Here is a 142884-nt window from a genome sequence, read left to right on the forward strand (position 1 = left end):
TCTTTGTGCTAATTATTTACATTTGTGTATTATTAGTAAGTTCCTTGCTAATTCATCAGTCCACTGAAATAGCTTGGTTCTCCACCTCTCTCATACTTTATGACAGCTCTTTCCCATTATACCATAGCCCAGCTGCAAGGACAAACATTCAAGTATTTTTCTTCCCCCCTCCCTGCAGGTTCTAGCACACAGATTTTCTGAAATTTAGGACCAGGGTCACTCTCAGCAGGTCCATATACAGCAAAGTTCTACAATTTTTGTCTCCTATCTCAGAACTACAGCTCCAGGCTTGTTTTGAGAGGAAGGTGAGGGTGGCAGGGAATCACAAAACATTTCAGAAGAGGTCTTGATGGTTTGAATCTGCCTTGAACAAGCAGAGAATGGCTAATAATTGGAACTGTTCGCATCAGCTCAGCTTCGCTGAAGTGGACATAAGCGTAAATGCTTCTAGAGAGGACTTAGCCTCTTCTCTTGTTGCTCCTCTCAGAAGAGCATCACAAATAACTTCAAAAGATGTAGGATTTATGGGGCACTAATTTAGCAGTAACACAAGAAAGTTTTATCCCAGAAAAGTTAGTTCAGTGTTATGAAGACTAGAAGTATGCACAGCTCTGCTGAGTTCTTTAAGTTGTACAGGGAGCTTCTGTAATTCATCAGACTGTATTTGCTCCTGCACCACATTCTGCTGACAGTTGATGATTGATGTTGGTCAGCCCAAATGGAAGTTAAGAGGGCAAGCTACAAACTTCCTTCCCCAAACAGATGAGGTTTTGAAGGAGAAACAAAAGATCTCTCAGCCAAAACCACCTGCAGTAATTTAAATAACATCGAGAACATTCCTGTATATCCAAAAAGTCATCTGGGAAACAGGGTGTAAAGGGATGGAGAAGAAAAGCTATGACTGAATGTTCAGAAGCAGTTACAGAAGTTCATTGTGACAGCGACAAGAAAGTCTCTCACAAAAACAACTTAAAATGACTTTAATTAAAGTACATTAACACAATATTTACAAAATTCTTTCATGTCTCATAAATAAAAACATTTTCTTAAGACTATATTTAAAATGTCTACGCATTTATATATATATATATATACACACGCATACATACACACATGAATGGCATCAAACAGTTACGAACTTTGGTTTTAAATTACTGGTGGGAAAGGGCTGGGTGTATCAATGACTTTTTAAACTCTCATGTTTAAATTTGTACCTACAAGAAACCCGGAGCAGAGCCCTTAGCAACAGCACGCTAGGTTTCTCCCATTTCTGGAGAGATTGATTCTGCAGGCTGCACAGTCACCAAGTTCCACATTTTTCAGCAATGCCCTAGTAACAGGCTGGCCTCATCACCACAGAGACACACAACAGGTTCCACTGCAATCTGCTTTGCAGTAGTTAACATAAAGCTATTACACATTATGGTTTTAATAAGGCAGGATACCTCAAAAAGAATTCCAGTGCTTGTTTTTTTCTTCTGCAACTGCTCAACTTTCCACTTGCCACAGGGAATCACTACATACAAACGAGGAGCTCTGTGTGGTACCTGATCAGGTAAACTCTTACACAGAATTGGTAACAGATAACAGAGAAATGTCTCCCACCTCTAGGTGGATTGCCATGATTATGGAAAAGCCTGCATCAAAAAGATTCATATTTGGAAACTCAAATCTTACATGAATACTCCCACTGACAAACTTTAAGTTACACAAGTAAATATAGACCGTATTTGCTTCTTAAACACTTGATCACATGAATAACCCCCTCCACTGTGGCCAATTTCACTGATTTTAGCAAGAGCTGGACCAAGGGTTGCTCTAGTGGCTGAGTCCTGCAGCCCTTGCAGTAAAGAATATTGTAAAATCAGATACTTCAATTTTATTTTGTTGACTTCTTGATACTAGGTGTCTGCACTGAGACTTGGAGTATCTCATGTGGATCTCTGCAACACGCACCCACAACACAGATATGAACCCTAGTTTATAACTTCCAAATCTGGGACTTATCGCATTACTCAGAATCTTTTTAGAAAAAAGTGGATTTTATTATAATTTATTACAAATTGGAGCCAGTGTAAAGATTTCCACAAAGCATAAATGAAATTCAAAAGAATCCAGCTATATTGGAACAAATGCAGCTGTAAAACACTGTAAAGTCTCATGGAATGTGCAAGTCCTGTCAAATTAACTGTACATTGATGTTTGTTGTTTGTTTTTTTTTTTAATCTGTACCACTTCCATATACAAAGCAACGAAGCCTCCTCACTTCGCATCAGCTCCTCCTACATATATTCTATTCTGTGCATTTGTGATGTAATGGCAGCGTCACAAACTTGGGTCAGAAATGAAATAACTGCAATTTCCATTCAAGAAAACTGATTTTAAAACTGTTAACAATATGCTAATAGGACAAGTCCTATTTTTCTGAAGCATCAGAGCTTTACAAATGCGGTCAGTTAAGAGAACCTGATATTGGTTCCAGTACCACATGCTGCACAACATGAACAAACACAAAAAACACTTTCAGCATGAAAACAACTAGGTGCTATGTTCCATAATTCCAGTGCTGAATTTGGCTCCAAGAGCTGAGCAGTATCTTGTCAAAGAATACCTATGAGGCACAGAGAGCTTTCACTGGACTAAAATAGTGGTTGCCACAGCATGTGACTGCTGTGCATATATAGGAATATTATGGTTCTGTGGAATTAGGGTAACTCAGTTAATCACTTCAGGAGAACTGGGAGTAAAGGTTATATTTATGTAACTTTATGTATAAGCATTTTTTTTTTAATAAAAGTTTTCCTGAATGTTGGACATGAAGTATTTGTATGATCCCTGCTTCCTGTTCGTATCACGGACATCATGACCATACCTTGACCATGCACACGAGTAAAGAAAACAATAGTCTAAATGGTATTGCAATTTTCGGGCTGAGCAGGCCCATTATCAAAGCAGTGACTGGTGATAATTTTTAAAAGTAATACCACTAAGTATACTGCAGGGAGATGCTTTAGTGGGCAAACAGTGCTTTTTATAGTCTCACCCTCAACCACACCAATATATACCATAATAAAAGAAATGAAGATCACACATGGGCAAACACACATGTTCCTCGCTACAGCTGCTGTGACTATAAAATTACATCATTTATATCAAAAGCACTTTTGCCACACATGCAAAACAACTAGTTTCCTGAATTTCTTCTCTTTGAGTAGTGCATCTTCAAGGCCACGGCGTATAAACAATGTACTTTTCACCCATCATTCATCTCTGCAGTAGATTCAGTCTCTGTCTTTAATTCTGGAAATTAAAAGAAACAAAAGATATATATGTATATGTGATTATTCAGAAACACGATTATTTATACAACAACATTTTGCACTGCCTACCTAAGTAACGGCTTAAAAATGCGTGTTTCTTCTTTCAAACTTTTCCATTATTTGAGTACTAAGCTCGTTTTCAGAGTGATAACTAATAGGCAACTGCTGGCTCAGCCTCTGCAGCACAGAAGTGGACATTGTGTCTTGGAGCTCCAGCTTATGCATAGCAACAAGCTGTAGTGGCTCCCAACTGAATCTGTCTGACCTGTCCTGATTTACTCCTAATGCTGGTTTACTTTCACATGACATGTTGTATGCTAGCGTGCTTGACTTACCCCTGCATGTATGAGTGAACTTGCAAGGGACAGATAAGGTAGAAAGCAAGTAAAGCTTAAAAGGTTCTTGCCTTCAGCTTGCAAGTTAAGAGCCCCTGACTTTGATTTGTGAAACCTGTTATTTTTAGGAGCCATCCACCTTTCAAAGCAGACAAAGCAGTCAGGCATCTAACCCTATCCTAAAAAAAAAAAAAAAATCAAAATGAAATTGATAGTTACCAATGTTGGTGTCTTTGGAAGCTCTACCTAAACAATAAATGTGAAGCCAGGCTTATGTAAGCCTAAAGGAGACCCAAGAAGAAACGGTTGACTTACTAAAGATTGGTTTTCCAAGAAAAATTCTACTTTTGTCTTCAGCAGTGAATGGTAACTCTATTGACTCCATCCTCACCTCACTTCTTGAAAGGTTTGAAAAAAGAATGCAATGGACTGGCAAACATCTGCTTCCTGACATCAAACCACTGCTGAGGAGAACATGTAATTGTCACTTCTGCAGCATGACCTACCTTCCACTCCTCCTGCCTACTCCAGTTTATACTAACTGGTACACATTTTCGTCAACATATTTAGGAGACACCAACACAGTCATCCTCTGTACTGCAAAAATACTTGTATTTTTCTGTTGATTTAGAAACTAATCCTACGGCATATTTGGATGAATCATATACTTGTCATAAGCAGCCAGAAGTAACACCTAGCAGCACATGGTATTTGTAGAGAAGCCTGTTTATAAAAATCCATACTTTTTTTTTTTTGCAGGTAAGACTCTATTTACTGCCTCTTTTACTGTCATATTGTCACTTCATGACTTCTAGACACGATATATTTATATTTCAAATAAATTACAAGCTTAACGTGGCCCTGCTCTTTATCCTGACTAGCAAATTGTTGTATTTCAATGCAGGAGTACTCAGTTAAAGGCTTAATGATACCTCATGACAAGCTCGCTCAGTTTCCAGCAAGAAACTGAGTTTCCAACAGCTTCAGCAAGTGCTTTTTATCTATCCAACTCCCGTGAAAATGAGGCACAGAAAAGCATGAATAAACAACTGTTTTCATTTTCAAACCCAAGCATATAATCTATAATGTAAGTTCCTAAATAAGACCAATCTGATGTTTAACAATGCCAGGCAAGCTCTTCTTGTTTTTATGATGGATATAAGATGCAGGAACAGAGCATTTTCACAAACTAGGTGAAACTACTTTAGGTACCAGCTTGAGAATTTCGGGCCAAGCTAATACAGCCCTGTTCGTTACATGTCTTACCATCAATTTGGAGTAGTCTATTTACATACCATTTGTGTTGCAATCTTACAAGCTGTTAAAAAATCAAAAAGGACTAGTCCCTGCATTGAGGCCATCTCAAGTTGGAAGAAATCTTACGTTGTTGTGTCCAGGCCTAACTTATCTTTGATACCTATTAGATCATTAAATATCAAGCATAACCAATGAGTAGAAACCATACTGCACCTTTTGATCTTGGGAGTTTTGAATTCTGTTTTGTCCAAAATATGTTGAGGTTATTTTAGCAGGTTTTAAATTTTACTGAAAATGTGTTCCAGTTATGTTTGGTTTTAAATCATTACTATCTGACACAAATATAAATTAAGTGAAATCTGACTGAAATATAACCAACCTAACAAAACCTAGAGAATTTAAAGAACATCTAAAGCTGTGGAAAGGGAGGGGGGAGGTACAACATGCAAGACTACTTCTTTTAAGCCAGCCTCCTGTGAACTTCCATAGGAGATCAATTCAAGATGAAGAGCTAATAAAACAAACAAACAAAAAAAAACCAAACACATAAAACCTACCACCCACAAAACAGTCCATGCATATTACATACTACATAAGCACAAAGGAGGCATATAAACTATTTGACTTTCCACATTTGATCAAAAGCATACAATTTAATAGTTGTTTCTCATTAACCTGTCCTTTTCATGGTTTACAAATACACATTTTTTTCTCTTAGGTAGAATAAATATCTTCTGTATCTTTTTTTTAATCAATAAAATATAATTTGACTAAAACCAGCAACTTCACTGAAACCAGTCCTCCAGGCTTCATCATAGTAACACTGGCTAACTCTAAACATCAAAATCCCCAATTAAATGTTAAATTAAATAGCCGGAGACGTATTTTGACTCACCATCATTCTAACATCACTCCTTTTGCATCTTTAAAAGCCAAGCAAATGGATTAGTAACAAGTCAAATAAGGAATGCTTCTTAATTAACATTCAAATTAATTCTAAAAATCACTTTAGAAGTTCACTCAGCATGCCAGTCAGTGAGCAGAATAGAAAGAAGAGTATTTCAGTTACCATTTCTCACTGTAAGTTTCCCCAGTCATAAATGCTATCAGTTTCCCAACCCAAGGAAATTGTAAAAGAATAGAGCGACAGGGATAGATTTTGCTAATAATCACAAGTTTTCCACTAAAATAAATGCTTATGAAGCAGAATTAACACCACCTTTTAAGAGGAAGCAAAGCAAAAATGATGGATATAATATCCTGTGGTATTTTATTTGTCCCCAAACAGGCAAACGATGCCACTGGCTAGGCTAGCACGCACAGTAGTTGAGAACAGGGGGGTCTGGAGCTGCAGACATTTCAGTGCGATCAAACTCTTACAGACTCATAGAGCCACATGAATTGACATACATCTCTGCCACCTCAGTGCTGTGCACTGAAAGCTACGATTATTTCTTAATTATTTCCATAATTAATCTCTTAATTAGAAGATAAGTCTTGAATATCACCTACCATTTAGTGGTTCTTCTACAGCTTTCTGCAAAACATTTAAAAATATATATATGTATAAAATGCCTTCGTGTTTACTTCTGGCTCGCCACAGTTAAATTACTCTAATTGACATATACAGTAAGTAGTGATTCTACAAAAATCAAGAAAGCTGAGCATTAATAAAATTAATGACTAGAACTTCCCCCCCAAATTAAAACCAATAACTGCACTCTCCAGGCTATTCTTCCTGTCTGTAATTTTTTTTCCTCAGATGAAATACCTCTAGGTGGCAGCAAAAGGTACGCAGATACTACTTTTAACTTTTAGAACCTGGGGGATAATTTCTCTAAATTGATCAATGCTTAGGAATAAAACAGCATGACTAAATAAAAAAAAATTAGTCAAGCGCAGTCAGGTGTAATCTTCTCAGAAGGAAATACACTACAGCTGTGCATTAGTATGGTAGACAGCCAGCAGAAGCAACACACACAAATTAGTAATTGATTAAGAGCGGTAGATTTCAAAATACGCACCTTTTCCCCCTCAGCCACAAGAAAGCATCAAGCATCATTTTGTAAGTATGCCCCACTGTCAAAATGAAGCCCCTCCATCGACAGGAAATATTCCTTAGTCTTAAGTTTACACAGAATAAAACTGTGTTTTCAAAATGACTTCACGTCTGTTTAATGCCTTGAAGTACAGCAATATATGCTGAACAGCCCTTGATGGAAACAAGCAACATATGAACACACTCAATTTTCCACCAAGGCCTATCTGTGACTTCCGTAAATTCATGTGCACAGATGTTTTGTCATCCAAGTCCCTCAGATACTCCACTAATTGCAAGAAACATGTTTTTAGTGGCTGAGCTTTCTAACGACCTAAATTCTATACAATTCTTTAGATTTTATTTCTGTCTCCAATTCAGGGTAACCTGAAGTTCTCTACTACATAATAATTTAGGGCCATTTCTTTATCTGTCAAATCTTTGTTGCAATGTGAAAGCCACCTCATGAAGAGAATTGCTTATAAAGTGAAAGGAGTTCCACAAAGGATGTTACTTAACATGGTGGTTTGTATATCTAAGCTCATTTACAGAAAAAAATAAAATAAAAAAGAACCACCTCCTGCTGCCCTTTTTGCTTCTTTTCTACAAGAAAACATGAGCATACAAGCAGGATTGCATTTTGAACAACATGGATCTGTAAAACACTTCTCAGCTCATTATTAATAGGGAGCTTTGTGAACTGCCCCTTTTTCTCTATTTTTTTCAAGCTCCATGTACTTATGTTCCCTCCCTAAGTAAGGAATCAATCCTCTGAAATACTATTCCTTACAACGGGAATGGAGAAAAAGCAAACAAGAAAAAAAGTGTGTTTTCAAGCTCTCCTGCCCCTCTGTTAGAAACTGGCCTTTTTCAACAGCTAGGTCTCAGGCTATCGGCTGAAAAGGAGACCTAGGAATGTGTCTCAAATGATGACTGGCATTCATGAAAATGGGATGACTTCATATTTGCTGTGCTCCCCTGCTACAACAAACTTCTACTGATATTTTATATTTGTGCCTTTTTACTTGCTTCTGCAAAATTCCAGAAATCAGACAGCTCACATTCATGGGACACCAGAAAGAACTGCTTAAGTCTAAGAAAAAATGCATGAAAAAGCTTCTTAAAGAAATAAAGTGCTTTTCCATTTCTTCTGTGTGCCTCAGAGACAGGCACTCTGCTTTCAGATGGTCTCGACAAATTAAAGGACATTACAGGAAGGTAAGAGGAAAATGTCAAGGCTACAGAATTTGCATAGTTAGGAATTCCAGAAAACATTAAAGGGTTCTGGTTCAGAAGGCCACAAAAAATCAACCCAATGCTAAGTCTTTGTTATAAGCCACCTATATAAAAAAAATAAAACAAACAAAAACAATATTCTGCACTCACCTTAATGAAAAAAACATTAACCAATGGTCTTAAAAAAATTAATGGCTAAGAGTGCATTTAAAGACACCAAAACTTCCGTTCACATCCACCACCTTTTTGTGACAGCCCTTTAAAAGCTCTATTTGAGCACAACACTTGGTAAGGGTGGCAATTACAGTACTATAGACGCACTCAATAGGGACAATGAAGACCACCAAGTCACTCAACATTAGACATCTGTTACACAGCCATAACTTTTGCTTGCTACCAACCTGGTCTGAATTCGAACTAGTGAAGAAAGGCTCAGTATCTCACTACAATCCCCTGAGCCATCTAGTCACCCCAAATTTATTAATTTTAAGCTTACCCTTGGAGTTTGATGATCTTTCATTCTGGAACCTAAAAACAATTACCAAAAAAAGCAAAAATGAACAAATGATCAGCCAAATAAGAACACCTACTAATAAAATTTGGAAAACAGTAGCAACACACAAAATTGCAGCTTCCTCTATCCAAACTTATTTAACATGATCTCCAAATTCTAAACGCCGCTAAGCACTCCTGTTTAGGAACTAAATGTGTGATCCAAAATATCCCACTCAAGGCATTCAGCTCTAATAAGTTACATTACACACTATTCTTTGTGCTTGTACAAGCTTCATAAGTAGCCTGACATCAACAAAAAATATGTTATTATTGTTAAAAGGCTCACTTCACCTCTGTCACATTTTGACTTATTGTAATCTCAGATATTGGGCCTTCTACCTTATTTTCTGCTTTAATGGAATTCCTCCCTGTCTCGGGGTCTGTTATTTCTGACCATCCCCACACACGGTGTGCACATACTGAAACTGCATAGTTCAGTGCAGACTATGGACTGAGCAGACTCAAGTCAGCTCAAGTCTGGAAGCAATATATCTTCAATTGTATGGTTCCACATCCAATTTAACAAGCTGTTTGAAGAGCCTTCATGCACAGCTTGAAGCAAATAAAGCTACCCTGCTCTCTTACACACAAGTTATAAAGTCCACATAGTGTTATGCTGTGGTGTGGCAGCTTAGAGATGTCTGTACCACATTCCATCCCACAGCATTGATGTGCTTTTTGCCGACCTAGCAGGCCTGACCAGACTTTACACCTTCAAGTCATTTTGAGATCTGGTGAACAGACCAGTTTCTGAAACAAAGCATTGCTATCCTTTGCTCCTGGCTTTTAAAATTAAGTATAAGAAAAAACAGGACTGATTAAAACAAGAGGTCCTCATTCAAATTGCTCTTATTTTAGCCTTCATCTAACCCACGGAAATCATTAGGCAGATTTTGCTTCTTCGAATTCGTATTCTGAGCATATTTACTATATGCACCATCCTGTAACTTACTCCACAGAGTCTTCGAAATCTGTTTGCTCTTTTAGTCCTAACCTTCAGCTTGGCAACTGCGTAAACTCAGATCTTAAAACAACAATATTTATCTTACAGATGAAACACTCTTACTTGGGAAACCCAGGGCTGTTTATTATAAGCTAAAACTTCTTTTTTTTTTTTTACTACAGATTCTCCACAGTCTATGAAACAAATGCCATTATATACAATTTCTCAGTAATTACTTTTAACTATGTAATTGTGAAATCTAAAATAAATAAAATCAATGCAGAATATTAGATGCTACTTACAACTAGTATACATATAAAGCAGAGCAAGCAGATCCTCAAAAGCCATAACAGCTAAGCCGGCAATTACAACAGAGAGAAGTTCTGAAGGACAGGCTGTTAAGAAACAAGATATTGTATCATACGACACAAGTAAAAACACAAACTTTTCAGATATAAATACTAAAATAAGTAAGCCTGATAAAACCAGAAGTGACTAATTTCTTTTGAGCCCCTCCCAAAGCTACTTTTACAACTTTTTTTTTTTGGCTCTATGGTCTTTAATGACACTAAGGCATTTATTAATTTATCCTGGTAACACTTCAGCTGTAGTATTCAACTGACATTCACTGTGATTAATTACATTATTTACATTTTATATTTAACTTTTATCTTTGACCCCATTTTTTTTTCCAACAATAGCATTAGATTACAAAATACAGTAGTGTTATTAATAGAACATGGTAAAAAAAAAAAAAAAAAAAAAAAAGGGGGTCTACATTTCCACACATGCCCCCCTCCATTTTTTCCCCTTTACAAGGAAGAAGAACATAAGAATAGCTCTGATTCAAGTACACTACAAATAACAGGAATGCTCTCAAGTTTACAGAGCAGAAATTGGCTATTACAAGCTACCTGGAGTCCATTCCAGAAACTCCCTTGTTCTCTGATCCTTGTAAACCACCCATTTTTCCAGGGCCTTGAAGTCATTGCAGCTCCCTGTGAGCTGACCGTAGGATAACCTACTGATACTTAAGGGTCCCAGACCTAAAATTCCAGAGATAGAGCTAACATCTACCTTCTATGAGCTGTAAAAAAAAATCCTCAATGAAAAGAGAGGGTGATTTTCTATTTGAGAACACAAACACATACTCCATTTTGGATCATGTTAGAAGGTAACACTTTACCAGAAATCTTGTGTATTTCACTATTACATACTACTTGACAACACTTATGTGCCCCTTACAAATCAGGGCTCTACTGAAAGGTCCATAATTTCACTCAAAGCAGAGAAACCTTCAGAAACCATTGCAAGGAGAAACACTTCCTTAAATCCCAAATCAAATAAATTAATAAAATGAAAATGTCTTTAAGAAGCAATAAATTGGACATCCAAATGCTTAGATGAACCGCAGTATGTATGCTACAACTAAATACGCTGCCAAGGATGGCTACTCCTAAGTTCACCCTTTTCTCTGTTACTACTTCCAGATATGCCTTCTTAAGCTGTTTCAGTGATATCCAACTCCCAGCAATTCAGTTGTCATTTGCATACAGACAGAGATTAACAAGGAATTTCTGATTTATTCATTGAACACTAGAAAACAATTATGTTTCTATTTGGGATTTATTTTGTACTTTAGGCCTTACTAAGAACACCAGTAACAAAGGTCAGCATTTGTTTGAGGTGACTACAGGGTGCAACCAACTGTTGCAAAAATGAAAACGATTTTAGAAGTTAATTTTTAAAGCAACAGCTCATAGAATGCAGCCATGATGGATACAGTAATACTTATTAAACTGCCTTTGGGCTATTCTTCTTTCGTCAGATAAAAGAGCATTAACACAGTACTCCTATTTACATGACTTAATCATTAACACTTAATGTACAGCTATTTTCACAACATCTTTGTGTTAAAAGGTAAAAAGACACTTTTACAGAAGGTATATTGCTTACCTGAGATGCACAGTGCAAAACCAACAAGAGCAACTACAAAACCAAAAGACTGAAGACCTATCAGAATATATCCTTTACGTGTTACATCAACGAGAACTGGAAAAGACAAAAAAATAAAATTGTCATTTTATAGTATCAACTACAGAAATATGAAAGGTAGATCATTCACACAAGGAACGTTCAGGTTCTCCTAAATTCCAAACTCAGCCAGCATAACAAAAATTACAAAAGTCACTCAGGGAACTATTTTGTGCATGCATAGCGAAAAATTATAAATAAACCTTAAGCAGAAGAAATAAAACATACATTCCGAGAGTTAGACATTCATCCCAGTCTCAAGGCCAAGGAAGGAAGAGCAGGAATCATTCAGATGTCTTACCCTAAATCTCTTTTCTCAATTTATACATCTTCCCTGAAGCAACTCAGACAAACAAAGGTTAATTTACTTTGAGAAACTAGGAAGGTCAGGAAGCCAGCATGCTATTGTAAAATATATTTATATATATATATATATAAAAAAAGTAAAATAATATGTAGATTACGTGAGATGGCAGAGGAGGTCCTAAGTTTTTCTAACACTATGTTCTTGAGCTGGTGAATAAAGAAATACTCACCAATTTTAAATATATAGTATTGAAGCACCATCAGTATCACAGCAGGCAGTACAACAAAACCAAGACCAACTTTATTGATAGTAATATTGCCACCTGCAAACAGTTGTATGAAAATTAGTAAAACAGAAATCTTTGGTTCGAAGAAAGCACAAAGCAATAAAAGTAAAACATGGGCATAATCAAATTTTCAGGGTCCCCCAAAATCCACTGAAGTTAAGCACCAGAATTCCTTCCCTAGCCTTTAGCAATCATGCAAGGCAGCAGTTTGTATCTCTCTATGACCATCTGAGAGCTACGAAGATCACTAGGGGACTGAAACACCTCTCACGGCTGAGAGAGCTGGGCCTATTTAGCCTGGAGAAAAGAAGGCTGAGATGGGATCTATACTGGGTTTATGTGGCAAGGTTTTGGTAGCAGGGGGGCTGCAGAGGTGGCCTCTATGAGAAGAATTCAAAAGCTTCTCCACATCAGATCAGAGTCAGCTGCACAGAGCTGTAGCCCGCAGGAGCAGGGGTCTTGGGTGAGCTGCCGCCCGTGAGAGACCCGTCCTGGAGCAGTTTGCTCCTGGGGAATGGATGAACCCTGTGGTACGGAGCTGTGTGGGAGCAGTGCTTGAAGAGCTGCTGCCTGCAGACAGCCGCCGTAGGCTCAGTTCGGGAAAGACAGCATCCTGTGGGAGGGACCCCATGTAGAGCAGGGACAGGGAAGGACCGTGAAGGAGCAGCAGAGACAAAACAACAGGGACTGACCACATCGGCCATACCCCCATTCCCATGTGCCTCTCAAGGAGAGGAAGTGGAAGAGGGTAGAAGGGGGAACATATTTTTTGTTTCTCCCTGCTTTAGCTTGTTAGTAATAGGTAATACATTTCATTAATCTCCCTATGCTGAGTCTGTTTTGCCTGTGACAATAATTGTTGAGTCATCTCCCTGTCCTTATCTCAATCCTTGAGCCCTTTCCATCATATTTTCTCCCCATTTCCCTTTGAGGAAGGGGAGTGGCTGTGGTAGAGTTCAGCTGCCTAGCAGAGTAAAACCAACATAAGATCTTATCAAGGTATACCAATATCCTAAGAGATGGCATCAAGATGATGGGGCCAGACTCTTTTTAGTGGTGCCCACTGACAAAACAAGCAGAAGTTCCATCTGAATATGAAGAAAAACTTCTTTACTGTGAGGTTGACAGAGTACTGGAACAGGATGCCCAGAGAGGCTTTGGAGTCTCCTTCTACGGAGGAATTCAAAACCCACCTTGACATGATGCTGTGCAACGTGCTATAGGTGACCTTGCTTGAGCAGGGGGTCAGACTAGATGATCTCCAGGGGTCCCTTCCAACCTCAACCACTCCATGATTCTGTGACATTCACAGTGCCACATCTGTTTTACTCTATAGTTTTATTCATTTTGAAATTAGTAGGTGGCAATTAATAGGTGGCACTAACTTCATATGACAATATCAAAGAGATTAACCTGTGCTCTCATTCCCTTAAACTAGGAAGGCAATTTTATTTCACTTACCTTGGATAAAAAGAACAACAGCTACAACAGCAAGCACTGTGAAGATGGCACATCCTACAGCAACGTACGTCTTATTCTTATGTACAGTTTCACATTTTAATGCTTAAAAATGAAACCAAGAAAAACAGAGAGGAAACCGATCAGACACACAGATTCTCTCACAAAAAAAATCAACACATATTATAACTAGGACTACTGTCCTAAACAAAAAACTGTATATCTTAGGAGTTTGTTTCTAAGTACCAAGAGTTCATTTGCTTTCACTGTTTGATATGGTCAATATGGCTTACTCATTTAAGTGAAACCTACCATTGGTCTTCTAGTTAAACTCTTAATTCCACCTTCTACACTATTCAGGTTCAATGCTGTCAAAATAACTTGGGGACATGGTACAGGTTAATTCAAGGTGATTTATTACTGATATTCAAATTATACCACAGCAATTTTGTTACTAATTTGAATGTCAGACATGGATTTAAAAACCCTCTTCCTAATGACGCTTTTAGATGCACAACAGGGTGATTCTCCTGTCTCACTGGAATGCTTTGAGGTTAAGTAGATAGGAATGATCTGCATATGTTTAGATGCCATAAGACAAGACTAATTTTCAGTAAAACTGCACTGTTAAAATAGCTGCTATCTCAGCAACAGTTAATTCCACTGGAGGGTTTCAAACGAGCAGCTCTTGAAGGATCTTGTAAAAGATGGAACAGTGCAAATATATCATCACAATAAACATCCATGTTTGTTTTGTTTCTGCTTTATGCACTGCTAAAATGAAGACACAAAGGCGGCAATGCTAGCTCCAAGCTTGAAAATCCATATACCAACAACCTTGATATATGTCAAAGTTGGTAATCACTAGCAGAGAACAAATACAGTAAATAACTTCAAAAGGAATAACAAGGAGCATGTACAGAAATAACATCCTGCTTACAGGCATTGCATTAGCACAAAATGCCCCAACGTTACTAGGATACAATAAATACTTTAGAGGGCATACATGACTAAATCTTTCATAGTATTTTATCTATGGAAAGGTTACAGAATGCTCTCTCTTGTAATTAAAACTCTACCTTTAATTACGTTCACGTGGCTTAACAGCACAAGATCTACACTATATTCAATTCCTAAAAGTTAATCCTGGTGAAAAAACAAACCAACCAACCTCCCCCCCCCATATATTCCCAAGTGTCACACAGAAAAATCAAGCCATTTAAAAAATACATATCTGTTACAAATGACTCTACAGGTATACCCTACCATCACTGGATTCACAGGTTTATTAAAATAGTGTAAACTAAAGGACAAAAAAGTAAGTACACCCACATTCAATGACTTAGAAGTAGCAGGATTACTTTTCCCCAGAGAAGTTATAGAGCTCATAATAATGTACAGAGATGCAATAAAATCCAAGTAGGCTCAACTTACTCCTGTAAAATGATAGTGCTTCTCCATGGATGTATTCATGGATATCCCAAGGCAATTATTACTTTGCTATCAAAATACTAAAAATATGCAAGTTCTGGTACAAATGCAAGGCAATGGCAGTTCCAGAACATTTCAGAACAAAACAGAGAGCCTTCAACCACTACAAATAATAATGAAAAACTCAGGAATCTAACACTATAGAAATAAAACCATAAAACAATATATATATTAGTTTTCAGCCTCTGACCACAGGTGAACCTTTCCTGATTCATAAAAAGGTTAAGAAAGCAAGTTATAACCATAGACGACTGAATACATATGTGATTACTATAAATCACTCTGAGTGTGATTTCCTTCCATTTTTTATGGACTTGACTCTAAGCAGAATTTATTTCAAAGTCTCAGAATTTATTTCAAAGAATTTATTTCAGCATTTTCAATGCTGAAAAATCTCAAAGATTGATATAACAAATTGCACCACAGAGAACTATCTGAAAGACTAGGACACAAAGCACTCTCTATGCTGGATACATGTTGGACACCATTGTATGAAGAATGCCTGAAGAGGATGTCAGACACTGGTGGATGTATTGTCTCTGAAAACATTTAACAAAATCATTGATGCCAGTGTTAAATTACAATTCAGCCAGACTCAAGAAACTAATGTAGAATTTTACATGAAAAAGATAGCATGATCTTTCTCTAATGTTGATTTTGTGGCCAAAATGAAAAATGTTTTTACTTTTCATCACCCACTAATGCCATGGTGAACCAACAGTGAACAAACACTTCTTGATTGTAATCAAGGATAGTAGACGTTATCAATTACACCCTGCAAAACTTCCACACATGCAAAAAAGCTCATCATTTGCAACAAAACTGGGAGCAGAACCATTACCATACAGCAGACTAGCTCTGAACACAGGCCTTTTAGGCAACACATCATACCTTCTGTGATCTTACAGCTAAGTATGTTAACCTCAGAAAGCAACCCCTGGCCTCCACACAAAGTAGAGCAGACTGGACCAGATCCCAGTGCTTAGGGCTAGAACCCCACAGCAAAGTGCCTCTATCCACATTACATATGTTTTGCCAACAAGTGGCATGCTGAAGCCCCAAAACACAGATATTACTGATCAGGTCTTGTGCTCAATGCCAAAAATGTGCGTTACATGCCCTTGAAAGAACATAAGACCCACTGAAAAGCAAAATTGAAAATTACGCATGGCAAAAGTTTAACTTGGTGTGCTTTTACTGACAATGCCTGCAAGTAAGAGAGCTTAGGAACTTTTCTGAGAACTGCAACCAAGTTAAATCTCTAACGGTGTTAGTTCATTTCAAAAGCAATCCCAGAAATGAACATAAATAATACATCGTGGATGATCAGGACAGAGTTCTAGAGAAACCCAAATGCTAAGTTGCTAGATAAAGCAGACATGCTGCCCTGCTGTATATTATCTGAATCAGTTCTACCACACATCCTTTCATACATAAATACTGCCTTTCATCCTGCACAGATACTTTTACATAAGCAATTTTAGCACAAGTCAATAGTTGCAAAGAATTAGAGTCAATACTTACCAATAACACCTATCTGAGCCCAATAAAAAACAACAATTAAGAACAGCAACACTGAGATGACAACACTTTCCATAAAGTCAAACTGTCGCCCTACAGAATAAACAAAGAAAAATAATAGGAAGAAAAACGTGAGATTACTAGCATTTATTGCTCCTTTTAGGCTATACCCTAGATTGGTCATTTAGCATTTAATACCTAGCCTGTTATACATCTGAATTCTAGGAAAGCCATGACTTCTACCTATGTCACACAAGATTGGAGTGAAAATTACAACCTGTTTTTTTTCAGGTATTTCTACTTACTGTAACATTTTCAAACCGCAGGTCTTGATCTCCAGTACAGCAGATGTTGTGTTTATGCTGCTGTCTAGCAGCACAAGTTGTGGAATTCCAAACAGCACATTAGATCAGAAATATGGTGAATTTAGGCTAATCAGGAAAGTAAGGCAAGATCTGATGCTTCCCCAGCTGTCCTACTCTATTCCCAACGGCTTTAATTCCCAAAGAAATACAGATACATGATAAGAAATTGAGGATCTAGCCCAAGGTTGACAGAAGCACCACTTTGTTAATTTTAGAAATCACACATTTTCCTTTGTCTTCCCACCATCATCCATTTAGCTTTTTTCCCTTGCAGTTTGGATGCCTTAGGCTGTTCAGTCACTTGTGCTGTAAGATCATACAAGCCACCTTCCAACATGCAATTCTGAAAACCTCTCCACTGAATTGGAAAATGGAGTTGTTTCTAGCATCTCTGCTCATAACATCATTTAGGCTCACACAGCTGAATCCACAGTCGCATTTTCTTATGTTATACTTGCTTCCAAAGAAATTTCTCATCTTCATTTAGATGCATACTCCTTGCACTTGCCATATTTCAAAACTCTACCTGTGGCTCCAGAAACATGGAATTAAGTAGCAATGCCTCACAATTTCCAGTGACAAGTAATACCTTGAGGACAGTCTGAAATTCATGAATTCCATAGAGAGCATGTTTAAGGAAAGTGGAAACTAAAGACTTCCACTGTACTTGATTGTTTTGGCTCAATTGTTCTATTATTAAAGACTATCAATGAAGATTCATGTTTGTAAAGCGAAACGAATACCTAAGAGGAAGAAAAGCATTATTTTATGGTAAGGAAACACTTCTCCACATCAAATCCTTGCTTTCAGCTCTTCTCACAGTGCACAGTTGCCACTCTTTGGATAAACCAGCTCCTGCAGGCAAATCCCAGTGCCAGTGCTTGATGCAAAGAAATTAGCATTGACTCGAAAGCAGCTGCAAACAGAGACTGACAAGTAGCATAACTTTCTCTGCAGCACTTCCAGGTGGTATTACCACATATTCTGCACACAAAGAAGCAGCCACAAAGCTTCGCATCTGCTAGGATTTCAGCAAGCAACTATGGTTGAGTCTCAGAGTCTAAAAGCACTTTGTGCGTGGAGAGGCTTGCAATATTGCTGGTATGCGCAAGTACAAGAAGCAGCTGAACACATTTTCTTGCTAATACATTACCCTTAATGCAGTGCTTCATAGAAATAAAATAAACTCCTGGCTAGATACATCAGTTTGAAAGCCAATATAGGGAAGCCAGCTCCAAATTAATAACAGACACTTCCAGATACTTTCCATAGGGGAAAAAATAAAATCTACACATCAAAAAAAACACATTGTTATGGTTGCTTGCCTGTGAAGATACCAGGAAAAGGTGTGGCCAAAGACAAGAGCACAGGCATCTTCTTCACTATACTACCTGCTTACCTGCTTTCTAAAGAGAAAGCATGCATTGGCCAAGGGAAAATGGAGAACATTTGGCTTTTATAATACAGCCACTAGAATCAATTGCAACATAGTAGGAGTGGCAGCATAAGTTCACCGCTCAGAAATGAGAGTGAAGACTTCAACAAGATTTCCGTTATTAACCAATCTTTTTCAAAACTCCTTTGCTACACTTCCTTCTCAAGAGTATCTAAAATGTTGAAGAACAAACACCAGAGGATTAAGCCAAAGCTCTTAAAACGAGAGCAAGCAACTATTTTACCTTCAGATAAAACCTCAAGCACAAGACTAGATTTTGCATTTTTCAGCATATGCTCTGAAACGGAAGAGCAAGCTTGTAACAATTTCTTTACCAACCACATTTATTGTCTGGTGTTGGAGCTTTTTCCTCACCACAATTGTCAACTAGAAAACAGAATTAGAAAACTTACATTAGTTTCCTGCTTTGTAGGTCTTTACAACTCTTTCAGGGTTCTAAGCAAATAGAAATGATTAAAAAAGGCAAAAAGAAAACAAAAAATAAATAAAGTTGCATCACAGGCAATGTTTTAATACAAGATTACTGACCTTTCCTAAAAGGACAAAAACCTTCATTTTTAAAGTCTTCTAAACAGAAGACCCAGTCTTCAATAAACCTTAACACTGGCCCAGCTTATGTACAAATGGGACTTGGTGTTCTCAGGTCCTAAAGCTTTACTTTCTCTTCTACTGCTCAACACTGAATAACAAAAGCAGCCCAAAAAGGCTAAGTGAGGGGAAGGCAATAACAGAGAATGAAGAAAAAAAAAAAAAAAAAGATGCCTATTCTTCATCCTCTGTTTTTGCAGTGTTTTAAGAACTGAATGATTTTGTAGCATCCTCACTCTTTCAGTGGCTGTACCCCCCCTCTCTCAGCCTATTTCAGGAGTGCATTTGTTTTGCAGTGGATACAATTAACTCTATAATTAGACTGTGCATTACCAAGATGTTTGCATCAGGACACAAAGTAACATCTGCTTGGTATCCAGAAACAGCTTAATGACAAATGCAAAAACTGATAGCAAAATATGTCTTAGGACAATTCTCCAGCAGACCCGTGAGAATCCACGCGCAATGTATATGCAACGTGTTCAGCTCTGAGAAACCAGAAGCAAGAATCAAGTCTCCTGTGCCAAACAGATAAACAACAAATACACACACGTTCAGTGAAACTGCAGCTTCTGCAGCACACTAGGCAGACTGCCCATGTATAGCACATACCATTATTCAACAGCTAAGGCACTACAGCACATGAGCTGTGTCTGACAAGATAAGGTAAAATGTTTTGCTAGACATGAAATTCATCACTTAGTCCCCATTACTTCAGTCTAACATCGTCTGTCCAAAGATGCCATTTAATGCTGCACAACTCGAAAAAGTTATCACCTAGTAGTAGCGTTCTTAACCTCACAGAAAAACAGCATTTTCGATCAAGTTTTAGAGCTCTTATACAACATTTCTATTAGTTCCATCTGCAATTTTTTCAGTGCAGCTAAAGATTGGAAGACACAATTTGTCAAACAAAACATCTCTGCTGCCCTGTGATGCCTGTATACGTCTCAGTAGTACAAACATATTAAGAATATGCGTCAGTATGTAACACAATAACATGAAGGTGCTGAAAATAACACCAACTACATAACCTAAAAGATGTAAGAAAAAACAGACTTTATCTTATCAGACAAACTCCCTTCAACTATTGGTACAGAATAGAAAAAATGTGTTCAGATCCTTCCCACAGAAACACGCCCTTCAACACAAAGTAACACAGAGCAACATTCAAGTTAGAAGGCCTGGATGCTACACGATGCTTGGCACGTTCCATTTCCAGTAGCAATACTGTCATATTCATTATTTTATTCTTTCCTGTAAGATCTCGCTTTCCTCTCCCAACAGGTTCTAAGACAAGCAGACAACTCACCTGTGACGGTTCTAAGATCAACTTTTGTTTCTCCTTCTCTGTTTAATTCTGTTACTTCACAACTGTAATTTCCATCTTCTGCTTCCGAACTTTTGAGTTTTAGAGAGGCAGTGCCCTTAGATAAATCCTGCTGAGACAGCAAGTTAGCTGATGGAACCGTCTCATGCCTGTAAACACGCTGTTGTGCTCCATCAAAAGAAAAAAGTACTATTCCTTGTTTTTTCCATGCAACAAACATGTTACTGTCATTGTGCTCCTTTAGATTAACCACGTGGCAAGGTAAAACGACAGTAGTATTACAGGCATCTCTTTCAACAAAATCTACTGGACTAAACACCAGCTGGGCAGAACCTAGAAAGAAAAAAATGAAAATTGATACATTCAGAATTATTTCTTAATACAAAAAAAAAAAAAGAAACAGAAGAAAAAAATAATTATAAAACACAACTTAAGAAAACAAAAACTCTCCCTCAAAATCATAAGAAAGCATCCTGCTCCCAAGGGAGGAGCAAAAGAAGAAAAATGTCATTATTGTAATTCCATTGTAGCCCTAGTGTTCAGGCTTAGCCACTCCCACACGCATGTAACGTAACAGATACCACAAGCAGTCATAAATAAAAAAAATAGTAATAAGGCTTTGGATTGCCATTTGGACACTTCCCCTGACATGCCACACGCAGAAAACCTGCCTTAAGGCTTGGCTTCTGCAAAGCACGTGCATAACATTGACCAGAAGCAGTGCCACTGATGAAATTTTTCTTGCAGATCACCCAGTTGCCTAGGAGTAGAAGGAGTAGAAGGAGTAGAAGAGTGGCAGGAGCTGCCACCAGCTCCACACCAGCATCCATCACAGCTCGTTAAGGTCAGAGGGAAAAATTTCTACCTCTACTGAGAAAACAGAGGCAGAGCAGCTTAGAAAAAAACAAAAACAACAACAACAAAAAAGCTTGTTACTTATTCCTTCTCATCTCTGAAGGTGGAGCCAAATGCCTGTAGATTTAGAACACTTTCATTTTCGTCTTCCTCCCCAACGAAGGAAGCGCAAACAAAATTAATATATTCAAACAATCTTTTCTACTAAGTGTTTGAGTATGTAAAACAACGGGATTGAAAACGGAGAATTTGTGACAATGAACTCACATCCTGTACTGTAAAGCACGGTGCTTAACGCATGAATGGTGTTCAAAGCGAGTAACGAGAAATCATCGTATGTTATGTTACCGCTGCTGCTTTTAACCTCTTTTCCAACACCGCAGCACCGTTCCTACAGTGTGCTAGTGACCACTGCTTAAGGAAGACATCAAGATTTTATCCGAAACAAAAACCCATTCTCCAGTTCCTGAGCACACCGACGCTCGGTAACATCGGTACTAAAATCACACCCAGAACCGGAAGCCAGAAGTCCATTAAACTAGCTCGCCTGCGAAGTCCAAAGGCTTTTATTTCCTCTGCTTTTCATCGTTTGTACCGAACGCTGCCCAGCAATCCTAGCAGGGGGGGCTCCCCACAGCCTCAGCGGGGACTTATTTGTGTGAGATAAGGCCGGCGCTGCGTGCCGAGCCCACGCCACAGCCGCCGGGCAGCCCCGGGGACTTCCGAGCAACGTCTGGCAGCCACGCCTGCAGCGGGCCGGCAGCGGGGCACGGCTCCGGTGACTAAAGGCAGGACGGGGAAGGGAAAGCAAGCCGAGAGGGGGGTTGCGTCACCGGGACAGCCCCGGCGTTCGGGAGCAGCGGCCTTGGGCCGAGTTTGAGCAGCCTCCTGCTATGAAGCGGGGCTGTTTTATTGCCGTACGACCGCCGGCTCCCGCAGGAGGGCACTCTGTGAGGGGAAGGGTTATTTCCAGGGACCCCCCCCGGCCGCCCGCCCAGCCCCGGCAGCACCCTCACCCCGCAGGGCTACCACAGGCGCACAACTCAAACCTGCGGCGCTTCCCCAGCCTCTCGGGACTCACCGTGGCGCAGGGCGCCGAGCAGCAGCAGGAGGAGCAGCAGCAGCGGCGGGCAGGGGGCCGGCAGGCTCATGGCGGCGGGGAGCGGAGCGGAGCGGAGCGGAGCCGGGGCTGCGCCTTCCTCCGCCGCTGGCCGCCGCAGCCGCCCCGGGGGGGCGGGGCCGAGCTGCGCGGCGGGGGGGGGGGCACCCTCTGCCGCCGCTGATTGGCCGCCGGAGCGCGGGGGCGGGCGTTGCCCCTAACGGTCGCCAACGGCCGGTTCCCCGCCCCGCTGTGGGGAGGGGCAGAGCCCCGTGGGCGGGGGTGCGGGCGGCCGCCCCCGCGCTGCTCTCCCTCAGCGGCTGGGGCTCCTCTGCCAGCCCTCCAGGCAGAGCACGAAGCGGGGGGGCGGCTACACAGGCACATATGGACACGCGTGCACCGCTGTATGGTGTCAAAGCCCCACAGCCCAGCAGGGGCTGGGGCGGTGGGAGCCAGGGCAGAAGGGAAATCCTCTGAGGCACGGGCGGTCCGTTAACGCCTCACGCGCCCTTACAACGTCTCCTTATCCCCAACAGCAGCGCTGCGTTGGGAGGTTCGTCCCCTTCCCCTTGCCCGTCCCCGTGAAGTGATGACTCGTGCCCTGCCCGCTGTGCCTGTTCTCTCCCCAGATCCCATGAAGCGCTCAGACACCCTCCGGCACTCGGCTCGAGTAAAAAGCCCGGAGCCCCCGGAGCCATCTGACTGCAGGATGGCGAGAAGCAGCTGATCCCGCTCCTGCCGGAGGGACTCGGATGATGTTCTCTGGAGCCAGAAGAAGCTGGCTCGAGTGGGAGCCAGGCACGGCTGTTAGAGCTCCTGCATCTGTGCCCGGACCAAGTGCCAGCATGCTGCGGGCCGCGGGCAGGTGCTGGGGCCAGCGAGGGCTCTGTGGTGAGCCACACAGCGTGTCGCCTGTCAGAAAGCTGTGGGGAGGCTCTGCTCCTGCTGCAGAGAGCAGGAGGCTGCAGCTGCAGCACGCCTCTGTTGCTAAGGCACATAAGGCACCCACGCTCGCCTCTGAGCTGAACAGCGCTCGCTGGGAAGCTCATGCAGACAGGAGGCTTGCGCGAGAGGGTGCTGCTTTGAGGCAGGTGCTGCCTCCTGTACTCCTGAGAGGGGTTTCGCAAATCCCCCCAAAATAACTCTCCGTGCATGCAGTTTCCCCGGTTTTCTGGAGGGAGCTGTGCTCTGCCTGCTGCTGCTGAGAAAGGTCAGCGATGCCTCTCCGTGATGTGAATTTCAGGAAACTGGATTAGGCAGCATGAGGCGGTTCGGAGGCTCTGGATTCCCACTGAGAGAAATGTTAGGCTGTTCTGCTCTCCTTTCCAAGCTAGGTGTGCAAAGCAAACCCCACACACTCTAACAGCTTGCCACAGGAACATCTCGAAAGCTATGAAAAGCCAGCCCCACATCTGACTTGCAGAGTGGGCCCAAGTGCTCCTACAGCAGTGGTTCATGCATTTTCAAAACTGTGCATGAGTCCCTCATTTACGACTTGCGAGGCACAGTTTTTCTCTTTAAATTAGGCAGCTATTTCAGTGCCATTACTAGACACCGATCTGCCATTTTATACTGGTTTACAGCTCTTCGGAGTGCCATTGATCATCTGTTATCTGTGTGCAGCAAGTGAAGCTGCTACAGGCATGCAGCACACACACAAACCAGAGCACAGGAGGCAGCGACGGGCCTAGCTGGCAGGGAAATTCTGAAGAGTGACATAAAAGCCTGTGTGCCTAAAGCAAAGGGTATCTGTGGATAGATTTGTCAAACTGGCTGTGAGAGCTGTCTCCCTCAGCAGTGGCCTGACCTCTGTGTTCATGGGCTCGCTCGACGTACGTGCTGCCCTGTGTCACAACGCTCACAGAAACCATCTGCATCTGGAAATCACAGCACTATAGTAACACTATAGGTAATACTTTGTTCTCCCAGCACCGCAAAGCAGTCACAAAGGAAGATGTTACCCCCCTTTTTTTTTTTGATCTGCAAACCAAAGCATGCTGAGGTTAAATGAAGTGACTAAAGTCGCATAATCAGCCAGTGGCAGGGCTGAGAATAGGCTCCGTATCATTTCCTCCAGGCCTAGGATCTAAATCAGAACCATCTTGGGGGCAGAGGCAGGCTACCAAAGGCTATACATCACAGCTCTACAGAACATGACATTTATAGAACAAGCTTAGCCCTGAACTTACCATAGTTTGTCGAAGAAAAAAAAAAAAAAGCAAAATTTTCTTATGAGATCCTGCCTGGGCAAGAGGGCAAAAAAGGAATTAGAGCAACGCTTATAAATATTAATGGGCTTCTAAGCATTACAAGAGACCAAAGCCTGAATTAACTTTCAGGAACAGTTGCTGCTCACCTAGTCAAAAATAAAGGAATGCTGTGAATAAGCGTAAACCTTTCACAGTTGTTTGACATGCAGTCATTTTTCATCCGTTTCAAAACAATTTTAGGGAAACGGTGCTTCTTTCACACCCCTCTTCCCTGGCTCTTACCCATACTTCTTACTGCATGCCCAAGGTGCGTGCAGTTCCCTTTGCAGACCAGCGGCTTCACCTGTGGCAGACCGATGGCAACAGAGCAACTGTCTGCTGTGCTATCTGCAGCTGCCCTCTGCTGAAATGAGGCTCCCGGAGATGTGGGTCAGATTATCAGCGAGCTGATAGAAATTATATGTTATGGTATCTCGGCGGTGAACACGGTCTTTCACCCTAGGCGTTGCGACACATCCAAGAAAATTATGTAATGGGGAAACAACGTGTTGGATTCCAGGGAATGGTTACGTTGTGCCAAAACTATAATTTTCTACTCTATCCTCAAAGGCAGTTCCAGAAGCCTCTCATTTCAGTCAGGATTTGCTCAGAGAGAGGGTCAGTTGTTCTAAGGTATTAGAGAAGGAAGGCTGACAGCTTTAAAGGTGTTTAAAGACCTGACTTCTGATGCAGTGTAAGTCGTAGTCCCTTCTGATTTCAGAGAGGATTAGGCTCTGAGGATCTTTAATTACCATGGCTCCATCACCTAAATATTCAAACCTGGCCTTAGCGGCTGTCATGAGCAGGTCTCTGAGCACAGAACACGCGTTGCCCACCACATTTTATCGGCAATGCCGTCGCTAAGCATGTTCAGCTAGTTGCAGCACAGAGCATATTCCACCCATACCGAGCACACCAGTCCTCCCTGGGGGCAGCGGCCAGCCCACCCCATCTGCCATACAAGTTCTGCCACCTGCAAGTACAACTCGAGGGCACAAATAGTGCCGCTGCCTGCTCCTCTGTGGGACGTTCAGAGGGATGCTCGTGTCACCCAACACTGCAGTGCCCGCAGGCTCTGCAGGCTGAGGGGACAGCCGAGGTCTCCCAGATTCCCTTCGCAGGACACTGTGGTCTTGTGCTCTGTCCTCTCCCTCCTCCTCCCCATCCCCATCCCCGACCCAGTCTGCTGCCTTCTTTCACAAAACCCATAGAAATATAATTATCATGGAGATGTGTCTGCCTCTGGCGATGTTTTTCTTTGGAAATAATTATAATTGGCTGTGGCAGTTAAAAACTTATCGGCATAGACAGATGACAGACAGTGCAATCACATAAGCTTCCCTCTGAGAAAATGAAGCTAAAACCCATTTATCCTCCTAGCTGGGAACAAAGGGCTTTACTTTGAAGAGCCGGGCTGTGAAAACACGGCGAGAAGCCTGTTATGCTCACAGATTAAATTTGCGGTAGGTAACCGAGCACAAGGAATCCACTGGCAGCAGAACGGCACTGTAGTAATTCTAATAGCACCACTCCTCTTATCCGAGGAATACCTGGCTAGGGACACTTCACTCTCTTCAGAGGCAGTGACGGGGGTCTCGAGAGGTTGAGTGGCTGGATGCCTTGCGGGCCTCAAGTGACTGCACAGCGGACAACATGGAAATGTAAGCACATCTCCACAGCGTCTGCTGGGGCGGCGTGCACTGGGAGCCAAAGCCAGATGGAGTCACTTCTTCCAGGAGAAAGCCATTAACTGCACTCTCCTGGAGAGGAAAAATAGGTGCACCTAAGGTGCACCTGAGTCACGTCTTCTGTCTGACAGCTGACGTGGCACCCCTCAAGGAGCCTGCGCCTGGCCCACTCTGCTTGGTGACCCTGCTGCCGAGGGAGAACTTGGTCAGAGTCACCCAGCCACCCTGCCCACCATCCAAATCCATTTTTTTCCAAATGGTTTCAGTATCTGGCCTCTCTTATGGCTAAAGGGGCTTCTCATGGCATGCTGGTTGGAGACCGGTGGGGAGAAGGGCAGGAGGGCTTCGCTCAGTGCCAATTTAAAACATTTAAACAACTCATGCCATTTCTGAGATATCCTTAAGAGAATAGAAGCTAAGTGAGAGTGGTTGTCCTGTGGAAATTGTTGATTACTCAGTACGCGCAAGCAGATGATATCCTCAAATTCATCGAGACATGCTTGGACCTAATGGTCTCTGCAGAGAGACAAAGGAAAGTATCGCCAGCTGGCAGGCAGTTGTTGTGTGGGGGAGGGCTGAGAAAGGGACAGAGCTGGGGGAAAGATAGAAAAGGACAGAGGAATACCAGAAACAGAAGTGCCTGAAATGATTTCTATAGCTCTAATTCCCAGGGTTACAAATAACACTCCAACAAACCCATAGTTGACATGCCTCACGTGCAACCACACTATTTCGCTTAGCCCAGTGCATGCACTGCTCTGACAAACTCTTCTGCCTTTGGATGAAATTCTGAATTGTTTCTACCTTTTTTTTTTTTTTTTTTTTTATAGCCTTCTTGGCTCTCACCAGCTTTGCCTGGTTAGATTTCCCCTTCTAGCTAAAAAAAGAAATTAGACTGATCTCTTTTGGCAGCTGTGAAATGGTTGCATATTGTGTATGTTTTCTTGATGAGCTTGCATGAAATGGATTTTGGTTTCCTTTTGATGGATACACCACTTTTAGCACAATGTCCACACAAGATTAGCAAGTGCTTCATTTTTAGAGCAGTTTTTATGTGCGTATAATGTCATGTATGCTATTTCTATACAGCGTTATGTACCATGAGCAAAGTTGCTTGAACAGGGAAATGGAACCGGTTGAGGAACTTTTCCCCAGTGAATGCTCAATATGATTAGTGACGGTCTGTTTTTTGTTAAGGCTTCGGTCGATGACGAAAATTACGTGAGATTCAGGTTTTATTCTCACCACTTCCCAGAGCCAGATTCAGGTGCTGCATGAAATCAGCTGTACTGGGTCTATTCTAAGAGCGATTTAGCCTGGTGTCCTAGTGCCTGCTCAGATACGGATGGCAGGGAAGAAGGTAAACGTGTGTGGTAGTTCTCAGTTTCTCACTTCCTCTGCCTCCTGCCCCGTTTAGCTCAGACTCCCCGAGCTCATGGTTTCTGCTTATTTTAGAGCCCACAACAGAGAGAGAGAGGAGGTGCAGCTTTCGGTGAACACGACAGATATTACACTGAACAGCACCGTGGGTGAGTGTGATTGCTCTGTCTTCTTGGGTGGTTATGTGCATCAGCCTCAGTCTAGCCTGTGTTTCAGGGTAATGCTATTACACGAATAAAATCAATGAATAACAAAGGAGATGTTCTGTGGAAAAAGGGGAAAGGCCAAAATGAGTATAAAACAGGGTAATAATATCATATGAGATCATTATTATTACAATATCACAAAATAAAGAGGGCTGGCATTCTGCCATTCTCTTGTCCAGTATTTCATTTAGCCATGAAAGGTTCATGCATGGGAGCAGGGGAAATCTATCCCCCATTGAAATTAAAAGCTTTTGTGAGATTTATTTAAATTCATTTAATTGTTTCTCTGACAGGGCTTCTCAAAAGCAAATGCAAATGTAAGAAGCACCAAGTACTGAAATAAATACCAGCATATTTTGTTTTTAGTTTAGATATTATGTGCTGTGGACCTGCCTGCTTGGTGAAACTCTTTAGTATTGGTAGGAGCCACTAAACTAATGGACAGCCACAGGCTGGCCATGCAGCCTGCAGCTGGACCACGAGCTGAAGCAGGTCTAGCTGTGGTCTGCCAGCCAAAACATCCTACCTTTTGCTTTCTCTTTCTTTGAAGGGAACTGCTGAGCCAACTGCGTGCTTCTGCATTTGGGGGCAGGGCAGAGGGGGTCCAACAGGGTTACTTTTCAGCCTGCCCTGTAAACTGCACATCCCCAGCTGTGTGTGGAGGCAGCGGCAGAAAGGTGCCGCTGAGGAAACAAACCTGGCAACCCAAATCTATCCACAGCTTCCAGTTCCAGCAGCTTCAGCCAGCAGCAAAGCTGAACTCCCAGTACCGCAGGCAGAGTCAGTGCTGGCAGCTGACGATGAGACGCTGCCACCCCCAGCTTGGTGGGTCCGCCTCAGAGCCGTGGAGCCAGAGGCAGTCTGGGCAGCCTGGCCCAGGCCCAGGGCATGCAGGCGTATGGTTGGTCTGTGGTTCTGGGGCACGGTGCCAGGGAGGCAGGCAGGGCTCCAGCTGAAACCCAGCTCAAGGTCTGCGATTGATAGCTTCAAAAGAAGCATTTCAGTCACAGCACATGGGTGTTGTTCAAATTGCTCTCAGTTCCACGGGAGTATTTCCAACCAGCTCCTCATTACAGGGCTTCAGTTTGGAGAAGGGACGGTAAGGAAACGAGGACAAAGTTACTTCCCGAATTTTGTGCAGCAACTTTAAATACAGGTTATGCCTCTCCTCAAGGAGCAGGGGGAGGATTCTCCAGCTAAATTTTTTTTAAATATAACTGCCTTTAAACCTGGCATACCTGAAGAGGTAATTGTGAGTTTTTCCCTTTGACACCAAATATGAACTTGCAGACTGAAAAAAATGAGGTATCCAACAGAAATTCCACTAGAGTTATCATCAGTGAATTGCGAAACCTGTAAGACAGCTTTTTTTTTTTTGAATTTCTCTATTTCCTGAAAAAATGCTGAACATACAGCACTGAAAAATGAACTCCTCTTTATCTATTGAGTAACTGCAGATCAATGCAGTTAATGTCCAACGAGGAGAGAAAAAGAAACAAACAAACAAAAAAAAAAAAAAAAAAAAAAAAACACAAGACAACAGAGAAAAATAGTGCCCTGAAAAGGGTTACAGTATGATTTTTTTCCCTTTCCCCTCAATCAGTAGCCAAACAAGGACAATTTTATCTGTTTGTAACTGTCACAAGCAAACTCTTGCTTGTACTCTTGCAACAGTTTACACTGCTCTTAACTGTTTCTTTGTGGCTGCAGCAGATACTGTAATATCTCCCTGCAACACAACTGGAACAGCTCCAGCCATTCAGAGACCACAACCTGAAAGAGCTCCTCTCAAATGAGGTCTATTAGAAAAACAGCATTATTTCAGCATATTCGGCTCACCAGACTTTGCCGTCCTCCCCCACCCTCCTCTTCCGTTCATAATTTCCTTTACTTGTGTATCTGTTTCTTGTCCTCCAGCTTTTTCTCTTATCATTTCCTTTGATGTCCTTCTTCTGGCCTTGGGGCACTGAAAGTAGTTGTAGTAAATTGAGCAGTGTTTGGGGTGGGTGTGTGGTGACGGGAGCACACACAAATGCTGGGGGAACGTACAACTTTGGCTAACTTATGTTAGCACTGTAACAAACTGTAATTTCATAGCAATCTGTTCTCCCCATCCCTTCCTTTAAGCACACAATTTTTTTTTTTTTTTTTTACAAACCGTGCTCCTTCTTGCTCTTTACTCTCATGGCAAATACACTTGCTCCAGTGCTTTTGCTTCTTTGCTGACTTCCTCCTCCACAATTCCAGCTCCCTTTTGTCCCTTTGCATCACAAAAGCAGCCTCATCCAGCTACTGCCGACTCTTCCCATGCTGCAGCTTTCTGGTTTGAGATTGCTTTCTCCCTGTGTGCGAGTCCAATTGTTCCTCCTGACCACCTCCTGTCCTCCAAGCCCATCCTCCATGGGAGTGACTACGACCAGCACATCCTTGACCCTGCCTTTCTTCCCTGCACACACTTGGCACAGTTTTAGGTGCCTTTGCTTTCCCTGTCCCATTTCCAGCTCCTTCCAAGGCAGAGGCACCGGATGTCCAGGCTGCTTCGAAGGGCTGGCCAAGGAGAGCGATGACATCCTTTGCCTGAGGCAACGTTTCACAGACACCCAAAGCCACTTCCTCCCAACCTGGTGCTGTGTACGCCCAGAAACACCATCTGGGGAAGAGGAAGGTGCCTCACCCGTTCAGTGACACAAGTAATACAGCTGCCCTGCCTGGTCGCGCGGTGGGAATGGAGATCAGCGGGGAAGTTTACACACCACGGGTTCCTGAGTGTCCTGGTAAGCATAATGTAAGCTAGTCACTCAAAATAGCAATCACCACTTGAAAGATATGACTCATTTTGACAAGTTTGTCTGTTTTAACTGGATTTGTAGGGCTCTAATGACTCACTGTGAAAACCTCCCTGGAACATCATCACTGCACAGTTTGTGAAAGGAAGGGAGGTCAGTGCCAGAATTAGCCCCAACCAGAGCCTACCAGGACACCACTTCCAGGAAGGCAGTGCTGAATGAAAGAGGACCCTGAGCGCTGGCAGCTGTCCTCTAGCACAGGGTGAAAAGCACCAAGAAGTGACTTCCAGTACTATCCTGACCAGCCACTGAAAACAGAAGCCTTCTTGTCTGCCTTTTGTTTTTCAATGGCCAATACGAACTGATAAGCACTGGCACCATTGTCTGGAATAAATGTGTTTGCAACCAGTAGAAGACTGGTGTGCTGTAAACAACTATTGCATGGAGTAAAGCATACTCAATCACAGAAGTACAAGAAAGGACACTTTTGGAGCTAGCACACTTAACGACTGTGAAAAGGAAGTATCATCATTCTCTGGGATGAGATATGAAATGGAGTGTTGTAAAATTACTTGATACACTTTTACGATTGTTGCATTTTTACTGTCATAGCAAAGTTCCATCTTCTGCTTGTCAGAAGGTCCCTCATAAGTCACACTCTTACACACTAGCATTTTGAATTTCAAGGAACTAAAACACAAATGCCACGCTTCTTTTCAGATGCAGACCTATTCTGCTGGTGCAGAGCAAGTATGCTATTCTGTATGCTGTGGATCCTCTTCATTGCTGCGGTCTTGAAGCTCTAGGTTGGGGTCACCCTGACAAAATCAGGAATAGCAAAATTGGATGTTCGGAGAGACTCCACTACTGCAGGGCCATAGGATAAAAGTCTAGGGTTTAAGGGAAATAGTACATTGTTCTAAAGGCTTTGTAATATGGCCTTATCTTCTCCCATTTCTCTTATTCTCGCACGCTGGGACAAAACATTGTTTTTTCACAAACAAAATGTTCCCTCCTCCTAGCCAAACCTCATGCTTATAAAGGTCATGTTAACCTGCTTTGAAGCTCTGTGAATCATTACAGCTCTTCACGATGCAGGTAAGAATGAAGTTTCTCCACAGAAACAGGTGGTTCAAACACGAGGGGTTTTGAAAGTGGCAACACAGCAATGTCGCCTGCAGAGAAGGAAATAAGTAGGCCCATCCAGAGTTCTGAGGGCTTCGGGTATAAAGATTATTAAAAGAGACACAGTAAAGATGTTAAAAAGAAAAAAAAGTGACATAGGAAAAGTAATCCTAACTCAGATTGGGTAGCCTGCCCCCAAGAACAATTCGAGAGATGAAGCCTACCAGATGCCTTGAATTTGTAAGCAGCTTGTGTGGTTTTCATTTTCATCATTTTGGTTGATTTGTTCTGGGCACAGAAGCTACTGCCTGGCTTTAGCACCACTTCCTCCTTCCCCCTTGTTACAATGGTCAACAAGACACTGAATTCTGATGAGCTGCTTTCAGCAGAAGGGTGCCAAGCACCATGGTGTTCACCTCCCTGCTGTCTGTAGCTGTAGTATCACACTGGGTTTGTCCTGCAGTCTGTGAGAGCAGTAGGGTTTTCTTCATACTCTGTAGAGAAGCTAAGGTGTAGGACGGGATACATGGGTCCAGCTTCCTGCTTCTCATCTCCTCGTGTCACCCACAGGAAATGATGCCAGCAGGCCTCCCCTCCCAGCAGTGGCCACTTGCATGTGACACTTACAGAGATGCACCAGGTACTTTCCACCCAGGATAGCAGAAGCTCAGACAGATTAACTGCAGTTACATTCAGGTCATGCTGTCAAATTTTCCTTTGCAACTGTGTAAGCTGTGGCTGTCAAAATTTGGGACAAACTGCCAACATCGCAGAAGAATTTGAGAGTTAAACTGGAAGCAGTTCTCAGGAAGGACTTGCAAGCACAACTGCAAAAACAGCGTTCAAACCCACTCCTCTCTGTAACACTGCTATGTCAGCACAACTTTTAAATGTAGAACAAACACTAAAAGCATACATTTTCAGTGAAACTGGAAAAGTGTGATGGAAGTACACAATCCTTTGTTGATGGGCACAGGACAGAATCTAGTCCTGCCTTGCTCTTTTATGCTGTTTGAGGTTAATGAGAATTTGTTTTACCTCTGTTGTGTTTTTGGCCCTTGCCTATATGAGCAGTCACTAAAGGACTGCAGGAGACATTCTAGCTACAAAATACAGAATTTTCATCGTTAGGTGCTCGAAAGGAATCATGATCATTAGAAGAAAAAGCAGTGCACCTAAGAGAGGTAAGAGGCCAAGGACTAAGTAGAAGCAATAAAGGGAATGTGGCTAAGAGGAGGCATATCTTTTATATTTAAGCTAAGGTAATACAGAAGAGCTTTTCAAGTGAAGTTTTTTTCATTCTACTAGTTTAAATTTGTTACCTGCACGTCAATCCTACACACAACCAGAGAAAATCTGATTGTATACCTACAGTTGTATATTCAATTGTCTATCTGTTCTAACACAGTTACTTGCAATCCTGTCTTCAATCAAGTTCTCAGAAACTCACACGTAGTGTTAAGTACATTCTTATTAAAACAGAAATGTCACGGTACCAAAGTACTTCTTGCAATAAAACTCTCCAAACCTACTACACCTTTCTGCCACACAGTGTTCTCAGAACAATAGGTTTTATTCTTTATTGCCAATATTAAACAGCTGAAGATGACGAAAAACCCTAAATATGTTTTACTAGAGCACATAATAAGGGCATTCTACAGAAAGCTGAAATGAAATGGCTGCTACACAAACTAATGCAAAATTAGTAAGTGACACTCTTAAAACCACAGAGTTTTCATTGTTTTTACCATTGTTTGATAGCATTTGTCAGACTCGGCAGAAATCCCTCTTGCCATCATGCTGAGAACTTGTGCACTTCCTATCACAAAGGAAACAATGACCAACAGATGCTGTAAAACCTCTTGGAACCTTCTCAACCATTCTTTGGCACTAGTTTCCTGCAAAATTCCACAATTGTCCTGTCCTTTCTGACTAATGGCTTGTTATTTTGCCCAAATTGATTTTTTAAAAGGAGATAAAATGCTCAAGGTCCAGCAATGCTGACAGAAGGATAGAGAAAACTCTCAAAAACCAGACCCGCCCCTCCCAAGATAGAGTGAGAAACTTCAGGCCAACAGCTAAAGAAAGAATAGGAAATTTTTGATCCAGGAGATGCCTACAATCTGCAACTTAATTCTTCGCATTACTGCTGCGTAATGCTAGGATATTGTTTGAAGTATTATCATCTTTTGAAAGCTACAGAAGCAGGAAAATATTTTGAATGAACAACCACAATTACTGAGTCATAAGAGAAATACTGCTAAAAATAATTATTCTGTACTTTTGACCTCAAAACATTCACCTTTGACAATTTTTACAACAGGCAGCTAAGACACCAGTGACTAGTATGTCTCAGCTGCTTCTGGTATGGAGTACTGAAGTACAACCACTCTTAATTACTTAAGACCAGGAATGAAAAAGAACAGAGCAAAACTGTAGCCAGTTTTCTAAGTGAAAGATTTGCATTACTCACACTGTTATTTGCTCTCAATGAAAAGCTATCAAACCCTGCTCCTGCCAGCCTTGCCTGGGAACAATTGTTTCCAGAGGGGCAGGGCTGTTCCTAAGCATCCAAAAGTCAGACATTTCTAGCAACACCAAGCTCTGGAGTTAAATATCAGCCCTTATCTAGAAAATAACCATGGTAATGGTGTTTGCTGAAAGGAGGAAGTAGCACTCGAAAATATCTTCTGCAACCTCAAAGCCTGCTGTGGAAATTCCCCACCTATGAGCGGTATTCACCTAGAAAAGCTGGCACTGGTATTCTCTGTTTACTTAAGCTCACAGGCACTGATGTCATAGGGCAGGCTTTTTTATATTGTTTTATTTCAAGCCATTGTCAGAAAGCATCCATCCGCCTGAAAAAACCTTAAATACATCAACATTTAAGTGGAAAGCAGTGATGCTGCAGGAACAGGGATGGGGTATTCACAGTCATGTTTTTATGCTGCCAAAATCTACTGCTACTTTCCCAAAATGACAGGCAGGAGAACGTGCACCGCATGTGCGCATGCACGTGCAGCTGCACTGTGGAGGCACACTGCAGCACTGACATTCAGGGAGTGGGATGAGAGCCAGCATGAAAAGAAACAGCATCACGCTAATTTCTTCTTTTTAATTAACATTTGTCAAGTCTGGAGAGAAGCCCAGGCTGCAAAATTTGGATGCAAAATTCAAAGAGTTCTGAAACTGGAAATGTTCACATACAGGCTCTTGATTTTGCCTAGTCCTCTTTATAGGTCACACAGAGATCACTTATTTGCTCTTACTGTAACTCACAATTAGTAATACACTTCGTGCTTTTTTTTCCATATGTCATAGCATACAGCAGACCTACACGCCAAAACAAAAGCGTTAATGTTTAATAGTAGGTGGACATTCATTTTCAAGAAAGAATTTTCCCTGAAGTTCCTCTACTTCATATAAGAAAAGAGGGGAAGTCTTCTAATGCTTTCAGCAGAAAAAGATGGAGATACCAGACCTGGGTGTTGTTTGTAACAGGCAGTGGTTTCTCAAATTCATATGAACTTCTGATTCACCTTCCTGCACAGCACTCACTGATGCAAGTTCAAGTGACTAATTGTGTCATTACTGAAATACTGAATGCTTAGCATGTAGTTGAAGAGCCTCTATTACACTCTTGCAACATCAGTATTAAGTCATTAACGCCACAGAAGCTTCACTCTCTATGTGAGAATCAGATTAAGAGGTAAAAATCCAGCCCTTACTTTGCATTCTTTACCAGCACAGCACATATTAATCAGCACATCATGCTGTTCGCTGACATTAGAAGATAAGGGGATTGGAATATGAAATGCATGACCTTCCTGCTTTAATACATATGACATTACTTTCAAACATCCCTAACAGCCTGCAAACAGCACCTTTAATATGGCCACAAGCATTAATCCCAGTTCCTAAAGGGGTACTTGCATAAATTGCATTCTAGCCTAGAGATAAGAGAGCCCAGGAGATGGTGCACGCAGAGGAGTAAGACACCAAACCATACTATGAGGTTCAGAGGGATTTCAGAGCCACAGAAAGCCTAAGAAGCAAAACATGGCTGATGTTCCTTCTGGAGCTTTAGGGAGTGCATGCAGGAGCATGTGAGCTGGCTCCAGATGAGCCTTCCTCAGCCACACATTTCTGAGAGCCAAATCTCAGCTCTTGCTAGGGCCACATGCAAGACTGAACCCCTGCAATTCTAGTGGCAAGGATAAAAAAAACTGGTTTCTCAGACCAGATACAGGAAATGAAACTCCTGTTCCTCCTCCATCTGCACTATGCCCAGATCGATCTGCAGTTAGCTTCTGTCTGCCTTCTAAATGACATCTCACAGTGACGTGGTGCTTTCATGCTGGTGTATTTGGAGGAATGCAGGCAGTAAAGGACCATGGAAGAAGAGAGCTCTACGTAAGAATTAACTCTTACGAGTAGTGCTTCTGCCCCCCAGATTCTTCAGATGAAAAACACTTTTATAGCTTCACAGAGCTTCACATGTATCCTTCTATCTTAAGGACACCTTCATTTAGTTGGTCTCCGGTTCTGACATTGCATTAGATACGAGCAATGTATGAAATAACGTGAATCCAAGTGATTCAGTTTTAATGTGATTTCTGCTTCCTGCATTGATCCAGCAGTGGAATGATTACACATAGCTGCTTTTTGGGAACAGCCTTTCAGGCTGCCTACGATAGAGCCCATAGCTCTCATGCTTTTAAGGAAGGTGGTGCGGCTACTTGCTGGATCAGTCAAGTGCTTTCAAAGCAAGGTCAAGTGGTTTTTCTCTCTAAATGGGCAAATACCATTCTCTGCCAGACGACAATCAAGGGCCTCCTATGACTCCTGAGACAACAACAGAAGTGCCCTGCTTAGATTAATGCAGTTTCAGACAGTACCATGAAAAATAATGTAGATTAATTGCACACAATTAGCACATTATTTTAGAATTACTTGGGCATAAAGGAAGCTAGCTTTTCTTCTGGAGATTTTTCTACCACATTATGGTTTATCTGGCCCTGCTTGTCTGATTCATCCCTCAATAGATCTACTTCTAATACTGGAAGAGGCTCAATTCACATAAGGGAAGGGTTTCTTCTATTAATTTTGTTTGTTGTATTACCATGAAGGAGGAGTTTCCGGGAAAAGCATTTACATAAACAGCATTTAAACAGCACAACGTTTGCAATCCAAAAACATCCGTATGCTTTGCAGGCGATGCAGAAGGGGATTGCTTTATCTTAAGCTGAAGTAAAAACACTGTTAAAGTAAATATTCAGTAGCAACACCACCTAACAAAGGGAACATGAATAATAACTTTTCTAATTTAAGCTGAATGTGGGAGGATATAGGTAGGCAGCAAGAGAAGTTGAAAACCGACTTCCAGTGTGATTCATAGAGATTTTCAACAGTTGCCTGCACAGGTAAATTATAATATTTGGCATTTGCTTTTTACTTATTAAAATCTGATGGCTTTAGAGCTTTTTGTTTTTGCCAAATGAACTACTGAAGCACAAAAAAGTTAAGAAAATGGCTTAGGATGTTGCCTGTGTGAAGTGTCTTGATTTCAGGCACAATACAGATCCACTGTTTCTGCAAAATAAAGCTCACCTGATAAATTTCCTTTAAGTGAGAGAACTGGATGTCAAATGAATGGAATTACCTATAGAAGTTAGGAGAGGAATTTAACAAAATTGGAATTGTGCTGACTTTGTCCCTGTCTTATGAACAATGGTAATTGGAAGGATGCACAAGTACTATAATAAGGTTCTCTCTCTACTCCACATGCCTTCATTACTTATAACCTCTAGAATCACTCCCTACCTACACATTTGCTAAGACAAAGGAAACTCACTGTTGCCAGTACTTTTCAAATCCCTTCCTTGTACATTTTTCTTCTCATTATATATTACGCAACCAGATTTGGCAATATTTTTCCTTAACAGAGATCAAAATTGGATGCTCTGACACAAGAACAGTAATAAAAAACAATCCAAATGATGCCCATGGAGTTCTGCTACATACTGTAAATGAAAGTAGCATTTCAGTCAATGTTAAAAAACGTTAAAAAAAAAAAAGTGACTATGAAAAACAGCGATGACATATAAAAGAAAATTAGGAAGCCAACAATAATTTCTTATTCTACAAAAACCATCCTTATCAGTCTGCTTCGAGGATCCCTCCATCCTCACCTCCCAAAAAAGTTAAGAATAGGGTGGCTGTCCATTCACAAAGTTGTGTAGGGCTGTCCTAGGAGCATGCCAAAATCATTGCAACGTTAGCCTGGTGCTGCTGCCCTCCCTCCCGCCTTTACTATTGACTAAATCCTGCTTTGCAGTTCTGTTAATCAGGGCTGTATCAGTGAATTTACAGAAACAGAACATGAAGTCGCTTACATTATCCTAACATCAGGGTCACAGAATAAATTCAAATCTTTACTGTGAATCTAGTAAAAATGAATGTTGGCTCATTTGATTCAAAACAACCTGGGAACATGTATCCAACTAGTCACCTATGCAGAAACCATCCTGATTTGTTCTAATTGCAAATAATTACAAATACTCAGAATTTCAGAGAAATCTCACCAGAGCAGCTCTTGAATGAAATACTATGTATCCACCCACCACAGAGCTAAGGAACAAAGCAACTCCATGAGCAGACCAAACTCGTGCAGGGCTGGGAACAGAATCCACGCTTCATGTGAATGTCAGGTGCAGGAGACGCTGCTTCACACTAATTTTCACTCCAGTGCCAACAATTAAATACTTTCTACTAAGTGTAAGTAGATGGCAAGAACAGACATTTTAATTCTTTTCAAATCCCTTACAAGCAGTTTTCTTTCAGCACTGCAGAATATCAAGATTACAGGCTGTCAGTAACATTCTATAGATATTCACACTACATAACACTCTCCAATGAAGCAGAGAGACACGTGCGTTAATAAGAACTAATTAGTGTATTTAGAAGGGATCTGCAGTAAATCTTTACAGCACAAAACGAAAAACGACTCCATGTTGAGTCCAAAGTGTTTATAACGTTACTTTTAAAAAGTGTGTGACAAACATCTTGTTAAAAAGAAAGAAAAAAAAAAAGAGAAAAGAAAAAGAATGCCCCTCTTTCCCCCAAACTAAAGGAAAGCCACCAAAATCACCAAAAAGTAAATGGCAGAAAACTGTATTTTGGGCAAACCAATTGAACTCCAAACAACTTCAATAGGCACCTACTGTGGGTTCTGGAATCACTGTCGCATGCATATCTCTAGTCATATTGGATTTCTCTTTCAGCTTTGACTGGAGTAATGTGTGCTCCATTACACCAATTTGAATGTCCATCTGAATGGTTTCTTGCTTCAGTTTTGTTAAGGCCTGTTTAATCTTCACGAGAGGAGCTGTCCAAGAAAAGATAAATAGTGCAACTTTATGTCAGATGACTTAGCACAAAAGCATTATTTTCTATAATTCACTCCTTAAAATTGAAGAGTTGAATGAACAAAAGGGTGTTCTACTCTATAGACTTGATTGTACTGATACATCTTTTTTAAAATGCAAGACACTTAAAAAAGGTAGAAATGACTGTAACGATTTTGCTGTCTTCTTGACAACTAAGATCTGTAAAAAGATGTGCATAAACATTAAGATAGGCTTGTCAATGATGTGTTTTGCTCAGCTGAAAGCCTCATCCCCACAGCTGACTTGGGGTTTGGTAGAGAACTGAAGACACTTTCAGTAGGAGGTTGTTTTACCTGAGAAAAGCTATTAAAATGTTTTGTGCCCCATACATTACTTCTAACCCCTCACTTCCCACTAACATCACCCTATAGGTGCTGCTGCTGCATCTTACAGCTCCTTATAATTCTGGGCTCTGGAATTTATCCTGATCCTTGGCTATGCCATAATGCTGTTAAGGTGTTGAGAGGCAGCTGAGTAGCTCTTTAGTGAAGCTCTTTGCAGTGAAGCAAGGGAGCACAACATTTCCTTATACAGTAACACTTGCATCTACTTAAGTAAATTAGCTGTAGGGTTTACAGTTAAATACGGATTCAGCTTGCATATTTAGCACTACCAGAGTGTGCATCAATTTATTTTTGCATTCGTACCTGTTACATGTTTGCAACAGAATGTATTTATCAGGAAAAATCACAAACCACCGAATTCCCAGACTGAGGCATACTAATTCACATAGGTACGTAGCTTTAAATATTAAAAAAATCCAAACATCAAAGCACCAAATGCATTTTCTCACTGATTCCAGCCAGCCTTAGCCAGAGAAACCAACAGCTACTGCCAGTAATGATTTGAGAGTAAAAGGGCTTTTACCTTCTATAGACTTATGCAACCTTTTCAAGGAGGGCTAGATGCCTAGGTTTTCTTTGACACCTTTCAAAATTTTAGTATCAATATTTCAGACTAGTCAGTCATTTTGGTTACAGTGGTGGTTTTTTTTTTTTTTTTTTTTTTTTTATAGAAGACCAACCATGTATCTGTCACTGAGAAAATAGGTGGATGGTTTGAGACGGAAGCATACTTACCACCATCAGTCATACTGCTTCCTTTCTCTTCCGTTTCCTGCTTTACTTTCTCTAATACTTCTGTAATCTTAAATCAGAGATTTTTTCTTAATTAAACAAATTGATTTAAAAGTTAAAAGAGAAAACAAAAAAACTTTCTCCTGAACGTGTCAGTTAAAAAAAAAAACTAATCTCTTAATTGTTGTATACAGAGGAACATTTTTTTTTTCATTATTAAAATTTTATGTAGCCTTTAAAAAAAAGTTGTAAATATTATGGCAGAAAGCAACAAGTTGACCAAGATCTCAATAACATGGTGTTATTGAGAAGTGTTGCAGCATGATGGACGGACAATAAAAACTGTTATCCCCACAGAGCACGATTCACCAAATGACTGCAAGAAATGCTCTTCTAAAAGTGGCAGGACTTGGCAAGTGACAGCAGAAATCTGAGAAACATCTCTGCAGCAAAAGATGGTGCAGCAATCAAGACTGCTGGCACTGGCAATAGGTAGGTAAAATCCATGTATGAGGAGTAAAATTACATTTCAGCACAGACTGTCAACCAGTTTGCCTTTGTAGATGACAAAAAAAAAAAAAAAGAAAGCAACTACGTGATTCAGAAGTAGAGTCTAGGTAACAACCTACTATTTTTGCCTTTAATATAAAAACGGCCTTTCATTAATGTTTCAGTAAGCCTTTACATTAAGAAAAAGAAGCATTTCTGCAATTTCATTGCATAGCTCCAATGGTACTGGTATTGCCAAGTGGGATGAGATTTGGTTGCATGCTTGAAAGCAGATCAGTTGTGATATCTAATGTGTCTAGCTTAGCTCAGACATACATCACTGCATCTACATAGTTTAAAGGCTACCAATAGCATATTTTTCTTTAATAAGCAGCTAATATTTTTCAAAGCACAAAAACATTACAAATCTGAAGTCAACTTCCTTGAGAATCAAATAGAAAAAAGTTCTAATTCTGCAGATGCTGTGTACTAAGGATTTTTTGTTAGAAAACCCTCGTTAAATGCTGTGGTTACTTTAAAAAATCTCAACTCTATTTTACAATTTCCATCATATTCCTATGATGTGATCTACTTTATGTGACTATTACAGACACTTTAGTTATTTTCAAACAATAGAATCATTTAAAAATATGAATTGGACAGAGTGGAAATATTTTGAAGTCAGACAGTAAATCTAAATGGAAACTAGGAAACACTCAATGTGTTGAGGCAATTAGGCGTCTGGGGACTTTTTCTTTAAATTTGTAAGACTACTGATTAAAAAAAACAGAAAATACAGTTTCAGGTATTAATATAATTTGATTGGTATTGAAAAGCTACTTTTTAGTCAAATATTGCATTTAAATGCTTGCAAGATGAAAACTTTAAATTGCTTTTGTCTATTTTTACTAAAAATTAGAGTTAGATTTTTCTTCTTCCAAAGACTTTATGGACATGACTTGATTAATCCTCAATATTTCTAGGAGACAGGTTATAAAATACACAGAATTTCCTCTCTTTTACTATCTGGCAAAATAAAGAAAGCTCAGAACAGTTTGCCCAAATTCACAAGTTAAAAATCAATGGCAGCATTGGTTTAAAATTTAGGGACTGAGCTAGACTGCTTCCACTAAAAACAGATTAACACAAGAACATATCAGAAAGAACTCACTTCATAAAGCTACAAACACTGAACGCCAACTCTAAATATTTTTTAAAACAAGCAAAAGAAACAATGTGAAGATATGTTTTACCTCAGAAAGTACTCTACTCCTTTCAGTTACTCCTCCACTTCCCTCCTGGTACTTCTCTTTAGCCTGGAAAGAAACATGTTTTTTGCTGCGATGACAAAGCTGAAGAAACACATGCATTCCAGATACTTTAGCTTCCAATAAATAAACTGGGTTTTTCAAACCTAAACAACAGAATCATTAAAATAAAAAAAAGTCTGAACTATATAGAGAGAGTGTCAAAACTTGCTTATGTGTGTCCCAATTCCTGATCTTATCCCACAGAGTTCCAATGATGTTTACAGCACTATGCATGCAAGGAAAGGTTTGAAACATCAGCCTATGTAATGACCAACATTCAAAACTACAAAGCTGCTTTACATGTTTTAAGTAACAGCCCTGATACACACAGTAAGAAGTAGGTTTTCTGATCATTTACATGAGGAAACAAACAAAGAAAATTTGCCAGAATGCAGGCCAAACTGAGTCCTGAAATCCAGAACAGTTCTTTCTTAGCAATAAATTAGTCTTGAAGTTTCTTAAAGTTCAACAATGAGATAAACAGAAAGCACAGAGGTCATATCTTGTTAGTCTTATTTTAATGTTGTAACCACAAACAGGAGTGCTAGCCAAATGGCAGCTTATACAGGCTTCCTAACCAAAGAATCAAATATCTTCACAAACAGTAGGCTATTGGCATAAGAACTAAATGAAGTAAACAAGTAATCAGAGTGCTTTATGTAAGTTAGCATGAGTAATCAATGTAAGAGATGAATGCTGGACCGAAACTGCAGTTTTTCCACTCATCACAGATGTCTGAACTTCACAGGGAAAGCAGAACTAGCAATTTACTAGCTGCTCAAAATTGGCAACAAATTTACATAATGTTCAGGCAAGAAAACATTTACTTTCCCTTGCAGAATACTTGAATAAAAATTGCTAATTTAGCTTAAAAAAAATATATAATTTGACAGCCAATCAGCATCTCCTGTGCTTTATATCCAAAAGCAGAATTCACAGACAACTCCTCCAATTCTTTGCCTTCTCCCTCACTTAATAGCAAGTTAATACTAGAAAAGGCAACAACAATAGATCAGTGCGTTACCTCACTCAGCAAGGCTTGCGCTGAACGATATTCTTGGACCAAATGCTCCAACTGACTGTTGATGTACTTTTCCCTGCTATTGATCTTTTCCAATGTTCTGCTGATTTCATTATGGAGTTTGTCCAGGTAGCCCTAGAAAATCATATTCTGTGGGTTGACAGTATACAGAAAATAACCAAGAAGTATTAAAATGGTGCTGTAATTAAGAAAGGATATGGAAGTCTATGAGTGAGAGAGAAAAATAGTACAGAAATGCTGTGTCTGGCCAATGAAGAAATATTCCTAATGTGTTTTTCTTTTTATTTTTTTTCCCCAGCTCTACAACACATATTTCAAGCTTTACTGCTTCCTTTAATCTTTTCCTACATTAATTACAAATATCAATGTTGGTAAATTACTCTAGCAACAGTATTTAAAAGTGTTTTTTTTTCATTAGCTGTTATTTTCAGATTGTACTACTCCATTCTTCCCTCTGTACTGGGGACATACTTATGCTAATGCATACATTAATGAAATCTCATATCCCTGTTAATCCTCATATATACAAATCTATTTCCCACAAGATCTTTTTCCCGTGCCTCTATTTTTCATCACCATTCTCATGTTTCCCTTTTCTGTTTCACAATTTTATTGCAATTAAAATGAAGAAATAAAAAACATGTATATAAAATGATAAAGAAAACAGCAGTGCAGACAGATTGGTGAAATGTTCTGCATATAAAAGACATACCCTAGTTTCTTTCAAAGAAGATTCAATTCCATCCTTATGCTGATGTATTTGATCTACATGGATCCTCCAATCCTAAAAAAAAGATGCCATAAAGTAAACCATAGGTAAATACAGCTTTTATGTACTTCTGCTTACTGAACAAATGCTGGTATGCAAGGAAGGGTGAGTTCTCACATATACTACTACTGTGTATCCTTCTACCACTGCCATGTTCATATCCAGATGCACTAGCTTAATGTGATGCAATGCATCAATCTCCTAAATATCCCAACGTGACACTCAAATCCATAAACACTGACACCCTCAACGATACCACAGTAGCTATATTTTTAGAGTCTGTTTGATCTTCTGTGAGCTATTTCTTCTAGAAACCAATATGGGCACAAGTGTTGAAAACATTGATTCCAGATGTACTAGCTCAGCTTAGAGAACATGAATGCTTCAAATGTCCAACAACTACCAGTTCCAGAGTATCTTCTACTCCTGCTTAACCTTTACTGCTTTCATAAGAACAGAAAGAAATGAAGGAGGCAGAAATACCTGAACTTGGTTTTGATAGTGGGACAAAACTGGAATGGGGAAAATTATTTAACAGCTGGTAGCTCAAAGGAAATGTACATGGACTTAGGTATGGAGAATGAGAAACGGTGCTACTTTAACTTGACAGATGGGAATCTTTTACTTAGAAATCAATTCCATTCCCCACCATTTATCACAAATCTATGCTTATCAATGCAGAATTTTTATGCCTCCCAGACCCAGAGCACAGCTGCAGACTATGGATTGAAAATAAAGCAGAGTAGTAGCACTGATGAATTATTGCTACTGCATTATTGTATTTCCGAAGTTGGTTTAAAAAAAAAAAAAAAAAGATTTTCAAGCTTTTAAAATTTTTTGGCACTGTACTGGTCTAGGTGTTAAAACTGATGTTAACAAATTATGTTAACAAATCTTTATCACTTGAAATCAAACCCAAGGAGACTTTCTTGGAAAGTAGGTACTGTTAAGGGTATGCAGAAAATGACTGTTTCAGTAAGATTGCCTGATGAAGGACCTTGTCAAATAGGATGATAAGGAAAAACAGGAAGCAAACCAAAGAGGCACAAGCCTGACTGACAAACAATAACAGAGACAATAACAAGAAACACACATCTTGCCAGTTACACTAATAGGTAAGGGCATACGGAACGTGAGAATGCTGATTTCAGTAAGATCATCCAAAGACCTTGTCAAAAGGGGATGATAAGGAAAAAGGGGAGGGAATAAAAAACATACAGAGACACAGACCTGTCAGGGAAACAGTAAGGGAGACTGACAAGAAACAGACCTCAACAGTCACCGTAACCAATGAGCTATCAAGAAACTGCAGGCATCACTTCAAAGAAGGCACAACTGCACTTCGTAACTGAAAAGAACGCAAACCTAGGGATCCTGGGTATTAGGGGCAAGGGTCGGTGCAACTATGCAAACTGGTGAATGCAGTTTGTAGGGGAAAGGGATTGAGGAGGAACACAGCAGAGAAGAGACAGGGACGCTGGCCATGTGTAAACCACTGCTTGTCAGTACAGTTGTCTGACTGAACCCTGTGCTCAATCACTGCAGCAAGTCCTACATTCTTATTAACATCTTTTTTCATGGCCTTTCTGTTTAAAGTCACTCTCTATCCCATTTGGGTTCGGGTGCTGCAGTGAGCGTGAGTGCAGTGAGTGCCAGCTGCTAGTGAGTGTGGATACAATGTCAGCAACTGGAGTCAGACTAGGGGGATGTGGGCACCCCGTGGGCCCCTGGTGCTGGCAACTGGTGTGAGTGGGGCTCTCGGTGCCAGGAGCTGGAGTGCCACAGCTCTCGGGGGCACATCTGTCTGGACCCTGCGGCCTGTGTTCAGGCTGCCAGTTACTGGGGTGACCAGCAGGAACACCCAGAAGGCCAGCAACTGGAGTCAGGCCAGGGCTGTAGGTGTCCCCTGGGCCTGCAGCTGGCACAAGTTGGGTCTTGGTGCCAGCAACTGGAGCAGGTGAGGGTCTCAGCAACTGGGGCTGTTGGCCAGCAAGCATCAGGATGCACTACTGAGCAAGGAGAAGGGCAGTGAAACAGAGAACGTGGCCCAGGATCCAGGCAGGGGTATTAGTGAGAAGGACCGTGCTGATAGGTGAGGGATTCATCAACGTCCAGAGAGCAGGGGGTGCGTACTTTCCCTAGTGAACTTCAACCTTTATTAGCTGAAGAGAAGGAAGTGGGCTTGGCTGCCTATACTAAATGTTTTATGGGAGTCCTAGAGGTGCTGCTGAAGATAGCACCTTCTTTATGGTAGTGTGTATGTGGCCACGTCAGCATCCTCTGTGTGTGCGTATACGTGCTTATCTTCACTGCTGGCTGAACCTGCAAACAGGAAAGCAGCAGCATCCAGCCTGGATAGGAATGCCAAGGTCCCCCAGGCACATGGGGCTGGGCTGCAGGACATGAGCAAGAGGAATTCCCAGGCCTGCAGCTCCTGGAGGGTGTGACCACTTACAATGTCTCATACCAGGAACAAAAGAAATCGTGGATTAAAACAGCTGCACACTTAAACATGTGCCATCCTTCAATCACAGGCAGTTCTGCTGACTTGAAATGGGGCTGTTCCCCTTGCACGTAATGACCAAAGGACTGGCGCTTCTGTCTCACCATCTCAGATGAGCACAGCTGAGCATCTGCAACAGCTGCTCAGCCCATGAGGTTCACTTGCTGGCTACAGTTGTGCTGCTGCCTACTATTCTCTTCAGGAACAAAACAAAGGTTACTAGAGACAACATGCTTATACTGGGTTTTGATGTTTAAGTGTGCAGCAGACTCAAGATTTTTTTTTTCTGCTCTGGTGACAACTGTTAGCTATTTGCCAAACTTTGCAGTATTAAAATAAAAACAACAACAAATATACAACTCCCTACCTTCCACACGAGACAATAACTTCAAAAATAAGTTGTAGTTTCTATTGCTGTCCAATTAAACCATTAACCTCTCCTGGTACTATGGATATATGCACAGCTTACAGAACATAACATGATGCTTTTCTTACAGAATGAAAAAAGGCCAGATACTTCTTGTATTTCTGAAAGCATGGAAGTACAGAAGTTAGAAAAAGATAAATCCTGTTTTCATACTCATTTTGGTGTATTCCTTAAAGCCAAGGAATAGTGTGTTAAACTGGAAGCTAGCAAACCTCTTTTCCTGCAGTGGCTTTACTTTTTAATGTATAACTTTATTAAGCTTTAATTTCTTACTGTGAGACTCAGGAGTGTTGCTCTCTGTAACAGATGGGCTTGCCAAGGACTAGGGGAAGGTGGCTCAAACCAGGAAATTCTTCTAATTGAAGAATGCAGGGTAGCATAACACAGTGAGGCAATTTAACAGAGCGTTGAGAGCTTACTCTATTTTTGGCAAGACAGTTATCCTTCATTGAATTCTGAATCACTGCAGACTGCTCCCAACAATCTAACTAGTTGGGCCACTACAAATGAGCAATTTCAATACCGCACTGATCTATGCATGCTATATGAGCTCTTAGAAAGAATGTTTAAGGCAATGCCAGGAATAAGTCCGAGGCTTGGATGTTGATGTGCCAAAGACAGATGTCTGCTTCTGAGATGCTCATTCTAGACTCCTTGGAATAGATTATGGAGAGAAATAGACATTTTTCTCCATAGAGAGAAGAAATGATGAATTTCATCTCGAGATAGATATCTGGATAGGTAAGTAAAAGCAACTGAAAAAGTACTCAATTTGTTTTGTTAAACATAAGGAAAGCTCTCGATCAGAGGTACAGACCTACTTGATCATAATTTAAAGTTCAGCAAGAGGAATTCAATGAAACCAACTTTTTAAGTGGTTGAAAAATTGAACAGTTGTAAAATAAGAAGCTCCTCAGCTGTCTTCCAGGGAGATGTTTTGAGAGCTGCTAGACTGAAGGTATAATTTTTCAGAAGTATTTAACCATTTAAGAAGTTTCCACTAAATAAATATACAGAAATAACATTGGAGAGTCCATTACTCCCAATTCTTGGCACGACAAAAGAAGAAAAAAAAAACAAAAACATAAATGGTAAGTCAACAATACTGCTGATTCAAAGCACACTTTAATCCCCATGTGTACACACAAAACTCCCCTCTCACATACCTTATTGTCAGTCCTGACTGTAACTTTCAGCTGTGGAAGCACACGTTCTACTTCCAGATTCCATTCTGCTGCATCTGTCGTGGACTGTAAGATTTCTTCTTGTTTTGTAGAGTCATTCATGTCCTGCATAAAAATCACAAAGTTAATATACAAAACATAATCCTTATACACAGTGCCAACTGTTAAGAAATCATGTTACTATGGCTTACAGTTACAGAAAAACACATATATCCACCAGAACTAAAGATACAATTGAATTTTTCATGCCCTTCTTTGAATTCTTAAATATTAGGAATTAAAATAAATATACACTCTCATCATTTTTAGAATTCAAAAGAATAAAAATTATAATGAATTCTAGAAAAAAGGAGAAAAATAACTACAATACATTTTAAAAACTAATGCCATGCTTTTTAAAAGTCTCTGAAAAAAATCTTGCAAATGTTTCTATCAACCTTGTAGTGATAACTGCTTAGAAATTGGATGCAGTTTTCTTTTAAAATAAGACGATTTATTTCGGTTGGAAGGTTTTTTCAAGTTTGGACTAGGTATGTATTTTCGGACTTCTACCAAAATAAGTTACTGCTAAAGCTGTGCAAATGTCCCAAAAGAGGAGTGACAAGTAACAACTTACCGATTTGTATGTTTGTGCCTTCAGAACATTCAGATCAATGAAATTTTCTTCATTGTCTGACTCTTCTTCCTTAAGAGATGTTGCAAAGAAACATCAGTAAATAGTGTACAATCTTTCTTCAAAACTTTTTATTTGCAGGAGCACAGGCCAAGGAGTATTAAATTCAAAATTTCTGAACAAAACAAGACACGGAAAGTTTTTGATAACAGAGTTTGCATTTACTTAAAATCTTACAAGTACACAACATTTAAAACTAGCTAGAAGACAAAAGCTACCCCACATTTCTCTGGAGGTGCTACAGTATTTAAAAAATAAACCAACTAGCCAAAAAAAACGCCCAGCTCTGTTACAAGAAGCGGGCCATTATCAAGAACTTACAGTGACCTTAAAACTATTACGCTCTGTATAAAGTTTTGCAGTAAAAAAATAAACCAACCCCCTCCCCCCAAAAATACAAAGCAGAACTAGAACGTTAGTACAGATTAGTTGCATAATGAAGCCATATTTTAAGTATGCAGAATACTGCATTTCATACTGAGACAATCAATTTGTTTCATTGCACATTACACCACACACTGAGCTGATAGTTTTAGAGAATTAAGTATTAAAGGCTCAAATTGCATTCATCAGTGACAATAATCAGCTTAAAGACCATCATTGCACAAGGATGTTTTTCCTGTTTGTTATCCTCCACTCATATATACTGAACTTCACCTGCCATTTTATCACCCATGCATTTCATCCTTCTACAGTTCTTCTCAGTCTGCTGTTGTCTTTTCCACCAAAGTTATATGTAATCATTCAACTTCCTTCTAGACAAATCTTGAGCACTGCAATAACACTGGTCTTAGTGTAGAACCTTTCATGACTCAAATAGTGCAAACCTGGGAGCTTATTCCTGTACCTTATATAGTCTTTGTCTACCAGTGACCACTTCCCCCGCGTTAGTTTGTTTTGGCACATTTGGCCCCGAGCCCCCTGAACACTTGCAAAGAATTAATGGTGACTAGATTAGGAGTATCATTTGCTAAATGAACAATATGCATCTGTGCAATGTTTAGAATAATGTATTACAACACTACCAAAACAACAACAATAAAAAACCACTAATCATCAGAACTGAGGAACTAAATTGTAAAGATTGCCTTGGGCTGGCTACTACTTCTTTATCTAATTCCCCAAGATTTTCAGAACTAGGCTTGCCTCTGTCAGCCTTATCAATTTTATTCAGGAGAATCTAATCCAGAAGAACAACCAAGCAAACTCAGCATTAGCATTTAACTACTGGAAATACTGCTAAATTAAATTTTGGATACAAGTAATGCAACCAGGACATATCAACATATTGGCAGCAAAAACAGACTGGGAAAAGGTTTACATCTCCATATACCTAATCCCTGTAGAACCATGAGGGGCTCCAAAAAGTAGCTACTTGCTTGGTATAAAACTAGCTCAGTGGTTTCACTAAGACAAAAACGATGAAGGGCTAATAGACCACGTTATATGTCAAAATTATGGACTAGAATACTACCTGCAAGTAAATCCAGAGGTTCTTTGAAGGGTTTAAGCTGTGCTTTGGTTAACTGTTTCCTCCCTACTTCCCCATATAAACAGCTTAGACCTTAACAAGACACAGGAACGAGTAGGCAGCTGACTGTTTTCATACTGAAAGCTCTTAGCCACCAGCTGACATTTCCAAGGCTTGTCAGATATGCAACATATAATGTCTCTGATTGTTCCTAGAATTATTCAAGAATTTTTTTGGGTCGGCTCCAAAGCTGACAAAAATGCAACCAGACAGCGATACCCACACCCTAATACTTGCATATTGTATGAAATTCAAGAATAGAAGGATGGAATTTTTCTCAACTAATAAAAATGATAAAAATAGCATAGTACTTAAGAAAATTGTAAGAAGAGAAGAGAAGCAAACTCTTCAACTGTTACAATCTTGTAGTCTATTGCGGCATGTAAACTGGGACTGCAGTCAGAGCCATATGGTAACATTACTGACACTAACTTTAATGACCTTTAGTTTTTCCCAAGCACTTAAAAAATGTGGACACAAAAATGGGACAGCTGTGGCATTTTTATCCAGTATTTCTGGACCTTATAACTTCATAAGATTGTCTTCCCTGCAGGTAACTCACTAACCAAGCAAGTGAGCATTTCTGGGATCACAGCTTTCAATATTTTGGTTCTGATCTAAATTAACTTTGTACAGAAACATCAGATTTTGGAGAAATCAGATGTGAAATGAACTCCTTTTTTGTAATTTTCACTTTGAGCATCTTTATATAACTTCCCTCTCCTGAAAAGTCTTAAGTCAGCAGTAAAAAGACTCACTTTGAGAAGACCGACAGAGGCCTGTGAAAACGATGAAATCTTGTGATCACATTATACCAATTTACAGACAGTGAGACTCCAGCTCTCACAAGAATAATCCTCTGAGAAAGTCTATCAACAGGAAACAACTTCTGTTCAACATCCATCCAGCAGTAAGTGCAAGAAACATATTTGAATTTACAGGCATATTTTGTGGATTGTTTCATAAACGTGATGACATAGCTGCAATTATTATAGTTAAAAAGCAGGAATAAATAAAAACGTTGATTCTCAAGCATAGCCATCTTGCTGCAAAAAGGTACAGAAGCTTATTCTGCTGTCAAAAGCAATGAGGGGATATTAATATTCCATACATGGAATATATAGTGATGCCATGACCTTTCTTTTCAGAAACAATTCTGCAACCTTTATCTGCGTCTTCAACACTGTTTTTAAACAAATACTCAGTTTCCAGAAGTTCTTTTCCATCTACCTTGTTCCCAAATCTTAAGATTAACTAAGTGCCAAAGATACTGTTTCCCATTTGCACTGAAATCTGAGTAACAATTGTGAGTACTTTATTAAGTACTGGGCAAGTTTAAACCAAATATTAGCCAATTCTGTAGACGTGGATTGATTCAAGTTTCATTTAACATCAGCAACAGATTGTTTCAGTAGAAACCAAACAATTCTCAATCTATGTAATTCAATGGATTGTTAGATTCAACCTCAATTTATAATAATTTCAACGTACACAATAACAAATGCTCTGCCCTGAAGAGTAAACCACCTTACCTGAAAAGAAACAACCCTACAGAGAAGGTGATGATGCAGAAGACAAAGGAAAGAAGACACAGGAAAGAAAGGTGATGTAGAAAAGACTTCTTAAGGCCAAACAAAATGAACAGCAAGTAAAGATTTCCTCATGGTTGGCCAATACTTATATAACGAAAACCAGACAGGTAAACCTACCACGACATCCTCTTCCAGTTTATTAAGTGTTAATTCTGCATCATCTTCTGTTATTTCTTCTTCTTCTAGCTCTTCTGTTGGATATACTGGTCTGAAATAAGTTCAAAAAATCAAAAAAAAATAAGCTGACCTTTTAAACACAATAAATTGGAAATACTTCTATAAATTGCTCCCAAGGAAACAAAAAAAATCATGAGAAGTAAGGATTACGTGGAATATGACTAGACAGCGATTGTCTCACACATATAAACAAATTAAATTAATGCTCGCCCTTAAAAGTAATTCACCTTGGGCTGTCTTAACAGTGAGGGTTAGTTGTTATGCCAAGCAGTACAGTATATTCACAATGCCAAGACATCCGGGGGATTAAGCTGTCATTCATTTCCTCCTTTGGTCTAACTCCTTAAAATTCTAGTGCAAGTCCTCACAAATTCAATTCTGGCTTAAAGTGGAACTTGTGCACTAAATAACAGTAAAGTTTTTGGAGGTAGAAATTACTTTGCTATACCATTTCAAAACCCACCAGAGAGAGGGGATGAAATCAAGACCATTTTTAAACAAGTTTTCATACACTTGAAATGATTTGTCATTTCTCTGAAGATTTCCTTTGGATTAAATACTCAAAATTACTGTAGTCTACTTTGTAAACTGACTGCATTCTGTGTGTAGCTCCAGCTGAAGAGATCAATAATCTATCTATTGATTGATAGGACCTAAACAGATGGATACTATTCAACCCAGCTGTCAGATTAACAAGCCGTTACACACAGGACAGAGACAAAAAAGAGGAAATCAGTGAAATCTTTATTAATTAGCTAAGTCTACTAATGGTCCAAACTCACCCTTGCTGGTAAGAGACTAAATTCTATGAAACTGCATTAGGAATTACTTTGTCCAACTTCTGAATTCTGCTTCTCATAAAATATCAAGTAGAAGATTTCTGGTCAATATTACATTTTCTGTGCCACCCTTCACAACTATTTACATACGTTCCCTGAAAAATAATGCATAAGGGAGGATTCTTAAAATTACTGTACCTTTTCCAGCTAAAGCCACTGTATTTCAAGGCTTCGTCAGCTAAACAATCAAGAACATAACATGCTTGCTCTCCATAACCTGCTTTTAATTTTGAGGGCGGAAAATCCACAGGCCTTCCCTAAAACAAAGAAACATGACATTTACTAATGGCTACCAAACAGGCAGAGTTTCCTCCCACAGAGGTTACTAGATTTTTACACTAAAACCAAGTGTCCATTGTGATCAGAATTTTACCAACGTTAATTCATATCCTCTCCCCAAGGAGCCCAAGTCAGGCAACAGAAGGGAAAACAGAGCAATTCAAGGAACAGATGCAGTGCAGAAATCTTAAAGCACCTGGTAAGAAGATCCTCAATTCAGCAGAAGAGTCAGAAGCTGCACGGGAGTTAGACAATCAAGCATAAAAGTGACACCCTGGCAAGGTAACAACAGGTACAGAGGAACTCAGGTACCGAGACTTAACCAATGGCTTTTCAACACTGCCTTGTTTACTCCAGAATTATTTAAAAATACTTTATTATTATTTACTGCTGTTTAACTCCTTAAGAGAATGGTGTTCTTAACATCATTCACAGCTGCACCACAGTAGAATCTTCCGTGAGATCATTCACTCTCCAACCAAATAAATAAATAAATAAATAAACATGAATACAATTTAAACCATTTCTTTTAGCATGAATTATACCTTTGACTTTGGCAGCAGCAGGATCATAAGCACTGTGTAAGTTTTCAAGATAAAATCTTGTAAAATATACTACTATAAACAAGCAGCATATGAGGCATAACAAGAAATAATCCTGATTTAATCCCCTGCACAGATTGCAGAACAAAACTAATTAGAACTACATATATAATAATGTAAGGCCATTTCTCCTGGTGCCAAAGTATTAGCAAGCACATACAGACAGTATAAGCTTCTAATTAATATTGAACAAACACACAGAAAGGGAAAGTCTGTCCAGTCCTTGGGAACATAATCAGACAGCGGAGGAAATGTGGTGTTACTGATATTTCTGAAAGTGATGCCTATCCTTGAAATGCACTTGGAAAAACAGCATGTTCAACACTTACAAACGAACGCAGCTCTGAGAGTATGTTTGATATTACTGCATTGGGGTCATCGTATTCTTGTGGCTGCTCAAAGGGACGTCCTGCTTTAGTGATCAGCCAAGCGGCAAGTGTGCAAAACATAAAGAACTGCTCACCAGGATTAGTGGGCAGGGCAAAGTAGTGCCTGTTTAAAAGGAAGGAAAACAGTAAATAAATAGACTGCAAACTCCTGCAGCAACTATAGCATTCTAGGCCAGCACAGGCTAGGAAAACAGGTTCTTTAACTGACATCCTCAGAGAGTAAACTATTTGAACTACATTCAGGATCTCTAGTTTCACATATAACTGCAGTAGACTACACCTTCCACATGCAGCTTATCTGTTTCCTGCTTTGAGCAAGTCTTAACCAATATTAGACTTCTAGGGAACCAAACTAAACCTGGGTACTCCTATTAATATGCCTCATTAAAAATAGTATTTTTTTGTTTGTTTTTCACCAACTGACCATATGAAAACTTGAATGGCACTTCTGTGAGGATGGGAAAGCAACTTTACTGGAGCAACATTGCTTGATGTCCTGCTGAGTCGTGTCCTCATCCATGACGCTGTACCAGAGTAAGCCCTCCACCCAGGCCTTCCTTAACATCTCTTCCTGATACTGGGAATACATCCAGCTCCTCTGGCTTCCTAACTCCCCAGATCTCTTCCCCTTCCTGCCTTCCTCTGCTAGCATGTAGGCTAGAGACTGGCGGACAGCTGGGATCAGGAGCGTGCTTCCAAAGCAATTTCTCCAGGCACTCTCACCCACTGTCTTTTGGGTCACTTCAGGGAGTGAGACAGACTAACTGGATCTATTTTGGATCAAACTGAACACAAGAAATGTGGTCTGCTGGCATACCTAGTGAGCCCTGAGAAGCATTTAGCCCATAAAAGGTCTGTTTTCCTTGCTGCACATACACAGGTGGTCAGACAGCTGGCTAAAAGCAGCTTGAAACTACCGAGCTCATCCTCGGGCCTCTCCTTCAACGTGGGCATCCGTGGGACTACGCTTCTGCCCGTACCCAGCCGCTGCCTACACACAGACACCGCCACCTCAGGCCCAGCTCCTCGCCGCCCGCCCCAACGCCGCCGGGCCGGGCCGCGACCTGGAGATCGGGCGCATGTTGTGCCGCCGCAGCGCCTCCTCCTCCTCGCAGCCCAGCAGCTTCAGCTTGTCCCGCAGCTCCTCCATCAGCACGAAGGCCTGGTAGGCTGCGCCCGGGCCCCGCTCCGCCACCTCCTCCTCCCGCTCCGCCGCCATTCCGGAGCACACCCCCCCCGCCGCCACCGCCGGTAACCATGGCAACCGCGTCGGCCATCCGGGGCGGGCAGGAGGGGATGGCAGCCAATCGGGGAGAAAGGCGCGAAAATTTAAATTCACTAACTAATTAAACTCTCTGTACGCGCCGGGAAATGACTCGTGGAAAAAAACAGGTAAGAATATATATACACATATATATACATATATATATATGTGGTTGTTTGCTCGCTGGTAAAACTTGACATGTACAGGTATTTAGTTCTCCTAAATGCGTGCATTCCTGAAACGCGCTGTTATTATCCTGCTCTTAACATCATGTTATTATCAGAAATTATCGTTTCTGTAGGAAATACATCCCCTGAAAACGGGGGTAGGAGTAACTCACGTTACTGCAATGATCTTGTTTCTACTTTCGCGTTGTCTGTATAAATTACTCCATACTGATCTTTCAAAGCAGACACTTCGCACGTAATTTCTTGATTGTGCCATTTAGATTCATAACAATAAGAAAACCGCATTTCTTCAGTACTCTGCAGTGACTAACCATCACCATGTGTATTCTTCTTGCCTGTAAGACCCCAGAGCTGCTGCCCAGAGCCAACACTCGGCATGCTTCTGCAGAAAAAGTACTGATGTAGGAGCATATAAACCAGTTAGCAAACCCAGCTCAGGCTGTGCCCCGTCTAAGTCAGGAATAGTACCCATAGCTCTCCTCTCAGGAGAGAAGGAATAGAGGAAGACTTTTAGATTCTTTTCCAACTACATGAGTCGTGATCACCATGTTGTGCTGTATTAAGAAGTAGTTCACGTGGATGGAGCAAGGATATGATCTGTCAGTTATGTTATGATTATTCTTGTGCTGCTCTGTATGTAAGCTTGCCACATTGCCAATTTACTGGCAAATCAGCAAAACTGATGGGAGAGCCTCCTCTGTGTTCCTACCCTACACCCCCTAGTCTCTAGACACATTTTTCCAAGTTCAGCCAATGCACTTTTGATCAAGTAAAGACTCTTTATGCCTGCAGCATTTGCAAATTCCAAAAGGCAAATGTTGCATTAATAAGAAAACTTTGTTGCAGTAACAAGGAATCTATTTTAGGAAATGAAAAAATCTGGCTTGACAAGGGACATTTTACATCCTTTTGGAAAAGGCACTTGACCGCTTTCCCTCGGTGTCTTATTCATGAATTTTGAAGATTATTTTTTCCTAGCCTTGTAATAACACATGAGTAATAACACATGAAAAAACGAGAAGGTGAATTACATTGTAAGGAGCGGCCCCCAACCATTATAAAATGTACAGTAAGGGCCAAAAATCTGGTCCCAACTTACTGCGAACTAAAAGCGTGATACAGGCCCTTATAAACTGTACAAAGATAACAACACAGTTAAGGCAAAAGAAGACAAAGATTGTGTCACAAATGTCCATGGCCACTGAGTGTGTTAAGCACCTGGGCTTCAGCTGCCCACTTTTGTGCCACACAGCTTGGCTGGTGGAGTACGTTGTGATACCACTCAGTGGTCAGTAGTTGTTAGCACTGAAAGTGGCTTGAAGTACATTGGGTGGGCTTGTGCTGAGATAGCTGAGGGAAAGTCACGCAGATTGCTCTGCCAGGGTTGCCAGATCTCCCTGCGCTGGAGAGGGCATCGAGCTTTCCAAGAAGGCAGTGGCAAACAGCTACAGCCAGGCACTTGCCACCAGCCCAACAAGGTTGTGTGACCTTGACCAAGAATGTCCATGCAGCGTCACCAAGGGAATACAATCGGTTGTGAAAAATATTCACTTAAAATTCTGAAATTGAACATCAATAGCAATTGCATATTCTTTGTGTATTATTGACTTGCGCTGGGGCTGGAACAGCATTCCCGGATGCCATGAGTGGTGGTGAGGCCATTTTGAGAAGTTCTGTCCTTCCTCTCAGTCACACAGTTGTGTACTTTTGTCCGTACAACAGCTTGGTCTCTTCCTGCATCATTGTGGGGGTGCTACAGCTGGGTCCTGAGCCCAATTAAATCCACTACACCTGCAGCGGGGCAGGATGGCTATGGGATAGGGCAAGAGGTAGCATCCTCTTGACATGTGGAAGCATCCAAGACATGTGGTTTGGTGACTGAGCTCTGGACCCCAAATTGAAGGGCAAATCTTTTAGCTGCGTTTAAAAAGGTTGTCTCCCCTCCTTTTTTGTTGTCAGTTTGAGGTGAATAAATCAACGAAGACATGAAGGGGCAGAAGATACCATCTCTTCTCTGTTTGCTCTCCATATGTGCTACAACTTGGGGTAGGTTTTAATTCTGTTGTTTATGGAAAAAATGATAAAGGTGACAACTCTTATTATTTTTTTGATGGGGGAATTAATTCTGACATTATTTATTAATGGTTAAGGATCAACTCGGCGGTGAAGCCATTTTGAGAAGTTCTGTCCTTCCTGTCAGTTGCACAATTGCGTGCTTTTGTCTGTACAACTGCTTGGCCCTGCGTAAGGGTCACTGATCACCCAGATCATTGCCAGCCAGCTCTATGAACATATGAGTGAGGAACAAGCTGCAGCTTGAGGCTGGGGACTCTCTCACCCGGATTTGGGATCGGAGGTGGTGCTTTTGGAAAAGCACAGGAAACTCAGGTGGCTAAGGCAGAGGCATGCTGATGTAAATGTACAGATGGTTAGTCAGGTTGCCCACTTAACCTGAGTTCTGCAGAACTGGTTAACTCTGGTTTCCTTAACCAGAGCCCTGCATTATGATACTGATCAAACTTAACGGAGAAAAGCTGCCACCCTTGCTGTCCCAGAGATCTGTGCTACAGAAAATCTTTGAAAGAGCGTGCTGTTGAAACACATGGTGGGAGCGTTCTACCTGTTGGAGCCAAAGAGTTTTTTGGGTCAGGGATAAGGAGGGGCAGAAAAATGCTTATAAACTAGATTTAATGTAATCCACTCATTTGTACTTACACGTTTCTACAGAAAAGGAAACGGTAACAGGGCTGTTTGCAAAGGATGTCATCCTTCCTTGTCCTTTTCCACCTGGTGATGATGAAGTAATTTACTGGAAGAAAGAAGAAAATGATGTGCATAGATACTACGACAGGAGGGATTATCTGGAAAGCCAACACTCAAATTACAGAAACAGAACTCATGTTTTTCATGAGCATATTCCTCACGGAAATGCCTCCTTGAAACTTATTAACCTGACCTTGACTGACAAGGGCCTTTACCGCTGCTATGTGGGGACACAACAAACTAAAACAGAAGTGGAAGTTGAGCTGCATGTGCAAGGTCAGTAAGATAACAAAAGTGCTTGGATGATGCTGGTAGAAACCGGGTAACACCCACAGATTGTCTGACATGATTTCTGACATGGTATTGAAATCCTCCAGGGGAACAGAGCACCTCTTGGGCCTGTTGGTGTTCTCTTTGTCTCTGGAGAAATGTAACAAGTTAAAAAATCACACTGCAGCATTGCTTCTGATAACCTACTACACAGTGACTTCCAAAGGGCAGTTGGCGTACCTGAGTCATAAAACATCATATGGCTTTTTAGAATAGTATAGACCACAGCATTAACAATAAGTAATGCCATTCTTTCTCCTGAAGCCACATTAAATTTTGTTTTCTGTTGTGCTTATTCTCCCCAGTGTCATTTCAAAAGACCAATCACTTCAACTTGGAAAGGATTTTGAAAATAATAGGACTGCTGTGTTTTCTTGTTTGTTTTAATCTAGTTTCCTCTTATTATGCACTGGAGTACCGAAAGAAAGACACAGAAAGGATGCTGACATGCTCTGCCTTTCTTACGTATCCAGCACCAAATATAACTTGGGTAATAGGCAATAAACCCATCCAAGAAACACATCGTGAAGAAACCAGGGATGGCATTCTCTATTCTCTTCGAAGTCACCAGAGCATTGTAACCACATCTGATCCTTACTCCTGTCATATTCCTCTCCCTCAAGGGAAGTGGACTGCTGAATGGAGGATGAAAGGTAGGAATAAAGGGAGGCCTTTTCCTGCAACATTATGGAGTGCAATGGCTGGGTTCTGAGCCCAATTAAATCCACTACACTGCAGTGGGGCGGCATGGGTATGGCATAATGCAAGAGGTTGCATCCTCATCCTCTTAGAAACTCCTCAGTTACAATTACAAGCCAGCACAAGTCCAAGAAGTAGGGAAAGGAGGGGGTAGCTCACGTTTCTGTAAGTTTTGCTTTACTCTCAGTATTTTTTCTGTATGTTTCACGTTTCAAGGGACCCATATGATCAAAATTCACACTGTCAAAAAAAGAATGAACTCAGACAAAATATGTGGAAAGGGTTATATGAGATTGAGTGATGTTTTTTGTTCTTGATGTGTATGTTTGTCTATTCTCCACCTTGTGCCAGAGCGTTTTCAGTACCATTCAATCCTTTATTTTTACTTCTCCTGAAGTGCAGTCTTAAGTACCCAGGTGCAGCATGTGGGGTGCATGGGAGTGAAGAACCGCAGCACTGTTTATGTTTGGCAAACTGCAGCTGATCTTGTTATTTAATGGAAAACAGAGATATGAAAATTACATTCTCCATTTTGTCTCAAGCAATTCACAAGCATTGTCTGGAAATTCAGATACTGGTACTTTTCAGCCTCTCAAGTATCTTAGGAAGTATTTTTAATTGGATCGAGAGGAATGCAAGAGCAGTTACCTTATTGGATATGCACGGCTGCCTCCATTGCTCAGATTTCTCCCAAAAGTGTACCCAGTACACACTCAGCTCCTAACCCACTGCATATGCTTCAGAACAAGGGTGGTGTTTTTAATTTACGTACCTTCCGACTCTGGAAGGATTCAACTAGGGTATCAGAGCAGGTAACAAGTGCACCAGAAACGTCTGTTTTGTTCATCTGCCTTTCCAAGTCACAAGTGGAAAAGGTCCATTTCATTACAGCGTTGTTTAAATTGCCCTGCATCTGTCTGCTGTCTCGCTGAAACATTTTTGAGAATATATTGCTTTCCTGTTCCTTATATAATAGCAGCACTGGGTACCGTTTCTTTCTTTCCTAATGGTTTTCAGCACCACACCTCTGCTTATTTAGATCCATGCACAGAAACCAAGTGTGGTTATACTATGTCAAAATAATGTATTATACTTCCTTTCTAGCAGACTGCCAGCCACCATGCCTCCTGTTTTTTCCCTTGCTTGTAGCAGATCTCTGCAGTTAAATAGATAGTCGTGCTATGATGTTAATTTGTCCCATACTAGTATTTTATTGGATCATTACGTGTTAGTTCCACTTACCTGCCCATCACCAGGTCAAACCAGTTCTGTTAGTCAGTCCCTCGTAGTCCCCCAGTTTAGGTGAGAAATAGCAAAATGAAAACAAATTCAATATTAACAATTATATGTTGTTACTAATTAGATTTGTTTTAAAACGTATATATGATCAGTTTGTATTTAAAAATCTTTAAATTCTTCTAGAAGAATACTGTGATGTTTGAATAGGATATCAAAACAATGGAGTATGTTTTGAAATGTTTGTGTTGTACTAATTGGTGAAAAAACTTACCATCCTCCTTGATAATATTTTCTAAAACAGTTACAGAGTGTTTTGTAATTGCCTGTTTCAGACCAACTGGCAAAAGCAAAAGGAAGTAGAGTTGCCTTTCCTTGTGAATTCAGCAGTGACACTTTACACAGAGAGGGCAACAGCGTTGTCTGGAAACGAATCAGAAATTCAGAGACCTCAGTCCTGGCCATCTTCAATGGTACCTCTCACTCTTACCAGCCTCGAGTCCAGATTAACCAAAGGGACTGTTCAATGATATTGAGTGATCTTACCACAAGTGACAGTGGAGAATATCTCTGTAACATGTCAACACCTCACTACACAAAACTCACAGTGAGAACTTTGGAAGTTGGTAAGTTGCTGCTCCTTCCCTATCAGAGGGTGGGGACAAATGAGGGGAATACAGGGCCAGAGTCAACCAGAAATCTGTGAAATACTGAAAAACATTAAGACATATGTATTCAAGGACTTCTTTCTTTCTTCAAAGCACAGAGGGCTGTGCAGCTGAGAGCACAAAGAAACTTATGGACTCATATCCTAAATGCTGTGTTGGTAGCAAATACTCTCTTCAAAGGGAGATGAAGGCATGCCCATAGAAGTGGTACAATTTTTATTCTGCGGAAGAAACCTTGTTGAGAAAAGCATGTAGTTGTTATTTTCAAAGCTTTAATTCTGCACAGCAGGCCTTTTTTACACTTGGAAATATGTATGTTTGTATGTATGCCTTCCTTTTTATGAACTGTAGTAAACATCCAGCTGTGAAGTCTTAGTTACAGTTATTTCCTTATCTCTGGTTTCAAGCAGACTTAGGATTAACTTCTCTATCTATTGAAAACTCTTAAGGTTAAAAATTGACTCCAGCGTTTTAAAATCATAGTGTAAACCAATTACAGAGTTTTTCAAAAACAGCGTGCTGTTTGTGGTGGTGCCTCTTGAACTCTCTGTTCAAAGGGAATGGAAAAAAAACAAAACCACATTCAAGCAGTATCAAGTAGGCATCCATTAAATGCAATCAACTCAAAGACAGAGAACTAATATATGGCACCTCCATTATTGTTTTAAAAAAGAAGTAAACTTGAAACAGTCTGCAGAATGTGAAACACAGAGGCAACATAGCAAAAATGGGAATAGAGTAAGTTATAACACCTGGATATTTGTCTTCCCTTCCTTCTCCACCACAGCTTGGTTTCTGTCTGAAACTATAGGGTGTTCTAGATGGCAGCGACTATACACATAGTATATATGTGAAGGAGGGGAGTTAGTGTAAAGAAAACTGTTGAGTCAGACAAACATACCTCCTTGAAGCTCACATTCCAGCATGATTGTCCTTATCCTGTAAACCTAAGTTTACGGCGGAGTGTAGAAATTTCCAAAAAATGTTTTTGAACAAGATGCGGCAGTGGAAAGGAAACCTGAAATAGAAGAACTGTAGATGAACAAATGAGTCCTTCAAATGTGAGTGTTCTCATATTGATGAGAGGAGCTGAAACAATGCTGCCTAGAACCAGAGCCAACCTCGGCCAGATGGGCTTTTGTGTCCTGTGGAATCTGGTGGTACCACCCACTTCTGCAATTCGGGAGTACCGTTAATGGCATTAAGCACTGTACCTGGAAGCAGCATTTACCCACCTGAGAACTTAGTTGATTATCAACAGGACTTGTATAGAAGTTCTCAAATCATATTTATTGAGAACACAATTTTCTATCAGCACAGTTAAGTAAAGCAATTGGCTTTTACCCATTCACCCTTAATTCATTAAAGTATCCTTTTGAAATCTTCACTTACAGGATGGGTCATGTAAATTGACCGTTGTATCAGTACCATTAACAATAAATGGAAATGTTCTGCCTTAATCATAGGTATGAGATTATAAGTAAGAGAAAAATCATAATTTTGATGTAAGTATCCAATAGCAATGAATGACAACGAATAATTGAATATAAAATATCACAGATTAATATTCACTATTATTCAATAAGTTTTTGAGTTCCTGTTTAACATTTTGGAATTTGTATTTCTATAGAACATTCAGATAACACTTGGAAAACTGTGACATTACTTGTACCGGTGCTGATAGGACTGGCAGTGATAGGGGTCTGTCTCTGTCGCAAGGTACGTACAAACATTATGGTATTTACTTTTGAGCATACTATTAAGCTGAATTTCAGACCTTGAATGTTTGACCAAAACAGATTTGATTTTCATGGGATAAAGGATGCAAACAACACTGAAAAACTTAGAATAATAAATCTCAGCTTAAGTAAATTGCCCTATTTTTTTCTATATTCTATGTCCAAAAAGCCCTCCTTAGTACATCTAGGCAATAGTATTTTAGTTGTAACAATGCTAACATGCCCTTTCCTTGACCAGATTGCTCTCCTGCACTCTATAGAAAGATGAAAAAAATGATTACCTGTCACAAACACTTGCTGATAGCTTGCTTTGAAAATAATCAGTTTTGTAATTTTCTCTCACTTTTATTTAAGACAAACAAAACCAGCAAAGATCCCCAAACTACGGGCTGTACTAGCATTCATTTGGGCCCAAATTATCACTTCAGCTCTGTCCAACTTCAAAATTCAACGCAGCTTGTTTGTGTAAAGACATGCAAATTGCTTTGTTTGGGAGACTGCTGTGAGCATATAGCCTCTAATCTCATCTCTCTGTACAACTGTCCTATTTACTAGTGCTACCAAGTCAGAAGGACATGTGGTTGTCTCCCTGATAGAATAATAGAACCAATACCTTTGAGATGAAGCTGTTTCATTTAAAGAACTTAAGCAAGATGAATATATATTGGGACCTGTAGAAACCTTTAACATATAATTGGAGGAAGCAGAGCAATTTACAAGTTAACACTGCTCTGTTTACATTGATGAAAACTAAATGGAAGAAACGGGAATGCTGCTGCCCTTTTATGTACATGTTTATTTTATTCAGCTGACATTAATATAGAAGATAGTGACTTACCTCTAACATGAGTATGTCTTGTTCTGTTCCTACTGGGGGGTTAATTTTATGCATCAGTAGTTCTCATGGATGTTTTTGTTTTAAATAGAGATTCGGGATGACTCCAAGATGAAGGGGATCCGGAGTCGTATAAGCACTTTGACATACCAAAAAATAAGCTATCTCCAGAAACACAGACACTACTGAGAATACTGCTGAAATACAAGCTTGAGCAGAGGAGTTCCTTTGTCTTCCCTATTGAATTACACTAAGAACCAAGTGGAAAGGCAATCATCTGAACAACAACAACAAACAAGTAAAGTGACAAAGAACATATACAAGTCAATTGACATTTGTATGTGAGGAGTCTGCATGAAGAACCGGAATGCGAGTGTACTAAAAGGACAATGAAAAAGTGTCACACAAGGTTGAGTTTTGAGTGTCGGTGGACTTTGGGTTTGTTTTTGGACTATGAGGGGAAGAGAGGGCTTACTGTTTTGTACTTCGTTGAGTATTGTAATTCCAGTTCCATGACAACTCTTCCCTTCGTTTTCAGTTTTGACATTGAAATGTCTTAAAAGAATGCTGTTTATGAGCCAGGGGCAGTCCTTATGGGATAAGTCCCTCAGCAGCATCTTTTAGGCCCCTTGTGTAGCTGGAGAACAAAAATGCTTTCAGTGATACTAGTGGAAGTTTCTAAACTGACCATTTGCATTAAATTTAGTTTCTGCTGTCCTAAAAAAAGGTGTAGCCTTTGACTGGCAGGACAGCTAGAAGCTGGGCTATCCCAGCTTTTAGGGCTGCCCCTACACAGGTTTACTCCAGAGTGCTTTAACGATCTGCACATGAAGGATGTGGGACTGTGAAACGTGACTGGATTTGCCCTAAGGTTTGATTTCATCATTTGCCCTTAGGTTTGATTTCATCTGCCAATTAGGATTTGTTCCAACATAATGAAGTGGGTTGTTGGCAGTGTGTAATCTTGTATTGATCCCTGGGGCTCGACAAAACAGAAATACATCGAAATGAATGTAATCCACTACAGAGTCTCTTTGGGTTTTCAGATGATATTTATTTCTGAAAGTGCTTTTTTTTTTTTTTTTTCCCCATACACCTGCTTTTGGTTATGCCTGATTATATGAATCATCTTCTCATATTTGTCAGCTTGGACCGCACTTACTCCTCTTCATGAACCTGAAATGCAATTGAGAGAGATAGTACACAACTGTTAAAATTAAACTGTTACTAAACTGCTAGAAATTAAAATTAAATTGTTGAATTTGAACTCTTTAACATGTTAATTAAAATTAAACTTTTAAAAACTGTTCGAGTTTTACAGGGGGGTTTAGAGTTCAAGTTCACATGTAAATGACAGAAGTTTCTGTTAACTAACGCTTCTGCTTCCTAGCATTGCCAGCTTGTGTCTGAAATAGGATATTCTATGATTCTGAGTTGGAAGGGACCCTTAAGGATCATCAAGTCCAACTCCTGACACCGCACAGGTCTACCCAAAAGTTCAGACCATGTGACTAAGCGCACAGTCCAATCTCTTCTTAAATTCAGACAGGCTCGGTGCAGTGACCACTTCCCTGGGGAGCCTATTCCAGTGTGCAACCACTCTCTCTGTGAAGAACCCCCTCCTGATGTCAAGCCTAAATTTCCCCTGCCTCAGCTTAACCCCGTTCCCACGGGTCCTGTCGCTGGTGTTAATGGAGAAAAGGTCTCCTGCCTCTCGACACCCCCTTACGAGGAAGTTGTAGACTGCGATGAGGTCTCCCCTCAGCCTCCTCTTCTCCAGGCTGAACAGGCCCAGTGCCCTCAGCCGTTCCTCGTATGTCTTCCCCTCCAGGCCTTTCACCATCTTCATAGCCCTCCTCTGGACACTCTCCAACAGTTTCACGTCCTTTTTATACTGTGGTGCCCAGAACTGCATACTAACACTAAATGGATGTACCATATTGAATTTAGCTATCACTTAGAGTCTTACTTGAGCTAAGAAGACAGGCCTCTTGCCCTTATGCTAAGATGTGTATCATCCCTTTGACAGCTGAGGATTTCTACAGAGCCCTCTTGCAATACATGATGTTGTTTACTCTGAAACACACATACTTTCAAACGTATGAACATACTTTTGAACATACAAAAACATGAATAGCTGTAGGTAGAGAAGGTATTTTTAGGGCTACACTATTGAAAAAAAAAAAAAAAAAAGTCTTTCCAATGTCTTTCTCTTCCTAAAGGAGTTGTTGTTTGCTGATTTTTGGGACAGCATTCCTTATCTGAACAAGTGCCCACTTCTCTGTGACTTCTGCAGTTATGAGGCAGAAGAGGGTGCTAGGAAAATACAGGGAATGAACTACAGTCTACAAAGTACAATAAATGACTCTCATGAAATGAAAGTTTCCTTTGAATTTGTGGAAATTTGTGGAAATTTTCCTCTTAATTTGTGGAAATTTTTCCTCTTAAAGCCTACAAAACTTCATGCGAGTTTCAGTTGCAGTACTGCTTCCATCACGTGCAAATGCATGAGTCCAGATGTTCATCTAGTTTTACTGTAGATGGTGGAGCTACAGGAATTCATTTCAACTAGAGGTGATTTTATTAGTCCAATATAAAAGCAGAAATTTCCTCCCACAGAATTGTGGGTAAAGTAGAGAGAAGGGATTGAGTGGTATGGAAGTAGCTAAATGGTTACAGAAAGGTTTCTGTTATGTTACTTGACTTTGGAGCTGTACCCCCACTAAACTTACCTGATATTAAGAATGGGAGTTTACATTACATTTGTAAATGAAATAGATAAAGCAATGACCCAGCTCCTCTTTCTGTCCTTCCTACACCAGTCTTCCTTGCTGAGGTTGCCATCAGGCAGGCATAGACAAGCAAGGGTTTGCTTTCAGTTCCAGACCACGTTCCTAGGCTCCTTTTAGTTTCATCTGTATTAATCTACTACCAATCTGATCAAGTGCAAACCACCACAAATATACTCCTAGTTACTAATTACTTCCCAGCATCCAAGTGACTAATGACTACTATTTTCATCAAGCTCTTCAATACAATTTTTGAAAGAGCACTCTTAAAGTATCTGGCAATCTGCTAGTGCAGTAATCCCCCGGCTTTATTACATAGGTAGAAATCTACATCAGACAGAGAGAGAGAGACGGAGCTTTTAAATATCCCATGTAAAAAGACAGTTTGGCAACTTCTGGATGCTGAGCAGAGAGGTTAAGTGACACCATCAAGAGAACAGAGATTTCATTTTGTATAAGCAACACCTTGCTGTCCTAAAGATTTACTGTAACGTTAAAACAAAGGGTTGACTGAAACTAAAAAAATTAGTAAACCACTATTTACTCTAGTCCATATTACTTGAGGAGATGCAACAGATCTTCCTGTATACACAGCATGTGCCACCGTGGATTAACCTGTCACATTTGCTCTGTAGGGTAGAACCATACCTTTTTCATGCCAATATCTCTCGACTTGCTCCTCAGCTTATTAACTTGAGATTCAGCTATTTCAGCCCTTTCTTCAGCATCATCCAGATCATGTTGCTGTTTTCTGTACTTGGAAAGGTTCAGATTGGCTTGTGCTTCCTGGTGAGAGAAAATAGTACAGCCGATTTCCTTCAGTCCAGGTGAAGCAAAGCCAAGCAGGACAGAAGTGCTCAACACGAATAACCAACACTTCTATGGGAACCACTAGACTCCTGGAGGGATGAGGGTTTTTGTTTGTTGAAGGGTTTGCTGTTTGCAGTGGCACTCTTCATTTCAAGTGAACGGGGAGGATTTCAACGTGTCTCCTGAGGGACTAGCCAGAAGAAAAGCTCTTTCCTGTTCCTCCCCTTCCCTCCACCCCCTTCAAATTACACTCCAATCTTAAGATAAAATGGAATATCTTAATGTAATCAACACACATGCTATATACTATGTATATAAATACATTTATAAATACAGAGTTTGTATAAATACAAATAGTAATACACACAAATTCGGTACTTGTACTAAAAACTTTTGCCGATTAAAGATTGTGGCTGTAGGGTAACAAATTTCTCAGAGAAAAAAGGCCTAAATAGTCACTTACAGCTTCCTCTGCTTGGTGCTTGTAGCTCTTCACTTTTAGTTGTAGCTTATCAATCAGATCCTGCATCCGGGCCAGATTCTTCTTATCTTCTTCTGACTGTACCAAAACATCATCAGTTAGGATAATAGTGTACAAAAACATCTGTCCACTAGTTATGGGCGACATATATGTCCTTTTACAAATGCGTAGTTTAAAATATAAACAAGCCATATTGTGATCAACCTCTGTGTAGATGAGAAAAAAAAAATCTGTAAGCTGAAGATTTGTGAGGGCCTGCTTGCTGAGGACTAAGAATAGCCTCCCAATTTATATATATCTGTAAAAACTGATATATCTACACACATGTATGCACACACACATGTACACCCAGAGTTCCTTGCTTGGCAGGTGAGGACCTCTCTTGTCATTATAGAGAGCGTCATTACTGAGTGAAACAGACCAGTGGGCAGGCCTAAAATACGTGTAATTTGCATATTTTAAATTTTGTGTTGGGGGCAGGCATTTCTGGCAAAAAGATCCAAGTTTAAGCTGTCACGGTCCATAATCAGAAGGACCTGCTAATTCTGTCTGCCTGCGCCGCAGCACTGTCTTCTAAGAAAACAACCTCTGCACACACAAGCCAGAGTAAGACAACATGTAGGATGCTAAGTAATATCCTAAAGCAGATGGTTGGGATTATCTGCTCAGGATTCATGTTGAAAGCAAGGGAAACAGTGCTCTGCGCTGAAGACCTTTTCAAAAGGCAAGCAGCAACAGCAGCTGTTAGTAAGCCTGCAGGAGGCTGAGACTAGACCTTACTGCCCAGCAGTAGGTGACAGAGCCCTGGGACTGGGCAGCCCTATGCCGAGTGATGCACCAGAGTTAACTGACTCCTTATGGCTCTTTTTAGCAACACCAGCACAGCTGAGAGACATCTGAGCTCTTTCTTCTCTTGCAGTATGAATAGTCCTGTAAGCCTGCTCCATTTAGTACTGTGCTGAAACTGTCCAAATCCCAGCAATAGTAAGCTAACGCTGGTTACAATTCGTCAGGCAAGACGATGGTAGCACTAGGAAGATGTTCCTCCCATCCCTAAAGCTTCCTGCAATGAGAAAGCTCTGGGTAATGCCCTCCTTCATCCTTCACTGAAACAAATTCAGTCCCGGACAGGGAGAAAACATTTCTTTCCAGGGATCTAGTGGTTCCTACAGTCCTCGGCGTACCTGATAAGTCAGCTCTTTAATGCGCCTCTCAAACTTGCGGGCTCCTTTTTGGGCATCTGAATTGCGACGGAGTTCAGTCTCAAGTTCATTCTCCAGTTCACGAACATGCAAAAAAGGAAAAAACCTTGCAATTATGCTACAAATATAAAGCAGAGGATAACTTAGTTCACAGTTCAAGACATATTCATTTTCTTCAGCAACTTAATAGTGCTCAATTTGAGGAATAGGTCAAAATGTTGATTTTTTCATTCTATTTTTTCATAAATGTATTTAAGCTGTGCCAGCAGCCAAAGGCCCCACTCAGAACTAGATGCTCTATATACATGTGCAAAGACCAAAAAAGTTTATCTGAGCCAAGTAGAGGCTTTTCCTAGTTGTAGATGTCTTGCCTTTTTTTTTTTTCTTTTTTTTTCTAAAAAAAAATCAAGGTCTTGGTCACCTACTGTGCTACAAGAGCTCACAGCTCACTATAACTGGATCTTGAAGGGGAAGGATGTGTCCAAGAGCTGCTGCTCACCTGCTGCATCCTTTGAACTTACCAGGCACCCCAGGGGACCCACCCACTCCCAAGTCTGTAAAGCAGCAGGTAGCAGTCCATAGTTTGATCACAAACTTACCCTGGATTCCAGTTTCTGGATCTGTTTCTTGCCACCTTTCAGGGCTATTTGTTCTGCCTCATCCAATCATTTCTGGAAATCTTTAATGGTTTGTTCCATGTTCTTCTTCATTCTCTCTAAGTGAGCACTAGTATCTTGCTCTTTTTTAAGCTCCTCAGCCATCATTGCTGCCTGAAAAAACAACCAACTTTATGACAGCAGATCCATGTTGAATAATCCACTACTTGGCTCATTGGCTATACACCTAATGCTACCAAGAATAGTTTGTGTATGTTTATCTCTCCTGGACAGAGACAATGCATTTCTTTTTTTTTTTCTCTCCATATTCTAACATTATAAGTCTTTGCTTGTTTGTATCCATGCTACACAATGTCCTCATTTATAATAGCTACAAGTAAACCTATGCTGCTCACTGCAGGCATTTCACCCAGAACTTATTTCAAGTCTAATATTGGAATTTGATCTTGAATATTGTTTTGAAAGGTAGTGAATTAAAAAAACTAGCAGACGAGTTTCCCGGCACAGCCATAGACAAGAGCTGCCTGAGCAGCTGTAACAGCACAGCAATTTCTGCAGTCTGTGCTGTGATAGGAAGCTCAGCTTCAGCATCTTACATATTCCCTGACCGTCCTCTAAGACTGGTAACGAGGGTGCCAATGAGCTCATGTCTGATCTGACACGTGTCCCTGCCTCCTAGAGCCATTTGCAGATTCTTGTATCCATCACTGAACATCCATCCGAAGACAGCAAGCACTGCAGTCCAGGCTGGAGCTGAATCAAGGACAGTCGGTGTCTTCTCTCTGGCAGGCAGTAACAGAACTGCCAGCTGAGAAGCAGTGAAGACCACGGTACAAGAATAGCTTCATCCAGGCGCTCCAGACACAACTCACAGAAACATCCAGTTCTAGATTTTACTCTGTCTGCTGGTATGATGTGATATGTCAGCCAAACTCTTTGTTTCTCCAGGTCTGTGGGGAAAGAAACTATACTAGTCCAAAATGTCATCTTCCTGACAGGAAGAATGCGCTCACTGTCTCTTCTTGGGAACTTCATCCTCACGTTTTTCTAACAGATGCCTCATTTTGGATTTGGGAATTGTACTCCTCACAGCAGATTCTATGCACACCTGGCGACCTGTTAGTGCTGTTCTGTCTGAAGTAGTTTAGCCTATCCAGGTATCTAATCCACCCAATTCAAAGGTGACATGACCTGAGACTTTGGGGATCAGTGGAAGCTGCATTCTCAGGGAAAGTAAGAATAAAAAAAGATCAAGCAGAAGTATTTCCTTTCTCCTAACCTCTAGTCTGTTTCCTTTTGTAGTTTCATCAGCTGCCTCCAGATAACTGTGGAGCACTTCAGATATATCAGGTTTGTAACAGGTGTTTGGGAAATGCTGGCTTGTCCTAAGACAGTGTGGTACTGAAACAAACTGAGCAAGCAATGAGGCTACTTACATCTGTGATTGCTTTCTTAGCTTTTTCCTCTGCATTTTGGCACTCCTGTATTGATTCCTCCGCTTCATTCTGCATCTGGGAAATGTCACCTTCCAGCTTCTTCTTCTGATTGATTAGGCTGGTGTTCTTTATAATGTTTTCCACAAAAGAAACAGTGGAACATCAGGAAAAATGATTAATTGAGACATAACTTCTCTAAATACCATAGCACACAAAGGCTTAATGTTTTTTGCAGCCCCTGGATTACACAGAGCAATATTTAGGGAGGGAGGTCCACGTATGGGGTAAGGGTTGGCCTTTACTATGTAGCTTAGCTTCAGACTGAGGAAATATTACAAATACTTTCAACAACGTAAATATTCAGATTTCAATTCAGGTAAAATAATAAGCAAGAGGCTGAAACAGAAGAATGAATAAAGCAGTTCATCTCGGAAAAGTAATGATCCGTTATCAGTTAGTCAATAAGGTGATTAAAACAAAAGTCCCACGTCAGACTGTTGAAGTATCACACGTGCTGAATATTACAAAATATTGCCAGCCTGCAGCTCATTTTCATCTCCTTCTGAATGTTGGTTGTTTGGTGAAGAGAAGATTGGGTTTTGCAGCAAAAGTGCTGGGGACTCAGGATATATGCCTCCACAACCCTGTAAAATCTGCGGTGCCCATTGTGACCAAGTCCAAAGGGCTCTCTTAACAAAGACCTGATGTGGCAGAGCATGCTTTGCTGCCGTGCACAATGCACCTAGTGCTCATGAGGCATTGAAGTTTGCTTTGCTAAATAATAACAGCACCTTGTGCAGACACTGCTGCTTTTCCATATAAATGCTTCCCTATCCCAGCCTCAGCCTAATGAAATCAGGAAGCTGGGTTTATATAGCACCAAAGAAAGTAAGAAATAAAATTTATTCTTGTTATCTCCCATCCTTATATTTTCTGTGAACTGTTTAATGCAGTTGGTTGAGTCATCAGTTCCAGCTAACCTGACAGTAACGAGGTGGCATTCCTGCAGAGTGACTTATTTCCTCTACCATTTTCTACCTTGAAGGTGGGCAAGGAGTGTGTCTGCCTTATGACAGCAATGGACAAACAGTGTCAGGGCTTAACAGGCAAGGCTGTTTAACCCAGAAGAAGCCAACCTGAGTATGCAGAAGGTTCACACGTTCGGTGGCTTCCAGCAGCTCATGCTCTGCCAGCTTCCTTGCCCGTTCAGTCTGGTCCAACAAAGCCCTCAGCTCGTCCAGCTCCGACTGGAGAAGATTGTTCCTCCTGTCAGAGACTGCCAGCTGTTCCTTCAGATCTTCATTCACATGCCCGGAGTCATCCAGCTGCACCTGAAGTTCCTATAACAAAGCAGACAGGTTTTTACCAGTCCAAATGCAGTTTGAGCTACTGCGCTTACATGAGAGGACCACCTCTAGAAGCTCTGTGCTTCTTTATTCGAGAAAGGCTTCCTCCAGACCGTAATCTGAATAGCTTTTGTGGTATGTGATGCAAAGAGGGAAAAACCTGATCTGCAATCTGTCAGAACTCGTGCTTCTGCCCGAGGCAGAACCAGCTTCATAGCATGGGAGAGAGATGAGGCAGGCGATGACTTGAAAGGTCTCTTAGCAAGGCTCTTTAAACAACAACAACAAAAATTACTTACGTTGAAGCACATTAGAAAGCTGAATATACACACACAATCTGTACTCTGGCTAACTGACGCGCTCTCCACTTTTAAAGGCCTTGCAAGCTCACATGGAAATCAGATTTTCGGTACCTCATGCTGTAACTTTCTGCCCCAACGGGAAACTGTAGCCAGCAGGGGTTTTACACCTGGATCTCATCCCACTTGTATGCAAGTCTCGGAAGAGATCCATAGTTCAGTGCTCTCTCGTGTCAGAAGTGATCACTAAGGGCTTTTCCCGCATGTGCCTGAGAGTAGCTTCTCTTAATCACCAGCACTGTTTTGCTGTGTGCTATGAAACCCAGCCTGGGACTGAGAGCTCTCAGAGTACCTTTATTTGTGTTTGCAGGACACGTGTTGACTTCGTTGCTTCTGCAGCATGCCTGTTGGCATGGCTGAGCTGAATTTCCATTTCATTGAGGTCCCCTTCCATCTTCTTCTTCCGCCGAATGGCCTCATTTCTGCTCATTTCTACACATAAAGGGAAAGTCTGTCCAGTCTTTGGGAACATAATCAGACAGCGGAGGAAATGTGTTATTACTGATATTTCTGAAAGTGATGCCTATGCTTGAAATGCACTTGGAAAAACAGCGTGTTCAACACTTACAAACGAACGCAGCTCTGAGAGTATGTTTGATATTACTGCATTGGGGTCATCGTATTCTTGTGGCTGCTCAAAGGGACGTCCTGCTTTAGTGATCAGCCAAGCGGCAAGTGTGCAAAACATAAAGAACTGCTCACCAGGATTAGTGGGCAGGGCAAAGTAGTGCCTGTTTAAAAGGAAGGAAAACAGTAAATAAATAGACTGCAAACTCCTGCAGCAACTATAGCATTCTAGGCCAGCACAGGCTAGGAAAACAGGTTCTTTAACTGACATCCTCAGAGAGTAAACTATTTGAACTACATTCAGGATCTCTAGTTTCACATATAACTGCAGTAGACTACACCTTCCACATGCAGCTTATCTGTTTCCTGCTTTGAGCAAGTCTTAACCAATATTAGACTTCTAGGGAACCAAACTAAACCTGGGTACTCCTATTAATATGCCTCATTAAAAATAGTATTTTTTTGTTTGTTTTTCACCAACTGACCATATGAAAACTTGAATGGCACTTCTGTGAGGATGGGAAAGCAACTTTACTGGAGCAACATTGCTTGATGTCCTGCTGAGTCGTGTCCTCATCTGCGACACTGTACCAGAGTAAGCCCTCCACCCAGGCCTTCCTTAACATCTCTTCCTGATACTGGGAATACATCCAGCTCCTCTGGCTTCCTAACTCCCCAGATCTCTTCCCCTTCCTGCCTTCCTCTGCTAGCATGTAGGCTAGAGACTGGCGGACAGCTGGGATCAGGAGCGTGCTTCCAAAGCAATTTCTCCAGGCACTCTCACCCACTGTCTTTTGGGTCACTTCAGGGAGCGAGGTAGACTAACTGGGTCTGTTTTGGATCAAACTGAACTGAGAAATGTGGTCTGCTGGCATACCTAGTGAGCCCTGAGAAGCATTTAGCCCATAAAAGGTCTGTTTTCCTTGTTCCACATACACAGGTGGTCAGACAGCTGGCTAAAAGCAGCTTGAAACTACCGAGCTCATCCTCGGGCCTCTCCTTCAACGTGGGCATCCGTGGGACTACGCTTCTGCCCGTACCCAGCCGCTGCCTACACACAGACACCGCCACCCCAACGCCGCCGGGCCGGGCCGCGACCTGGAGATCGGGCGCATGTTGTGCCGCCGCAGCGCCTCCTCCTCCTCGCAGCCCAGCAGCTTCAGCTTGTCCCGCAGCTCCTCCATCAGCACGAAGGCCTGGTAGGCTGCGCCCGGGCCCCGCTCCGCCACCTCCTCCTCCCGCTCCGCCGCCATTCCGGAGCACACCCCCCCCGCCGCCACCGCCGGTAACCATGGCAACCGCGTCGGCCATCCGGGGCGGGCAGGAGGGGATGGCAGCCAATCGGGGAGAAAGGCGCGAAAATTTAAATTCACTAACTAATTAAACTCTCTGTACGCGCCGGGAAATGACTCGTGGAAAAAAACAGGTAAGAATATATATACACATATATATACATATATATATATGTGGTTGTTTGCTCGCTGGTAAAACTTGACATGTACAGGTATTTAGTTCTCCTAAATGCGTGCATTCCTGAAACGCGCTGTTATTATCCTGCTCTTAACATCATGTTATTATCAGAAATTATCGTTTCTGTAGGAAATACATCCCCTGAAAACGGGGGTAGGAGTAACTCACGTTACTGCAATGATCTTGTTTCTACTTTCGCGTTGTCTGTATAAATTACTCCATACTGATCTTTCAAAGCAGACACTTCGCACGTAATTTCTTGATTGTGCCATTTAGATTCATAACAATAAGAAAACCGCATTTCTTCAGTACTCTGCAGTGACTAACCATCACCATGTGTATTCTTCTTGCCTGTAAGACCCCAGAGCTGCTGCCCAGAGCCAACACTCGGCATGCTTCTGCAGAAAAAGTACTGATGTAGGAGCATATAAACCAGTTAGCAAACCCAGCTCAGGCTGTGCCCCGTCTAAGTCAGGAATAGTACCCATAGCTCTCCTCTCAGGAGAGAAGGAATAGAGGAAGACTTTTAGATTCTTTTCCAACTACATGAGTCGTGATCACCATGTTGTGCTGTATTAAGAAGTAGTTCACGTGGATGGAGCAAGGATATGATCTGTCAGTTATGTTATGATTATTCTTGTGCTGCTCTGTATGTAAGCTTGCCACATTGCCAATTTACTGGCAAATCAGCAAAACTGATGGGAGAGCCTCCTCTGTGTTCCTACCCTACACCCCCTAGTCTCTAGACACATTTTTCCAAGTTCAGCCAATGCACTTTTGATCAAGTAAAGACTCTTTATGCCTGCAGCATTTGCAAATTCCAAAAGGCAAATGTTGCATTAATAAGAAAACTTTGTTGCAGTAACAAGGAATCTATTTTAGGAAATGAAAAAATCTGGCTTGACAAGGGACATTTTACATCCTTTTGGAAAAGGCACTTGACCGCTTTCCCTCGGTGTCTTATTCATGAATTTTGAAGATTATTTTTTCCTAGCCTTGTAATAACACATGAGTAATAACACATGAAAAAATGAGAAGGTGAATTACATTGTAAGGAGCGGCCCCCAACCATTATAAAATGTACAGTAAGGGCCAAAAATCTGGTCCCAACTTATTGTGAACTAAAAGCGTGATTTAAAAAAAAAATAAAGCGTGAAAAACTGGATCTGTTTTGGATCAAACTGAATGGAAAAATGTGGTCTGCTGGCATACCTAGTGAGCCCTGAGAAGCATTTAGCCCATAAAAGGTCTGTTTTCCTTGCTCCACATACACAGGTGGTCAGACAGCTGGCTAAAAGCAGCTTGTAGCTACCGAGCTCATCCTCGGGCCTCTCCTTCAACGTGGGCATCCGTGGGACTACGCTTCTGCCCGTACCCAGCCGCTGCCTACAGCACGTTCCGGTGTGTGACACGCTGCTGTTGGACCTGTTTGACACCGTCAGATGGATCTGAAATTCAGCGGGGCAGCCGGATGCGACAACATAGCAGTCGCACCTCCCAAGTGTCCCTCACCACAGAAAAGTTACACATCCTGGCAGCTCCAAAGTCACACATGGAGCTCTTAAGCTGTCAAAATACTTTTCTTTTTTCTTTTTTTTTTTTTTTTTTTTTTTAAAGCACGCTACCTCCGTGGCGGTCCCTTCCCCTCGCCCCCACCCCAGGACCAGGACGTGCGGCTGGTGAGGCGCTGGCCCCGCTCCTCGGCCCTGCTTCTGCCTCAGGCCCGCCCCAACGCCTCCGCGCCGGGCCGGGCGGCGACCTGGAGTGGGCCGCTCCGCCACCTCCTCCTCCCGCTCCGCCTCCATTTCAGAGCCCGCCCCGCCCATAGCAAGCCGGCGCCGAGAGTGGTAGCGGCAGCCAATCCTGGCGAAAGGCGCGGAGATTCAAATTTTCTATGGCAAGCTGTATGAGGCACGGACCCAGTTTACTACACCAATGTCTCCTGAAGATTCAGAGGGAAAATTCTAGAAAATTAGTACGGCAGGCATGGAGTTTTATCAATAAGTGGAAAAAAAAAAAAAAAAGAGGTAAGAATTTGTACACCTGTGGTCCTTTGCTCGCTGGTAAAACTTGGCGTGCTCAGGCATTTCTAGTTCTCCTAAATGCGTGCATTCCTGAAACGTGCTGTTATGATCCTGCTGTTAATATCATGTTGTTATCATGTTGTGCTGTATTTTGAAGTAGTTCATGTGGATGGAGCAGGGACGTGCTCTGTCAGCTACAGTATGATTATGCTTGTGCTGCTCTGTTTGTGAGCTTGCAAAACTGCTGGGAGAGCCTCCTCTGTGTTCCTACCCTACACTTCCTAGTCTCTAGACGCATTTTTCCAAGTTCAGCCAATGCACTTTTGATCAAGTAAAGACTCTTTATGCCTGCAGCATTTGCAAATTCCAAAAGGCAAATGTTGCATTAATAAGAAAACTTTGTTGCAGTAACAAGGAATCTGTTTTAGGAAATGAAAAAATCTGGCTTGACAAGGGACATTTTACATCCTTTTGGAAAAGGCACTTGACCGCTTTCCCTCGGTGTCCTATTCATGAATTTTGAAGATTATTTTTTCCTAGACTTGTAATAACACTGAGGGTTAACACATGAAAAAATGAGAAGGTGAATTACATTGTAAGGAGCGGCCCCCAACCGTTATAAAATGTACAGTAAGGGCCAAAAATCTGGTCCCAACTTATTGTGAACTAAAAGCGTGATTAAAAAAAAAAAAAAGCGTGAAAAACTGGATCTGTTTTGGATCAAACTGAATGGAAAAATATGGTCTGCTGGCATACCTAGTGAGCCCTGAGAAGCATTTAGCCCATAAAAGGTCTGTTTTCCTTGCTGCACATACACAGGTGGTCAGACAGCTGGCTAAAAGCAGCTTGTAGCTACCGAGCTCATCCTCGGGCCTCTCCTTCAACGTGGGCATTCGTGGGACTACGCTTCTGCCCGTACCCAGCCGCTGCCTACAGACAGACACCGCCACCTCAGGCCCAGCTCCTCGCCGCCCGCCCCAACGCCGCCGGGCCGGGCCGCGACCTGGAGATCGGGCGCATGTTGTGCCGCCGCAGCGCCTCCTCCTCCTCGCAGCCCAGCAGCTTCAGCTTGTCCCGCAGCTCCTCCATCAGCACGAAGGCCTGGTAGGCCGCGCCAGGGCCCCGCTCCGCCACCTCCTCCTCCCGCTCCGCCGCCATTTCGGAGCACACCCCCCCCCCGCCACCGCCCGTAACCATGGCAACCGCGTCGGCCATCCGGGGCGGGCAGGAGAGGATGGCAGCCAATCCTGGGGAACGGCGCGAACATTTCAATAAACTCTCTGTACGGGGCGGGAAATGTCTCATGGAAAAAAAAAGGTAAGAATATATATATATACATATATATACATATAAATACATATATATATATGTGGTTGTTTGCTCGCTGGTAAAACTTGACATGCGCAGGTATTTAGTTCTCCTAAATGCGTGCATTCCTGAAACGCGCTGTTATTATCCTGCTGTTAATATCATGTTGTTATCAGAAATCATCTTATTATCAGATTATCGTTTCTGTAGGAAATCCATCCCCCGAAAATGGGGGTAGGAGTAACTCACGTTACTGCAATGATCTTGTTTCTACTTTCGCGTTGTCTGTATAAATTACTCCATACTGATCTTTCAAAGCAGACACTTTGCACGTAATTTCTTGATTGTGCCATTTAGATTCGTAACAATAAGCAAAACATGTTTCTTCAGTACTCTGCAGTGACTAACCATCACCATGTGTATTCTTCTTGCCTGTAAGACCCCAGAGCTACTGCCCAGAGCCAACACTCGGCATGCTTCTGCAGAAAAAGTACTGATGTAGGAGCATATAAACCAGTTAGCAAACCCAGCTCAGGCTGTGCCCGGTCTAAGTCAGGAATAGTACCCATAGCTCTCCTCTCAGGAGAGAAGGAATAGAGGAAGACTTTTAGATTCTTTTCCAACTACATGAGTCGTGATCACCATGTTGTGCTGTATTAAGAAGTAGTTCACGTGGATGGAGCAAGGATATGATCTGTCAGTTATGTTATGATTATGCTTGTGCTGCTCTGTATGTAAGCTTGCCACGTTGCCATTTTACTGGCAAATCAGCAAAACTGATGGGAGAGCCTCCTCTGTGTTCCTTCCTACCCTACACTTCCTAGTCTCTAGATGCATTTTTCCAAGTTCAGCCAATGCACTTTTGATCAAGTAAAGACTCTTTATGCCTGCAGCATTTGCAAATTCCAAAAGGCAAATGTTGCATTAATAAGAAAACTTTGTTGCAGTAACAAGGAATCTGTTTTAGGAAATGAAAAAATCTGGCTTGACAAGGGACATTTTACATCCTTTTGGAAAAGGCACTTGACCGCTTTCCCTCGGTGTCCTATTCATGAATTTTGAAGATTATTTTTTCCTAGACTTGTAATAACACTGAGGGTTAACACATGAAAAAATGAGAAGGTGAATTACATTGTAAGGAGCGGCCCCCAACCGTTATAAAATGTACAGTAAGGGCCAAAAATCTGGTCCCAACTTACTGCGAACTAAAAGCATGATACAGGCCCTGATAAACTGTACAAAGATAACAACACAGTTAAGGCAAATCTTTTACCTGCATTTAAAAAGGTCGTCTCCCCTCCTTTTACGCTGTCAGTTTGAAATGAATAAATCAACAAAGACATGAAGGGACATAAGACACCATCTCTTCTCCTCTGTTTACTTTCCATATGTGTTACAATTTGGGGTAGGGCTTAGTTCTTTTGCTTATGTATAACGATAAAGATGACAACTCTTATTTATTTTTTTTTTGACAGGGGAATTAAGTCCGACATTATTTATTAACAGTTAAGAATCAATTTGGGGTAAAACACTCCTGAAGCAAAAGAAGACAAAGATTGTGTCACAAATGTCCATGGCCACTGAGTGTGTTAAGCACCTGGGCTTCAGCTGCCCACATTTGTGCCACACAGCTTGGCTGGTGGAGTACGTTGTGATACCACTCAGTGGTCAGTAGTTGTTAGCACTGAAAGTGGCTTGAAGTACATTGGGTGGGCTTGTGCTGAGATAGCTGAGGGAAAGTCACGCAGATTGCTCTGCCAGGGTTGCCAGATCTCCCTGCGCTGGAGAGGGCATCGAGCTTTCCAAGAAGGCAGTGGCAAACAGCTACAGCCAGGCACTTGCCACCAGCCCAACAAGGTTGTGTGACCTTGACCAAGAATGTCCATGCAGCGTCACCAAGTGAATACAATTGGTTGTGAAAAATATTCACTTAAAATTCTGAAATTGAACATCAATAGCATTTGCATATTCTTTGTGTATTATTGACTTGCGCTGGGGCTGGGACAGCATTCCCGGATGCCATGAGTGGTGGTGAGGCCATTTTGAGAAGTTCTGTCCTTCCTCTCAGTCACACAGTTGTGTACTTTTGTCCGTACAACAGCTTGGCCTCTTCCTGCATCATTGTGGGGGTGCTACAGCTGGGTCCTGAGCCCAATTAAATCCACTACACCTGCAGCGGGGCAGGATGGCTATGGGATAGGGCAAGAGGTAGCATCCTCTTGACATGTGGTAGCATCCAAGACATGTGGTTTGGTGACTGAGCCGTGGACCCCAAAGTGAGGGGCAAATCTTTTAGCTGCGTTTAAAAAGTCTGTCTCCCCTCCTTTTTTGTTGTCAGTTTGAGGTGAATAAACCAACGAAGACATGAAGGGGCAGAAGATACCATCTCTTCTCTGTTTGCTTTCCATATGTGCTACAACTTGGGGTAGGTTTTAATTCTGTTGTTTATGAAAAAATGATAAAGATGACAACTCTTATTCTTTTTTTTGATGGGGGAATTAATTCTGACATTATTTATTAATGGTTAAGGATCAACTCGGCAGTGGTGAAGCCGTTTTGAGAAGTTCTGTCCTTCCTGTCAGTCGCACAATTGCGTGCTTTTGTCTGTACAACTGCTTGGCACTGCGTAAGGGTCACTGATCACCCAGATCATTGCCAGCCAGCTCTATGAACATATGAGTGAGGAACAAGCTGCAGCTTGAGGCTGGGGACTCTCTCACCCGGATTTGGGATCGGAGGTGGTGCTTTTGGAAAAGCACAGGAAACTCAGGTGGCTAAGGCAGAGGCATGCTGATGTAAATGTACAGATGGTTAGTCAGGTTGCCCACTTAACCTGAGTTCAAAGCTCAGAGCCCTGCATTATGATACTGATCAAACTTAACGGAGAAAAGCTGCCACCCTTGCTGTCCCACAGATCTGTGCTACAGAAAATCTTGGAAAGAGTGTGCTGTTGAAACACATGGTGGGAGTGTTCTACCTGTTGGAGCCAAAGAACTTTTTGGGTCAGGCATAAGGAGGGGCAGAAAAATGCTTATAAGCTAGATTTAATGTAATCCACTCAATTGTACTTACACGTTTCTACAGAAAAGGAAACAGTAACAGGGCTGTTTGCAAAGGATGTCATCCTTCCTTGTCCTTTTCCACCTGGTGATGATGAAGTAATTTACTGGAAGAAAGAAGACAATGATGTACATAGCTACTACGACAGGAGGGATTATCTGGAAAGACAACACCTGAATTACAGAAACAGAACTCACCTTTTTCATGAGCATATTCCTCATGGAAATGCCTCCTTGAAGCTTAGTAACCTGACCTTGACTGACGAGGGCCTTTACCTCTGCTATGTGGGAACACAACAAACTAAAACAGAAGTGGAAGTTGAGCTGCATGTGCAAGGTCAGTAAGATAACAAAAGTGCTTGGATGATGCTGGTAGAAACCGGGTAATACCCACAGATTGTCTGACATGATTTCTGACATGGTATTGAAATCCTCCAGGGGAACAGAGCACCTCTTGGGCCTGTTGGTGTTCTCTTTGTCTCTGGAGAAATGTAACAAGTTAAAAAATCACAGTGCATCATTGCTTCTGATAACCTACTGCACAGTGACTTCCAAAGGGCAGTTGGTGTACCTGAGTCATAAAACATCATACGGCTTTTTAGAACAGTATAGACCACAGCATTAACAATAAGTAATGCCATTCTTTCTCCTGAAGCCACATTAAATTTTGTTTTCTGTTGTGCTTATTCTCCCCAGTGTCATTTCGAAAGACCAATCACTTCAACTTGGAAAGGATTTTGAAAATAATAGGACTGCTGTGTTTTCTTGTTTGTTTTAATCTAGTTTCCTCTTGTTATGCACTGGAGTACCAAAAGAAAGACACAGAAAGGATGCTGACATGCTCTGCCTTTCTTACGTATCCAGCACCAAATATAACTTGGGTAATGGGCAATAAAACCATCCAAGAAACACATCGTGAGGAAACCAGGGATGGCATTCTCTATTCTCTTCGAAGTCACCAGGGCATTATAACCACATCTGATCCTTACTCCTGTCATATTCCTCTCCCTCAAGGGAAGTGGACTGCTGAATGGAGGATGAAAGGTAGGAATAAAGGGAGGCCTCTTCCTGCAACCTTATGGAGTGCAATGGCTGGGTTCTGAGCCCAATAAATCCACTACACTGCAGTGGGGCAGCATGGGTATGGCATAATGCAAGAGGTTGCATCACCATCCTCTTAGAAACTCCTCAGTTACAATTACAAGCCAGCACAAGTCCAAGAAGTAGGGAAAGGAGGGGGTAGCTCACATTTCTGTAAGTTTGCTTTACTCTCAGTATTTTTTCTGTATCAGTTTCACATTTCAAGGGACGCATAATGATCAAACTTCACACTGTCAAAAAAAGAATGAACTCAGACAAAATATGTGGAAAGGGTTATATGAGATTGAGTGATGTCTCTTGTTCTTGATGTGTATGTTTCTTTGTCTGTTCTCCACCTTGTGCCAGAGTGTTTTCAGTACCATTCAATCCTTTATTCTTACTTCTCCTGAAGTGCAGTCTTAAGTACCCAGGTGCAGCATGTGGGGTGCATGGGAGTGAAGAACAGCAGCACTGCTTATGTTTGGGCAAACTGCAGCCGATCTTGTTATTTAATGGAAAACAGAGATACGAAAATTACAGTCTCCATTTTTTCTCAAGCAATTCTCAAGCATTCTCTGGAAATTCAGAAGCTGGTACTTTTCAGCCTCTCACGTATCTTAGGAAGTATTTTTAATTGGATCAAGAGGAATGCAAGAGCAGTTCCCTTATTGGATATGCACGGCTGCCTCCATTGCTCAGATTTCTCCCTGAAGTGTACCCAGTACACACTCAGCTCCTAACCCACCGCATATGCTTCAGAACAAGGGTGGTGTTTTTAATTTACGTACCTTCCGACTCTGGAAGGCTTCAACTATGGTATCAGAGCAGGTAACAAGTGCACCAGAAACGTCTGTTTTGTTCATCTGCCTTTCCAAGTCACAAGTGGAAAAGGTCCATTTCATTACAGCGTTGTTTAAATTGCCCTGCATCTGTCTGCTGTCTCGCTGAAACAGTTTTGAGAATATATTGCTTTCCTGTTCCTTATATAATAGCAGCACTGGGTACCGTTTCTTTCTTTCCTAATGGTTTTCAGCACCACACCTCTGCTTATTTGGATCCATGCACAGAAACCAAGTGTGGTTATGCTATGTCAAAATAATGTATTATACTTCCTTTCCAGCAGACTGCCAGCCACCATGCCTCCTGTTTTTTCCCTTGCTTGTAGCAGATCTCTGCAGTTAAATAGATAGTCATGCTATGATGTTAATTTGTCCCATACTAGTATTTTATTGGATCATTAACTGTTAGTTCCACTTACCTGCCCATCACGAGGTCGAATCAGATCTGTTAGTCAGTCCCTCATAGTCCCCCAGTTCAGGTGAGAAATAGCAAAATGAAAAGAAATTCATTTTTAACAGGTATATGTTGTTACAAATTAGATTTTTTTAAAAAAGTATATATGATCAGTTTGTATTTAAAAATCTTTAAATTCTTCTAGAAGAATACTGTGATGTTTGAATGGGATATCAAAACAATGGAGTATGTTTTGAAATGTTTGTGTTGTACCAATTGATGAAAAAACTAACCATCCTTGATAATATCTTTTAAAACAGTTACAGAGTGTTTTGTAATTGTCTGTTTCAGACCAACTGTCAAAAGCAAAAGGAAGTAGCATTGTCATTCCTTGTGAATTCAGCAGTGACACTTTACACAGAGAGGGCATCAGCGTTGTCTGGAAACGAATCAGAAATTCAGTGACCTCAGTCCTGGCCACCTTCAATGGTACCTTTACCTATCTCCACTATCAGGTCCGGATTAACCAAAGGGACTTTTCACTGCTATTGAGTGATCTTACCACAAGTGACAGTGGAGAATATCTCTGTAACATTTCAACACCTCACTACACAAAACTTACTGTGAGAACTTTGGAAGTTGGTAAGTTGCTGCTCCTTCCCTATCAGAGGGTGGGGACAAATGAGGGGAATACAGGGCCAGAGTCAACCAGAAATCTGTGAAATACTGAAAAACATTAAGACATATGTATTTAAAGACTTCTTTCTTTCTTCAAAGCACAGAGGGCTGTGCAGCTGAGAGCACAAAGAAACTTATGGACTCATATCCTAAATGCTGTGTTGGTAGCAAATACTCTCTTTAAAGGGAGATGAAGGCATGCCCATAGAAGTGGTACAATTTTTATTCTGTGGAAGAAACCGTGTTGAGAAAAGCATGTAGTTGTTATTTTCAAAGCTTTAATTCTACACAGCAGGCCTTTTTTACACTTGGAAATATGTATGTTTGTATGTATGCCTTCCTTTTTATGAACTGTAGTAAACATCCAGCTGTGAAGTCTTAGTTACAGATACTTCATTTTCTCTGGTTTCAAGCAGACTTAGGATTAACTTCTCTATCTATTGAAAACTCTTACTTAAGGTTAAAAATTGACTCCAGCGTTTTAAAATTATAGTGTAAACCAATTACAGAGATTTTCAAAAACAGCGTGCTGTTTGGGGTGGTGCCTCTTGAACTCTCCGTTCAAAGGGAATGGAAAAAAAACAAAACCACATTCAAGCAGTAGCAAGTAGGCATCCATTAAATGCAATCAACTCAAAGACAGAGAACTAATATATGGAACCTCCATTATTGTTTTAAAAAAGAAGTAAACTTGAAACAGTCTGCAGAATGCGAAACACAGAGGCAACATAGCAAAAATGGGAATAGAGTAAGTTATAACACCTGGATATTTGTCTTCCCTTCCTTCCCCACCACAGCTTGGTTTCTGTCTGAAACTATAGGGTGTTCTAAATGGCAGCGACTATACACATGGTATATATGTGAAGGAGGGGAGTTAGTGTAAAGAAAACTGTTGAGTCAGACAAACATACCTCCTTGAAGCTCACATTCCAGCATGATCGTCCTTATCCTGTAAACCTAAGTTTACGGCGGAGTGTAGAAATTTCCAAAAAAATGTTTTTGAACAAGATGCGGCAGTGGAAAGGAAACCTGAAATAGAAGAACTGTAGATGAACAAATGAGTCCTTCAAATGTGAGTGTTCTCATATTGATGAGAGGAGCTGAAACAATGCTGCCTAGAACCAGAGCCAACCTTGGCTAGATGGGCTTTTGTGTCCTGTGGAATCTGTTGGTACCACCCACTTCTGCAAATCGTGAGTACGGTTAATGGCATTAAGCACTGTACCTGGAAGCAGCATTTACCCACCTGAGAACTTAGGTGTTTATCAACAGGACATGTATAGAAGTTCTCAAATCATATTTAATGAGAACACAATTTTCTATCAGCACAGTTAAGTAAAGCAATTGGCTTTTACCCATTCACTCTTAATTCATTAAAGTATCCTTTTGAAATCTTCACTTACAGGATGGGTCATGTAACTTGACCATTGTATCAGTACCATTAACAATAAATGGAAATGTTCTGCCTTAATCATAGGTATGAGATTATAAGTAAGAGAAAAATCATAATTTTGATGTAAGTATCAAATAACAATGAATGACAATGAATAATTGAATATAAAATATCACAAATTAATATTCACTATTATTCAATAAGTTTTTGAGTTCCTGTTTAACATTTTGGAATTTGTATTTCTATAGAACATTCAGATAACACTTGGAAAACTGTGACATTACTTGTACTGGTGCTGATAGGACTGGCAGTAATAGGACTGGCAGCGATAGGGGTCTGTCTCTGTCGCAAGGTACGTACAAACATTATGGTATTTACTTTTGAGCATACTATTAAGCTGAATTTCAGACCTTGAATGTTTGACCAAAACAGATTTGATTTTCATGGGATAAAGGATGCAAACAACACTGAAAAACTTAGAATAACGAATCTCAGCTTAAGTAAACTGCCCTATTTTTTCTATATTCTGTGTCCAAAAGCCCTCCTTAGCACATCTAGGCAATAGTATTTTAGTTGTAACAATGCTAACATGCCCTTTCCTTGACCAGATTGCTCTCCTGCACTCTATAGAAAGATGAAAAAAATTGATTACCTGTCACAAATACTTGCTGATAGCTTGCTTTGAAAATAATCGAGCATTTTTGTAATTTTCTCTCACTTTTATTTAAGACTAACAAAACCGGCCAAGATCCCCGATCTATGGGCTGTACTAGCATTCATTTGGGCCCAAATTATCACTTCAGCTCTGTCCAACTTCAAAATTCAACGCAGCTTGTTTGTGTAAAGACATGCAAATTGCTTTGTTTGGGAGACTGTTGTGAGCATATAGCCTCTAATTCATCTCTCTGTACATCTGTCCTATTTACTAGTGCTACCAAGTCAGAAGGACATATGGTTGTCTCCCTGATAGAATAATAGAACCAATACCTTTGAGATGAAGCTGTTTCATTTAAAGAACTTAAGCAAGATGAATATATATTGGGACCTGTAGAAACCTTTAACATATAATTGGAGGAAGCAGAGTAATTTACAAGTTAACACTGCTCTGTTTACATTGATGAGAACTAAATGGAAGAAACAGGAATGCTGCTGCCCTTTTATGTACATGTTTATTTTATTCAGCTGACATTAAAATAGAAGATAGTGACTTACCTCTAACATGAGTATGTCTTGTTCTGTTCCTACTGGGGGGTTAATTTTATGCATCAGTAGTTCTCATGGATGTTTTTGTTTAAATAGAAAATCGGGATCACTACAAGATGCAAGGGATCAGGAGTGCTATAAGCACTTTGACATACCAAAAAATACCCGTCTCCACAAACACAGACACTACTGAGAATGCTGCTGAAATACAAGCTTGAGCAGAGGAGTTCCTTCGTCTTCCCTATTGAATTACACTGAGAACCAAGTGGAAAGGCAATCATCTGAACAACAATAACAGACAAGTGAAGTGACAAAGAACATATATAAGTCAATTGACATTTGTATGTGAGGAGTCTGCATGAAGAACCGGAATGCGAGTGTACTAAAAGGACAATGAAAAAGTGTCACACAAGGTTGAGTTTTGAGTGTCGGTGGCCTTTGGGTTTGTTTTTGGACTATGAGGGGAAGAGAGGGCTTACTGTTTTGTACTTCGTTGAGTATTGTAATTCCAGTTCCATGACAACTCTTCCCTTTGTTTTCAGTTTTGACATTGAAATGTCTTAAAAGAATGCTGTTTATGAGCCAGGGGCAGTCCTTATGGGATAAGTCCCTCAGCAGCATCTTTTAGGCCCCTTGTGCAGCTGGAGAACAAAAATGCTTTCACTGATACTAGTGGAAGTTTCTAAACTGACCATTTGCAAGAAATCTAGTTTCTGCTGTCCTAAAAAAAAAAAAAAAAAAAGGTGTAGCCTTTGACTGGCAGGACAGCTAGAAGCTGGGCTATCCCAGCTTTTAGGGCTGCCCCTACACAGGTTTAAACCAGAGTGCTTTAACGATCTGCACATGAAGGATGTGGGACTGTGAAACGTGACTGGATTTGCCCTTAGGTTTGATTTCATCTGCCAATTAGGTTTTGTTCCAACATAATGAAGTGGGTTGTTGGCAGTGTGTAATCTTGTATTGATCCCTGGAGCTTGACAAAACAGAAATACATGGAAATGAATGTAATCCACTACAGAGTCTCTTTGGGTTTTCAGATGACATTTATTTCTGTAACTGCTTTTTTTTTTTTTTTCCCATACACCTGCTTTTGGTTATGCCTGATTATATGAAGCCTCTTCTCATATTTGTCAGCTTGGACTGCACTTACTCCTCTTCATGAACCTGAAATGCAATTGAGAGAGATAGTACACAACTGCTAAAATTAAACTGTTACATTTAAACTGCTAGAAATTAAAATTACATTGTTGAATTTGAACTCTTTAACAGGTTAATTAAAATAAAACTTTTAAAAACTGTTCGAGTTTTACAGGGGGGTTTAGAGTTCAAGTTTACATGTAAATGACAGAAGTTTCTGTTAACTAACGCTTCTGCTTCCTAGCATTGCCAGCTTGTGTCTGAAATACACTAACACTAAATGGATGTACCATATTGAATTTAGCCATCACTTAGAGTCTTACTTGAGCTAAGAAGACAGGCCTCTTGTCCTTATGCTAAGATGTGTATCATCCCTTTGACAGCAGAGGATTTCTATAGAGCCCTGTTGCAATACATGTTGTTGTTTGCTCTGAATCACACATACTTTCAAAAGTTTCCAGGAACATGAAAAGCCGTAGTAGAGAAGGTATTTTTAGGGCTACACTATTGAAAAAAAAAAAAAAAAAAAGTCTTTCCAATGTCTTTCTCTTCCTAAAGGAGTTGTTCGCTGATTTTTGGGACAGCATTCATTATCTGAACAAGTGCCCACTTCTCTGTGACTTCTGCAGTTATGAGGCAGAAGAAGGTGCTAAGAAAATACAGGGAATGAACTACAGTCTACAAAGTACAATAAATGACTCTCATGAAATGAAATTTTCCTCTGAATTTGTGGAAATGTGTGGAAATTTTCCTCTTAATTTGTGGAAATTTTTCCTCTTAAAGCCTACAAAACTTCATGCGAGTTTCAGTTGCAGTACTGCTTCCATCACGTACAAATGCATGAGTCCAGATGTTCATCTAGTTTTAATGTAGATGGTGGAGCTACAGGAATTAATTTCAACTAGAGGTGATTTTATTAGTCCAATATAAAAGCAGAATTGTCCAATATAAAAAGCAGAATTCCTCCCACAGAATTGTGGATAAAGTAGAGAGAAGGGATCGAGTGGTATGGAAATAGCTAAATGGTTACAGAAAGGTTTCTGTTATGTTACTTGACTTTGGAGCTGTACCCCCACTAAACTTACCTGATATTAAGAATGGGAGTTTACATTACATTTGTAAATGAAATAGATAAAGCAATGACCCAGCTCCTCTTTCTGTCCTTCCTACACCAGTCTACCTTGCTGAGGGTGCCATCAGGCAAGCATAGACAAGCAAGGGTTTGCTTTCAGTTCCAGACCACGTTCCTAGGCTCCTTTTAGTTTCATCTGTATTACTCTACTACCATTCTGATCAAGTGCAAACCACCACAAATATACTCCTAGTTACTAATTACTTCCCAGCATCCAAGTGACTAATGACTACTATTTTCATCAAGCTCTTCAATACAATTTTTGAAAGAGCACTCTTAAAGTATCTGGCAATCTGCTAGTGCAGTAATCCCCCGGCTTTATTACATAGGTAGAAATCTACATCAGACAGAGAGAGAGAGATGGAGCTTTTAAATATCCCTTGTAAAAAGACAGTTTGGCAACTTCTGGATGCTGAGCGGAGAGGTTAAGTGACACCGTTGAGAGAACAGAGATTTCATTTTGTATAAGCAACACATTGCTGTCCTAAAGCTTTACTGTAACGTTAAAACAAAGGGTTGACTGAAACTAAAAAAATTAGTAAACCACTATTTACTCTAGTCCATATTACTTGAGGAGATGCAACAGATCTTCCTGTATACACAGCATGTGCCACCGTGGATTAACCTGTCACATTTGCTCCATAGGGTAGAACCGTACCTTTTTCATGCCAATATCTCTCGACTTGCTCCTCAGCTTATTAACTTGAGATTCAGCTATTTCAGCCCTTTCTTCAGCATCATCCAGATCATGTTGCTGTTTTCTGTACTTGGAAAGGTACAGATTGGCTTGTGCTTCCTGGTGAGAGAAAATAGTACAGCCGATTTCCTCCAGTCCACGTGAAGCAAAGCAGGACAGAAGTGCTCAACATGAATAACCAACACTTCTATGGGAACCACCAGACTCCTGGAGGGATGAGGGTTTTTGTTTGTTGAAGGGTTTGTTGTTTGCAGTGGCACTCTTCATTTCAAGTGAACAGGGAGGATTTCAACGTGTCTCCTGAGGGACTAGCCAGAAGAAAAGCTCTTTCCTGTTCCTCCCCTTCCCTCCACCGCCTGCAAATTACACTCCAATCTTAAGATAAAATGGAATATCGTAATGTAATCAACACAAATGCTATATACTATGTATATAAATACATTTATAAACATAGAGTTTGTATAAATACAAATAGTAATACACACAAATTCGGTACTTGTACTAAAAACATTTGCCAATTAAAGATTGTGGCTGTAGGGTAACAAATTTCTCAGAGAAAAAAAGGCCTAAATAGTCACTTACAGCTTCCTCTGCTTGGTGCTTGTAGCTCTTCACTTTTAGTTGTAGCTTATCAATCAGATCCTGCATCCGGGCCAGATTCTTCTTATCTTCTTCTGACTGTACCAAAACACAGTCAGTTAGGCTAATAGTGTACAAAGCCCAAAAGCATCTGTCCACTAGTTATGGGCGACATATGTGTCATTTTACAAATGTGTAGTTTAAAATATAAACAATCCATATTGTGATCAACCTCTGTGTAGATGAGAAAAAAAAAATCTGTAAGCTGAAGATTTGTGAGGGCCTGCTTGCTGAGGACTAAGAATAGCCTCCCAATCTATATGTATGTAAATACTGATATATCTACACACATGTATGCACACACACATGTACACCCAGAGTTCCTTGCTTGGCAGGTGAGGACCTCTCTTGTCATTATAGAGAGTGTCATTACTGAGTGAAACAGACCAGTGGGCAGGCCTAAAATACGTGTAATTTGCATATTTTAAATTTTGTGTTGGGGGCAGGCATTTCTGGCAAAATGATCCGGGTTTAAGCTGTCACAGTCCATAATCAGAAGGACCTGCTAATTCTGTCTGCCTGTGCCGCAGCACTGTCTTCTAAGAAAACAACCTCTGACACAAGTCAGAGTAAGACAACATGTGGGATGCTAAGTAATATCCTAAAGCAGATGGTTGGGATTATCTGCTCAGGATTCATGTTGAAAGCAAGGGAAACAGTGCTCTGCGCTGAAGACCTTTTCAAAAGGCAAGCAGCAACAGCAGCTGTTAGGAAGCCTGCAGGAGGCTGAGACTACTACAGCAGTAGTAGTACTACACCCAGCAGTAGGTGACAGAGCCCTGGGACTGGGCAGCCCTATGCCGAGTGATGCACCAGAGTTAACTGACTCCTTATGGCTCCTTTAAGCAACACCAGCACAGCTGAGAGACATCTGAGCTCTTTTTTCTCTTGCAGTATGAATAGTCCTATAAGCCTGCTCCATTTAGTACTGTGCTGAAACTGTCCAAATCCCAGCAATAGTAAGCTAACGCTGGTTACAATTCGTCAGGCAAGATGATGGTAGCACTAGGAAGATGTTCCTCCCATCCCTAAAGCTTCCTGCAATGAGAAAGCTCTGGGTAATGTCCTCCTTCATCCTTCACTGAAACACTGAAACAAATTCAGTCCCGGACAGGGAGAAAACATTTCTTTCCAGGGATCTAGGGGTTCCTACAGTCCTCGGCGTACCTGATAAGTCAGCTCTTTAATGCGCCTCTCAAACTTGCGGGCTCCTTTTTGGGCATCTGAATTGCGACGGAGTTCAGTCTCAAGTTCATTCTCCAGTTCACGAACCTGCAAAAAAGGAAAAAACCTTGCAATTATGCTACAAATATAAAGCAGTGGGTAACTTAGTTCACAGTTCAAGACATATTCACTTTCCTCAGCATCTTAATAGTGCTCAATTTGAGGAACAGATCCAAATGTAGCCTTTTCATTCTATTTTTTCATAAATGTATTTAAGCTGTGCCAGCAGCCAAAGGCCCCACTCAGAACTAGATGCTCTATATACATGTGCAAAGATCAAAAAAAGTTTATCTGAGCCAAGCAGATGCTTTTCCTAGTTGTAGATATTTATATTTTTTTAAAATTAAGGGCTTAGTCACCTACTGTGCTACAACAGCTCACAGCTCACTACAACTGGATCTTGAAGGGGAAGGATGTGTCCAAGAGCTGCTCACCTGCATCCTTTGAACTTACCAGGCACCCCAAGGGCACCCACCCACTCCCAAGTCTGTATTTGATCACAAACTTACCCTGGATTCCAGTTTCTGGATCTGTTTCTTGCCACCTTTCAGGGCTATTTGTTCTGCCTCATCCAATCGTTTCTGGAGATCTTTAATGGTTTGTTCCATGTTCTTCTTCATTCTCTCTAAGTGAGCACTAGTATCTTGCTCTTTTTTAAGCTCCTCAGCCATCATTGCTGCCTGAAAAAACAACCAACTTTATGATAGAAATCCATGTTGAATAATCCACTACTTGGCTCATTGGCTATACACCTAATGCTACCAAGAATAGATTGTGTATGTTTATCTCTCCTGGACAGAGACAAGGCATTTTTTTTTTTTTCTCCCCATATTCTAACATTATAAGTCTTTGCTTGTTTGTTTTCGTATCCATGCTACACAATGTCCTCATTTATAATAGCTACAAGTAAACTTATGCCGCTCATTGCAGGCATTTCACCCAGAACTTATTTTAAGTCTAATATTGGAATTTGATCTTGAATATTGCTTTGAAAGGTAGTGAATTTTTAAAAAAATGGCAGACGAGTTTCCTGGCACAGCCATAGACAAGAGCTGCCTGAGCAGCTGTAACAGCACAGCAATTTCTGCAGTCTGAGCTGTGATAGGAAGCTCAGCTTCAGCATCTTACATATTCCCTGACCGTTCTCTAAGACTGGTAACGAGGGTGCCAATTAGCTCATGTCTGATCTGACACGTGTCCCTGCCTCCTAGAGCCATTTGCAGATTCTTGTATCCATCACTGAACATCCATCGGAAGACAGCAAGCACTGCAGTCCAGGCTGGAGCTGAATCAAGGACAGTCGGTGTCTTCTCTCTGGCAGGCAGTAACAGAACTGCCAGCTGAGAAGCAGTGAAGACCACGGTACAAGAATAGCTTCATCCAGGCGCTCCAGACACAACTCACAGAAACATCCAGTTCTAGATTTTACTCTGCCTGCTGGTATGATGTGATATGTCAGCCAAACTCTATGTTTCTCCAGGTCTGTGGGGAAAGAAACTATACTAGTCCAAAATGTCATCTTCCTGACAGGAAGAATGCGCTCACTGTCTCTTCTTGGGAACTTCATCCTCACGTTTTTCTAACAGATGCCTCATTTTGGATTTGGGAATTGTACTCCTCACAGCAGATTCTATGCACACCTGGCGACCTGTTAGTGCTAGTTCCGTCTGAAGTAGTTTAGCCTATCCAGGTATCTAATCCACCCAATTCAAAGGTGACATGACCTGAGACTTTGGGGATCAGTGGAAGCTGCATTCTCAGGGAAAGGAAGAATAAAAAAAGATCAAGCAGAAGTATTTCCTTTCTCTTAACCTCTAGTCTGTTTCCTTTTGTAGTTTCATCAGCTGCCTCCAGATATCCAGATAACTGTGGAGCACTTCAGATATATCAGGTTTGTAACAGGTGCTTGGGAAATGCTGGCTTGTCCTAAGACAGTGTGGTACTGAAACAAACTGAGCAAGCAATGAGGCTACTTACATCTGTGATTGCTTTCTTAGCTTTTTCCTCTGCATTTCGGCACTCCTGGATTGATTCCTCCACTTCATTCTGCATCTGGGAAATGTCACCTTCCAGCTTCTTCTTCTGATTGATTAGGCTGGTGTTCTTTATAATGTTTTCCAGAAAACAAACAGTGGAAAAGCAGGAAAAATGATTAATTGAGACATAACTTCTCTAAATACCATAGCACATGAAGGCTTAATGTTTTTTGCAGCCCCTGGATTACACGGAGCAATATTAAGGAGGGAGGTCCACGAATGGTGTATGGGTTGGCCTTGACTATGTAGCTTAGCTTCAGATTGAGGAAATATTACAAATACTTTCAATAACGTAAATATTCAGATTTCAGTTCAGGTAAAATAATAAGCAAGAGGCTGAAACAGAAGAATGAATAAAGCAGTTCATCTCGGAAAAGTAATGATCCATTATCAGTTAGTCAATAAGGTGATTAAAACAAAAGTCCCACGTCAGACTGTTGAAGTATCACACGTGCTGAATATTACAAAATATTGCCAGCCTGCAGCTCATTTTCATCTCCTTCTGAATGTTGGTTGTTTGGTGAAGAGAAGATTGGGTTTTGCAGCAAAAGTGCTGGTGACTCAGGATATATGCCTCAACAACCCTGTAAAAACTGTGGTGCCCATTGTGACCAAGTCCAAAGGGCTCTCTTAACAAAGACCTGATGTGGCAGAGCATGCTTTGCTGCCGTGCACAATGCACCTAGTGCTCATGAGGCATTGAAGTTTGCTTTGCTAAATAATAACAGCATCTTGTTCAGACACTGCTGCTTTTCCAAAGAAATGCCTCCCTCCTATAAATGACATATATAGCATGGGTTTCTAGTGCCTCATTGCCATCTACCTGTCTGCTGTGTTTCACACCCTCAGCTAACTCCTGATCTGCAATAACCTATAGTATTAATCTCCCTCATTTCCCTTGGCAATATTACAGCAAGGATTTCCCTTAAATCTCTCATGAGCTCAAGCAAGTACAGCTTTGAACCTAGCAAGAAGCATTTCAGGCTTAGCTGTCACATACCAAGGTATTTACCAAATCATTTACTTGGTTGCTTTACATCTCGGCCTCTTTATGAAGGCATTATGGAATTAAATTAATCAAACTGATGGTAGGTAGCTATGTTCAAGCCAATCATTCTAGGCACCCTGTATATAGTAAATGACACTGGCAAGATCCAATTTATCACATCTTGAAGTAGATGTTGAAACGTACATTTCTTATGCTCAATTATGACAGGAGTATTTCAAGAACAGAAATCTGCGTTACAGACATCTACAATTAGAAGAGATTGAGCCCACTGTAATTAACAGGCTGCTCCCCATGTGAAAGGCCATTTATGTCTGTCTATGTAAGAGATAGCAAAACAGAGACATATGCGCTACAATTTGGGGTAGGGCTTAGTTCTTTTGCTTATGTATAATGATAAAGATGACAACTCTTATTCTTTTTTATTTTTTTTTTTTTGACAGGGGAATTAATTCTGACATTATTTATTAACAGTTAAGAATCAATTTGGGATAAAACACTCCTGAAGCAAAAGAAGACAAAGATTGTGTCACAAATGTCCATGGCCACTGAGTGTGTTAAGCACCTGTGCTTCAGCTGCCCACGTTTGTGCCACACAGCTTAGCTGGTGGAGTACGTTGTGATACCACTCAGTGGTCAGTAGTTGTTAGCACTGAAAGTGGCTTGAAGTACATTGGGTGGGCTTGTGCTGAGGGAAAGTCACGCAGATTGCTCTGCCAGGGTTGCCAGATCTCCCTGCGCTGGAGAGGGCATCGAGCTTTCCAAGAAGGCAGTGGCAAACAGCTACAGCCAGGCACTTGCCACCAGCCCAACAAGGTTGTGTGACCTTGACCAAGAATGTCCATGCAGCGTCACCAAGGGAATACAATTGGTTGTGAAAAATATTCACTTAAAATTCTGAAATTGAACAGCAATAGCAATTGGATATTGTTTGTGTATTACTGACTTGCACTGGGGCTGGGACAGCATTCCCGGATGCCATGAGTGGTGGTGAGGCCATTTTGAGAAGTTCTGTCCTTCCTCTCGGTCGCACAGTTGTGTACTTTTGTCTGTACAACAGCTTGGCCTCTTCCTGCATCATTGTGGGGGTGCTACAGCTGGGTCCTGAGCCCAATTAAACCCACTACACCTGCAGCGGGGCAGGATGGCTAGGGGATAGGGCAAGAGGTAGCATCATCATCCTCTTTGAAACTCATCAGTTACAATTAGAAGCCAGCACATGTCAAAGAAGTGGGAACAGGAGGGGGTAGCTCACATTCCTGTAAGTTCGCTTTACTCCCAACATTTTTCCTGTATCAGTTTCACATTTCAAGGGATGCATAATGATCAAACTTCACGCTCTGTCAATAAAATAACAAACTCAGACAAGATAAATGGAAACCTTAGTGAACCCAGGGGTTATATGAGGGAGAAGAATACTTTTTTTTCTTGGTGCGTGTGTTTCTTTTCCTCTTCTCTACCTTTTGCCAGAGTTTTCAGTACCATTTGATCCTTTCTTTATACCTCTCTTGAAGTGCTGTCTTAAGTACCTAGGTTCATTCTTGAATACACAGATCCCTGATCAGCCAAGCCAGCCTCCTGCCCCACCTGCTTGACCTCCGATATTTTACAATTGCCTTCCCTGTGCTACTAGGAGGCAATGCATAAAGATTGACCAGCACTGATGGACACCAATGCCGTCAGAAATCTGTCAAAAGGCCTGGGATAAGTCCCTCTGCAGCATCTCTTAGGCCTCTTGTGCAGCTGGAGAACAAAAATCCTTTGGCTAATAATAGTGAAAGTTTCTAAACTGACTGTATGAAATTTAATTTCTCCTGTCCTGAACAAAATGGTGCAGCCTTTGACTGGTAGGACAGCTAGAAGCTTGGCAATTCCAGCTTCAATATGCCTCGTTAAAAATAACATAATTTTTTTTTGCACCAACTGACCACATGAAAACTTGAATGGCACTTCTGTGAGGACGGGAAAACAATTTTACTGAGGTGTCATTGCTTGATGTCCTGTTGAGTTGTGCCCTGTCTGCGTGCTATCCTCATCTGCGCCATTGTACCAGAATAACCCTGCCACCTGGGCCTTCTTTAACATCTCCAATACTCTTCCTGGTAACAGCAATACATCCAGCTCCTCTGGCTTCCTAACTCCCCACATCTCTTCCCCTATCTGCCTTCCTCAGCTAGTGGCTGGGCAAGAGGCTGGTGTACAGCTCAGATCAGGAGCATTCTTCTGAAGCGATTCTTCCACACACCCTCACCCACTGTCTTTTGGGTCACTTCAGGGAGCGAGGTAGACTAACTGGAACTGTTTTGGATCAAACTGAATGGAAAAATGTGGTCTGCTGGCATACCTAATAATGAGCCCTGAGAAGCATTTAGCCCATAAAAGGGGACCATAGTTAGTCCCTCAAAATACACATTGTGTGTACGTGGGATACTCAGAGCCAAGTGCTCCCCTTTGCAGACACAGCACTCGCTCAGGTGGACAAGGTCTGTTTTCCTTGCTCCACATACACAGGTGGTCAGACAGCTGGCTAAAAGCAGCTTGAAACTACCGAGCTCATCGGGCCTCTCCTTCAACAAGATCATTCTTTGGTCTCCACTCACCACGCTGCTGGCGGTGGGGAGGGGGCAGTCTCCGTTCATGATGATGGTGGCACATTAACCCTTTAACTCTTCCTAAACCCTTCCGAGCTGGGCCTGGCTAGGCAGCAGTGCAGGGGGAGGGCCAGTGCTGCACTCCCTTGTCAGCAAGCAGGGCTGCTTTCTTCTGCCTACTGCCTGAGTGGGCTGTAGGTTTTTTAATTGCATAAGGTTGTTCATTCCCTCAGGTCAAATATTTACCCGCTGCTTACCTGATTACGTGAGAGCAATATGAGTGGGGGCAGGCCAGGAGGAGGGAACAGCTTCTTGTACTTTCATTTGCGGAGCAAGAGTCAACCTGCAGCAGCGTTGCAAAAAACGCAGATTACTTGAGCTGTTGGCTGCGTATAGGTGTGGCTACGGAAGGAACAGGGAAAAGATTTTCAGTTTTAGAGAAGAGAACTGTATAATTCATTTTATTTACACATATGTAAAAACCCTGCCTCCAAGAAACACCAGCCTTTATTGGAACAATTAGCTGGATGCTGAAGTTGTTGGGTACTCGTGAACTCAGAAGAGGTAACAAAAAATAAATTCTTATAATACTTCTCTGTCGCTCGTAGTGTTATGCGCAGAGGTGGGGGGAAGGGGCACGGGTTATATCCAAGAGGTAAAACTTGCGGGTCAGGTCTGCATCCTAAGGGAAACTTTGTATGGTTGTAGTGCGGGAGCCTTCTGCCTTCAGGAGTACTTCTTGCCAACCAAGGCATGGGGTTAGGGCACTAGGCGTAGGGGGTGCGTTGGGGGACTGCAGAGAACTGCGACTACTTTCTACTACAGAAAATGTCTCCTGAAGATTCAGAGGGAAAATTCCAGAAAGTTAGTATCAGTATGGCTGGCACGGAGTTTTATCAATATGTGGAAGAGTTAAGATTTTTACACATGGAGTTGTCGTGTTTGCTCACTGGCAAAACTTGACATGCTCAGGCATTTCCAGTTCTCCTAAATGCATACATTCTTGAAATGTGCTGTTATTAAGCTACCTTGAAAAGGAATTAATTACAATCCTCTTAGTAAGAAATAAATAATTTTGATTTAACAAGGCGAGGAGACTATTACAGTATCTGTATGGCTGCTCCCAAAGCAGTAAGAGGCAAGCTTGTTAAGTGGTAATTAATCCCATGTGCCTTGATGAGCACACAGGTAAAATGCAAAGTTCATATGTGGTGCAAGACTATGCATGTGGTTTGGTGACAGCCGTGGACCCCAAAGTGAGGGGCAAATCTTTTAGCTGCGTTTAAAAAGGCTGTCTCCCCTCCTTTTTCGTTGTCAGTTTGAGATGAAGAAACCAACAAAGACATGAAGGGGCAGAAGATACCATCTCTTCTCTGTTTGCTTTCCATATGTGCTACAACTTGGGGTAGGATTTAATTCTTCTGTTTATGAAAAAATGATAAAGGTGACAACTCTTATTATTTTTTTGATGGGGGAATTAATTCTGACATTATTTATTAATGGTTAAGGATCAACTCGGCGGTGAGGCCATTCTGAGAAGCTCTGTCCTTCCTGTCAGTCGCACAATTGCGTGCTTTTGTCTGTACAACTGCTTGGCACTGCGTAAGGGTCACTGATCACCCAGATCATTGCCAGCCAGCTCTATGAACATATGAGTGAGGAACAAGCTGCAGCTTGAGGCTGGGGACTCTCTCACCCGGATTTGGGATCGGAGGTGGTGCTTTTGGAAAAGCACAGGAAACTCAGGTGGCTAAGGCAGAGGCATGCTGATGTAAATGTACAGATGGTTAGTCAGGTTGCCCACTTAACCTGAGTTCAAAGCTCAGAGCCCTACATTATGATACTGATCAAACTTAACGGAGAAAAGCTGCCACCCTTGCTGTCCCAGGGATCTGTGCTACAGAAAATCTTGGAAAGAGTGTGCTGTTGAAACACATGGTGGGAGTGTTCTACCTGTTGGAGCCAAAGAACTTTTTGGGTCAGGGATAAGGAGGGGCAGAAAAATGCTTATAAGCTAGATTTAATGTAATCCACTCATTTGTACTTACACATTTCTACAGAAAAGGAAACAGTAACAGGGCTGTTTGCAAAGGATGTCATCCTTCCTTGTCCTTTTCCACCTGGTGATGATGAAGTAATTTACTGGAAGAAAGAAGAAAATGATGTACATAGCTACTACTACAGGAGGGATTATCTGGAAAGACAACACTCAAATTACAGAAACAGAACTCACCTTTTTCATGAGCAAATTCCTCATGGAAATGCCTCCTTGAAACTTAGTAACCTGACCTTGACTGATGAGGGCCTTTACCTCTGCTATGTGGGAACACAACAAACTAAAACAGAAGTGGAAGTTGAGCTGCATGTGCAAGGTCAGTAAGATAACAAAAGTGCTTGGATGATGCTAGTAGAAACCGGGTAACACCCACAGATTGTCTGACATGATTTCTGACATAGTATTGAAATCCTCCAGGGGAACAGAGCACTTCTTGGGCCTGTTGGTGTTCTCTTTGTCTCTGGAGAAATGTAACAAGTTAAAAAATTACAGTGCAGTATTGCTTCTGATAACCTACTGCACAGTGACTTCCAAAGGGCAGTTGGTGTACCTGAGTCATAAAACATAATACGGCTTTTTAGAACAGTATAGACCACAGCATTAACAATAAGTAATGCCATTCTTTCTCCTGAAGCCACATTAAATTTTGTTTTCTGTTGTGCTTATTCTCCCCAGTGTCACTTCAAATGACCAATCACTTCAACTTGGAAAGGATTTTGAAAATAATAGGACTGCTGTGTTTTTTTGTTTGTTTGTTTTAATCTAGTTTCCTCTTATTATGCACTGGAGTACCAAAAGAAAGACACAGAAAGGATGCTGACATGCTCTGCCTTTCTTACGTATCCAGCACCAAATATAACTTGGGTAATGGGCAATAAAACCATCCAAGAAACACATCGTGAGGAAACTAGGGATGGCATTCTCTATTCTCTTCGAAGTCACCAGAGCATTGTAACCACATCTGATCCTTACTCCTGTCATATTCCTCTCCCTCAAGGGAAGTGGACTGCTGAATGGAGGATGAAAGGTAGGAATAAAGGGAGGCCTTTTCCTGCAACATTATGGAGTGCAATGGCTGGGTTCTGAGCCCAATAAATCCACTACACTGCAGTGGGGCAGCATGGGTATGGCATAATTCAAGAGGTTGCATCCTCATCCTCTTAGAAACTCCTCAGTTACAATTACAAGCCAGCACAAGTCCAAGAAGTAGGGAAAGGAGGGGGTAGCTCACATTTCTGTAAGTTTGCTTTACTCTCAGTTTTTTTTCTGTATCAGTTTCACGTTTCAAGGGACGCATAGTGATCTAACTTCACACTGTCAAAAAAATAATGAACTCAGACAAAATATGTGGAAAGGGTTATATGAGATTGAGTGATGTTTTTTGTTCTTGATGTGTATGTTTCTTTGTCTATTCTCCACCTTGTGCCAGAGCTTTTTCAGTACCATTCAATCCTTTATTCTCACTTCTCCTGAAGTGCAGTCTTAAGTACCCAGGTGCAGCATGTGGGGTGCATAGCAGTGAAGAACAGCAGCACTGCTTATGTTTGGGCAAACTGCAGCTGATCTTGTTATTTAATGGAAAACAGAGATATGAAAATTACAGTCTCCATTTTGTCTCAAGCAATTCTCAAGCATTCTCTGGATATTCAGATACTGGTACTTTTCAGCCTCTCAAGTATCTTAGGAAGTATTTTTAATTGGATCAAGAGGAATGCAAGAGCAGTTCCCTTATTGGATATGCACGGCTGCCTCCATTGCTCAGATTTCTCCCTGAAGTGTACCCAGTACACACTCAGCTCCTAAGCCACTGCATATGCTTCAGAACAAGGGTGGTGTTTTTAATTTACGTACCTTCCGACTCTGGAAGGTTTCAACTAGGGTATCAGAGCAGGTAACAAGTGCACCAGAAACGTCTGTTTTGTTCATCTGCCTTTCCAAGTCACAAGTGGAAAAGGTCCATTTCATTACAGCATTGTTTAAATTGCCCTGCATCTGTCTGCTGTCTCGCTGAAACATTTTTGAGAATATATTGCTTTCCTGTTCCTTATATAATAGCAGCACTGGGTACCGTTTCTTTCTTTCCTAATGTTTTTCAGCACCACACCTCTGCTTATTTGGATCCATGCACAGAAACCAAGTGTGGTTATACTATGTCAAAATAATGTATTATACTTCCTTTCTAGCAGACTGCCAGCCACCATGCCTCCTGTTTTTTCCCTTGCTTGTAGCAGATCTCTGCAGTTAAATAGATAGTCATGCTATGATGTTAATTTGTCCCATACTAGTATTTTATTGGATCATTGACTGTTAGTTCCACTTACCTGCCCATCACGAGGTCAAATCAGTTCTGTTAGTCAGTCCCTCATAGTCCCCCAGTTTAGGTGAGAAATAGCAAAATGAAAACAAATTCAATTTTAACAAGTATATGTTGTTACAAATTAGATTTGTTTTAAAACGTATATATGATCAGTTTGTATTTAAAAATCTTTAAATTCTTCTAGAAGAATACTGTGATGTTTGAATAGGATATCAAAACAATGGAGTATGTTTTGAAATGTTTGTGTTGTACCAATTGGTGAAAAAACTAACCATCCTTGATAATATTTTCTAAAACAGTTACAGAGTGTTTTGTAATTGTCTGTTTCAGACCAACTGTCAAAAGCAAAAGGAAGTAGAGTTGCCTTTCCTTGTGAATTCAGCAGTGACACTTTACACAGAGAGGGCATCAGTGTTGTCTGGATACTAAACAGAAATTCAGAGATCTCAGTCCTGGCCACCTTCAATGGTACCTCTCACTCTTACCAGCCTCGAGTCCAGATTAACCAAAGGGACTTTTCACTGCTATTGAGTGATCTTACCACAAGTGACAGTGGAGAATATCTCTGTAACATGTCAACACCTCACTACACAAAACTCACAGTGAGAACTTTGGAAGTTGGTAAGTTGCTGCTCCTTCCCTATCAGAGGGTGGGGACAAATGAGGGGAATACAGGGCCAGAGTCAACCAGAAATCTGTGAAATACTGAAAAACATTAAGACATACGTATTTAAGGACTTCTTTCTTTCTTCAAAGCACAGAGGGCTGTGCAGCTGCGAGCACAAAGAAACTTATGGACTCATATCCTAAATGCTGTGTTGGTAGCAAATACTCTCTTTAAAGGGAGATGAAGGCATGCCCGTAGAAGTGGTACAATTTTTATTCTGTGGAAGAAACCTTGTTGAGAAAAGCATGTAGTTGTTATTTTCAAAGCTTTAATTCTACACAGCAGGCCTTTTTTACACTTGGAAATATGTATGTTTGTATGTATGCCTTCCTTTTTATGAACTGTAGTAAACATCCAGCTGTGAAGTCTTAGTTACAGTTATTTCATTATCTCTGGTTTCAAGCAGACTTAGGATTAACTTCTCTATCTATTGAAAACTTTTACTTGAGGTTAAAAAAAAACTGACTCCAGCTTTTTAAAATCATAGTGTAAACAAATTACAGAGTTTTTCAAAAATAGCGTGCTGTTTGGGGTGGTGCCTCTTGAACTCTCCGTTCAAAGGGAATGGAAAAAAAACAAAACCATATTCAAGCAGTAGCAAGTAGGCATCCATTAAATGCAATCAACTCAAAGACAGAGAACTAATATACGGCACCTCCATTATTTTTTTAAAAAAGAAGTAAACTTGAGACAGTCTGCAGAATGCGAAACACAGAGGCAACATAGCAAAAATGGGAATAGAGTAAGTTATAACACCTGGATATTTGTCTTCCCTTCCTTCCCCACCACAGCTTGGTTTCTGTCTGAAACTATAGGGTGTTCTAGATGGCAGCGACTATACACATGGTATATATATGAAGGAGGGGAGTTAGTGTAAAGAAAAGTGTTGAGTCAGACAAACATACCTCCTTGAAGCTCACATTCCAGCATGATCGTCCTTATCCTGTAAACCTAAGTTTACGGCCGAGTGTAGAAATTTCCAAAAAATGTTTTTGAACAAGATGCGGCAGTGGAAAGGAAACCTGAAATAGAAGAACTGTAGATGAACAAATGAGTCCTTCAAATGTGAGTGTTCTCATATTGATGAGAGGAGCTGAAACAATGCTGCCTAGAACCAGAGCCAACCTCGGCTAGATGGGCTTTTGTGTCCTGTGGAATCTGTTGGTACCACCCACTTCTGCAAATCGGAGTACTGTTAATGGCATTAAGCACTGTACCTGGAAGCAGCATTTACCCACCTGAGAACTTAGTTGTTTATCAACAGGACTTGTATAGAAGTTCTCAAATCATATTTAATGAGAACACAATTTTCTATCAGCACAGTTAAGTAAAGCAATTGGCTTTTACCCATTCACTCTTAATTCATTAAAGTATCCTTTTGAAATCTTCACTTATAGGATGGGTCATGTAACTTGACCGTTGTATCAGTACCATTAACAATAAATGGAAATGTTCTGCCTTAATCATAGGTATGAGATTATAAGTAAGAGCAAAATCATAATTTTGATGTAAGTATCAAATAACAATGAATGACAACGAATAATTGAATATAAAATATCACAGATTAATATTCACTATTATTCAATAAGTTTTTGAGTTCCTGTCTAACATTTTGGAATTTGTATTTCTATAGAACATTCAGATGATAACACTTGGAAAACTGTGACATTACTTGTACCGGTGGTGATAGTACTGGCAGCGATAGGACTGGCAGCGATAGGGGTCTGTCTCTGTAAGGTACGTACAAACATTATGGTATTTACTTTTGAGCATACTCTTAAGCTGAATTTCAGACCTTGAATGTTTGACCAAAACAGATTTGATTTTCATGGGATAAAGGATGCAAACAACACTGAAAAACTTAGAATAACGAATCTCAGCTTAAGTAAACTGCCCTATTTTTTCTATATTCTGTGTCCAAAAAGCCCTCCTTAGCACATCTAGGCAATAGTATTTTAGTTGTAACAATGCTAACATGCCCTTTCCTTGACCAGATTGCTCTCCTGCACTCTATAGAAAGATGAAAAAAATTGATTACCTGTCACAAATACTTGCTGATAGCTTGCTTTGAAAATAATCAGTTTTGTAATTTTCTCTCACATTTATTTAAGACAAATAAAACCAGCAAAGATCCCCAAACTATGGGCTGTACTAGCATTCATTTGGGCCCAAATTATCACTTCAGCTCTGTCCAAATTCAAAATTCAACGCAGCTTGTTTGTGTAAAGACATGAAAATTCCTTTGTTTGGGAGAGTGCTGTGAGCATATAGCCTCTAATCTCATCTCTCTGTACAACTGTCCTATTTACTAGTGCTACCAAGTCAGAAGGACATATGGTTGTCTCCCTGATAGAATAATAGAACCAATACCTTTGAGATGAAGCTGTTTCATTTAAAGAACTTAAGCAAGATGAATAGATATTGGGACCTGTTGAAACCTTTAACATATAATTGGAGGAAGCAGAGTAATTTACAAGTTAACACTGCTCTGTTTACATTGATGAGAACTAAATGGAAGAAACGGGAATGCTGCTGCCCTTTTATGTACATGTTTATTTTATTCAGCTGACATTAAAATAGAAGATAGTGACTTACCTCTAACATGAGTATGTCTTGTTCTGTTCCTACTGGGGGGTTAATTTTATGCATCAGTAGTTCTCATGGATGTTTTTGTTTAAATAGAAAATCGGGATCACTACAAGATGCAAGGGATCAGGAGGTCTATAAGCACTTTGACATACCAAAAAAAAAAGTTTTGTCTCCACAAACACAGACACTACTGAGAATACTGCTGAAATACAAGCTTGAGCAGAGGAGTTCCTTCGTCTTCCCTGTTGAATTACACTGAGAACCAAGTGGAAAGGCAATCATCTGAACAACAATAACAAACAAGTAAAGTGACAAAGAACATATACAAGTCAATTGACATTTGTATGTGAGGAGTCTGCATGAAGAACCGGAATGCGAGTGTACTAAAAGGACAATGAAAAAGTGTCACACAAGGTTGAGTTTTGAGTGTCGGTGGACTTTGGGTTTGTTTTTGGACTATGAGGGGAAGAGAGGGCTTACTGTTTTGTACTTTGTTGAGTATTGTAATTCCAGTTCCATGACAACTCTTCCCTCTGTTTTCAGTTCTGACATTGAAATGTCTTAAAAGAATGCTGTTTATGAGCCAGGGGCAGTCCTTATGGGATATGTCCCTCAGCAGCATCTTTTAGGCTCCTTGTGCAGCTGGAGAACAAAAATGCTTTCAGTGATACTAGTGGAAGTTTCTAAACTGACCATTTGCATGAAATTTAGTTTCTGCTGTCCTAAAAAAAAAAAAAAAGGTGTAGTCTATGACTGGCAGGACAGCTAGAAGCTGGGCTATCCCAGCTTTTAGGGCTGTCTCCTACACAGGTTTAAACCAGAGTGCTTTAACGATCTGCACATGAAGGATGTGGGACTGTGAAACGTGACTGGATTTGCCCTTAGGTTTGGTTTCATCAGAGATCTGCCAATTAGGATTTGTTGCAACATAATGAAGTGGGTTGTTGGCAGTGTGTAATCTTGTATTGATCCCTGGGGCTCGACAAAACAGAAATACATAGAAATGAATGTAATACACTACAGAGTCTCTTTGGGTTTTCAGATGATATTTATTTCTGTAAGTGCTTTTTTTTTTTTTTTTTCCCATACACCTGCTTTTGGTTATGCCTGATTATATGAAACATCTTCTCATATTTGTCAGCTTGGACTGCACTTACTCCTCTTCATGAACCTGAAATGCAATTGAGAGAGATAGTACACAACTGTTAAAATTAAACTGTTACATTTAAACTGCTAGAAATTAAAATTAAATTGTTGAATTTGAACTCTTTAACAGGTTAATTAAAATTAAAACTTGAACAGTTTTTAAAAGTGTACAGGGGGGTTTAGAGTTCAAGTTTACATGTAAATGACAGAAGTTTCTGTTAACTAACGCTTCTGCTTCCTAGCATTGCCAGCTTGTGTCTGAAATACACTAACACTAAATGGATGTACCATATTGAATTTAGCCATCACTTAGAGTCTTACTTGAGCTAAGAAGACAGGCCTCTTGTCCTTATGCTAAGATGTGTATCATCCCTTTGACAGCTGAGGATTTCTATAGAGCCCTGTTGCAATACATGTTGTTGTTTGCTCTGAATCACACATACTTTCAAAAATTTCCAGGAACATGAAAAGCCGTAGTAGAGAAGGTATTTTTAGGGCTACACTATTGGAAAAAAAAAAAAAAAAAAAAAAAGTCTTTCCAATGTCTTTCTCTTCCTAAAGGAGTTGTTCACTGATTTTTGGGACAGCATTCATTATCTGAACAAGTGCCCACTTCTCTGTGACTTCTGCAGTTATGAGGCAGAAGAAGGTGTTAAGAAAATACAGGGAATGAAATACAGTCTACAAAGTACAATAAATGACTCTCATGATTTACCTATTTTAGTGTCCGTGGCTTTGTGAATTTAGGAGATTTTTTGGGGAGGAGGGAGCATGGTGGAAAAAAAATGAAAAAAAACATGGAAATTTTTCCTCTTAAAGCCTACAAAACTTCATGCGAGTTTCAGTTGCAGTACTGCTTCCATCATGTGCAAATGCATAAGTCCAGATGTTCATCTAGTTTTAATGTAGATGGTGGAGCTACAGGAATTCATTTCAACTAGAGGTGATTTTATTTGTCTTTATTAGTTTTATTTTATAAAAGCAGAAATTTCCTCCCACAGAATTGTGGATAAAGTAGAGAGAAGGGATCGAGTGGTATGGAAATAGCTAAATGGTTACAGAAAGGTTTCTGTTATGTTACTTGACTTTGGAGCTGTACCCCCACTAAACTTACCTGATATTAAGAATGGGAGTTTACATTACATTTGTAAATGAAATAGATAAAGCAATGACCCAGCTCCTCTTTCTGTCTTTCCTACAAGTAGCAGCACCAGTCTTCCTTGCTGAGGTTGCCATCAGGCAAGCATAGACAAGCAAGGGTTTGCTTTCAGTTCCAGACCACGTTCCTAGGCTCCTTTTAGTTTCATCTGTATTACTCTACTGCCATTCTGATCAAGTGCAAACCACCACAAATATACTCCTAGTTACTAATTACTTCCCAGCATCCAAGTGACTAATGACTACTATTTTCATCAAGCTCTTCAATACAACTTTTGAAAGAGCACTCAAAGTATCTGGCAATCTGCTAGTGCAGTAATCCCCCGGCTTTATTACATAGGTAGAAATCTACATCAGACAGAGAGAGAGAGATGGAGCTTTTAAATATCCCATGTAAAAAGACAGTTTGGCAACTTCTGGATGCTGAGCAGAGAGGTTAAGTGACACCATCGAGAGAACAGAGATTTCATTTTGTATAAGCAACACCTTGCTGTCCTAAAGCTTTACTGTAACGTTAAAACAAAGGGTTGACTGAAACTAAAAAAATTAGTAAACCACTATTTACTCTAGTCCATATTACTTGAGGAGATGCAACAGATCTTCCTGTATACACAGCATGTGCCACCATGGATTAACCTGTCACATTTGCTCTGTAGGGTAGAACCATACCTTTTTCATGCCAATATCTCTCGACTTGCTCCTCAGCTTATTAACTTGAGATTCAGCTATTTCAGCCCTTTCTTCAGCATCATCCAGATCATGTTGCTGTTTTCTGTACTTGGAAAGGTACAGATTGGCTTGTGCTTCCTGGTGAGAGAAAATAGTACAGCCGATTTCCTCCAGTCCACGTGAAGCAAAGCCTTCCATTTAAAGCAGGACAGAAGTGCTCAACACGAATAACCAGCACTTCTATGGGAACCACTAGACTCCTGGAGGGATCAGGGTTTTTGTTTGTTGAAGGGTTTGTTGTTTGCAGTGGCACTCTTCATTTCAAGTGAACGGGGAGGATTTCAACGTGTCTCCTGAGGGACTAGCCAGAAGAAAAGCTCTTTCCTGTTCCTCCCCTTCCCTCCACCCCCTGCAAATTACACTCCAATCTTAAGATAAAATGGAATATCTTAATGTAATCAACACACATGCTATATACTATGTATATAAATACATTTATAAATATAGAGTTTGTATAAATACAAATAGTAATACACACAAATTCGGTACTTGTACTAAAAACTTTTGCTGATTAAAGATTGTGGCTGTAGGGTAACAAATTTCTCAGAGGAAAAAAGGCCTAAATAGTCACTTACAGCTTCCTCTGCTTGGTGCTTGTAGCTCTTCACTTTTAGTTGTAGCTTATCAATCAGATCCTGCATCCGGGCCAGATTCTTCTTATCTTCTTCTGACTGTACCAAAACACCATCAGTTAGGATAATAGTGTACAAAGCCCAAAAGCATCTGTCCACTAGTTATGAGCGACATATGTGTCATTTTACAAGTGCATAGTTTAAATTATAAACAAGCCATATTGTTATCAACCTCTGTGTAGATGAGAAAAAAAAAAATAATATGTAAGCTGAAGATTTGTGAGGGCCTGCTTGCTGAGGACTAAGAATAGCCTCCCAATTTATATGTATGTAAATATTGAGATACATACACACATGTATGCACACACACATGTACCCCCAGAGTTCCTTGCTTGGCAGGTGAGGACCTCTCTTGTCATTATAGAGAGCGTCATTACTGAGTGAAACAGACCAGTGGGGAGGCCTAAAATACTTATAATTTGCATATTTTAAATTTTGTGTTGGGGGCAGTCATTTCTGGCAAAATGATCCGGGTTAAAGCCATCACAGTCCATAATCAGAAGGACCTGCTAATTCTGTCTGCCTGCGCCGCAGCACTGTCTTCTAAGAAAACAACCTCTGCACACACAAGTCAGAGTAAGACAACATGTAGGATGCTAAGTAATATCCTAAAGCAGATGGTTGGGATTATCTGCTTAGGATTCATGTTGAAAGCAAGGGAAACAGTGCTCTGCGCTGAAGACCTTTTCAAAAGGCAAGCAGCAACAGCAGCTGTTAGGAAGCCTGCAGGAGGCTGAGACTACTACAGCAGTAGTAGTACTACACCCAGCAGTAGGTGACAGAGCCCTGGGACTGGGCAGCCCTATGCCGAGTGATGCACCAGAGTTAACTGACTCCTTATGGCTCCTTTAAGCAACACCAGCACAGCTGAGAGACATCTGAGCTCTTTTTTCTCTTGCAGTATGAAAAGTCCTCTAAGCCTGCTCCATTTAGTACTGTGCTGAAACTGTCCAAATCCCAGCAATAGTAAGCTAATGCTGGTTACAATTCGTCAGGCAAGATGATGGTAGCACTAGGAAGATGTTCCTCCCACCCCTAAAGCTTCCTGCAATGAGAAAGCTCTGGGTAACGCCCTCCTTCATCCTTCACTGAAACACTGAAACAAATTCAGTCCCAGAGAGGGAGAAAACATTTCTTTCCGGGGATCTAGTGGTTCCTACAGTCCTCGGCGTACCTGATAAGTCAGCTCTTTAATGCGCCTCTCAAACTTGCGGGCTCCTTTTTGGGCATCTGAATTGCGACGGAGTTCAGTCTCAAGTTCATTCTCCAGTTCACGAACCTGCAAAAAAGGAAAGAGACCTTGCAATTATGCTACAAATATAAAGCAGTGGGTAACTTAGTTCACAGTTCAAGACATATTCACTTTCCTCAGCATCTTAATAGTGCTCAATTTGAGGAACAGATCCAAATGTAGCCTTTTCATTCTATTTTTTCATAAATGTATTTAAGCTGTGCCAGCAGCCAAAGGCCCCACTCAGAACTAGATGCTCTATATACATGTGCAAAGATCAAAAAAAGTTTATCTGAACCAAGCAGATGCTTTTCCTGGTTGTAGATATTTATATTTTTTTTAAAATCAAGGGCTTAGTCACCTACTGTGCTACAACAGCTCACAGCTCACTACAACTGGATCTTCACAGCTCACTACAACTGGATCTTGAAGGGGAAGGATGTGTCCAAGAGCTGCTCACCTGCATCCTTTGAACGTACCAGGCACCCCAAGGGCACCCACCCACTCCCAAGTCTGTATTTGATCACAAACTTACCCTGGATTCCAGTTTCTGGATCTGTTTCTTGCCACCTTTCAGGGCTATTTGTTCTGCCTCATCCAATCGTTTCTGGAGATCTTTAATGGTTTGTTCCATGTTCTTCTTCATTCTCTCTAAGTGAGCACTAGTATCTTGCTCTTTTTTAAGCTCCTCAGCCATCATTGCTGCCTGAAAAAACAACCAACTTTATGATAGAAATCCATGTTGAATAATCCACTACTTGGCTCATTGGCTATACACCTAATGCTACCAAGAATAGATTGTGTATGTTTATCTCTCCTGGACAGAGACAAGGCATTTTTTTTTTTCTCTCCATATTCTAACATTATAAGTCTTTGCTTGTTTGTTTTGGTATCCATGCTACACAGTGTCCTCATTTATAATAGCTACAAGTAAACCTATGCTGCTCACTGCAGGCATTTCACCCAGAACTTATTTCAAGTCTAATATTGGAATTTGATCTTGAATATTGCTTTGAAAGGTAGTGAATTTTAAAAAAAAGGCAGACGAGTTTCCTGGCACAGCCATAGACAAGAGCTGCCTGAGCAGCTGTAACAGCACAGCAATTTCTGCAGTCTGAGCTGTGATAGGAAGCTCAGCTTCAGCATCTTACATATTCCCTGACCGTTCTCTAAGACTGGTAACGAGGGTGCCAATTAGCTCATGTCTGATCTGACACGTGTCCCTGCCTCCTAGAGCCATTTGCAGATTCTTGTATCCATCACTGAACATCCATCGGAAGACAGCAAGCACTGCAGTCCAGGCTGGAGCTGAATCAAGGACAGTCGGTGTCTTCTCTCTGGCAGGCAGTAACAGAACTGCCAGCTGAGAAGCAGTGAAGACCACGGTACAAGAATAGCTTCATCCAGGCGCTCCAGACACAACTCACAGGAACATCCAGTTCTAGATTTTACTCTGTCTGCTGGTATGATGTGATATGTCAGCCAAACTCTTTGTTTCTCCAGGTCTGTGGGGAAAGAAACTATACTAGTCCAAAATGTCATCTTCCTGACAGGAAGAATGCGCTCACTGTCTCTTCTTGGGAACTTCATCCTCATGTTTTTCTAACAGATGCCTCATTTTGGATTTGGGAATTGTACTCCTCACAGCAGATTCTATGCACACCTGGAGACCTGTTAGTGCTAGTTCCGTCTGAAGTAGTTTAGCCTATCCAGGTATCTAATCCACCCAATTCAAAGGTGACATGACCTGAGACTTTGGGGATCAGTGGAAGCTGCGTTCTCAGGGAAAGGAAGAATAAAAAAAGATCAAGCAGAAGTATTTCCTTTCTCCTAACCTCTAGTCTGTTTCCTTTTGTAGTTTCATCAGCTGCCTCCAGATAACTGTGGAGCACTTCAGGTATATCAGGTTTGTAACAGGTGCTGGGGAAATGCTGGCTTGTCCTAAGACAGTGTGGTACTGAAACAAACTGAGCAAGCAATGAGGCTACTTACATCTGTGATTGCTTTCTTAGCTTTTTCCTCTGCATTTCGGCACTCCTGGATTGATTCCTCCACTTCATTCTGCATCTGGGAAATGTCACCTTCCAGCTTCTTCTTCTGATTGATTAGGCTGGTGTTCTTTATAATGTTTTCCAGAAAACAAACAGTGGAAAAGCAGGAAAAATGATTAATTGAGACATAACTTCTCTAAATACCATAGCACATGAAGGCTTAATGTTTTTTGCAGCCCCTGGATTACACGGAGCAATATTTAGGGAGGGAGGTCCACGTATGGGGTAAGGGTTGGCCTTTACTATGTAGCTTATCTTCAGACTGAGGAAATATTACAAATACTTTCAATAACGTAAATGTTCAGATTTCAATTCAGGTAAAATAATAAGCAAGAGGCTGAAACAGAAGAATGAATATAGCAGTTCATCCTGGAAAAGTAATGATCTGTTATCAGTTAGTCAATAAGGTGATTAAAACAAAAGTCCCACGTCAGACTGTTGAAGTATCACACGTGCTGAATATTACAAAATATTGCCAGCCTGCAGCTCATTTTCATCTCCTTCTGAATGTTGGTTGTTTGGTGAAGAGAAGATTGGGTTTTGCAGCAAAAGTGCTGGGGACTCAGGATATATGCCTCCACAACCCTGTAAAATCTGCGGTGCCCATTGTGACCAAGTCCAAAGGGCTCTCTTAACGAAGACCTGATGTGGTAGAGCATGCTTTGCTGCCGTGCACAATGCACCTAGTGCTCATGAGGCATTGAAGTTTGCTTTGCTAAATAATAACAGCACCTTGTGCAGACACTGCTGCTTTTCCAAAGAAATGCCTCCCTATCCCAGCCACAGCCTAATGAAATCAGGAAGCTGGGTTTTTATAGCACCAAAGAAAGTAAGAAATAAAATTTATTCTTGTTATCTCCCATCTTTATATTTTCTGTGAACTGTTTAATGCAGTTGGTTGAGTCATCAGTTCCAGCTAACCTGACAGTAACGAGGTGGCATTCCTGCAGAGTGACTTATTTCCTCTACCATTTTCTACCTTGAAGGTGGGCAAGGAGTGTGTCTGCCTTATGACAGCAATGGACAAACAGCGTCAGTGCTTAACAGGCAAGGCTGTTTAACCCAGAAAAAGCCAACCTGAGTATGCAGCAGGTTCACACGTTCGGTGGCTTCCAGCAGCTCATGCTCTGCCAGCTTCCTTGCCCGTTCAGTCTGGTCCAGCAAAGCCCTCAGCTCGTCCAGCTCCGACTGGAGAAGATTGTTCCTCCTGTCAGAGACTGCCAGCTGTTCCTTCAGATCTTCATTCACATGCCCGGAGTCATCCAGCTGCACCTGAAGTTCCTATAACAAAGCAGACAGGTTTTTAACCAGTCCAAATGCATTTTGAGCCATTGCGCTTACATGAGAGGGCCACCTCTAGAAGCTCAGTGCTTCTTTATTCGAGAAAGGCTTCCTCCAGACCGTAATCTGAATAGCTTTTGTGGTATGTGATGCAAAGAGGGAAAAACCTGATCTGCAATCTGTCAGAACTAGTGCTTCTGCCCGAGGCAGAACCAGCTTCATAGCATGGGAGAGAGATGAGGCAGGCTATGACTTGAAAGGTCTCTTAGCAAGGCTCTTTAAACAACAACAACAAAAATTAGTTACGCTGAAGCACATTAGAAAGCTGAATATACACACACAATCTGTACTCTGGCTAACTGACGCGCTCTCCACTTTTAAAGGCCTTGCAAGCCCACATGAAAATCAGATTTTCAGTACCTCATGCTGTAACTTTCTGCCCCAACGGGAAACTGTAGCCAGCAGGGGTTTTACACCTGGATCTCATCCCACTTGCATGGAAGTCTTGGAAGAGATCCACAGTTCAGTGTTCTCTCGTGTCAGAAGTGATCACTAAGGGCTTTTCCCACATGTCCCTGAGAGTAGCTTCTCTTAATCACCAGCACTGTTTTGCTGTGTGCTATGAAACCCAGCCTGGGACTGAGAGCTCTCAGTACCTTTATTTGTGTTTGCAGGACACGTGTTGACTTCGTTGCTTCTGCAGCATGCCTGTTGGCATGGCTGAGCTGGATTTCCATTTCATTGAGGTCCCCTTCCATCTTCTTCTTCAGCCGAATGGCCTCATTTCTGCTCCGGGCTTCAGAATCAAGGGTGGACTGCAGTGAATCTATGGCGCGTTGCTGATTTCTCCTGGTTTTGGAATAATGTAGAAGGGTCATTTAGAGTGAATGGACTCATTTTAATCTCTGGGAAGGAACACAGAACTACATGCAACAGTACTTCAACAGGTGTCTCATTGCTAGAATCAGCAGTACATTCCTGAATGACATACATAGCATGTGTTTCTAGTGCCTCATTGCCATCTACCTGTCTGCTGTGTTTCACACCCTCAGCTAACTCCTGATCTGCAATAACCTGTAGTATTAATCTCCCTCATTTCCGTTGGCAATATTACAGCAAGGATTTCCCTTAAATCTCTCATGAGCTCAAGCAAGTACAGCTTTGAACCTAGCAAGAAGCATTTCAAGCTTAGCTGTCACTTACCAAGGTATTTACCAAATCATTTACTTGGTTGCTTTACATCTCAGCCTTTTTATGAAGGCATTAATAAATGAAATTAATCAAACTGATGGTAGGTAGCTATGTTCAAGCCAATCATTCTAGGCACCCTGTATATAGTAAATGACACTGGCAAGATCCAATTTATCACATCTTGAAGTAGATGTTGAAACGTACATTTCTTATGCTCAATTATGACAGGAGTACTTCAAGAACAGAAATCTGTGTTACAGACATCTACAATTAGAAGAGATTGAACCCACTGTAATTAACAGGCTGCTCCCCATGTGAAAGGCCATTTATGTCTGTCTATGTAAGAGATAGCAAAACAGAGACAGGTACATTATTTTCCTCTAACAATTTCAACGGAGAGGCTTAGAAAACAACAAAAACAAAAAAAAAAAACCACCTGCAATTCTAGGCTCTGAGTCCAGTAGAACAGGTTTTGCCTTCCTGAAACCAGAAAGAAACTCAAAACACCAAATATGACTCACACAGTGAATTTTCTTCTCACTGCCAGCCGAGCTTTGCTGATTGCATAGGATTTCTGGGAAATCACCAAGTCAACAAGGAAAACCTTGAGGGTGTTATTGCTTAGGCAAGACACTGAACTGTGCCCTGCATTCCCAGGAGACACCACAGCTTGCCTGCTGAGCAGTCTAAGCAGTCTAGAAGCAAAACATGCATGAGGCTGAGGCAGAAACACTAATTAGAATAGCCTGTTGGGATTTCCATAATCCAGACATCTGCAGGACATCAGAAAATAGCCTCTGAAAGCACCAAAATCTTGTTTGTTTTTCTGAAGCAATTAACATGTTAATGCTTGTATCTGTTCTAGCCAAAGTGGACCTTTGGCCTCCCCTTTCCCTGGCCTTTACCCTTCTAGCAAATAATGATGTGCTTCTTGGACTAATAACACTACAGCACGAAGTGGTTCAAGACCAGAGTTTCCTGAAGGACTGCACACACATTGCTAAAAATCTTACCCAGGATCAGTGTACCTCTGCAGACTAGAGTTTGTGCTGCAGGGAGGAGGGGAGCGACAAAACACATCATCCCTCTGCCATCTAATTGCTTTCCGTTTTTCCTGTTCATCCCTTTCACCTGCAAACTCCTTTCCTTCTATATTGACACTTCCCGTACCTCTGCAAGTCTCAGGGGTTACCCAAATGATGTACAGGTAACTGCAAGCTCCTCACATCCTCCCACAATCAGTGTAGCCATGACTGCATAAATTGACTGAATGCAGAGGTAAAGATTGCCTTTAGCACACACCAGTGTGAGCACCACTGATTTTGCCTGTGGTTCCCCCCTTGGGAGGCACTCATCCTAGGGGATGGGGAGGAGGCAGCAGACTAGCTAGACGTGCTTGGCTCCATGATGTAAGCAAGTAGAGGTAGTAGGTAGGACTAGTAAAGTAAAGAAAGGTAGTAGGATTACCCTTTGGCAAATACCCAGAGCTGCCTTAGTTCCTGATAGTGAGTATCAGCTTTTGCTGGTTTGTTTACCTGTGTTTTGTTTGACTGGCTTGGGTCTTGAGAATATTTCTGATCTTTTGAGATTTTCCCCTTAAAAATAAGAATTTAAAAATTATTTGTCTCTACACGGTACCTCATATTTTCCATTTCTTCATCCTTTTCTGTAAGTTTCCTTTCAAAATCAGCCTTAAGCTGAGAAAGTTCAAGCTGAAAACGAAGGGTCTTACTTTCTTCATGCTCCAAAGCTCCCTGAAACAGAAAGCACCAAGAGCTTGCAATTGCACAGATGATCCCTTCATGCTTTTCTCACTGTTCCCAGTAGCACAGTTCCTTCCCTGCCCCTCTCTATAAGCAAGGACATGAGCAAAACAACACATTTATCTGCTTTCTAATGCAAGCTGGCAGCTGGAAAATTGAGCAGCAAGCTCCTCAGAGCACAAATTGTCAAATAGTCCATGGCTCACAAAAAGATACATTATGCCTTGCCTGTATGGTTTTGATACCAACAAATGCATTCCCCTGGCACCCCAATACAGACACTCTCTGGAAATTCATGGGCTTGCAAGCAATAAGGAGAGGCTAAAGCCAGACTGGTGTTGGAAAGTTGAAGGGGTCCACACTCCTTCCAGCTCATAAGGACTTCTCCAAATCACAGAGTGTTGAAAGCCTCCTGGGGATACAGTCTTGTTATGCCAAATGACTTTAAGGAAAGAAATAGCAGACATCGGCTCTGTATGAAAATACAAAACTACTCTGTCCCCTTTTTCCAGTTAACATGAAGGAAGCTATGGAACAAGGCAGGTTTATCCTGACATCTTTGTTCTTACATCATCTCTCATGTATGGAGGTCAAAAACTGCACTGAGAGCAGCCTGCAGTTATCTAACAGGGCCTCAGACTCCCAAGTCTTGCCATTGCAACTCAGTGCTGCTCTCAAACAGGGAAGGAAAGCAGAAGGAACACCACGTATTTTGGAAATGCTCTCAGAAGGGTAAAATTGCACTGGCTTAGCTGTGTTTCCCTTAAGAGATGGTGAAAACAGAATGGGGTTTCTGATGGGAAAGCTGTTCAAAATCCTTGCTAATCCGTGGACACTGTGCAGCAGCTGCAGGTCACTCAGATGCAGGTTTCATGCCAAGGAACCACCCCACGTTAACAGCACACAGAAGTACCACATTACCAGCGGTGACTGCCAGAAACCCAAACTCACAAGGGAGGGAGGAAGTCAGCATTAAGCCATTACTTTCAGAATTAAAATGAGATACATCATCACTTTACTTTCATTAGCCAATAATTTCCCTGAGCTTTAGGAAGCCATTCCACACGGTTCAGGAAAGTAAAGTATGCCCCTGAGATCCCCCAAGAACTGGATGTATTCTTTGGTGTGAGAAAAGCTCAGTGACAGAGCGTGTAATCACTCTTCACATCTCAGAGCTGTGGAAGCGAGATGTGCTATTTCCTCTGCTCTTATCACCAGACCTGCTTGGTTGGCTGTGAAATCCCTGCAAACTGTAAAGCGTCCTGTAACAGACAAAAGAAGTTGCACAATATTTGAGGTATTAACAGATCCCTGTCACCGTATGATGTTTACTTTAGCATACGCTATGCAGAGAATAATTCAAATGAAATGCAGCCCTCACTAACAATCCTGTGCTGTGTTACTTCTACCCAGCAACACCTACACCCCTTCCTAGCTCTGCCACGCACCAAACTTCCAAAAAACCTGACAACCCACATTTCTAAGTGAATCGCCAGGATTGTCAGCCGGCCTGTTCCATGTTGTTGGTTTGTTTCTGGAAACAGGGATGGGGTGTCCCTCTTGGTACATGCATACTTGTCACTGTATAAACGAACACAGTGATGTTAAGTGTCTATCAAACTCCTGTGGGAGACAAAGATTTTCTAGATGGCCTGTTTTCATCTCATATCTGAGCCTGGTACCACTTTTTTTGTTGTTTTTTTTTGTTTGTTTGTTTGTTTGTTTGTTTGTTTTTTGTTGTTTTTTGTTTTTTGTTTCTGCAAGCAGCAGTATCTAACACACTAAGACCTTAGAGTATTTCAAGTTATCAGGAGGTTTGTTTTCTTATGCTCAAAGATGGGAAGTGGTGAATTTGCTGATTGAAATCTAGACACTAGAAGTATCTGATAAAATACTGTAAAGCCATGGTTCCCAGCAATTTCTATTTCCTGAAAGACTGGAATATTCCATGCTAGATTGTCAGAACATGGGCAGAGGATATCTGAGCTTTCTGAAAGAAAAGGAAAAACAACCACACAAAAACCTACAACACACCTCCTTTGACATGGCCTCCATTTGATGATCTTAGAGGTGACATCTCCAAAAGTCACCAGTCACTTTTGAAAGCTATGGCTAGGAAAGCCCAGGGGAACTGGGTGCAGCACTTGCTATCAACACATTCACAGTGTTGCTGACAGAATCAAAAAGGAAGGAGTTTCATGACAAAGGCACCCTTTCCTCTTGCTTTGAGCTCTTTCCTTACCTCTGCTTCTTCCAGAGCCAGCTGAACTTCTGACTTTTCTTGTTCAACCTGTTTCTTGATTTTTTCTATTTCATGAAGGCTCTTGTTTCCTTCACTAATCTGGTTGGTCAGATCAGAAATCTCCTCTGAAACAAGAAAAAGGTCGGAGGCATTTATTTTCAGTCTGCATGTCCCAGACATAACGCAACTCAGGGAGTGAGAATACAGCATCTGTGCCTCAGACTACTACTTCAAAGGCTCATCTGTACATCAGACATCTTGGGTTCAGCTTCCTTTTACAGCAGCTGTTTTTACCCAATGTACTTGAAGGCACAGACTTTGTCATAAATGCTTTTTGAAGTGGTTTAGTTTTATCTGTGATTGGCAGGCTAGCAACATCGTGCTCTGCTCTAGGAGCTATCTATCAAGGCTTCATCTGTTGCACCTTTGCTATCTTTCTTGTTCCTGAGGCTGGCACCTCTGCCAGTGTTGGGCTCACTTCCCCTGCCCCTCACACTGATGGGAATGATGAGAAAAGCACTGGGGACAACTAGAAATTTTCTTGCAGTGATGTGAATTTCTCCATTGGTTTATCAAGTGTGGACTGTACTGTCAGTAAAAAGCTACAGACTTTTAAGAGCATTTCTTCTCCTTTGTAATGAGGATTATCTTTCTAAACAAAACTGTAGGCAACATTAGATTACACAGACCTAATCAGTCCTCCGGCCACACCATTTTCTACACTTAAACCCCCTGTTGCCAGCATCAGTCAGTATCTTTAAACACACCTGAAAGCTATTCCCAAGGAGATGAGAAATGCCTTTCCCTACAACTGTCCTCCCTGCTGTGACACTCACACCAGGCATGGGGCCTGAATGAAACCTACCTTGGAGATTCTTGTTTTCCCGTTTCAGTGTCTCCAGGTGGTCCAGTGTCTCTTCATAGGCATTCTTCAGCTTGAAGAGCTCGGTGCTGAGGCTACGGGCCTCCTTCTGAGAAGCCTCCAGCTCAGCCTGTGACTCTTCGTACTTTTGCTTCCAGTCATTGATGATCTTGTCAAACCCACGCTGCTTCTTGTCTAGGGAGGCAGCTGCTGAATTGGCCTTTTCCAGGTCGATCATCATGTCTTCCAGCTCATTCTGCAGCCTGTGCTTTGTCTTTTCCAGAGAAGAGCACTTGGCATTGGCAGCCTCAATTGCTTCCTCAGCTTCTTGCAGGCGAGCAGCAAGTTTCTTCCTGCCAGGTGGGGAGAGACAGTAAAATGACTGAGCAACCACTGCCATGCTATCCAGAAAAAAAACTGATGCCAAATCAGCATCTCAATAATTCAGTTTCCAAAAGGAAAGTGTGAAGGAAAAATAAATAGAAATCAAGCCTCCAGAGAGAAGGGTCTATGACAGGCAAAGAATAGCATCTAAATTGTGAATGCTGAGAAGTGGCAGATAATTTTGTGCATGCGTGTATATGTGTGTGAATGTTTGAAATTGAACTTTTGACCTTTCAAACAGAAGCCTGCCATTATTTGCTAGCTGTAACCAGTAAGTGCTGATTGTAAATTTTGATAAAACCTGGTCTAAGTCGAAGTTTCACATACTGAATTCTATAACTAAAAGAGATGACGACTGAAAAGGAGTTGGTTCATGTCTTGGGGCTTTTGTTCATAGACTAGACTGGGAAAATAGAGTTTGGTAGTCACAGCAGCGAGAAGAGGCCCTGGAAATAAAGGAAGGGTCCCCAAAAAAATACAACAAAGATGCCAGATGGAGAAAATGTACTGGAAGTGGGGGAAGATCCTGCAGATTGGAGACATGCAGATGCAGATACTACAGTCCTTCCAGCTGAGGGGCAGACGAAACCCATAGTACCCACTTACTTGGCATCTTCCAGCTCCTCAGTTCTCTGTATGGCATCAGTCTCATACTTTGTTCTCCACTGTGCCACTTCTGCATTTCCCTTAGAGAGAGCCCGCTGCAGCTCCGCCTTGGCTTCTTGCTCCTCCTCATACTGCTCCCGCAAGAGATCACAGTCATGCCTGGCTGCTTGCAGGGCATGAGCCAGGGCATTTTTGGACTGCAGAAATAGAAAGGTCAAAGCATTGGATGGATACCTACTGAAAAACCCAAATAAACATACTCTAGAAATTCAAATGGAGACAGAAATCTGTTTCTTTTTTGCCTCTGGCCTTGACAGTCCTGATCAAGTCAAGTCGAGAAATACTTGAGGTCATCCCTACTGATGACATGCTGGGCAAACCATCAAAACTGAGGATACCTCTGGAGAAACAGATAAATGTTTAAGATGCAAGATTTAAGATTTTGGGTATACTATTGGATAAGTTTCATTTACCAGTTATGGGCACCAGATATTTTCCAAAACTCTTCTCCTTTGACTTACTTGTGTCAGGGGCAGGAACTTATATCCTTAAAATTACCAGAAAGTATTCTCACTCCTATGTGTCATTTCAGCTTTTATCCAGGGTACAAACAAACATGAGTAGTTTTTCCCTTTCCAACCCAATGAATGGGACAACATCAAAGCATTACCTTGGTTTCCTCTTCTAGCTGTCTCCTAAGTTCTTCAATCTGCTGGGTAAATGATGTTTTTCCCCGGGACAGCTGACTTATCAGTGACTCCTTCTCCTCAAGCTGTCTTACAAATTCACCTGTCACAGAATTTGATCAAGAAAGGGTAAGAACAAGAAGTGACACACTCCTAGCCAGAGCCAAAAATCAAAGTCTGTCTTGTCCAATTCTGCAGAGGAAAAGAACTAACAATGATTGTGGCTAACCTTTTGTGAAGTGTCTTTCGATCTTGTAACCACCAAGATACTTCACTTTCTTCTCAAGATACTTCACTTTCTTCTCTCTCTCTTTTTTTTTTTTTTTTTTTTTTTAAATAGTTATTATTTGTAGTGTCATTACTTTGATTCATGATTGTTAGTTCATCTCATGGATCAGGCTAGATTGATTCTTACTTTCACATGCAATTGTAGCTGGTTTTGCTTACATGTTTTCTTCACTATTTTGCTTTTCTACAGACTGCTTTTCAGTTGGCTCCAAAGTATCTTAATATCCTCACAACTGCCAGCATACAGAACAGAGGGATACATAAGGAAAACTATTTATCATGAGAAGGGCACCATTACAGGGTGGAAACTCAAGCCTTATAGGAGTACATAGAACTAACAAGATAACTGACAGAAAATGAAATACATGTGTCTTTGAAAATACATGGAAAGTTAACATAGCAGAACAGTGATAACTGATGAGGATGCTGAGATTAAATGGTTCTCTAGTTAAAAACATAGCGCACACTTGGAGGATATGTCTGAGTGGATCCAAGTATCTTCTAGGTTGCAATGCCTGAGGTTATGCTGAGGAAGGCAGTATCCACACAGACAACAACAGTACACCAACTTCCTCATCTTCCCTCTAGCTTTGCACATGTCATTGTTTATGAAACTGGATATTGTGCACATGTGCACATAGATGCACATGTCATTTTTTATGAAACTGGATATTTAGCCAACACGTCCATTTCAGCTCATGAGGTGGTAGCACAGCATGTTGGTAACTACGGTTATAGCTTAGTTTTAAAAGCCAGTCCAAGGCAGGGTCTCTTCTATCAAGCTTATGCAAATACTGAAGGCAGGAAAATTGGAAGATACAAAGCTACAGCTCCATTCAGCAGTCTTAATCCAACCAGTTCCAGTACAAGTGCTACTGCACAATACTCCTCTTTAATGTAGCCGCCTGATATACTGAATCCCAGTATCTGGGCTGAACACTCATGTGTCACACATACCATTCTCACTCTGGAGCTTTGCCTTCTGAGTAGTGAGGTCGTTCATGAGGCGAGTCATTTCATCCAGCTTAGTTTTTGTCTCATTCAGATGATCTTCATAAGTGCGACAAAGTTTTTCTGCATTTGCCTAAGCAGGAGAAAGCAGGAAGCAGGAGAAAAGACACACAAAGCTGTAGCTTCCAAGTAACTATTTGGAAGCTGTAGCCTTCCAAATCTGTGTGTGTGTGTATGAATCCCTTTCAGAGAAATGTCAGATAACAAAGACCCAAATATCACTTTCAGCAGCAGCATACAAGGAGCGATAAGGCAGAGGTTAAGGCTGGGTCTTCATAAGCTTTAAAAAACACATAAATCACATTCTGTTGGTATCCTGGTTTAAGGAAAAATTTGACCTGGTAAATACCACTTTTCTGTTTTTCACCAAGTAGAACAACAGTGAAATGCATCTTCCAGGAACACTGAGTGCCTAGAACTTGAATAAAGAATTTGGGATTTGGCTCAGATATGAGTGACCAAGAAGAAATGATCCTACTCATCATCATGCGTGTGTAGTTAATGTTTTTCAAGATACAGTTCATGAACAGCAAAGGTTACAGAGGGACAAATGACATCCCTTGTTCTTAGTGAACTTCTCATAAGTATCTCTGAAAGCTCTTCAATAAAACAGATCAATGTCTTGCCACTGTTTTGAAGACAGGGACATTGGAACTGAAAGAGGTAAACCTGCTTTGGCATGTTGGAGGACAGCAGCAAAGCAGGGAATAGGAGCCCTGTGTCTGCAGCCCCAGTCATGGGTCTCCCCACCAGACCATACCACATTTATTTTCCCTTAACTGCATTCTGAAATAACGCACCAGAGTAAAAAGACTTTGCAAGACCTTCAAAAGCAATCACATGCCTACGAAGTTCAGTCATAAGCCTCATCATAATTGCTAGATGGGAATATCACCTCCAATGAAAACTGCTTTACTGATTCTATTTAATTGCCATTTATCATAAATTGAGGCTGATGACAGCCTCCTAACACTCAGAATAATGAAATCTCTTTTCTTCAGTTGCACAGAAAGGACTCTCTAGTGTGCCATGAAAGTTACCAAGCTCAGGAAGCAAAATGGGTAACTCATCCATAGAAGGTAAAAATATAGGACTGTCACAAAGCTTTTGTTTTATGCTCCTTGTTAACATGACTCAAAACAGCGAGCCAGGAACAGGATCTGGGGGCACTGTGCTTGGGATGGGAATCTAACCTTGGATGGCATCACATCAGTTATCATCAGCCTGGTGGAGCACAATTAAAGTGACACAGTTTTGTGCTCTGAAATATATGATTAACCGATACGTCTGGGATGGGGGATGCACTATGTATTAGACAGGCCCTCTCAATCACTGTCTCATCTCTAAGGTAAGGAGGGTTATACCACCAGCTGAGGAAAGTGTGATACTATGCGCACATGCACCACCATATCGCAGGAAACCACCTTGTGAAACACCCCAGTCCTAGGAAACCTTCAGACCAGCCTTGGCTACACATGACCACTGTAGGTTTGAAAAGCCTCAAGATGCTTACTTTTCCCTTCACCATCTGCTCCATGTTGGATGACAGATCATCCACCTCCATCTTCAGCTCACTTTTCTCCTTTTCCAGTTTCTGCTTGACCCGCTGGAGGTTGTCCAGTTGCTCCCCCATCTCAGCCACGCTGTCTGCATGCTTCTTCCTCAGGGTGGCAGCCGTGGCTTCATAGTGCAGCGTGGCCTCCTCAAGGTCCCGACGCAGCTTCAGGAACTCAGCCTCACGTTTCTTGTTCATCTCCAGCTGGGCAGCAGTGGCTCCCCCAGCCTCCTCAAGTCGCTCACTTAATTCCTCCAGTTCTCGGGCCAAATCTGATCTCTGCTTTTCCACCTTGGCTCGAGCAGCTCTCTCTGCTTCCAATTCCTCTTCCAGTTCTTCTATACGAGCCTATCAAAAAGACAGGAGTGCCTTTGGGTTACCCTCCATGATGATTCCTACCAGGGAAACTTGAGGCACCTTGCAAATACTTAAGCCTTCTGACAGCCCACACTTCACAACAGAGATGCAAGCAGAGCAGTTAAGGACTTCCCAAGTTGTGCCAATAAATTGGATCTTGAGCTAGAGTAAGGATGATGAGTTACATCTTTCTCATAGTAGATTGCTCTACAAGCTCTACAGTTTGCTATACAAGCTTTAGTTCAAGACACTGAAGTACACTGACCTTGTATTCTGTCATGTACTTTACAGTTAGGTCAAGTACAGCAGTGTGAGTTTTTTTTTTTATAGTAGGAGTGAGGAATAGTAACTAATTGCAGTTGAAGGGGAGTGTAAGAGTTCTCTTTACTTCCACTGTAAGAGTGAGGATTTTGAATATAGCAGTGTGTCAAACTGCATGTATAATGAGTACTCATTGGGGGGTAATCTTTATCAAAAAAACAGTTGTTTTGATGAAAATATGCTTCACATTCAAATTACCTGAATGTTCTTTATTTATAAAACATCAGAGCTGATATTTTGGGTCAAGACATTTAATTTGGACTGTGCTGGTCGCCTTTGGCCTTCTAATTTCTGTTGAAGATTTTTTGAGCATTTGAGCCCTTATCCTAAATTTCAAATCCATGGCTATTCACTGCTGAATTCTCCACAGTATCCCCACAACCATCCTCAGGTTCATTGTTCAGAGTTTAAAACACATTACCAAAACCTTTCTGTCTATCCTGAAACCACTAGCATTCTGTAGTCGTAAGTCCTGATACTGGGAAAGAACCACTATGGAGAGAGCATTGTAAGGGGAAAAGGTATTAATATGGGCTGCTACAGAGTTACAGCACTTGCTGTCTCAAAGCTGAGCTGCAGCTTGCTGTGAAAATCTCTGCAAAGCATTTCAGTAAGGCATAAAAATCACAGAATCACTGAATGGCTTGGGTTGGCAAGGACCTTAAAGACCACCTAGTTTCAACCCCTTGCCATAGGCAGGGACACCTACCACTATACCAGATCGCCCAGGGCCTCATCCAGCCTGGCCTTGGAGAGACTCATCCTAAGATAGATGAGAAAGAACCACACTGACCTGAAGCTCCTTGATCTTCTTCTGCAGCTGCATTACTATAGCTTGCTCATCTTCTATCTTGGAATTCAGCTGGCTCATTTCAAATTCTTTCCTGCCAAGGAAAGGAAAATCCCACTGTGACAGTTTTCCCCATAATTCAAACAAAGTTAGGCTTATGCAATTTTTAGAGTTGTTCAATAAAACTCCTAATGCATCTAAAAATGAAAACAATCATCATGTATTGCCATGTGCATGAAAACACATCCTTCTCTGAGCAGTTGTTTACAAGTCAAGGCTCTGCAATAACTTGTGAAATTACATTTCTTGTTCTTTTGGTCATACAAAGTAATATTATTTTCTTACTCAATGAAAAAAATATCCCTAACCAAGCCAGGTCTTTCAACAGTACTGTCATAGTTACTTAGAATGGACAACTTTTTAGAGAATTCCTTCAGTTTTATCTGCTAATATGATGATAAGGGTAATCATCTATAATGTTTCAAGCATACTGTATGCGAGTAACAATGATTTTCCCCTCCCTCCTTGGTTATACACACTCTTCTCTGTCATGGAAATTCTATTTAGCCACCATCAGAGCAGAAGGACACACCTGAAGTCTCTACATGGCAGTAGTAACTGTGTTGCCTTACTTTGTATAAAAGAAATAGTCTCTTACTTCTTCAGCTTTTCTTCCATCTGCAACTTATCATTCTCCAAGTCCATGACACTCTCTTGGGTCAGCTTCAAATCCCCTTCTAGTTTGCGTTTTGCCCTTTCCAGATCCATCCTCACCTTCTTCTCTTGTTCAAGTGAGCCCTCAAGCTTTAGGTACAAGGTCACTTATTAAATATATTCAACACAGATTGTTTCCAACAGTCAGTTGCATGCTAAACCCATCTTTGTGCAGAGCTCTAGCAAGAGTTGAATCAGAAGTACTTAAGTATAAGAATCTGATCTTATGTTTTCTTGGTTTCTAGCAGCCAGTAGACATATGGGATAAATAAACATAGTGTAAGGATTAGTCCATGCTTTACGTTTGCGTGAGCATTATAGTTCTCTTGGTAGCAAAGCTCTGTTTGACTGCATGCCAGTTACAATGCAAATGCACACTGAGTGTGGATTTTCCCTTTTACTGTATTCCTTTCAGAGGTGTGGCTACACAGATAAGTATTTATAGTGTTGCTGTAATTTTACTTTTTGCAAGGTACAACAAGGACTGCATTTATAAATCCTTGATTGTTTCTGAAAGAACAGGAATACATTGCAAAGATCTGTGACATTTCAGACACATTAAAATTGTTAAGTGGTAGACAAAACAAGCCTTCAGAAAAGTGAAGGCAGAGCCAGCTTACATCGTCCACTTGCTGTTCCAGTTTCACTTTAGCTTTGCTCAGTGTGTTGACTTTGTCCTCCTCTGCTTGTAGGTCATCCAGAACTTGCTGGTGAGCTTCCTGCAAAGACTTCTTCTCCTTAGTAAGTTTGCTGATGTTCTCATCAAGAGTTGCCATTTCCTCTGTCAGATTTTTGACCTGTGGAAGAGAGGACAGTTAATTTATAAGACTCTTAAGCAAGGGATTATCACAACCAGGCTCAGATGACTGTCTATACTGAATTTGTATGGAAGAAGACAGTGGGAAGAAAGGGATGTCTTCCCTTGACTCCTTGTGAGGTTTTGAATGAAACTGTCATCAAGGGAGCCAGTAAGTGCCAATTCTTGTTATGGACATTTTTATTTCAAATACATTCAGTTTTTTTTTCAGTGTCACTCTCACTGTGACAAAATCCAGCTCCTGGTTCTTTCTGGGAGAATTAAGAGATGAGTTTTACATTTGTAGGCCCTCAGAGGAAGAGCTGGAAGAACTCATGGTTTCAGCAGAAAATTGTTTGCTTAAACACACCAAAACTAGACGTAATTCTTTAGCAGTGTTGGAGCAAAACCCACTTCTGAAAAAGAGAAACTAAGGCTCAGACTTAACACTTTTTCCCTCATAAGTTTGAATGGCTTTGTATATATTGACCCTTTAGTGTGGCCTTTGTAACAGGCAGTGTAAAGTTGTCAAGTACACCGGTAGCTCATGTGAAAAAGGAGCCTGACCTCTTCTGAAAACATGACAAAGTTCTAAAGGTACCTTATTTTCAGTAGCATGTTTCTCTTTCTCAACTTTTGCAAGAGTTATTTCAAGATCATCAATATCTTTCTTGAGCTCAGAGCACTCATCTTCCAATTTTCTCTTCTTGGAAGTCAGCTCAGAATTCATCTCTTCCTCATCCTCAACCCGCTCTGTCAGCTCTTTGACTTTGGCCTCCAGCTGAATCTTGGATTTAATCAACAAGTCGCATCGTTCCTCAGCATCTGCCAGAGTGTCTTGCTCCTGGTGAGAAAGGAAGAGGACAAGTGGTCATTGCCTCAATTATCACCTACTCTGTATTCACAGAGACTGACCCAATGTTACAGAGCAGTTTCTATCTGCTCTAATTTTGTGGCAAGACTCTGACAAGATCAACAGCTTATTTTAGTTGAATCACACCAACATGCTGGTCTGTAAGCTTTTGAACTTGAAAATACATCTAATGAACATACAAATATACATCCCTACTCACAGCTTGGAGCTGTAGAAGCAAGTCATTTTTTTCCTGAACTAAAGAGACTTGCTTTTCTTCAAGTTCTTTTCTCCTGGCTTCAGATTTTTCCAGAGCCTCCTTCAGTTTCAAGAACTCTTCCTTCATATTGGCCATCTCTTTTTCAGTTTCTGCAGACTTCAGAAGAGGTTTAATCTTAAAGAAAAGCTTCATCCAGGGCCAATTCTTTACAGCCATAAATGCACGGATATTCCACTGAATTACAAGAAGGGCATCCCTGTTTTAGGAAGAAAACACAATCCCCTAATGGTTATCCTGAATTGAGAAAATTATAATCCCCCCCCCCCCCCCACCAATTCCGAGTTAGTTTTATGGCTCTACTCTCAGTAATACTGGGAACTTGTTCCAGGTCCTAACATATGCAAGATACTTTCTCCACAGTTCTTGATTTTCAAAGATGTGAAAAATTTTCCAAATCTGATTTTTGTCAGAGCTGCAGGCAGCAATATACAGTTGTTATTACCGTTATCAGACATGTAAGTTAAACCTTTAATTCAGGACTAGCTATAGCTTTAGGAACTGTAAAAAGGCCTCTATTCAACGTATAATTAAATGGCAATGACTATTATCTGCTAAGATTGAAAGGGGTGACTTCATACCTGCGCTCCACTATCTTCTGGAACTCAATACGCATCAGTCTGCCACGTGCCCTTGCTTGGATCATCGTTAAGATCTTTGCAAGTCTCTCATCCCTCATTTCTTCTAGATGGCCCAACAGACCAGCCTTGAAGAACACCTGGTACATGCACAGATGACATTTGACCATAATGAATGTGTTTTTTCCAGAGTGCACCAACAACTACACAGACTTTGTTTTAATTGTTCAGAAGAATGGTAATTTTATTGGCACATTTATAAAGCAAAAGAAAATAGAGGGCTAAATAGTACCTGCATCAGGAACTGCATTGCACAGTTCCACAACTGCTTTAAAACTGGCTCTCATCTCCCCAGGTTTGAATAGGCCAAACCATTTTTTCATCATCCTACACAGTATCTATTGGATGTAGCAGGTTCAAAGCAGGTCAGCTGAACCTCAGCTCCCAACTCTCAGGTCTCTGCTGAATGGGATTATGTCATAATTGCAAATGGCTTCATTTAAAAAGCTGTAGCTGATCTTGCAGTCCATATATGCTTGAGCTTATCTATGCTATAATAAACTACTGTTATACTGATAGGCATGGAGCATCATCTGCTCTTGTGTTTGCTTGCTGTGTTGCTGTTTGTGGGAGCTTAAGCTGGAGAAATAAAATTTCTCTAGCACACCTTAAAAGTTATCGGTTTGCTGCCATATTGCTGGTTTCTTGTATTATCAATTTTTCATTAATTGGCACCACCAGAGATTGCATAATATTCTATTCTGACAATCAGATCCATCCTTTCTCTCTAAATATTAATTGATAATCTTTTCTGGTTACCTTGGTGTGTCCAAAACGATATTGGTTATGGTCAATATCTAAAGATGCCAGCAGTTTTTCAGCAGCTTTTCTGCTATCAACAAACTTATCCTCTGGGATTGCACCCGGATTCAGAATGCGGTACCTGTTAACAACAGATAAGCAATGAATAGGACTGGCAAAAAAATGACCTAGACTAATTTCCTACTTTGCATCTACAGGCACCAGGCAAAAGCAGAATTCTGCCTTCTATGTTCAAGCAAACTGGATAGAAAATAAACTTGAATCAAATAAAATACCTCAAATAAAAATGACAGGACATGCTTTGCTTATTTTGGCTGATAGGATAAGGACAGGAGACAACACAGCTCTGTCATTACCTTTGTTTAAAGTCTGCGTAAAGCACCCTGTTTGGGAAACCCTTACGGCAAATGCGGATACCTTCCAGGACACCATTACACCGGAGCTGATGCAAGACAAGGAAAGCATCCATTTCACCTACAGGGGGGAAAACAAAAGAGAACTTTTCCATAGGGCTTAATCTTCATTTCACAGTGGGAAATGAAAAATGGGAGGTGTCATCTGAGAGGGCAACACCATGGGAAAAACTGAATAACGCAGGTCGTATAGAAATATGTTCTGGAGACTTGCAAGTAAGTACTGGAATTACACTGTTTGAGTACACTAAAAATTTTAAGACAGCTGTGCTTTTCATACCTGGTGTTTTTGATTCATTGGGGATAATGCATCGTACAAAGTGAGGGGCTGTAGATTTTAGGTTAGTCATCAGCTTATTCAAATTTTCCTGGAACAGACATGACAAAACACAATTAGCTTTAATGGTCTTGTGGAATTCCAATTGCTTATTTCTCTAGTTTGTTAGTTAAGTTTATTAAGGTCATCTATGTAGTTCCTAGTAAGATTATAAGCTTAAAAATCATTAAAAAGAAATGATTTCAAATAAATCAAAATAGAAATTAACTTCTTTATAGGAATCCACATCAGTTTTAGCAAAATCTTAAGAAGACTTGTGTTTTACTTACAGCCCCAGAACTGTCAGATGCAACATGAATAGCCAGCAAGATGCAATATCATCCCGCAGAACATTTTTGCATTTTTTTCTCTTACACTATCTACAAGACATACTCTTCATGTAATGGTACATGAAAATGGAAGATCCTCAATAAAACACGTTACATTGATGACTACCTTCATTAACACATCACTGATGTTAAACCCTGTTTTTTCATCAAATATTATGGTGACACTAAGCATCAGGACTCTCTCTTCACACTGTACTGTCTGATGACAGTTTTCACACCATCCTGTTTAACCAGTGACTTCATACCTTCCGCTAGGAGTACTAAGTTCCTTTCACCTGAAGAGACTGATTTGAACTGCATTATTGCCTAGTCACTTCACCCTTCCCATCTGTGCCTTGTAAAAGCGAGGCTTTTGTCCTCGTGGCCAAACATTTTCTCTTTATTAATCTTAGTCATCTTTCAGGCAGGCAGCAACCTAGCTCAGAAGAAGCCAAGCATTCAGTGCCTGCCAGTGATCTCCAGGCTCTAGGGAAGGTGTTTTGTCTAGTATGCAGAAAATAGAGAAGATTAGAGGTGAAATATAATGTAATCAGGGCAGGCTGTTAAAGCCGAAAATTTCTCCTGTGCCAGTCAGGATGATAAATGAGACAACCCGAGCCAGCTCCTTAGCAGCTCCTTGTGTTCTGGAAAATGGGCCTCTATTATTGGACTATTAAATTGCTGTCTACAAATACATCTTTCAGATATATTTACATTTCTTCAGCTGGCAAGATATGTCTCTGTTTCCTGTGATTTCACTTCATGAAGAGTAACATCTAACAAAATAAAATACATGTCTAAGGGGAAACCCCTATCAACTTCCCCACCTGATACTAGCTTACATTACATCTTCCTCAATATAATGCATAAAAAAAGCCAAAAAAAACACAACCAAACCAAACCAAAAACCCATAAGAATACAGAAACACACTAATGGTAAGTTACAAGCCCCTTTTTTCCCCCAGAGATGATCCTGATGTCAGCTTCCACCAGGAATGCATTCCAGTGAGGGAATTACTCAGGAAAAAAGAGGTTATACTCTGCTCCTTTCAACAACTTTTGTTTTCTACAATTGCTCTTATCCTAGGATCCCATTAGAAGCAGTAACAAAGCAGGGACTAGCAAATGACTTGTAATCAGTTCCAGTTCCAAAGACTTGCATGAAGCTACAAGCCATGAAATAAATGATACTTGCTAAAATGGAATTAAAAATGATTTACCTCCTGAATGCTCAAATAAAAGAAAACAGAGCAGTCCCTCACACATACAGTTTTAATAACTTTGACAGGGTCAATAACCTAGGCTTGGAATCAAATTCTGATATCGGATTTCAGTTTCCTTTGTCCATTATAGTCATTAACATCCCTCTTCAAAGCATTGTCTCAACACTAACCATCAGGTGTGGTGATGTAAACAAACCTTGTGTAATGAGGACACAGTTTGAAAAGAAGCACCTTTCTTGCGTTTCTTTTCTCCACCCTGGTCAGCTAAGGAAAAAAGAAAAAAAGAGTAAAAATCACACCATGTATCTCAGTAAGGGGTGCAGGCCATGGCACGGGAAACAGACAAACCATAGATGACTTGATGGCTGTGATCATTCAAATCATTCAAATATTATACAAAAAAAAAGCCTTCTGAATGTCGAGTGTTATATATCACAAGTTTTCAGCTTACTGTCTACATTCAGGATTTTTGTCAAAGACCATTGCTTTCTGCATTGCATTTTCATTTCAGATCTGGACAGCATCACTTGTTACACAGAAAGTCCATAAATATGAGTAAGGCAGAAAAAATAACTTTAACAACACAGAGTAGCTTGTATTTCACTAAAATGCCTAGGGTGAGATGACACAGAAAGAGAAAAAGATAAAGAAAGAAATGCTTAGGCAGAATTTGTACTGCTCATTGTACTGTACAGACCTGATTCTCACGTCAGCTAATGAGACACTGAACTCATGCAAGTTACGTTTGGCCAGAATAAATAGAAATAAATATTTATTTTGTAATTTTAGATACAGTAGCTTGGCATCCCCTGAATTTTGCTTAAAGCTTCAGAGTTGAAATCTCTTAAAGAAATGATAATTTTTGACATGACCTTTAAGAAGTTTCACGACTCATGAGCAAAGCATGACCCAAAAATATACAGCCATTTCTGAATTTCTACAGTTTTTAAATACTGGACCATTAGATCATTTCCAGGAGGTCTGACATTCTGTCACCTGTCAACAGTCAATGTAAAAGGTGAGGTGAACAGTACAATCTGTTTGATGCAATTATCAAAATCCTCTCCCCCTTTTGAAAGCGACACTGCTAAGACTGGAAGAGGCTAATCTGAGCAGGCTGTTCTTTTCTCCTGACACTGAAGAAAAGCAAGGTAGCATTCTGAGAGACAGGACTATCCACAGGCAAGTATGCAGTTAGTAACTTGCAAGAATTTGCTAATGTCATGATTTTTGTTATTTATATTCAGCTCCATCTCTTAACACATTATGAAGTCTGCATTCTGCTTGCTTTCTCAGCAAGTGTCTTATGATTCACGACAACATCATCCACAGGAATGAGGTTACTAATAAGTAGGCTGTAAGTGATTGCAACTTCAGGACATAAGAACGACATCTTTGTAAAGAATGCCAGTCTTATTTACTTAGCGTCCTTTCTCTGGATGCTTGCTACTTGTCTTCTCTCAACTAAAACAGTTCTGTATAATGCGTATAGCTTAAATGCATCCTCAGATGTACATTAGTCTATCGGTCTTTTCAAAAACAGACAAAAAGGAAAAAAGAAACCCACATCAACAGCAGCAACCAGAAAGGAAGATGTACTTGTAAAATCTTCTGCTACTTTGGCAAAGGAGGAAAAATGTTCAGTCCCATTCAGTATTTTCTTGCCACTAATCCAACAAAATATTTCAAGATTCTCTCTTAAATATTGCACTTCTTATTTAATCCAGGATGGCTAACAAGCAGGACTACAGAACAGGGAACAAGAGCTGTTCTTGTTGACAGGCATTTATGTACAAAATGTTTTGTGAAACACTTGCCTGTATAACTGAACACTTGCATGCTCAAACACCCACTGGAGTGTTCACAACACAGATTTCCTTGCCAAAATTGCTTAGAGGTATTATGCATTCAAACTAGCTGAGTTAATGGCCTACTTAGGATAACATGGCAGACTCCTACAGATGCTGTGTGCATCTAAATAACTAGTCACTGCCTCATTTAGCATTGAGTCAACTGCAGTTTATGGTTGTTTCTTAAATTCATTTCCAAGCACACACCCCAGAAATGAACAAAAACTCATGTGAGTTGATTCTGCTTACCACTGTCAGCACCAACGTAGCTTTCAAACAGGCTTGCCAGGAGTTTGTTGGATGATTTTTGGAAAATCCCTACTACGGTTTCATTAAGCGGGTCTTTGTTCTTCTCAAGCCATCCAATGATGTTGTAGGGAACCTACAGCAAGGTGTTGAAAGCATAAACCAGAGGTTGCAAATGCTCTCCGTCAAAGTAGTCCCTTAAGGCTTGGCTTGAAGCTAATGACCTTTTGCGAAATGCTGTTCTCAGAGCAGGACCAGCCACCCAGTTTTTCCATCACTTTCCATCCAATTCTCTGCTTCTTAATTGCCTGACCTCTCTTCCTAACAATTACCATCTGAATCCCACACACTCTTTCCAAACTTGTTGGTCTCTATATCTTCTGAACTCCATGTGGCTGGCTGTAAATACACCACATGCCATCAGTGTCCCAGGAACCCTCCTTATAACAGCTGAACTATAAAACACACAGGTAATAATTTCACTTCACAACAGTATACTACGCTCAAATAATTAAGATTTTCTGACAGAAATGTAGTGGTTGAAAAACTAACTCCTGGACTTTGCCACGTCTCTCTGTTTAGTGAAAAAATACGTTCTGTTAATAGTACCATGTGGAGATGAAAATTCTCATTTTCTTTGCTGAATACACTAACATCTACAGATAAAGAGCAAGATGAGCATTACTTCTCATAATAAAAGCAAAGGCAGCTTACAGTTCAATCATACTTGAAAATGAACTCAAACCAGTACTAGGTAGGTTCCAGCTCTGCTGTACTGACACTTCTTATCAATGCTAGTTTGATAAAAAAAAATATTTCTTATGCCCCTCTCAAATTCTTTCTGCCCATCTAGTCTGAAAATGCAGCTTTGAAATCGTGTACGTTTCGACTCAAGTGTCACAACATTGGATTGTATTCCTTTACCCCATCATCATCAGACCTGTTAACTAAACCTTCACAGCAAAATCAATGACACTTCCCTTTGGCTGTATTGACACACCGGTCCCAGTATGAGTAATAAGTGATATAAAATCTGTTCTTCAAAACCTTCCTGAAGTTAGGCAGAGATTACTTAGTTCATTTGTACAGGGAAACAAGATGGAAAGTTAGATGCTGCTGCTATTTAACCACTAATCTGAATCTGATTACAGGACAAGTGAAAAAGACAAGGCTTATTTTTAGCAATACCACTGTTAGCCCTCCTCAGTTCACTTCCTTTATTTGTGTAGCCAAGAACCAGATGTCCTAAAGTCTGGTGGCATCTTACTGTGTTGCAATGTTTATGCAGAGAGAGCAGGCATTTGCTCTTAACTCCTTTCCATCTTCACCCTTCCCACTCTCCCTTCCTCACTGTGTGCTACAGTTTAATCCCCCCTCCACACATACACACCTGGAAGACCACTAATATAAGGTCTGCTTGCAAACAGAGGAACTTACTGCACCAGCATAATGAAGAAGTTCAAAGTGAGCTTCATATTTCCTTTTCTTATCAGGCCTGGGCTTCTGCAAGTTAGGTGACTTGCCAAGATGATTGTCATAAAGTTTGGCTTTGAATGTCATATCTGTTGCTTTTGGGAACATGCATTCCTCTTCAAGGATTGACAGGATTCCCAATGGCTGTTGATTAAAAAGGTCACAGAATCATAGAATACTTTGGGTTATAAAGAACATTAGGGATCACCTAATTGCCATTGGCAGGGACACCTCCCACTAGACCAGGTTGCCCAAATCTCCACCCATCCTAGCCTCAAACACTTCCAGAGATGGGGTATCCACAGCTTCACTGGGCTACGTGTTCTAGTGCCTCATCACCTTCATAATAAAGAATTTCTTCCTTATATCTAATCCAAATCTACCTTCTTTTAGTTTAAAGTCATTTCCCATTGTCCTATTACCACTCTGATAAAAATTCCATCTCCACATCTTTCTTGGAAAATGTTTAGTCTGCCTACAGCAGCTGTGCAGCCTTTAAGTTTGATCTGATGGAAATTTAAGCTTGCAAAATTTATTCCCATTCTGAGGATGAAATCTTTGACTATTCTGTTAAAATTGTAACCATACCTTTCGCTATTCAGTATGACACTTCTGCCTTAGGAGGCTTTCTGATGGCTTCCAGAAATTGTTTGGTTTAGACAATTGGACCAACTCACATTTTATTGCTCATCTTTCAGAACAAGATAGACTAACTTCCTAGGATTTGACAGGACAGATTTTTTGTGGGATGAGGGTGAAATGCACAGACATCCTAACCCTGGAGAAGAAAGTGATTAAGTACAAGAGCACTTAATAATCTGGCTACTTCTGCTGTTCCAAGTGTCCTACTAATACAAGACTCCAAATTTAATTTTTCCTCAGAGATCAGCAGGGTTAAATGCTATGTCAGAAGAGATGGCATAAAGAGATACAGCAAGATTCAGCTGCCCTGACAAGGCTACATAATGTTCATGAGGAAGGGAAAAGGAAAGGCATATCCTATGCTGGGGAAGCTGTGGGAGGGAAGCATGGCTTCAGGCTAGGGAGAGCCTGAAGGACTTCACATCAACATGTAATGTAAGAAACAGGACATCATGGGGAGAGAGATGCTGACATTAAGCATATGTAGAACAAAGTAAACTGTTGAACCGTAGGAGAAAAGTGAAGTAAGAAACAAGGAAGACCACACACCTACACAGAACAAGTACAACTTGTGGCTGCTGTTGGCTCTCCAAGGCAAACTCACTGAAATAAAGTTAAATAGACAGAAATGGCACAAATATTGATTTTTCTTTGATTCCATAATGCATATGGTGAGAAATCTGTCTTGCTGTTTATCCTGCTCTATTGACTGGGATTTGAGGGTAACTCCAAAGGAACATCATGAATTAAAACAATTCATTACATACACCTTAGCACTCCTGTACGTACCTTCTCAATTAGATCGATACAAGCCTGCAGGTCCATGCCAAAATCAATGAATACCCACTCAATGCCTTCCTTTTTATATTCTTCTTGCTCCAGGACAAACATGTGATGATTGAAAAACTGTTGCAGTTTCTCATTAGTGTAATTGATGCAGAGCTGCTCAAAGCTGTTGAACTGCAGGAGTTAAAAGGAGATGCATTTGTACATAGCGAACTATGTCATGGGTTTAGTGGAAAAGCAAGAGGGAAGCTATCTACATTTACAGCCTTCTAAACAGTAACAAGTTGAGAAACTACTGAGCATTACACTGAAGGCAAAGGAGGGGGAGTTCAATAGCAGGCTGCTGGCTGCCTTGTGTGCTGTTCTCTGGAGTGTGTGGATGCCCCGATTTGTTCAGGTCTCTCAGTTAGAATGCACACCAGTTTTCCTCAGCAGCATGCCATCCAAGTCCTCTAGAGCAGAGCCAGTGCAGTTTTTGCTCTGCTTAATACAGAGAGCAAATCATAGCAGAATCAGCATTAAGCACATACCCTTAGGAATGGCTTCTGAGAAACAGTTGTGAAATATTTTATGTTGCAGACATTTTTTATGGTGATAATAAAAAAAATGAAGAAGTGCTGCATCATATAAAAGGCACTTTCTCTCAAAGAGAAAAAGTGGCTACAGTGGGCACACCATCCTAAAATTCAGCCCAAACAATATGAGATGTTGTCTCTGCTAAAGACCTTCTTCCTGCCCAGGAACTATGAGCATGTCCAGCTGTGTTGAATACTGAGCATTGTCTACACCTATTCATGGCAAAACCTTGTAAAGTCATATATGCTGTTTGCTCTACAGCTTTCTTGGCTTTTGGCTTTGTGTCCATTTAGAAGAAAATACCCATCCCAAGAAGTATTGTTAAGTAACTTCTGTGTCCTTCCCCAGGTCCTCACACATGAATACTCACATCAAAGATTTCAAAGCCAGCAATGTCCAGGACTCCAATGAAGAACTGTCTGGGTAGCTTAGTGTCCAATGTCTTGTTGATACGGACCACCAGCCACTTGAACATTCGATCATACACTGCCTTGGATAAGGCCCCAACAGCATACAAAACCTAAAATACACATTTCAAAATGCCACTACATACAACAGAATTCACTGTGGAACACAAGGATTTCAGTACATTAGTCTTTTAAAATTCCTACTTACAGTTTAAATATCACAATTTTTCTTATAATCGCTGAGGTAATTACTAGTTAATACAACACACAGCTTCTTCCATTATCTATGCTGACTTTTCTTCAAACCATTGCTATACATATTTCAGTCACATATGTACAAACATGTACATAAAGTGTTAGTAAAGTTCCTCTTTGGAAAGAGCTGGATGGCAAGTAGCAAAAGGCTTCATCCCTTGTACTGCTGTGGAGTTCAGTACCACAAAGCTCAAAGGCCTGACGTTAGCCATGATAACCAGAACTGTAGGCACAGGGGATGTCTGTGCTTAAGCTACTCCTTGACGTTTGTTTCAAATTTTGAAGGATGCTATGTCACAAGTAGGATGTTGGAAAGGAAATGTCTGTGCTTTTTCTTTAGTGTACCAAGTGCATGACTACACTAGTAATGTAGAGCTCTCTCCAACAGTTCTCCAGTTACTGAGCCTGTGCCATAGCCTGCCTTCAGACAACAATTCTCATTTTAACCACAATGCTGAAGGACCTTCTAGAATACTATACAGCCTGCAGCAGTGCTAACCCAAGGACATTTGTTTCCTAAATTAAGAGGTACCTTTACGTGGATATTGCCTTTAGCTGATTGAGGTCACACAGAACTTAGAATTACATGAATAATAAATGAGTGTATAAATAATCCACAGATCATCTCTTTAGGTAACTATTCTCATCCAGAATTAGATCCCAAGTCCCATGTGCTTTTACTGCACCTCATTTCCTTGAGTGGCTGCTACTAACACGTCTGAAAAACAATCCCAAAGGCCACTATCCTCTTGTCAATCTTTTTACCAGTATCCTGCTCTTTCATCATCTATTCCCCCATGTTTGTGGATATAAAATGAGAACAGTTACTAGAAGATCCACTGTTCATACAACACGCACGCACGTTAATATTGCTAGCAAAAGTCTCTCTGGGATGTTACAGAAGACCCCAGGCTTGTGGAACAGGTATCCAAATACTGTGACAGTTTCTTCTTACCTGTTCAACACTTTGACCTTTAGTCACATACTCATTTCCAACTTTCACTCTAGGGTGCAATAAACCCTTAACCAAATCAGAGGAGTTGATTCCCATCAGGTAGGCAGCTTTGTCAGCACCTGATCGGGAGAAAACAAGGTTTTAGCTGGCTCTGAACTGCTACATGAAAACATACCTAGCCAAGAAAAAGTTCTTAGTTCATCTACATCCAAAGAGAAACTAGATAAAGAACTTGCTTTTTAAATTATTCATCTTGGGTGTGCCTATGCTCAGTTCTGTGGTGGAGAAGGTCAGCTAGAAACACACTTGACAAACTCTTCAGATATAAGAGATTTTCAGAATGGATATAGGCAGTTGAAATAGTACTATTTCATATGCTAGAGGAAGCAAAGAAGAAAGCCTGAGGAAATGAAATTTAAAGCTAAAGCAACAACTTTTTACAACCATTTTGTTCAAATGGTCAAAAAAAATGGAGTTTCATTGTGTTGCTCTGACTGTGTCTATTCACTCTCTACTAAGTGAGGTTGCTCGGCAGTGTACAAATCACTGCTAGAAATGATGTGCAGCACTCTTGGCTGAACAGCAGCTATATTGCACAAGATCAAATCAAACAGGCTCCACCTTCCTCAGCACAGGGTTTGATAATATGCCAGACTTTTGAAGGTAAGGAGTAACATTAAATGTTTTTCTTACTTTCAGTGCCATCAGCCTCTGCCTGCTCTTCTCTGGGTCGTTGTTTGAATTTCATGTTTCCAAAGTGCATGATGGCTCCTGTGAGTTTGTAGGCACCAGACTTTTCATCTGGCACAAATCCCAAGATGTCCATGGCTTGCTGTGAAAAGCAAAAAAATGGGTATTTTATTGCTTGCCTCTTCAATAGCAATGTCCTTTTGCAGCCCCACAATCTACCCTTGCACAGGAGATATTATTAACCTGCCAAGGGGCATTATCTCAAAGCAGCCACTGGAACACCCTGATGACCCAGCAATGGCTGGGAAGCAAGGGAAGAGATCCCATTACTTAGTGTTTTATGCATCAAAATTATAAGAACATTGAACCCATGGGCATTACGTGGACCAGATTCAAAAGCACAATATTTTACCGGGCCTCATGATTCATGGTTTGAATGCAATTGAGACCCATTCCAGTTTCCATTTTATTCTAGCAGTTTCAGTGACAGAAGTTTGGCTCCTGGCCAGCACCTTTCCTCCTCACATGCACCTAATCAATGAGGCAAAAAGTGAAATCAATACAGGCTTACATCTGTTGCCATCAATTCTTCTCCATCATCCAAGTTGTCCACTGTAACTACTCCTTGTGAGCAAAAGTGGTAGTCATATGGATTGGTGGAGACCAGTAACATATCTGTAAAAGAATTGCCAAGGTCAAAATCCATTCCATTCCAATCCAAATTCCATCCATTCAGGAAATCCACCCAAAAATGGAGATTGAAGGGATCAAGTCAGACATACATTTGTCTTTACACAAACATGTGTACAATATGTTTCAAGTGCAGGGCAGCAACCAACTCTTTCATTTTATTGTTCCAGTCTGAAGACCAAGATTTAGAGAAAGAGTAAATAAAAATAATATGAATAATATGCACACACTTCTATTAAACATGTTTTGCATTATACTGAGGTCATCATTTCCTATATAGCCTTACTTTCTGCTTTGCATGACTGTAGGGGGTAAGAACACTATCTAGTTACAGAAAAAAAAATATTTTAGTAGGATTCAAGATAGGGACAACTGGGATGATTCCCTCTTTTATGACAGACCTGAAAAAAATGAGTTTCAGAATTCTTTGGAAAAGTCTCTTATATCTTAATGAACAAAAGTCTAAACACAGCTTTTTATTTCTCTCCTCTTTCCTTTCTCCTCACATCAAAAGTCAAAGTTACAGAGTTATTTTCTAGAAAGCTAGAAGGCTGCAATACTTCACAGAGAGTCTTGCTTCCTTGAATTCACAGAAAGTTTCACCTGGATTCAGCAGACCAAGCTTTGACCAAGCTAGATGTCAATGTTTTATTTACACACACACACACACACACACACACACACACAGAATAGCCTGAGTTGGAAGGGACCCACAAGGATCATCAGGTCCAACTCCTGGCTCCACACAGGACCACCCCAAAATCAGAGTTTGTGTCTCAAAGTGTTGTCCAAAGCGCTGAACTCTGTCAGGCTCAGTGCCGTGACCACTGCCCTGGGAGCCTGTCCCAGCGCCTGAGCACCCTCTGGGTGCAGACCCTTTCCCTAACCCCCAGCCTGACCCTCCCCTGTCCCAGCTCCATGCCGTTCCCTCGGATCCTGTCGCTGTCCCCAGAGAGCAGAGCTCAGCGCCTGCCCCTCCGCTCCCCTCCTGAGGGAGCTGCAGGCTGCCATGAGGCCTCCCCTTAGCCTGCTCTGCTCGGGGCTAAGCAAACCAAGGGCCCTCAGCTACTCCTCATACTGTCTTGCCCTCTAGACCCTTCACCGTCTTTGTAACCTTCCTTTGGATGCTAATAGTTTTATGTCCTTCTAATATTGTGGCTCCCAAAACCACACACAGTACTCAAGGTGAGGTCTCACCAGTACAGAGTAGAGCAGAAGTACATATCTAAGTGTGTGTGTAAATCTCTCTCTCTTTATTCATCTGTTATTATGTATATATAAAGTCATATTCTCCACGTCTACATGTTACTTTGCTCTGTAGTCACTATTTTACGCAATCACTTATAAATATACACATAACACATATATTTATCTATATTTAGAGAACTATGTATTGATGTACAAAGATGTACATTTCTTGTCTACAAAGCAAAGCCACCATTGGTTTCAGACTCTTTAAAAGCCTGTAAACATGCCCCTCCTGGCCAGAAAGGTGAATGCTGTTTGTGGAATATACAGACAGTTTATGAGAAGGACCATATTTTCCCAGCACAGGGATTCACAGAGGAATCTCAGTGCAATGCTTCCTTGAAATCTTTCCCATAATTGTCATTAGACCACATAAAAGTTAAGAGGGTTAGGGACTTGACCACACACTGTCAGGATAAGACTTCAAAACAGATTATGATTGCTACAGCTTAACAGGAGTTCAGCATAGCAACAGAGTGACTCTTCAACGTGTTTTATAGAATATGTTTCTTAGAGGACAAACAAAAGTCAGCTAGCCACATCACTTTAATGATTAGTGAAGGCTCTATTTAAAGCATTAGGAGATAGGAGCAAGGAGACCTCATCTGCTCTCTGCTCTTCTCCAGCAGTCTATGGGACTGCCTTCAGCCAGGGGAAACTTGACAGGGGAGATTGCCAAGCAGCCGTGCATATTCTCCTTTTCTATGAGTTGTGCTAGGATACTATGCCCATTTGGGACAGGAAGAGGGAAATAGTTTTTCTTCATGGATATATAAGCAAATCTCCTCACACACACACAGAAAAAAACAAAAATCATGATCAAAGTTTTATTGCCATAAATGCTTTTAAAGGCATAGATTTTTTTCCAGATGTTTTGAGAGCTTGAATTACACAGATTCAATATGACGGTTTTTGGCTTTATAATGCTACATTTTAGAAGTCACATCCAAACCTAATTCCCTTATTCTAATACCTTAAATCACATCACTTTATTGGGTACTTGCATCAGTGAAAGAGACTTTCTGAACACATCTTTGCTCCCTACCCCCTCTTAAGCTGCTTCAGAGAAAGGCTGGTTCTTAAAGGCTGCGTATCCATTAAACACTTACCTAGTAACTCTGGTTTCTTTCCTGACAGGATTTGGTAGAAGATGTGATAGTCTCTTTCACCTGGTTGCTGGAAAATCACTCGGGATTTCTCCAGTAAATCTGGTTTCACAAAGAAAAATTCAGTGAGTAAGGTTCTCCAAGCTTTCAGATGAGGAATTGTACTTTTAATTACTTTAAAAAGAAAAAAAAAAAAAAAAGAGAGAAAAAAAAGAATTTGCTGCTTACAAATCTCAATATCAGCAGATG

General features: G+C 41.0%; 6 protein-coding genes and 1 long non-coding RNA gene across 20 annotated transcripts in view; 2 read left to right on the plus strand and 5 right to left on the minus strand.

Annotated features, from left to right (window-relative positions):
- Positions 1-963: 963 nt before the first annotated feature.
- Positions 964-22632, minus strand: CD47 (CD47 molecule). 12 transcript variants are annotated; one of them, XR_003494819.3, is made up of 13 exons: positions 22457-22632; positions 20503-20853; positions 18921-18968; positions 16785-16874; positions 13773-13874; positions 12255-12347; positions 11641-11736; positions 9987-10079; positions 8683-8714; positions 6425-6449; positions 5808-5835; positions 3971-4116; positions 964-3300 (listed from the first exon to the last, which is right to left on the minus strand). XR_003494819.3 is itself a non-coding variant. In XM_027449471.3 (12 exons), the coding sequence occupies exons 1-11, from the start codon at positions 22524-22526 to the stop codon at positions 5810-5812; spliced, it is 1026 nt and encodes a 341-aa protein (XP_027305272.3). In that variant the 5' UTR covers positions 22527-22632; the 3' UTR covers positions 964-3300; positions 5808-5809. The 12 variants fall into 12 exon arrangements, 8 of the variants coding, with proteins under 8 accessions (XP_027305272.3, XP_027305275.3, XP_027305271.3 ...); XR_011803742.1 differs by having other exon boundaries at positions 3971-4119; XR_003494822.3 differs by lacking the exon at positions 6425-6449.
- Positions 22633-22639: 7 nt separating this feature from the next.
- LOC101804630 (uncharacterized) lies at positions 22640-33716 on the plus strand. 3 transcript variants are annotated; one of them, XR_005267609.2, is made up of 4 exons: positions 22640-27771; positions 27867-27940; positions 30499-30771; positions 30868-33716. It is a non-coding gene; the product is annotated as an uncharacterized lncRNA (long non-coding RNA). The 3 variants fall into 3 exon arrangements; XR_011803747.1 differs by having other exon boundaries at positions 22640-23027; positions 23104-27940; XR_217120.6 differs by having other exon boundaries at positions 22681-27940.
- A 4968-nt stretch (positions 33717-38684) lies between these two features.
- LOC101804931 (intraflagellar transport protein 57 homolog) lies at positions 38685-55530 on the minus strand. Its single transcript, XM_027449465.3, is given in 12 exon segments — positions 38685-39295; positions 40436-40502; positions 42175-42237; positions 43256-43387; positions 43986-44057; positions 48139-48261; positions 48773-48841; positions 52070-52160; positions 53107-53225; positions 54179-54341; positions 55303-55439; positions 55441-55530. Coding segments are annotated over 12 exon segments (1290 nt in total). The 5' UTR covers positions 55516-55530; the 3' UTR covers positions 38685-39116.
- On the plus strand, positions 55426-65264 carry HHLA2 (HHLA2 member of B7 family). Its single transcript, XM_027449468.3, has 7 exons — positions 55426-55630; positions 57650-57736; positions 58418-58729; positions 59176-59436; positions 61054-61344; positions 63017-63105; positions 64052-65264. The coding sequence occupies exons 2-7, from the start codon at positions 57676-57678 to the stop codon at positions 64073-64075; spliced, it is 1038 nt and encodes a 345-aa protein (XP_027305269.1). The 5' UTR covers positions 55426-55630; positions 57650-57675; the 3' UTR covers positions 64076-65264.
- On the minus strand, positions 65013-74850 carry LOC113842386 (myosin heavy chain, skeletal muscle-like). Its single transcript, XM_072024252.1, is given in 10 exon segments — positions 65013-65136; positions 67398-67535; positions 68023-68118; positions 69225-69327; positions 69840-70012; positions 71296-71421; positions 72432-72635; positions 73293-73460; positions 73569-73731; positions 74666-74850. Coding segments are annotated over 10 exon segments (1344 nt in total). The 5' UTR covers positions 74821-74850; the 3' UTR covers positions 65013-65118.
- Positions 74851-88041: 13191 nt separating this feature from the next.
- On the minus strand, positions 88042-97937 carry LOC113842387 (myosin-13). The gene is made up of 8 exons (XM_072032595.1): positions 97884-97937; positions 97735-97794; positions 93822-93947; positions 92354-92524; positions 91788-91892; positions 90564-90659; positions 89943-90080; positions 88042-88179 (listed from the first exon to the last, which is right to left on the minus strand). Exons 1-8 carry the CDS (start codon positions 97935-97937, stop codon positions 88162-88164), a joined length of 768 nt encoding a protein of 255 aa, XP_071888696.1. The 3' UTR covers positions 88042-88161.
- An 8194-nt stretch (positions 97938-106131) lies between these two features.
- The window catches only part of LOC101802274 (myosin-7), a 49309-nt gene continuing 12556 nt past the window's right edge, over positions 106132-142884 (minus strand). Inside the window, exons 10-43 of the mRNA XM_027449464.3 lie at positions 142864-142884; positions 142639-142737; positions 140163-140266; positions 139595-139733; positions 138902-139020; positions 137655-137804; positions 136712-136882; positions 135245-135424; positions 133811-133943; positions 131908-131975; positions 130124-130211; positions 129787-129904; positions 129428-129551; positions 128612-128748; positions 127974-128229; positions 127502-127744; positions 126725-126901; positions 126049-126194; positions 125394-125484; positions 123881-124270; positions 122314-122440; positions 121053-121171; positions 120383-120579; positions 119396-119745; positions 118531-118655; positions 116164-116279; positions 113991-114183; positions 113131-113334; positions 111995-112120; positions 110538-110708; positions 109946-110050; positions 108715-108810; positions 108080-108217; positions 106132-106277 (exon numbers count right to left, since the gene is read on the minus strand). The exon at positions 142864-142884 is cut by the window's right edge and continues 43 nt beyond it. Coding sequence (XP_027305265.2) covers positions 106260-106277; positions 108080-108217; positions 108715-108810; positions 109946-110050; positions 110538-110708; positions 111995-112120; positions 113131-113334; positions 113991-114183; positions 116164-116279; positions 118531-118655; positions 119396-119745; positions 120383-120579; positions 121053-121171; positions 122314-122440; positions 123881-124270; positions 125394-125484; positions 126049-126194; positions 126725-126901; positions 127502-127744; positions 127974-128229; positions 128612-128748; positions 129428-129551; positions 129787-129904; positions 130124-130211; positions 131908-131975; positions 133811-133943; positions 135245-135424; positions 136712-136882; positions 137655-137804; positions 138902-139020; positions 139595-139733; positions 140163-140266; positions 142639-142737; positions 142864-142884 — 5039 coding nt within the window. The 3' untranslated portion in view covers positions 106132-106259. The remainder of the gene's footprint in view (positions 106278-108079; positions 108218-108714; positions 108811-109945; positions 110051-110537; positions 110709-111994; positions 112121-113130; positions 113335-113990; positions 114184-116163; positions 116280-118530; positions 118656-119395; positions 119746-120382; positions 120580-121052; positions 121172-122313; positions 122441-123880; positions 124271-125393; positions 125485-126048; positions 126195-126724; positions 126902-127501; positions 127745-127973; positions 128230-128611; positions 128749-129427; positions 129552-129786; positions 129905-130123; positions 130212-131907; positions 131976-133810; positions 133944-135244; positions 135425-136711; positions 136883-137654; positions 137805-138901; positions 139021-139594; positions 139734-140162; positions 140267-142638; positions 142738-142863) is intronic.

The sequence above is a fragment of the Anas platyrhynchos genome, chromosome 1 (assembly GCF_047663525.1).
Source record: "Anas platyrhynchos isolate ZD024472 breed Pekin duck chromosome 1, IASCAAS_PekinDuck_T2T, whole genome shotgun sequence".
NCBI lineage: Eukaryota > Metazoa > Chordata > Aves > Anseriformes > Anatidae > Anas > Anas platyrhynchos.

What these genes read in the sequence shown, in the direction of transcription:
- CD47 (XM_027449470.3), bottom strand. Translation starts at nt 22,526, where the DNA reads ATGAGCCTGCCGGCCCCCTGCCCGCCGCTGCTGCTGCTCCTCCTGCTG. An exon ending in GCTCGGCGCCCTGCGCCACG is followed by an intron (nt 20,854 to 22,456) that starts GTGAGTCCCGAG and finishes TTTTCTTTCTAG; the next exon opens with GTTCTGCCCAGCTGGTGTTT. An exon ending in TGATCTTAGAACCGTCACAG is followed by an intron (nt 18,969 to 20,502) that starts GTGAGTTGTCTG and finishes TCTGTTTTCTAG; the next exon opens with TTGACAATTGTGGTGAGGAA.
- HHLA2 (XM_027449468.3), top strand. Translation starts at nt 57,676, where the DNA reads ATGAAGGGGCAGAAGATACCATCTCTTCTCTGTTTGCTCTCCATATGT. An exon ending in TGCTGAATGGAGGATGAAAG is followed by an intron (nt 59,437 to 61,053) that starts GTAGGAATAAAG and finishes TGCCTGTTTCAG; the next exon opens with ACCAACTGGCAAAAGCAAAA. An exon ending in GGGTCTGTCTCTGTCGCAAG is followed by an intron (nt 63,106 to 64,051) that starts GTACGTACAAAC and finishes TGTTTTAAATAG; the next exon opens with AGATTCGGGATGACTCCAAG.
- LOC113842387 (XM_072032595.1), bottom strand. Translation starts at nt 97,937, where the DNA reads ATGAATTATACAGTTCTCTTCTCTAAAACTGAAAATCTTTTCCCTGTT. An exon ending in TATTGCTCTCACGTAATCAG is followed by an intron (nt 93,948 to 97,734) that starts GTAAGCAGCGGG and finishes AACATTATAAAG; the next exon opens with AACACCAGCCTAATCAATCA. An exon ending in TTAAAGAGCTGACTTATCAG is followed by an intron (nt 90,660 to 91,787) that starts GTACGCCGAGGA and finishes GTTTTGGTACAG; the next exon opens with TCAGAAGAAGATAAGAAGAA.